This window comes from Sorex araneus, chromosome X (assembly GCF_027595985.1).
Source record: "Sorex araneus isolate mSorAra2 chromosome X, mSorAra2.pri, whole genome shotgun sequence".
NCBI lineage: Eukaryota > Metazoa > Chordata > Mammalia > Eulipotyphla > Soricidae > Sorex > Sorex araneus.
The window spans coordinates 332,553,887-332,698,065 of NC_073313.1; the positions used below are offsets into that span (position 1 = coordinate 332,553,887).

The following is a 144,179-nucleotide window of genomic DNA, read 5'->3' on the forward strand; positions in this document are numbered from 1 at the left end:
GGGAAGGGCGTGGCGACCGCCATATTATGAGGAGGACCACTAATGAGAGATACAAGTTTGCAATAATCCAATTTCTGGAAGAAATTTCCCCAGACTTAGTTGCTAAAATACAGAAATCCAAAACCGCGAGGCTGCGACCTCATATCTCTTCACAGCAGGTCTGACTCTAGTGGGGAACTCCTAGCAATAATAGTGAGTTTTTGGTTGAAATATTGAATGTAACCAAAGTAAAGAGAAAGTAAAGTGAAATTTATCAGTTACACAGGTGGGGGTGGGTGGGGGGATGGGAGGTATACTGGGGTTTTTTTTGGTGGTGGAATATGTACACTGGAGAAGGGATTGTTGTTTCAGCATTGTATAACTGAGACTTAAGCCTGAAAGCATTGTAATTTTCCACATGGTGATTCAATTAAAAAAAATTTAATAAACTTAATTTAATTTAATTTGAAAATAAATTTAAAAAATTAAATTAAATTAAAAATTTCAGGGGCCAGAGTGATAGTTCAGTGAGTAGGGCATTTGCCTTGCACACGGCCAACCCGGGGCTCAATCCCTGGCATCCCATATGGTCCCCCGAGCGCCGCCAGGAGTAATTTCTAAGTGCAGAACCAGGAGTAACCCCTGAGCATAGCTGGGTGTGACCCAAAAAGCAAAAAAAAAAATTATAAAACTTTGGTGGGGGTGGAGCGATAGTACAGCAGGTAGGCAATTGCCTTGCACACGGCCAACCCGGGGCTCAATCCCTGGCATCCCATATGGTTTCCTGAGCACTGGTAGGAGTAATTTCTGAGTGCAAAGCCAGGAGCAACCCCTGAGCACCACCGGGTGTGACCCCAAAACAAAAACTCCCTTTATATGAGCTTGATAGTTTCCCAATACCTACCCACCTTCCTGAGCGCACCCTCGGTGGCCCCTAAAATTCTTATTTCACTTAATAACTCAATTCTACTCTATCAAGAATTTGTGGTAATATTAACAAATGTGAAAATTTAAGACTATGGACTGAAACGAGTTCACTTTTGGAAGGCTTGCATAAATGACGGAGCTGCTGTTTTCAACATGGCCAATACATGACATTATAGAATCAAGCTTGAATAAAAGACCCATTCAAGGTCTAAAGCAGACCGAGGGAGAATATAAGAAGTTCATTGACATGGTTTCAGATCCTATTACAACTAATCCTTCAGAAACTGACACTTGCCCAAAGACAAGTGATAGAGCTTTGATGAATCAAAGAAGATAGCCACAATTACTACCTGAAAAGGTTAAGTGCTTCTAATTTTTCTAACAACAAATCTATATGAAACCAGATTTTTTTTCAACTACTTCAGCTGAAAAAAAAAACCAATCACATCTGACTAACTATAAAAGCAGATTTGAGGGGGGTGATGGGAGGGAATCTGGGGACACGGGTGAGAAACTTACACTGGTAGAGGGATGGGTGTTGGAATCCTGTATGACTGAAATCCAATCATAAACATCTTTGTAAGGGTCTATCTCACAGTGATTCAATAAAAAAGTTTTGTTTAATAAAAGCAGATATGAGAATCTAGCTATTGTCCTTTAAGCCAATAATTGAAGAGATTTTCAGAACGATAAAAACATTAACACTCGGGGCTGGAGCGATAGCACAGTGGGTAGGGTGTTTGCCTTGCACGCGGCCAATCCGGGTTCAATCCCCAGCATCCCATATGGTCCCCTGAGCACTGCCAGGAGTAATTACTGAGTGCAGAGCCAGGAGTAACCCCTGTGCATCGCCAGGTATGACCCAAAAAGCAAAACAAAACAAAACAAAACAAAAAAACCATTAACACTCTCCACTTAAGTTTTTATTTTAGAAAATATATAATGTGGTGGGAGTACAGGAGTTAAAGTGCTTGCCTTGCACGCAGCAAGTTCAGGCTCCATTCCTGGTACCACCTAGTCCTTAAACACCACTGGGAGGAAGCCCAGAGCAGAGAGCCTGGAGTAGCTTCTGAGCACTGCAAGGTGTGACCCCAAAAATGAAACAAAAAAATTTTTCTAATAAAAACTATGATGATATACAATTGATTTGTTACTCTTTAATACTTTTAAATTCTGTTTCAAATATTTGTTTCCAGATTTGTGCTATGGGAAATATCCATAAAAACACATAAATGAGGGGCCGGAGCGATAGCACAGCGGGTAGGGCGTTTGCCTTGCACGCGGCCGACCCGAGTTCGATCCCTGGCATCCCATATGGTCCCCCAAGCAGTGCCAGGAGCGGCTCCTGAGTGCAAAGCCAGGAGTAACCCCTGAGCATCGCTGGGTGTGACCCAAAAAGCAAAAAAAAAAATCAAAAACACATAAATGAGAGGGAGAGAGCAAGAGGGAGAGAGAGACACAGACGGGGGGGTGGAGACGGGGGGACAGAGAGAATAAAAGTATCTCCCATAGAGGCAGGCTGGAGGGTAGGGTGGCTGGAGGGAAACTGGGAATACTGGTGGTGGTGATATTGGTGGGGAAACTGTGAAAGGATGGGTGTTGGAACATTGTATGGAACTCCGTCACGAACAAGTCTGTAACTGTGTATATGGTGATTCAATGTGCTTTTTGACATCGTTGATATTTGGGGTTATCTTTGGGTTTTGTGATGCTCAGGGGTTACTCCTAGTTCTGCACTGAGGAATTACTCCTAGCAGTGTTTGTGGGACCATATGTGGTGCCAGGGATCAAACCTGGTCAGCCACATGCAAGACAAACACCCTACCAGCTCCAGTCCCAACAAACCTCCTCGATATTTTTTAAGGATACAAAAGGGTCCTGAGACTGAAACTTTTGAGAAATACTGATGCAGACTGCCCATTCTTCAGAGAGCTCATGCTTTGCCTGTGGGCAGTGTGGATTCAATCCCCAGCACTACATGGTTTCCTGAGCACTAAGTATGGAGCAGCCCCTGAGCACTGCCAAGTGAGGCCCTAAAGCAAAACAGACTGCCTAGTCCTGTCTTCCAGTTCTTAAGGACTGTTTCCAGCACATCTACCCCCACCTACTCACTTCTCTACATAATGCAGAACTATAAAATCCTGAAAGTAAGATCAAAACTGAAACTTAGCTGAAGAAGTGATAAGACAGTAGGAACAATGAACCTAAGAGGAAACAAACACTATTCCTTCCCTTCAATACTGTTCCTTCAACGGCAGGGCCTGGTAAGAAGCACAGGTGGATTACACAGGGTTTATTCACACACACACACACACACACACACACACACACACACACACACAGCCCACTGCCACCTGTTCAGAGAGTGGGACGGAGGATTGAGTGGGAGTTCAGATGTCTAATCTGCTATTCCCAGTGAGTATCTGATCTGATAGAGCCACCAGTGAAAGAAGGTAGGTCAGTTTTATTATCACAATTTACATGGGGAGGAAACAGCCTTCCCCGATACTTGTAAATACAAAACAGGTTGAGAGTGATCTCTAGGTTATAATCGAAAGTGTGGGTTCCTCAACGCCCATGATCCTGGAGGCCAACTAACTACTTTCGGCACCCAGCGGCTTCTTGCAGAAATGCCTTGAGATTGTGAACTAAGCTACAGCCCCATGCTGCCCCGGGAGGGGAAAGGTTTTTCTCTCTCGGCCTCTCCTTTCCCGGCGGTATGGCAACCGCCATCTTATAAGGCCCACTAAAAAGAGGTATGAGCTCGCAATGATGTGACTTCTGACAGAAATTTCTCTGGACTTAGTTACTAAAATACCAGAAATCCAAAACCTCATATGCTCTTTATTCTCAGCAATGGAAAACAAATTATCAAATGAGGCCTTTTCGGCAGGTCTGATTGTTGGGGGGAAATTGCAAATAATAATAGTTTTCTGTTGAAATATTGAATGTAATCAAAGTAAAGAGAAAGTGAAGTGAAAATCATCAGCCACATAGGCGGGAGGTGGGGGTGGGATGGGAGGTATACTGGGGTTCTTGGTGGTGGAACATGTGCACTGGTGAAGGGATGGGTGTTTGATCATTGTATGACTGAGACTTAAGTCTGAAAGCTTTGTGACTTTTCTTATTATTTTTTTATTTTTTATTTTTATTTTTTTTTGCTTTTTCGGTCACACCCAGCAATGCTCAGGGGTTACTCCTGGCTCTGCACTCAGGAATTACTCCTGGCAGTGCTTGGGGGACCATATGGGATGCCGGGGATCGAACCCGGGTCGGCCGCGTGCAAGGCAAACGCCCTACCTGCTGTGCTATCGCTCCGGCCCCAAGCTTTGTGACTTTTCACATAGTGATTCAATAAAAAAATTTTTTAAATAAATAAATGAATAAATGATTGATACAAAAAAAAAAAAGATGTCCTCATTGGACACACACTCTTAAATGCCACTCTCCCCCATGCAAGCATTATTTTATTTCTAACTATTATCCTAAATAAGTCACACAAATTTTTTTTAATCCTTTGGTGTTGTTAGATCTTGTAAGATCCTTTGTGTTACTTTTCAATTGCAAGAAAAAGTTTAAAATGATTAAAAAGTAAAAATTAATGAAATTGAAGACAATAAAGATAACTCTTAAGGGAAAAAAGTGTCTGCCATTGAGGCAGGCTGGATGGCGGGGGCCGGGGGGAGGGAAACTGGGGTCACTGGTGGAAGGAAGTGGACACTGGTAAAGGGATTGGTGTGCTAACATTGTATGACCAAGGGGCTGGAGCGATAGCACAGCGAGTAGTGCATTTGCCTTGCATGAGGCCAACCTGGGTTCGATTCCCAGCATCCCATATGGTCCCCCAAGCACCACCAGGAGCTTATAAGCCAGGAGTAACCCCTGGGCATCACTGGGTGTGACCCAAAAAACAAAACAAACAAACAAAAAAAAAACATCGTATGACCAAAACTAAATCATAAACAACTTTGTAACTTGGTATCTCTTGGTGATTCAATAAAATAATTTTTTGAAAAGATAACTTAAAAATTGGTTCTTTGAAAAAATAGACACCTAACAAAACTATCATGAAAAAAAAAGACTTGAAGCTTTAAGTAAGTAGTACTAAGAATGAAATGGGGAAAATAAATATCACTTCACTTGTATCACTTGTCATCCCGTTGATCTTCGATTTGCTTGAGCGGGCACCAGTAACGTATCCATTCTTCCCTGTCACGTGCTAGTGTAGCCCAACGATATCTGCTCGCTCCAGGAAGAGGAAGAACCTCAAACTGTTCATTCAGGGTTTTGATGAAGAAGTCTCACCATCTCCTTTCGGGGAAAATAAATAACAGAGAAATAAAAGTGAGGCTATGGAATATTTTATGCTTATACTTTCTTAAACCATTTATGATTTTAAAGACTAAGACAAATTGGAGGCCAGAGAGACAGTACAGTGGGTAGGGCACTTGCCCTGCACCAGACCAATCTGGGTTTGATCCCCAGTACCCCATATGATTCCCCAGGCCCGCCGGGAGTAATTCTTCATGCAAATCCAGGATTAATCCCTGAGCACCACTGGTTGTGGCCAAAAAAAAAAAAAAGAAAAGAATGTTTTAAAATTTAAAAAATAATAAAGACTAAGAAAAATTAAAATCTACTAAAACTGACTAAAGAAAAAAAAGAGAAGTATATAGTTTTAGTAATACATTTAATAACTGGACTAAAAGACTAAAGCGTCTTCTCATAAAATGGAAACACCGCAGAGAAGTTTAACTGCTAAAGAGTCATTCCTCCGTTGCCTTTTATGACAAGAAAGAAGGGTCTTTGGAGCCCACGTCTGACAGTTGAATTGGAAAAGAGGGTTCTGGGTGTATAGAGCGGCTGCCACTGTCCTGTGTAGCAACCTTGGTGGCTTGGATCCAGATGACCCCAACGCTGTACCAGGCTTTCAAGACATACTGTGCTTGCTCCTTGGTAAGACTCTGGCAGAGCAAAGATTCAGTCTCCCAGTGGGCGCAGACACACTTCTGCCATTCTGGCTCTCCCAACCTAAGGCTCCATTCACAATCTGCTGCTTCATAAATCCCTTCCTCCCATCCACCCTCCTCACTCCTTCTCCCCTTCTCCCCTTCTCCTTTCAGCATTTCTTCCCTTCCCCTGCCTCCCCTCTCCCATTTTCTGTAGAAAGAGGAGTATTCTTGGTCTATCCTAGTATTATACTAGTATTAGTATTAACACTAGACTATTATTAGTAATAGTCTAGTATTAATAATCTAGTATTAATCTAATGCTAGATTTTCAATAATCTAGTATCGATTAATATTACTTATAATCTAGTTATAATTAACAATATAGTAATATATTATTAATATAATAATATGATAATTCTATAATAATCTAGTGTTAATTGATTAGTAATAATCTAGTATTCATCTAATACTATTCTAGTTTTCTGGGACCCGGGAGAGTGTGCAAAGAGCTGCAATGCATACTCACACTATATTGTTTGTATCATGGAATAAAAATCCTAAAATATTTAACGAGAGGCAGGATGACCTTCTAGGAAAGACTGCAGGTAACCAGTATACCCAACACTGCTGTGATCAAACTGTATTGTCCCCTTGTGGTTCCAGCCATGGTTCAGGGAGAGAGGGGAAAGGAGCCCCAACAGGGAACTGAGTTTAAGTAGAAAAGACTCTTGTGGACCTTGCTAATGATTTTGTCCTGGACTGATACTCGATCTAGCAGGCTAGAAAGTGGAGCTGCTTCCAGTAGATTCCTCACCTTGCTCCAAATCTTGGGAATGGAAGAGGATCTGATACGAAGATCTGTGATTCCCAAATTCTGCCAATCTGGAGCCTGTCCAGATTAGAGAAAACTGATGCACCCAAGACCAGGCCACTGGATCAGGTATATTCTAGCACATTAATGGACACAGTCGTTGGAAGAGTTAGAATCTGGACTTCACTGTAAGTTTGGTGGTCCTTACAAAGACAGCGTCTGGTGAGAACGTATGTAGGAATCCAGCATCAGTAAGCTAAAAATCTACAAGAGAAGAAGTGCCATATCCTCAGCACTTCCCAATCCAGTCAGTATTATTACTTATAAAGAAAGGTCCTCAGACCTCTCCTACTATCTAGTGAAATGAGGTCTAAAATCCTCATATTACGGTCATCTTCCTTTCACTGCAATTCCATTCATTCAGGCAGCACGAGCCGAGGCTGGGTGAAGCTGGAGGGGACAGACCAGTATGATTCTGAGCTGTAAACACTACTCCACCCTAGGATAAATGAAAGCTTTGCAAACACAGTGTGATGCTGGATTGTGGAAATGAACAATAAGGAAACAGCAACTTTATCTGCAACAAAGTCTACTGATGATTTAGCTTCTTGCATCTTAAACTAAGGGCCATGGGGCCGGAGCAATAGTACAGTGGGTAGGGTGCTCGCTTTGCATGCGGTCAGCCTAGGTTTGATCCCTGGAATTCCATATGGTCCCCTGAGCCCTGCCAGGAGTATCCCCTGAGCATTACCAGGTGTGGCCCCAAAAACAAAACAAACAAGCAATCTTAGGCCATCATTCAGCTGCTGCTTTTAAGTATCCATCGTGCCCTGACACTTTCAGTGAAGAGTCCTTTCAGCATGGGCTCCATATATAGGTTATTGTTATAAAGGACTAACCCCAAATCCCCCTCTATATCTAGGATGGGGGCCTAGTAAGAAACCTGATATATTTCAATGTCACTGATCAGGTCCTTAGAAATCATCCTTTAAAATCGCCCCTCTCCAGACACACCTGGCACCTAAAATTTCTCCATTACAGAGTCCTGAAAGTTATTCAATATGGGAGCCAGGAAGATGGTGCAGGGTTAGAGTTCATGTCTTGCATGTATCCAATGTGGATTCAACCCCTGGCACCACATTGCCTGCTGAGCATCAAATGATGCAACCCTAGAGGCCCACAGGAACTGCCCAGGTGATCTTGGTATTCCCTGGCACCACAGAACCCAAGACGTACATCCGTGGGCCTGGCACTGAACCAGTTTCCTAGTTGACCAAGTATGACCAAGAGTGACCCCAACACAAAAAAAGTTACTCGAGGGACTGGAGAGGCACAGCAGGTAGGGCGATTGCCTTGCACGTGGTCGATCCGGGTTCGATTCCCAGCATCCCATGTGGTTCTCTGAGCACCGCCAGGGGTAATTCCTGAGTGCATAAGACAGGAGTGACCCCTGGGTGTGACCCAAAAAGGAAAAAAAAAGTTACCTGAGACACATCTAGAAAACTACAAAGACCTAGGAGCCACTATTACTCTGGCTACATAGTGCAGTGATAGGGCATTTCCCGAGCATCCCAGATGGTCCCCTGCGCCTACCAGAAGTGATCCCTGAGCACAGAGCCAGGAGGAGGCCTGAGCACCACTGGGTGTGGCCAAAAAAAAAAACAGAAAAAGAAAAAAAAACACACAGGTCTGAAGTCTACCTGGAGGGGGGAGGTTAGTGCAAAGTCAACACAAGAACAAACCAGGGCTAGGGCTACGATTATAAGGTGAGGGGTTTAGAGAAGACAATCAAGTGGGAAAAGAAAACTGGGGTGGAGTAGAAGAGCTGAAACTATAGTGAAGCTGTGTTTTTATTTTATTTTTTAAATTGCAATGAAAATTTGGTGTGCGGGAGGTGGTCAGACTTGGCCAAGTAACTAATAAGAGAGTTGAGATGCTAAAAACTCCTATTAAACATCCCTTAACTATCACTGCAACAAGAATAAGCATCGGAGCACCAAGACCTTGGAAAATGGAGACAAGCCCTGGGTGGTGGGGGAACATCAAATTCAACCTCTCCCTTCAGGAATTTTTTCACAGGCAGGCAAACACCCCAAAGCTGAGCTGAGGAACATCCAGGGCAGGAAGGGGTTCAGGGAACTCCTGTTCTAATCCTCAGAGTTCTCTGAGGGTCCCCTCTAGGGAAGGCAGGTCCAAGAGTGGCAGGGAGGAGGCATGTGGATGATGGGCTGGACCATCATCCCAGGATGCTGTCTCCCAGCTTCTTGTCATGTCATTTCCCCCTTCTCCTCCCGAGTCTCCCTTTCCTCCTAGCCCCTCCCCTCGCTCTGTTTTGATTTGGTTAAAATAGAGGCAAACTCTAGTCTTTTCTATTTTTAATACCTAGTTATTACATAATCCACACCGTAATTGCTGACTTGAAAAACTACTGGCAACAGTAGAAAATCCCCAGAGTTTTAAACAGGAAAAGGATTATTATAGCACAAAAGCCTTTGGCAGTTTTACTGACTAGTAAACCGTCTGTAGGCGTTACTTGCCAGTGAAGTCACGTGGACCCTGGGAAACACTCCCCGCTCCTCGGCAAAGCACACTGGGGGAAGGGACACTGCACAGCCGCCAGAGAAGGGCACTGTGGTGAGAGGAGGGATGCACGGGGGGGGGGCTCAGAGTTGGGTGCTAGGAGACAGGAGGGAGTTCAGCTGACCCACCCCCCTCCACTGCTGTCACTTAATTCCCCGATAAACTTCCTACTACCTCCAACACACTGCAGTGAAAGCTTGAGTGAGAGTGCAGTATCCCTATTAATGCTAATGTCTTGGTTGTTTCTGTCATTGTCATTTTTGGGGGGATCACATCCCTGTGCCATGAATGGAAACCAGGGCTTCACACGTGCCAGAGTGGACTCTACCACTGAGGCATATTCTGACTCCTTCACAGATGATTTTATAAAGACACGAGGGCATGGCAGACTACTGGCTAATCTACAGGAGCCTGACCCAGCCCTCTGGGGGGCTTTCCACCTCAGGCTGACCACCTCACTATGGAATTCTCCAACAAAATGGGTCAACAAAAATATAAGAACTCAGGTGTTCGGACTTCACAACCAAGTCAAAATTCACTATCTTACTAAGACAAAGTAGGCTGGGGGTGAGGGCAGGGGCTTTTTGATCTTGCTGGTTCTGCCACAGCTCTTACCCCAAATAACAAAGAGGGTCGGTCCAATTTGGATAATTATGTGTGAAAATCCATTTAATGTTTAGAATACCATACACTGAACTAGTTGCTGGGGGTGTAACTGTGAGTAAAATTACTGTCCTGGTGGAGCTGCCAGGTGAGTAAGGGAGACATTAATCAGAATATGACATAAACATATCATTACAAACCCTGATGAGGGGCTACCAGAGAAAAGTATAGGGCATGAGGGGCAGATAGAACAGAGGCCTGAGCGAGTCTGAGGGGTACTACAAGATTACACAAAGGAGTCCTGGAACTCTTAATTCAGGACCAGATCTTTCTTCCCTGCCCACCACCCTTCTTGCTCGCTTCCTGAAGTTAATATTTACTGTTCTTTTTTTCCCCCCTGTGTTTGAGAATAATGCTAGGTTCTTTATAGGTCTGCTCTTGATTTATATATCAAACTTATAATTCAGCACTTTAAGACAAAAGGACCTGTAAAGGAAGGCCAAACCACACTTTGTAATGATGATACACAATTCATGACATCAATAAAACCTCTCCTGGATGCAGGTGTCAAAAATCCCAAACAAACCTTCATAAATTCTGTACTCTGGCATAACCACATGTCATCTCTCCAACCAGAGCACAGTGAGATAGCACTGACCTCACCAGCCCTGCTAGAGAGATTAGGAAAGTGGCCCTTCCAAAAGGAAAACCAAGATGCCAAGTCTTCCCTAATAATGTGTCTGTGCAGTTAAAGACCACTGCTCTCTATTTCCTCAAAAATTGGAATTACACGGCCATGATCCCGGAGGCACACAAAACAATCTCAGAACCCAGCGGCTTTTGACAGAAATCCCTCCAGATTATTACTAAAATATCAGAAATCCAAAACGCTCTTCATATCAGCAATAGAAAACAAATGATCTAATGTTGCCTTTTTGGCGGGTCTGATATTGGGGAAAATTCTAAATAATAATCATGGACCTTCCGGTGTTGGCGTGGATGTGGGGAGAAAGGGACTCTCCTTCACTGTTGGTGGGAATGCCAACTGGTTCAGCCATTTTGGAAAACAGTATGGCACTTCTCAAAAAATTAGAAATTGAGCTTTAATTTGACCCAGCAATACCACTTCTGGGAATATATCCCAGAGAGGCAAAAAAGTATAGTTGAAATAACACCTGTACTTGTATGTTCATTGCAGCACTGTTTACAATAGCCAGAATCTGGAAAAAACCTGAGTGCCCGAGAACAGATAACGGGTTAAAGAAACTTTGGTACATCTACACAATGGAATACTATGCAGAGGTTAGAAAAGATGAAGTCATAAAATTTGCATACAAGTGGATCAACATGGAAAGTATCATGCTAAGTGAAATGAGTCAGAAAGATAGGGAAAGACATAGAAAGATTGCACTCATCTGTGGAATTTAAAGCAACAGAATGGGAGACTAACACCCAAGAATAGTCAAGGTAAGTACCAGGAGACTTGTTCCATGGCTGGGAAGCTGGCCACACATGCTGGGGGAAAGGGCAGCCCAAATAGAAAAGGGAACATCAAATAAAGGGTATCTAGAGGATCTGCTCAGGATGGGGGATGCGTGCTGAAAGTAGACTATAGACCAAACATGATGGCCACTTAATACCTCCATTGCAAACCACAATACCCCAAAGGAGAGAGAGAGCAAAGGGGAATACCCTGCCACAGAGGCGAGGTGGGGTGTGGATAGGGTCGGGGTGGTGGGAGGGATACTGAGATCATTGGAGGTGGAGAATGGGCACTGGTGGAGGGATGGGTACTTGATCATTGTACAACTGAAATGCGGGCAAGAAAGTTTGTAAGTCTACAACTGTACCTCATAGTGTTTCGCTGATAAAAAAATTTTTTTAAATAAATAATGGTGGATCTTTTGTCGAAATTTTGAATGTGATCAAAATGGAGAGAGAATAAGGTGGAAATCATCTGCCACATAGGTGGGGGGAGGGTTGGGAAGGGGGTATACTGGGGTTCTTGGTGGTGGAGGGTGTGTACTGGTGAGGGGATGGGTGTTTGATCATTGTATAACCGAGACTTCGACTGGAAAGCTTTGTAACTGTTCTCACGGTGATTCAATAATTAATAAATAAATAAATAAATATTGGGATTACAGTAGGTATTTAGACTATGCAGTGGGAGCAGGAAGACACTCAATAGGCTGGGGTGCCCATGCTTTGTAAGTGGGAGGTCTGGCACCAACTTACAACTTACTCCAGCACCGTATCTTTTTTTTTTTCTTTTCTTTTTGGGTCACACCTGGCAATGCACAGGGGTTACTCCTGGCTCTGCACTCAGGAATCACCCCTGGCGGTGCTCAGAGGACCATATGGGGTGCTGGGAATCGAACCTGGGTCGGCCGCGTTCAAGGCAAACGCCCTACCCGCTGTGCTATTGCTCCAGCCCCAAGCACCGTATCTTGAGCACAGCCAGAAGTGCTTCCCTACAATTAAAAAAATAAATAAAAGTGACTATACAGGGGGCTGGAGCGATAGCACAGCGGGTAGGGCGTTTGCCTTGCACGCGGTCGACCCAGCTTCAATTCCCAGCATCCCATATGGTCCCCTGAGCACCACCAGGAGTAATTCCTGAGTTTAGAGCCAAGAGTAACCCCTGTGCATTGCTGGGTGTGATCCAAAAAGCAAAACAAATAAAAATTTTAAAAGTGACTATACAGTAGGTTCTGCCGTCAACTGGGTCTTCCTTCCTAGGGAATGAACAGAAACATTTGTTCTCTCCGGCTAGGTTTACCCTTATGCCAGTCCAGTCCAGGAGACCTTGGCTTTTTTTGCTTTTGAGTTCTCACATGAGCCTCACAATCTGCTTACATACTTGCTCAAAGCAGTTTTAGAAGATTTTGTAAAAGATTCTGCCTACCATGAAATGAGTCCTCCTCAATGCTGCTGCGGCTTGAAAGGCTAGATCTCTCTCTGACTCCTCAGGACATGTAAAAATTATAGCGGAGAGAATGGCAAGTCATAGTTGGGAAGCTTTGCTTCTCCTTTAGAGTCTGGACTTTGAGTGTTTCTACTGAGAGGGGAAAGGAGCATGGGGATAGTGCCTGGAGCATCCAGCAAAGACCTCCATAAAATCTGGAGTGCGATGGGACCACTGTTCAATGCTCTGTGGGTTACACAGCACGACAGCAATTGGATGTCTGTTGCAATAACCCTGTCCCCTTGGGCATACTTTAAAAACTGCTTGGATCCCCCATTCCAAATCCAGTAACTCTTCCACATCTTACACAAATTTCCATCAGTTAATGCTTATGAGTTTCCTTGGCTCTTAAAGCTGGGCTTTTAATCTCACTCACAATTTGCCCCCTGAACCCAGACTCTTCCTCTACTCTGTGCTGTCCCAAAGGTGGGGCTTAGTTCCCTTTGTCCATGCTTTACCAAAAAAAATAAAAAAAGAAAAAATATATATATACATGTATATATATATACATGTATATATATATACATATATATATATAAAACTGTATCACTGTCATCCCGTTGCTCATGAATTTGCTCAAGTGGGCACCAGTAACATCTTCATTGTGAGACTTATCGTTACTGTTTTTGGCATATGGCATATCGAATACGCCACGAGGAGCTTGCCAGGCTCTGCTTGCTGGGCTGTCCAAGAGGGGCGGAGGAATCGAGCCAGGCTCTTCTATGTTATGTTATATTATATTATATTATATTATATTATATTATATTATATTATATTATATATATCATATCTCACAAACTCACTCAAGGGCAGGGGCCATGGAGCTCAGAAATTGAGCACTTGTCTTGCTTGTGTGAGGCCGTGGATTGAATCCCCAGCAGCAGAAACAAAATCAAATAAGCAAACCATCCTATGGTGCTCATCCTAACATTCCTGGAACCACAGAGAGGGGGTTTATATTACCTTGGTGCTTGGCTCTTTCACTTTCTTCAGATGCCGCTCACACATGGGAGGGGATCTCCCCTTCCTTCAGGAAATGAAATCTCCCCTTTTGTTGTGGGTGCTGGATACTACTCTCCCGGCAGTGCTCAGGATTGCTCCACCTGTGCTGGGGACCATGCTGTGCCCAGGGTCACAACTGGGGCGTGTTCCCTAGCCCTTAGAGCCACCTTGACTCCCTTGTAGTATTCACAGCAGCTCAGCTCTCAGCTGTCTCCCCTGGAAACCCAGTGGGCTTAAGTAGAGTCAGTCTGACTACAAATCACTCACTCCAGATTCCAGCCCTGACTAACACTCAGGAACACCACTATGGAATGATGAGGTAAACTGATTTCTCCCTCTACAGATATGAATTATTCACTCCTTTTTTAACCCCTTGGTTTTTGGACCAACCAAGCGGTGCTCAGGGCTTATTCCTGGCTCTGTGCACAGGGATCACTCCTCACCACGCTCAGAGATTCACCAGGGTCAGCCACATGCATGGAAGCGTCTTAACCTCTGTATCATCCCTCTGGCCCAAACTCTTTTTTTTTCTTTTTCTTTTTTTGTGGGCGTTTGGGGAAGGGCAAACCCTGTAGTGCTCAGGGAATACTCCTGGTTCCTATGAGTGTTTTTGGCTTATCGATGAATACTCGTTGGTTCATGAGTGTTTAGGGAACTGTGCAATGCTGGAGATCAACTTCAGGCCTCCTGCATGCAAAGCATAACCTCAAGCCCACATAACCTCCAGTCCCACTCCTCTTTAGAAACAGAACCAGCTGCAGTCAGTTTGATTTAAAATAAATTCTTAGACAATGGTGGAGGGAAAGTGACAATGGTGGTGGGATTGGTGCTGGAATATAAATGCCTATAACAAATTATCATGCACAGCTATATAAACCATGGTATTATGGGGCTGGAGCGATACCATAGTGGGTAGGGCATTTGCCTTGCATGCAGCTGACCCAGATTCGATTCCCAGCATCCCATATGGTCCCCTGAGCACCATCAGGAGTAATTCCTGAGTGCAGAGCCAGGAGTAACCCTTGTGCATCTCCAGGTGTGACCCAAAAAGCAAAAAGCAAAAATAAACAAACAAACAAAACAACCAGGGTATTTAAATATTAAAGTGGTAAAAAATAAAATAAATTCCTTGGGGGCAGAGATAGTACAGAAGTTAAGGCACTTGCCATGCATGTAGCTGACCCAGATTCAATCCTGAGCTCTGCACATGGTTCCCTGAGCATTTCCAGGAATAACCCCTGAGCAAAGGGCCAAGAACAAGCTCTGAACAGTGCCAGGTCTGACTACAAAAAATGCTATCTCACACACACACACACACACACACACACACACACACACGCATACACACTGGAAATCCCCAGCTAGGAGAAAAGCATACAGTCAAAAACTCCCATAGACCCACACTGAGGTGATAAAGGAAAGCAACGCTTTTGTCCAAAGGTGCTGCCTGTCTAAATGATGCATGAGGGAAAAGGAAACGGTACTTGTCTTGCATGCAGCCAAATCTAGTTTGACCCCAGCACTGCATATGGTCTCCTGAGCACAGCTGGGCGTGACCCCTGAGCACAGAGCCAGGAGTAACTCTTGAAAACTGCAATGTGTGCCCCAAATCCCATCCCCTAAATATGACAAAGGGGCTGGAGTGAGGGAAATAGTCCAGAGGGCTGGCCCACATATTTAACATCTAGGAGCCCAGTATTGACTGCATGATCTCCCTCCTCACCACCCCACCACCCCTGCCAGCTCACTGATGAGAGTACTATACTTTAGGGGATGTATACCCTCTCCTCAAGTTTTTTTTTTAAAAACTTTTTAAAAAACTTATCCTACCTTATGACAGAGTTCCTATTATATCTATGATGGAGCTGTAGAGCCTCAAAGCCTCAAAAGAGCTAGGGAGACTGGAAAAATCGTGCAGGGACTATGGCGCTTGCCTTGCACGTAGCTGACTCAGTTCAATGCCTGGAACCATATATGGTCCCCTGAGCACTGCCAGGAGTAAGCCCTGATCTCTGCTGGGTGTGCCTCCACCCCACAAAAACATTTAGGGTCTATGTGACAGGGCTGGAGTGCATGCTTTCCCTGTAGAAGGCCTGGAGTTGTTGATCCCCTACACCTTGCGCCTTAGAGCACAACCAGGAGTGACCCGAGCACAGAGTCAGGAATATCCTCCAGAGAACCAGTGTGTGGCCCCCAAACAAAAACAAAATCTGATCAAATAGGCAGAATAATAAATAAATAAATAAATAAATAAATAAATAAATAAATAAATAAATAAATAAAGGCAAGCTTCAAGAGCTCCTTTATACTTAAGTTGGCAGAGGCTTAAGTCCAAGATTAAAACTGATTGAAGGACGTCTCCAGAGTCTCAAAGATTAGATGAGCACTAAATTCTGTCTTCCGGACCACTCAGGGCCTTCGCTCCTCTTTCTAAGGAGAAGCGGCAAGCCAGGCTCCAGGGCCCATTCCTTCCTCTGCAACCAAGGTGGGAGGTAGACAGGCTCTGCAAGCCTCGAAGCAGCAGAAAGGCAGAAATCTTGGAGAAGAACATTTCTGGGGACTGAGTAGGACGCTTTCATTGCACGAGGGCTGACCTGATTTCGATCTCTGGTTTCGCACCACACAGTCCAGCAAGGAGTGAACCCTGAACAGAGCTAGGAATAAGCCCTGAGTACAACCAGGTGTGGCCCAAACCCCTTTTAAAAAATTCCCACGTTTTAAATTCTTTTGTTCATCACACCAAGAGTATCAATGTAGGAGCCACAGCCCAGAAAACTCCCTCAGGAACCCCTTTAGCTCCCCCCAAGGAAAGGATAGTGAGAATACCCTACCTACTTCTGAGATGCTAAGAATTATACTACCAGATTAAACGAACAAAGAGGAAGAAGGGGAATACATAAAAAGAAAAAAAGAAAAAAAAGAAATCCTATAAGGGGAAGACAAAAGTTGACCATATTCCAAATTGAATAGGAATTGTTTGGGGGCCACACATAACTGTTTTCAGAGCTTACTCCTGGTTCTGTGCTCCGGGACCACTCCTGGAAGGGCTTAAGGGACTATATGTGAAACCGGAGATCAAACCTAGGCCAGCTGCGTGCAAGGCAAGAAGCCCTACCTGTTGTACTGCATCTCCAAACTATAAAAGATAAATGGGGAGGCCATGCATATGCTTATAAAAGACAAACGGTAAATAATTTTTTCCATTATCAAGACCCATCAGTAAGGGGTTACTATCCAAAGTATACAAGACATTAGTTGTGGAGCAGGGCAACGGGCACTGGAGCAGGAAAAACCCAACCTTGCAAAGGAACCCTGAAATGAAACCTCGCAAGAGGGAGTAACTAGGCAAAGTCAGCAAAACAGGGCATCTGCATCACGTGTCTGGTCTTGAGCCTCATTCGACCCCCTAGTTACATATGTCTAAGATGCAGAAACTGTCATGTACGCCTTTAGTAAGTCATTCTAACCACAACATATAAGCCTTGAAGGGGAATGGACCAGGGACAAAGCAGAAAGGAAAAAGTGATAGACCAATAGTGCTAAGCTCTACGTGACTGGACCTCCTGTAAGCCAAGACCCTCTATAAAAGTGTGTGTACTTGGCAATAAAGTGAGCTGTAATCAACTGCTCCCAGAGGGTGGGGGGGGGGGGTTCTCTGCATGCTCGTCCTCCTTCGCCCCACAGCCAGGCTCCTGCCCAGACTCGGTGCACAACATGTCCAGGCATGTTGGGGATAACTGTTCCCCAACAATTAGTAGAACTGTACAAGAAAAAAACCTCCAACCTCATTTAAAAAAATGGGGAGAAGAAATGAACAGAAACTCCCTCAAAAAAGATATACAAATGGCCAAACAACACATGAAAAAATGTTCTACATCACTTATCATCAGGGAGATGCAAATCAAAACAACAATGACATATCATTTCACACAGCCACAGAGACTGGCACACGTCAAAAACAACAAGAACAGTGCTGCTGCAGATGTACAGAGAAAGGGACCCTTTCATTGTTGGTGGGAATGCCAACTGGTCCAGCCTTTCTGGGAAAAAAATATGGGCATTCCTCAAAATATTAGAAATTGAGCTTCCATATGACCCAGTCATACCACTTCTGGAAATATATCCAGAGGGTGCAAAAAAGCACAGTAGAAATTACATCTGTAGCTGTATATTCATTGCAGCACTGTTTACAATAGCCAGAATCTGAAAACAACCCGAGTGCCCGAGAAAAGATAACTGGTTAAAGAAACTTTGGCACATCTACACAATGGAATACTATGCAGCTGTTAGGAGAGATGAAGTCATGAAATTTGCTTATAAGTGGATGGACATAGAGAGTATCATACTAAGTGAAATGAGTCAGAAAGAGAGGGACAGACATAGAATGACTGCACTCATTTGTGGAATATAAAATAACATAATATGAGCCTAACACCCAAGGTCAGTAGAGACAAGGACCAGGAAGAATGCTCCAAGGTTGGAAACCTGCCTCATGAGCTGGGGGGAGAAGGCAGTTGGGATAAAGAAGGGATCATTAAGTCAATGATGGTTGGATATATTGCTTGGGAGGGGAAATATGTACTGAAAGTGGACAAAGGATCCAATATGATTGCCTCTCAGTATCTGTATTGCAAACTATAATGCCCAAAATTAGAGAGAGAATAAGAAGGAAATTGTCTGCCGTAGAGGCAGGATGGGGTGGGGGTGGCAGGAGGGATACTGGGGACATTGGTGGTGGAGAATGTACACTGGTGGAGAGATAGGTGTTTGATCAATTAGTGACTGAAACTCAAAGCTTTGTAATTGTATCTCATGGTGATTCAATAATAAATAAGCAATAAATAACACCCCCCTCCCCAAAAAAGAAAAGAAAAGACAAACAGGGAGGTCATGCATGTGCTCAAGTGTCAACTACTATTTCATGGATTCAAGGCCCTGTATTCCTTCCTTGGCATACTTCCCCCACCAAAAAAAAAAAAAAAAAACTATCTATTCTTATTTTTTACCTCACTGATACAGCTTCAATGTTTTCATGGCCACATAGTATATTTTATACAGGGATATTTACACTGAAATTATCAGAGTAAAATCGTTTTCTTGCCTAAAAATGCTCAAGAATATGCCTTTGCTGGCAAAGGAAGTTGCAGTTAGGTCACAATCAGTGGTACCCAGGGATCACTTCTGGTGGTGCTCAGAACACCACATGCAATTCAAGGAAGGTGACTTAATTCTTGTACTATTTCTCTGGTCACAGGAAAAGCATTTCTGCAGATGAAAGTTTTCCTGCTATGGCTATTTGTTATTTTTGCCTATCTTCTATGGGATCTGTTGTAAAATCCTTGAATTCTTTATATATTATAAATATTAATCCATTATCTATGATATATTTTGCAAAAAGATTCTTCCAGCCTATGGGCTGTCTTCAAACTTTATGAAATCTTCCAGACAGAAGTTACTCTTCTTACTCATAAATAAATCTCAAAAGAGATCAACCAGCCACAAAATCTCCCAGGATCCTGCTCCTGGCTGAAACATCCGGGGCACCCTGGAAAGGAGCAGGCCAACACCCGCTCAAACAGAGCCCCAGCAGCCTCTTGCTCCCACATTCCAATGTCACTGCCATGCCTCCAGCCAGACCCCACCAGCTCACAGAGAAACAACCCTGCCTAGAAATCAGGTGTGCTTTCTCAGAGTCGGGATGGGCTACCCCCTGTACTTCCTGTACCACCTCCCTGTACATCCAGAAGCCCCAGCCATCACCTCCAGACCCAAAGGCACCACTCCAGCTGTACCGCACAATTCAATATTCTGAATTTTCTGGAGTGCATGAACATATCCAAACTCTACAACACTGACAATACAGTAGTAACACACCAGTTTGGATGTGATGTCAAGTAGAAGCCAACCAATCTAACTAATAGAAACATTAACACAGAGGGCTTCACTTGTAACATCCTGGTAATTCCCACACACAATGTCTTATTGTCTCCATGGTGAGATACAGAAATATCTTTTAATAATTCCCTTAGCAATTTATTGGTAACTAGCAGTATAAAACAAACTATCATGGGACTGCTACAGGGGCAGGCTTGAGGGGCATCTGGAGAAACTAGAGACAACGGTGGAGGGAAGTGGTGTTAGAGCTGGTGTTGGGATATCAAATGCTATGATAAATCATCATGAGCAACTTTGTAAACTACAGTGTTTTAATAATGTGTAGGGGAAAATTTTTTTTTTACATATGTGGCACCTTGCCTATTTCAGGTAAACTCTGAAATAGATCAACACAGAATTTTAAGTTTATTAACGACACGTAGCACTGTAGCACTGAAGTCCTGTTGTTCACTGATTTGCTTGGGCAGGCACCAGTAACGTCTCCATTGTGAGACTTGTTGTTACTGTTTTTGGCATATTGAATACGCCATGGGTAGCTTGCCAGGCTCTGCCGTGTAGGTGGGATACTGTCGGTAGCTTGCCAGGCTCTCTGAGAGGGCCGGAGGAATCGAACCCGGGTTGGCCACATGCAAGGCAAACACCCTACCCACTGTGCTATCACTCCAGTCCATAAAACATGATTATTACCATAATGAGATCCAAGAAAAAAAATGTAGTGCAGTATATTTTAGATTCCAGAGTTGAAAATTTACTTATGTAAAGAATAGGCATTTTATTACATTTTATTAAATGGTTTTCATTTTCTTATTTACACAGGTGAAAATCGTATAGTAATAACAAATTGGCTCTCACTGCTTTATTTTCTGAGCATTCTATTTGCCATTTCTTCAAGTTTTGTTGGAGCAAGCAATATAAAGTAAATTTGTTATGTGACTAAGAGGGCAGATTGGAATTAGGAGGGAAACTGGAGACATTTCACACTGGTGATTTCAGAGCACTAAATGAATAAAATAATTGCATTATAAACAACTTTGTAAGTCAGTGTTTTAATACAAAGTTTTAAAAAGAAGCTACTCTTTTTGCCTCTTGGCAGGGATGCAGGGGTTGAGGGCACATCCAGTGGGAATCAGGGCTTACTCCTGGCTCTGTGCTCGAGAATCACTGCTGGTGGTGTTTGGGGGCCCATATTGGGATTTGCAGTTTGAATTGTATTTGTGGGGGCGCACACACCTGGCAGTACTCAGGGACAACTCCTGATTCTATATTCAGGGATCACTCCTGGCAGTGCTCAGGCCATACAGGGTACCAATAATCAAGGCAAATGCTGTACTATTGCTCCGGCCCCTTGGGGGACCATATTCGTTGCCAGGAACCAAACCCAGGTAGGCTGCATGCAAAGCAAGTGCCTGACATACTTTGCACTTCTCCAGCCCCAGAAATCACTTTTCTATGACAAAATCAATTTTGAAGAATTTAGAAAGTACTTCCATAGGAGAAGCACCATCTCCTCACCTTTCATCATACCCCAAGCCTCTATCACCTTTTCTGTTGGGGACCACAAAACCTTGCCGGGGTGATTATTAGCCAAGGTTCACATGTGTTTCTATAGTCAGGGTGTTAGTGAATAAATGGATCAGTACAGGAAGGCTCAGAATTGTAAAGATCTTGTTTGTTTGATTAAGCTATTTGGAGGTTTCTTTTTATTTTTCCTGTCACTTTTTTAAAGTCAAGCAGTACCCAGGGGCTTCTCCCAGTACTCAGGGGACCATATGTAGTTTACTGGAAATGAAACCTGGGCCTCCCACATGCAAAGCACATACTTAGCCAGTGAAGCTTTGTCTCTGGTCATGGAACTTCTTCCTTAAATGTCTGGATTCATGTTGCTAACAATGTGAAAGGGTATCTGAACCATTAAAAATATGAAATGTTGGCACCCAGCAGTGAAGAATCCTGGCCAGTGGGCACCACACGCCGGAGAATGCTCCGGACCCCACACCGAGCCAATAACATCGAAGTGCCCCAGATGGAGAAAGTGCAGTCTCCCCACCTACTCCAGATGGAATCCTGGCAACACTGAACTTCTACTAACATGGCTCCGGTATGTGGGGACCAGGACTATTTTTCCAAACCTTTCCTGATATACAGAAAAACATTCAGGAACGGCTCCTCCGCCCCTGAATGGCCATGATCCCAGAGGCACACAAACCAATCTTGGAACGCAGAGGCTGCTGGCTTAATGCTCCTGGACTGTGAACTAAGCTGTGGCCCCGTGCAGCCCCGGGAGGGGAAGGGTTTTTGTCCCTTGGCCTTTTCCCCTTTGCAGCAGCATGGCGACCGCCACTGTTCAGAGCCAAGTGGACAGAGAGGTAGGAGTTTGTAGTGATGGGGTGCATGGGAAATCTCATGATGGGGGTGGGGTGGGGTGGAATCGGCCCTGCTTCCTGCCCAAATGGGACCAAGTGGCCGCCCACCAACGGCTCCTCCACTCCTGAACAGCCATGATCCCAGAGGTACACAAACGAATCTCGAAACGCAGCGGCTGCTGCCAGAAATACCTCTGGACTTAATTACTAAAATACCAGAACTCCAAAACTGCGCGGCCGCTATCACAGCCGTGCGACATCATGTGCTCTTCATTATCAGCAATAGAAAACAAATGATCTAATGATGTCTTTTCAGCAGGTCTGATTGCTGGGGGGAAATTCCAAATAATAATAGTGGGTTTTCTTTCGAAAACTGAATGTAACCAAAGTAAAGAGAGAGTAAGGTGAAAATCATCTGCCACACAGGCAGCGTGGGGAGTGGGATGGGGGGGTATACTGGGGTTCTTGGTGATGGAACACATGCACTGGTGAAGGGATGGGTGTTTGATCATTGTGACTGAGACTTAAACTTGAAAGCTTTGTAACTATTCTCACAGGGATTCAATTTAAAAAAAAAACAAACACGGGGTGGGGGGAGGAATATGAAATTTGTTTTCAGGCCACACCTGGCAGAGCTCAGGGGTTAATCCTGGCAGTGAGTAGAGGACCATATGAGATGCTGAGGATCAAACCTGGAAAGCAAGCTCCCTACCCACTGTACTATGGCTCTGGTCCCTGAAAAGCATCTTTATAAGCAACAATCTAAATATTTCTAGACTCTTTCCAACTAAATAGACTCTCAAGGACTATTTGCTGTCAGCAAGGATTGGAGGTGGGGAGACCTTCCAGATCCCACAGGAATTAAAAAGCTCAAGAATGTAATGACTCCTTGGGCTGGAGCGACAGCACAGCGGGTAGGGCGTTTGCCTTGCACACGGCTGACCCGGGTTCCATTGCCAGCATCCCATATGGTCCCCTGAGCACCGCCAGGGGTAATTCCTGAGTGCAGAGCCAGGAGTGACCCCTGTGCATCACCAGGTATGACCCAAAAGCAAAAAAATAAACAAAATAAAAAAGAATTTAATGACTCAAGTTTTAAGCAAGAAATCCTCACAAATTTTCCTTTCAGTCTCTTACAGATTAACAATGGCACGGTCCAATCCAATCCAAAATAGTTTTTCTTAAAAAACAAAAAAACTAGAAGTGACTGAAGTAGGATTTTGCTCTAAGACTACTGAAGCCCTGTTCATACAAACTCAACCGAGAGGATCAATATATTGGAGGTCATCACATAACCAGTTTCCTTGGGATGAGCAGATCAAAGAACGGGAGCCAGTCAGAAGTCCCAGGTTTCGGGGATGGAGCAATAGCATAGCAGATAGGGTGCTTGTCTTGCACATGGTCAACCTGGGTTTAATTCCCAGCACCACCAAGCCTGCCAGGAGTGATACTGAGTTGCAGAGCCAGGGGTAAACCCGGAGCCCTTTGAGGCATGCCCCCACCCCAAAGAAAAGTCCTGGGTTTGGTGCCCAGCACCACACCACTTGGTCTTGGGGTACTGGCAGGTGTGGGCCAAAAAAGGAAAAAGAGAAAAAAAAAACCCTTTCTTTAGGCAGACAGTGCAGAAAGGAGGCCTCAAAGATGGTTCTGGCCTCCTGCCCTCAAAGAAACCTGACCCTCCTTGAGGTATTTGGCATCCAGAAAGAAAGGTTTTGCCAAAAATCATTCTTTTGTACCAAGTAGTACCAAGAGGAAAAATGAAGAAAAAAAAATTCCTAAACCTTACCAAAAACAAAACAAAAAGATGCGGGCAGTACCGTACTCTTCTAGAAAATCATTTCTAACACTAACTGGATTTTCAGTACTGTGATCACCTATCCTTTACCTCTGACCCCTGCCATTGGCACAAGAGCTTCTAAAACCATGACACAATCCCCCCACCCCGCCTGCTCCCGGAAAACGACTTCAAGTCTTCCTAAAATCTCACCAAATCCTCCTCAAGCCCATCATCTTTCTCACCTGTATCAATGAGACCTGAAAGTGTTCAAAGAGCACGCGTAAAAGGCAGAAGTGCCATCAATTGTGGTGCTAGTGGTGTTGAAGTACTGAAGTGGCAGCTTCATCCTCTGTTCAGTTCAGGTTTTATCTCTGCAGATACTAAAGGTATAGTAGACGTTTTTCCCCAGGATCCTGCTCAAAAAATTTAAATATGTGGGGCCAGAGAGACAGAACAGCAGGTAGGGCACTTGCCTTGAATGCAGCCAACCCAGGTTCAATCCCCAACACCGCATATGACTCACGAGCACAAAGACAAGAGTAAGCCCTAAGCATTGCCAGGTGTGGCCCAAACAAACGAAAAATTTTCAGACACCTAAATATTTTCCTTTTCAGAGGGTTTGGGGCACTGTATGTGGTGCTGGAGATTGGACCAGGGTCAGCCACATGCAAGATATGTGTCTTCAACCTTGCACTATGTCTATGCTCTAAAGTGTTCTTTAAGACAAAGAAATGTTCAAACCTTTCCAAGTTCTCTAGAGCTAAAAAGTTAGAAAAAGGGGTGGAGGCAATGCTCAGGGGTCAGGGGCACCTGACTTGCATGCGTAGGGGCTTAAGCTCAATCCCTGGCACTAGATTTTGTTCCCCTTCCACCCAACACCCACCCAGCACTGCTCTGTGCATTCTTTTGTCTTTGGGTTGCTTTTGTCTTTGGGTCACTCCTGACAATGCTTAGAACTTATTCCTGGCTCTGCACTCAGAGATCACTCCTGGCAATGCTTGGGGAACCATATGAGATGCCAGACCTCAAATCCAGCCCAGCTACATGCAAGGAAAGAACCGTTTCTCTACACTAGCTCTCCCCATACTTGGTGTAATCTTGAAGACCACCCCCAGCACCTCTAGGCCCTAGAACAGAATTGTTCAACCCAGTTAAGTGGCCTCCAAGCCACCTGAGCAAAACTTGGAAGGCCAAAATAATAAAAACTAGAAACAATTTCTCCTCTGAGTTCTAAAGCACTAATCCATACCCTATCACTATATTCCATTATCATAGAACAGTTAATATTTAATAAATGAATGTATTTTACAAACTCCTATTACAGAACAGGTAATTCTTTTAAAAAAAACATTCAAGTAGAGAATTTAAAGAGGTCTCAGATAATAGAGCCACTACTGATTAACAGACACAAATTCTGTTGTTTTTTTTTTTTGTTTTTTATTGAATCACCATGTGGAAAGTTACAAAGCTTTCAGGCTTAAGTCTCAGTTACACAATGCTCGAACACCCATCCCTTCACCAGTGCACATATTCCACCACCAAGAACCACAGTAAACCTTCCCCCTACCCCCCCCCCATTGCCTGTATAGTTGATAAATTTCACTTTACTTTCTCTTTACTTTGATTACATTCAATATTTCAAAAAAAAACTCACTATTATTGTTTGGAGTTTCCCTCCCCCCCAAAGTCGGACCTGCTGGAAAGGAAGCATTTGATAATTTGTTTTCCACTGCTGAGAATAAAGAGATATGAGGTCGTGTGGCTGCAACAGCGCCTGAGAGGCTTTGTATTGCAGAACAGGTAATTCTGAGGTGCCTGAGTAAAAGTACAGTGGGTAGGGCGTTTGCCTTGCACATGGCCTACTCAGGTTTGATCCCTGGCATCCCATACAATTCCCGGAGCACCACTAGGAGTAATTCCTGAGTGCAGAGCCAGGAGTAACCCTGGAGCAACATCAGGTCTGGCCCCCCAAAACAAAAAACAAATAATTCTGATTACAAATCAACCTAAAGGATTAAATTAAACCCCTGAAGAACCACCACTGACATTTTGCTAACTTTATACTAGGCTTTTTTTTTTTTTGCATAATTAACATAACAGTTGTATTTTGTCATTCACATCCTTTAAGTTTTGCTTATTTCTTTTATCTATGTTTTTAAAAAAATTTTAATTTTTATAGTTGTTTACAGTGATTTATTACATTCACTACTCCAACTCCAATCCCAACACCATTACATCTTCCCACCACCATTATTTCTAACTTCCCAACCATCACCCATGCCTGCCCCAACAGCAGGCCCTGTCATCCCGTTGCTCATCGATTTGTTCGAGCGGGCACAGTAACGTCTCTCATTGTGAGACTTATTGTTACTGTCTTTGGCATATCCAATACGCCACAGGTAGCTTGCCAGGCTCTGCCTTTCGGGCTAGATACTCTCAGTAGCTTGCCAGGCTCTCCGAGAGGGGTGGATGAATCGAACACGGGTTGGCCGCGTGAAAGGCGAACGCCCTACCGCTGTGCTATAGCTCCAGCATAGCAGGCCCTAAATAGTTTATTTTGTATTGCTTGTTCTGATTAATTCACTAAAAATTATCAAAAACGGTTTCCTTGGAAGGAGGTGTGTAAAGATTGTTATATCTCACCCTGGAGCCATTAAGCCCTTATACATGAGATTAATAACATGTTGTTACAGGTTAAGCATTGTGTGTTATTATTTTCTTAATCAAGATTGGTTGCCTTCTACTTTACATCCCATCCAATCTGGTGTGCTACTCCTGGTATATCAGTGGTTTAGAGTATGATATGTTGCTCCAGAAATTCTAAAATTTTGAATGAGATACAGCTGGAGTTAAATTTTTAACTGGATGATGACTTTGGGGTCCAGAAGCATCTCTGCAGCCCCCTGCTCTCTTTCGAGATTTAGTTATGAGTCAATCTAGGTTTTGTTTTATGGTCACATTCAACGAGTGCTCATGGATCATATTCCTAAGGATGCTTAGATGACCATATGCAGTTCCGGGGATCAAACCAGGGTTGGCTGCATGCAAGGCAAATACTCGTACTATCTGACTTATTTTAATGTCCTGTGAAAAGTCTCAAATACTGAGGCATTACTATATTGTTTGGCTTTAGTGTGGAAAAATAAGGTAAAAGTCAGTTTCATGAACTATCCAGTCTGAGCGATGTGAAGAGGGCATTCTTAGAGAAAAAAACACTTACCTGAAAAACACCCTGAGAGATGCTCCTCTCGGAAAGACTACAACTTCCTCTAATGTGGCTGCTGCTCCCTTCTGCCGCAGGGCCGTTCACACAATCCAAGAATTACCTCCCCTCAGCACAGGTATGGCCATACGCTTGCTAAACTTCTCAAACTGTGCTCATTTCTGTCCAAAACAATCTAGAAAATCTGAAGTGTTTGTTTTCTTGACGCAAATAATTGAACATTACAGTGTGAATAAAAAATTTTATTTTGAAAAGCAGGTTCAATACTGAAACTTGGTGGAAGGGCAGAAGAATATGGCTCGGAAGTATTGCATGTCTTGTGTGCAGGGGTCCCTGGCTTTGAGTCCTCTCACTGCAAATTTAAAAAAAAAAGAAAGAAACTCAGTGGTGATCCTTTACACTATGTCCCGCAATCACTTCCAATATAGCTGTTAGTTCACCTCCAAGAAACCATTCACTGTCCAAAGGCAAGACAATGGAGACCAACATCAGGATTTTCTATCAAAGTACTGATGTCTCTGCCTCTATGATCCCTCTGAAGAAGAGTCCTGAATCCGGCACTGGAGAAACAGTGCAGAGGGCAGGACACTTGCCTTGCATGCAGCTGACCAGGTTCAATTCCTAGTACCCCACAAATGGTCCCCCAAGCCTGCCAGAAATGATCCCTGAGCACCGCTGGGTGTGGACCAGAGACAGAGTCCTTAATCCTCATCCAGGCAGAATTACGGACCTTGGAGGATTGTGCTAAGAGTATAAAGGTAGTTAGGAATGAATGCCAGGAAATACAGGGCAGAGCCAGGTAATAGGGCCTAGTCTCTCTGAAGCCCTCGTGCAGGTTATAATTTCCAGCCACACTAAAACGCATCAGGAGTACATGGCCAGGGTATAATAGAGTCAGTTAAAACCTTCCAAGAGCCAGAAAGAATACTGATTCTGAGTCCAAGCAAGTAAAGAGGAACGGTGGTAAAGAAGAACTCAAAAAGTAAATACCCTCTGGGTAAAATCCAGATAGAAGGAAATCTCCATTCACCTCCTCTGTTGCCCCAAAGACTTTTTCAGTGACCTTCTGCTGCCTACCCACCCTCTGCATCACCCCCAGGTGTCCAGGACTAAACCCAGAATTTTACCCATGCAAGGTTCTAACCACTGAACTGTATCTCCTAATAGTTTTGTCTGATTTTACACCGTACCTGGCTATGCTCAGGATTTAATCCTGGCTCTGCATTCAGGGGTCACTCCTGATGGTTTTCAGGGAACTGTATGTGGTGCTGGGAATCAAATAAATCAGTCGCATGCAAGACAAGCACCTTAACCCCTGTGCTCTCTATCCATACCCCATTAAGCATAATAATTTTAGGAACCATGAGAAGATTCTGCTGTGAGTTGGTGGCTCCACGGAGTAGAAAATTCCCATAGCTCCTTCATTCTCTGCCTTCCACCCTGCCACCTCCTGCTATAAAATCTACCACTAAAACTGTCCCCAAATACCCAACAAAGTTGTAGTGAGGCTGGATAAGGATGGCTCAGGAAGGAAGATTTGAAAAAGATTCCAACTACTCCAGATGGAATCCCGTTGACCAAGAGCAAGGCATACAAGCAAGGCCCAGGTATGTGGGTTCCAGAACTAAATTTCCATGCCATATGGTGGCAGAGGCGCCGGGCTGTCCCTCCCCAGCTCCCCACTGACTCGTCAGTCTGGCTGTCACACACCCAATGTGCCTCTGGGCTCCATCTTAGCGCACCAACAGCACTGGTCCAGAGACACCCAAATGAATCCCAAAAAGGGTTAATGCTCTACAGAAATGTCTCTGGAACCCAACCATTTATAATCTAGATTCCAGAAGCGCATGGTTGTGGCACCCATAATATTCAAAATGAGCAATAGACAATAAATGATCTATCATCTGCCCCTGGCAGGCAGGCTTGAATGGTGCTTGGAAAATTTGAGCAAAACATAATGCCCCAAATTAGAGAGTATTGGGGAAATACTGCCTGCCACGGAGGCAGGGGCAAGGGGAGGGGGAGATATACTAAGGATACTGGTGGTGGAAGGTGTGCACTGGTGGAGGGATGGGTGTTCAATCACTGTACGGCTGAGTCTCGAACATGAAAGCTTTATAACTGTAAAACAAAACAACAAAAAAAGATTCTACCTTTGGGCCGCAGAGGCAGTATAGAGATTAACGGCATTTGCCTTGCACGTGGCTGCAGCAACAATTCCACGGTTTGAATCCCAACACTGTCCAATTGGCTCAAGCATCCCACCTCATCCTGCTTCCTGCCAAAAACAAACAAAAGGATCCCTTTACTCATTCATTCATTACTTCATGCTTTGACACTGACTGGGATATAAAAATGGCTTGCAAAATTCTTACCAGATATCACTGCTTGCAACTGCAGGGGAATCCTTTTAATTATAGAGGTCATACCCATTGGTGCCCTCAGAGTGGGGGGCAGACGTATGTAATGCGTGGGGATCAATCTCAGGGCAGTGCATAAGCTAGGCATGTGCTCTACCACTCAGCTATCTCTCCTGCCCCCTGCAGAAACTTTTCAGGTAAATCTAGCTGAGTTCAAAATAGTAAGAAAAATAAAAATCATCGATGCCTTTGGTGTTGACACAAAAATAAAAATAAATGTATCCCACTGATTCAAAACTTCTAACAAAAAGTAATTCCATTTTTGTACTTACACTGATCAGAATAGGTTAGTTGGGCAATTTAATCCTATCAATAGGATAGTTGAAAATTGAAGTGACTTAAGGAAATTTGATTTCCCGCTCATTAACACCGCCTCTCTTAGGACCTTCACTAGCCAGCTCATACATGAACAAGTGAGGCTATCTAATTCTAAATGTAAACAAGTCTAATGACATTGCAAAAGCTGTTTTCATGTAATTAATTTAGGCAAGCCCGCACACTCATGGGTCAAATCAATAGGCTTTTATTGTACTGTTTTCAAAAGAATAAACCCTGAATTTAACATACCACAAAAGTCACTCTTAGCCCTGCTGTAAGCAAATGAGCCAATTTATTTCCAAAACACCTCTAGTTATTTATGAACAAATAAAAACTCACCACCCCCACTCAAATTTAATGGAACCTTCAAGTTTCTGTGGTTAGGGAAATCTGGGGTTGTGATGGTGAGTGACATGGTATCTTTCCTGGCTCTTTTTCCCGCCTATCTCTTAACTGTGGATATCCCTAGCTCCATACCATAGGTTCTGCTCTAAGTTTCTCTCCAGGGAAAATTCACATCTAAAAGACAGACAATGAAACGAGGGAGAACGACTCAGTGGGGATATAAGCAACAGAATTTAAAGTCTGAATACCTAAGTTTACGTCCTAATTCTACTCTCTACTTGAGCTTCATGTACATAAAAGGAGAAAAATAATAATGCATATAGAATTGTTAGCTATATCATTATAGAGTGATACAGCTATAAAGTGATATATGTAGTGATATAACTATATAGTGATATAGCTAACATAATTCTATATACATATTACATACTTGCCTTTGTAAATAAAGATTTTCTTTTTTATATATATAGAAACCACAGAGGAACCACATCTGGCACTGCTAGGGGGGTCCATAGAGTATGAGGATAGAATTCAGAACTTCCCAGTCAGACAAATAGTACACATGCCTTGCATTTGGCTGACCTGGGTTTGAACGCCAGTATATGGTCTCCAAACACCATGTGGCCCTCCCAAGTCCCACCAGGAGTGATTCCTGAGTGCAGAGCCAGGAGTAGTCCAAAATAGAAAGGGGGAAAAAAAGAATGAAAAAACTCAAGACTCAGGACTTCACATATACATGACATGTGTGCACCACTTCAGTTATCTCCCAGCCCACATATAGTGACTTTAAAATAATGTTGTGGCTGTTGTGTTCCTATCATCATTACTCCTACCTCTCAGGTTCCAACTGAGACTACCATAACATATCCCTTTGAAGATCTAGCAAGACTGCCAGTAGGAGGGTCAGAATAGCAGTGCAGAATTTAAGGTGCTTGCCTTACATGCAACTGACCCTGGTTTGCTCCTAGACAAGGCATATGTTCCCCTGGCATCTGCCAGTAAAGATCCCTAAGCACAACAGAAGCCCTGAGAACTGCTGGGTATGGTCCCAAAACACTGTATCACACTGTCATCCCGTTGTTCATCAATTTGCTCGAGTGGGCGCCAGTAACGTCTCCATTATGAGACCTGTTGTTACTGTTTTTGGCATATCAAATATGCCACAGGTAGCTTGCCAGGCTCTGCCATGTGGGCAGGATACTTTCGGTAGCTTGCCGGGCTCTCCGAGAGGAGTGGAGGAATCGAACCCGGGTTGGCCTCATGCAAGGCAAACACCTCCAGCCCATTGTCCCAAAACAAAAGAAAATTTAAAAAACAATGAAGAAATAAATACGACTGCCAGCAGGAAAGGATGAATCAAGATTCAACAATCCATCCCCCAAGTATGTCAAAGACCAAATCTGGAGCATAACCCTCCCACCTTTTTTTCTCTATTTTAACAGCTCCTTTCTAAGAAGCTTTAGTTAATTATACCTTAAGGAGTCTTTTGTTTTAGGGGGAGGGCCACACCTGGCTGTGCTCAGGGGTCACTTTTGGTGATGCTCAAGAGACTATATGAGGTGCTAGGGATTAAACCAGGGTCAGTTTAGTGCAAGGTAAGCACCTAAACACCAGTACTTGCTCTCCGACCAACAATTCTTTTCCCCTTCCTTCTCTCCCCAACTTTCCTTTCTTCATTATTGATGATGCTCCTGCTGTGAACTTGAGGCTGCACACACACACCTGGCCGTGGTTTGACCACATGGCTAGCAGTGGGTGCTCCCCACAGCTGTACATCACGCTGCAGTACCTGCACACTTGAACACAGAGCTCACTGAGGTTTGCACATATGCTCACCAGGGTTCCACTCTCCTTGAGGCACACACTGTTGGCTCCCTGGGGTCACTTCAGTGATTATACAGTTTTTTGGTTGTAGCTCCTCCACATCTCAGTTGTGGGACTTGTCAAGGGTCATACCATATTTGTTTTATTTTTGGAGCACACCCAATGATACTCAGGATTACTCCTAGCCCTACACTCAGGAACTGCTCCTGGCATTATTTGGGGGACCATATTCCGGGATGCTGGGGACTGAACCCCAGTTGGTCGCATGCAAGGCAAGTGCTCTACCAACTGTACAATCTCTCTAGCCCACATCACTTTTTCTGATGTTTACACACACCAGGCTACAGTGTGGCCAGAACTCACTTGCTTGTAGCACTGGTGACTGGACAGCAGAGCTGCCAGGATCAACAGTAGAGTGGCCAGGATCATGCTCAGAACAGGTGGTGATATCAGATTTGAGCTCATTTGGACATCTGAACAAATGTATTTGTCCATGCATCTGTAAGGTTGCATCCTAAGCCACTGACCACCAGGCCCTATTTTCTCTACTTTAGAAATCTATTTACCTAAATAAGAACCCAGAACTTAGGGATATATGGAGCCAGAACAATAGTACTGTGGGTAGGGTGTTTGCCTTGCATGCAGCTGCCCTGGATGTGATTCCTAGCACCCCAGATGGTGCTCCGAGTCCACCAGGACTGACCACTGAGCACAGAGCCAGGATTAAGCTCTGAGTATAGCCAGGTATGGTCCCAAAACATACATATCCCAAAATAACAGAACTTATGGATAGATCTCCAGCTCTTTCAATTCAACGTCAAAAAAGAAATTCAGGGGCCAGAGCAATAGTACAGTGGGTAGGGTGTTTGCCTTGTATGTGGCCAACCTGGGTTCTATCCCCGGCATCCCATATGGTCTTCTGAGCACTGTCAGGAGTAATTCCTGAGTGCTGAGCCAGGAGTAACCCCTGAGCATTGTGGGTGTGGCACTCCTCCCCCCACAAAATTTGTTTTCTCCTTATAAAAGAGTGATTCCCCGTGCCAGTTATCCTAGTTTTTGTCATGACAATCTCATTTTCCAGTTTCACAAGGTAGACAACTATAGAATTAGTAGTGACTTGTTCTGATTCTTTCTTCCATAACTTCTTGGCTGACTTGTCCTTCAGACTGGTTCTTCTTATAACCCAGCTGCATACCCCAACTGATGCCGTATTATTTCAGGGCTGGAGTGGCACCACAGCTTTATAAACTAACTCAAAACCTTTTAGTTTCCTTCATTTTATACATTTGCACCGTAACACCTTCCCTGATCACTGCTTTTACTATCAATATTCACTGCATAGCTCGAGGGGAAAATAACTGTGTCTGGCTTCAGCATACCTACCACCATTTTTTATTTGTTTGGGAGAGATACTCAACAGTATTCACGGGTGACTCCTGAACTCAGAGACCATGTGGCGCTGGGGTTTGAGCCTGTACCTCCTGGATGCTAAGCATGCAGTCCAGTCTGATGAGCTTCCTGTCTGGTCCCACTAACTACTGCTCAAATGGACTTTTTTTCCTAAGGCAGAAAAGATCATTTCTATTAACACTGTGCAGAAAGATTTTTTTAAAGTACATACAGGTATATACTTCAAGGCGAACAGGTTCTTTATAAACTAATTTTTAATATTTCTATATCAGAATTATTAAATAACAGTTTCACTTTAATGGCTACTTCTCCCCTCATGAAGGATCCCAAACTGTGTGACAGTTAGGATCACTTCTGCACATACAGCACCAGGGATTAAGCTCAAAACTGCATACTCACCTGGACTAAGTCCAGGCCCTTCCTCTGAGACCTTCAACGGCAGAGCAATCAGACCGTCATAGTACACGCAAGTTTTGAACTCTCAATGTTGTGCTCACCATGTATGCACTTTAAGCCACTGAGCCATCTTCTGGGTCCCTTGATGGTCATTCTGACTGCTTTATAAACTCTGCAATAACAAATAATTCACATACATATATTTCTGTTCATGGGCCCTGGACTTAAGAGCAAGAGTACTAAAATGTTGTACATATTGCCAAAATACAATCCAGAGAACTTGTATTACCAGCAAAAGGCTGCAAGTGCAATTCAGTGGTAGGGTACTTGCTGTGGATGTATGGAGACCTGGCTTTAAAAAAATCAAACAAATCTATAGGGGACAGGGATTGGGGCACTCGCCTTGCATGCAGCTGAGCCGAGTTCAATTCCCGGCATCCCATATCAACTCCTGTACACCACCAGGAGTGATTCCTGAGTGTAGACCCAGGAGTAACCCCTGAGAATTGCTGGGTATGACCCAAACAACAACAAAAAATACAAGTATATATTTAAAAAAGGCAATTTGTCATCAATTTTTTATTTTGTTTGCAGTGGTTGTACTTTTTGGTTGTTTGTGGGCCATGCCTGGAAATGCTCAGGGGTTACTTTTACTCCTGCCTATGCACTCCGGAATTAGCCCTGGCACTGCTCAGGAGACCATATGGGATGTCAGGGACTCAGGTTGGCTGCGTGCAAGGCAAGAAGGTGCCTTACCTGCTGTACTATTGCTCCACCCCTGCTGGCTGCATTTTTCTGTTTGCTTAGACAGGAGCAGGGACAGGTGTAGTGTTTGGGCCATACTTGACAGTACTAGGGCGAAAACAGTAGAGTCAAACACCAGCTCGGTGCTCTGAACCATGTGGTGCTGGGAATTGAACATGAGGTTCTTGCATGTAAATCATTTGCCCTAGTCCTTTGAATCATCTCCCCAGCCCTGTTGTGGTTTTGATCCTATTTCTGCTTTTGGTGACATAGTAAAAATCTACTTCTAATATCCATGGCAGGGAAAACAGGAGTTGGGAAGACTGGTCAATGGTTGGAACTAACCACAAATGAGTGTGGAACTGAGGGTAGGTAAGATAGAGAAGAGACCGCTATGACAATAATAGCTGGGAATGATCACTCTGGACAAGAGCTGAGGATTAAAAGTAGGTAAGAAATATTCTGGATAACCTTTCAGTATCAATACTGCAAACCACAGTGCCCAAAAGGAGGCAGGGGGGGGAGAGAGAGAGAGAGAGGGAGAGGAGGGAGGGAGGGGGGGGGAGAGAGAGAGAGAGAGAGGAGAGAGAGAGGAGAGGAGAGAAGAGAAAAGTACCTGCCACCATGATCCAGAGACACACAAACAAATCTTGGACCTGAGCAACTTGCTGCAGAGATGGCCCGGGACTTGCAATAGGCCTTCTCCACTGGGCTGCTCCAGACGGGGGCAGGTGCTGTCCCTCCCCCTGCCCCCTAAGAGCTCCAGTGGTCGCCATTTTCTAGAAGCCAGCGAGAAGCTCCAGGTACGAGTGATGGTGACGGCAAATCCCAAGTCTCGAAGGACAGGGGAGGAGTGGGCCCTTCTTCCCCCAACCCTGACGGGACACTGAGATGAAGCCACATCGCCCACTGACTACTTAAGCTCCCACACAGCCACGATCCAGAGACACACAAATGAATCTCGAACCCGAGCAACTTGTTGCAGCAATTTCTTCAAACCCTAATTATTAAAATCTTAGAATTCCTAGAGCACACGGCCACTCTTGTGGCCGCGCAACATTATCTTATAACCATAACAAGCAATACAAAACACACTGTCTAGCATTGCATTTTTGGCAGGTGTTAGGGGTGGTAGGACTGGTTCTCGAAATATCAAAGGTAACTAGAGTAGAGAAAGAATATTTTGCAAATTGCCACACAGGCCGGGGGAGGTGTGGAATGGGGGAGGGGAGAAGATACTGGGGATTTGGGTGGTGGAAAACGTGCACTGGTGTAGGGATAATCGAAGTTCAAACATGAAATTTGTTACTGTACCTCACGGTGAATTAAGAAAAAAAAAGTGTCTGCCATAGAGAGGAAGGCAGGAGGTGGGGGGTGATGGGAGGAACCTGGGGACACTGGTGCTGGGAAATGTACACGGGTAGAGAGATGGGTATCAGAATATTGTATGACTGAAATCCAATCATGAACAGCTTTGTAATGGTCTCACAGTAATTCAATAAAAAAGTTAAAAAATAAATCTATTTTAACATATAGTTGAAACTTTATATAGTTTTTACATAAAGTTTTTACAAAAAAATCTTTAATCCATCTAGAACTTACTTTAGCTAGATGATGACAAGGATCTTTTTTAAAGGATTGCTATAGACAGTCTTCCTGTCTCATTTTTTCTAAACATTATCCTTTTCCCATGGAAACCTAGGCCTGATTCTGGACTTTCTATTCTACCCTGAGTTCTTGTCGCCAAGAATTCCTCTTTCCAGTTGGACTAGTTTTTTTATTGCCCACAATAGGTGTTATGTAGGTTGTAGTCTATATTCACACCACTGCCTCGGACTGGAATATCCTCTTACCATCCCTCCACAGATTTCTTCAAAACAAAACCATTCCTGAGGCAAGAGGTAAATACTATTTAAAACAAGAAATGCATTCAAAAGAGGAAATGTAATCAGAGGTTCTACAAATATTTGCGTGGCTAAAGAGGTAGATGAGCTTTTTACTCAGCTGAGTTTTTCAGTGAGCTGTGGCTATGCAGAGCTGAGTTCAGAGGGAGAGTGTACAACTGTTATGCATAAGAGTGGAAGCACTTGGAGTGCTTAGTAGCAACACAGTGAAAAACATTTGTAGAGGAAAGATAAGAATAGTAAGAGTCCAAACAAAACATTTGTTTAAAAAAGAGTCCAAGGCCTTGTATAGGTAATGAATGGTAATGAATCCCAAATGAGAGGAGGGAAAAGTACTTTAAGGAACAGAGATGGCCAGTATTAGAATTCAAGTTGCTTGTTTTGCTACAATAAAAAATTCTCTCCATTGCCTCAAACATTCGATAATACTTACTAAGCCTTGAAGGGCTTTAGCTGGAAGATACCTGAATTCTACATTAGGGTCAATGAGGAAGGAAACAGAGCATGCTTGAGAAAGTAAGATTGACTATAATCTAATTTAGTGAAAGCGAAGTTCAAAATTATAACAGCCATAAATTCATGGCTCCCAGGAATCTGAAAAATTCTGGGTGAGAGAATCAGACATAGGACAAGTTAAAGAATCACTGTGGGGCTGAAGCGACAGCACAACGGGTAGGGCATTTGCCTTGCATGCAGCCAACCCGGGTTTGATTCCCACCATCCCATACAGTCCCTCAAGCACTGCCAGGAGTAATTCCTGAGTGCATGAGCCAGGAGAAATCCCTGTACAATGCCGGGTGTGTCGCAAAAAGCAAAAAAAAAAAAAAAAGAATCACTTTGAGGGCCAGAGGGATAATACAGTACATAGGGCATTTGCCTTGCATGCAGCCACCCGGGTTTGATCCCTGGCACTCCATATGATCTCCCAAGTCCACCAGGAGTAATCCCTGAGCACAGAGGCAGAAGTAAGCACTGCTGGGTATGATCCAAAAACAAACAAGTAAAAAGAATCACTCTGAGCCAAAAATGTAACAGAAAGGATGATTCCTGCTAAGTAATGGCTTACACTGAATCCCCAGAATCTTTGAAAAGAAATCAAACCATGACGTTCGGTGATGATTTACAGAAGCAGCCCAGAGGGCAAGTACCAATGACTCTGCTTATCTAAGAAACAAGCTGAGTACCCTATGCCCCATAATATCTTTACGCTGCATGTCTGTAACAAGGTCTTCTGGTTCCTAGGATGTTCTTAATTAGGTCTCATCTCTTCTATAAAGATTTCTACCAAGCTTTTAGTCCTCAGGAGTTCCCTTCACAGCACTTCCACTTTCCATCTGAACCTAAGTTAACTTTCAACTGTACTTTATTTTTGTTAAACTGCTCTGTCCACAATAGAGAAGGTAAGAAAGGAAGGGAGAAAAGAAAAAAAGAAAGAGAGAGGGAGAGACAAAGAACGGAGCTATCAATCCCACACCCTGAATATCTCCCATTATATTCAGAGTCTATTAAATTCCTAGTGAAGAAATAATGGAAACTAAAATGCAAAACCAACATTACAAATATTCCTGGATACAGATGCTCTTAAGTCAAGGAACAAAGGATGAAGAAATAAAAAGGAGTAAGGAAATAAGAAGAAAAAAAATATGCCGCTGAAAATATAAGGTGGCTTGGGATACAATGAGTTTAAAATGCCCTTATACAGCAAAGAAGAGACTGTTTAAATGGCTGGAAAACATGCTTTGTATGCAGAAGGTCCAGTTTCAATCTCCAGTCTCCTCATCACTAAGTTAGGACAAATCCCAAGTATAGTCAGGGGTGGCCCCAAAAACCAAAAATAAAAATAAAGTGTCTATGTTGACTATAATTTTAACAGTACTTGGCCATGATGAGTAAGGAACTCTAGTTTGGTAAGAGAGGTTTTTGATACAATAATAACTACTAAAGCCATAAACAGATGACATCACCTATAGATTGCATATAGAAAGAAGGAAGAAATAAGAGAGTTAAGCACAGAACCTTAGAAAATATCCTCTTCCTTGGGGCTGGAGCAATAATACAGTGGATAAGGCACTTGTCTTGCATCTGTGGTACATATGGTCGCCCAAACACCATCAGGAATAATCCCTGAGCCCAGTGCCAGGTAAATCCTGAGCATTGCCAGGTGTGGCCCCAAAACAAAGAAAAAGCAGAAAATATCTTCACAAGGCCCTGGTAGAGAGTTCAAAGGACTAAAAGCACATGCTTTACATACTAGGGTTCTAAGTTTGATCCCAGCCACCAAGTAGTTCTGGAGCACTGTTGGGAGCCTCACCCCAGCACCTAAGCAAGAACAGCTACCATCAACACCAAACCCTACTCCTCTACCATGCCCCCCCACCCCCGCCACACCAAAAAAGAAAGTATCTTCATACATGAAGAATGTTAGGGAAAGACCAGTTAGAAAAAACAAGCCTTGGGAGCCCAAGAGATAATAGTACAGCAGTAGGGTGCTTGCCTTGCACGCAGCCAACCTGGTTTGATCAGGAATCCCATATGGCCACCTCCAGTACTGCCAGGAGTGACTCAAGTGCAGGACTAGGGGTAACCCTAAGCAGCATCACCAAAACAACAACAAAAAAGCAAAACAAAAACAAACTATGGGTCACCTAATATTTAAAGGCTGATTACATAATCAAATGGTTCCACTGAAGAATTCTATATGCCCATTTTAAATCTTCCTTCCAACTTCCTACTAATGAGCTTATTCTCTGATCATAAAAGAGTAAAAAACTATGGTTTTTTTAGAAGTAGTAGCAAAGATGGACAAACAATAGGTCAAGGCCCTATAGGTGAAAAAAATGATATTGTTTAAATAGTCAAACATCAATATATCTGAAAGTAGAGTCAAGCTGTGCCTTTCAATCAAGGGATTTTGTTTTGCTTGGGGCGGATTGGTACCACACTTACTGGTGCTATGAGGACCATGAAATGCCTGGAATTAAGCACAGGGCTTCACACATGTGAGACAAGTATTCTATCTGTGAGTCACTGAGTGTATCTGCAGAGAGGTTTTCTTTTTCTTTTCTAGTTTTTTTTTTTTTTTTTTGAGGGAGAGAGGAGAGTTTGAGCCACACCCTAAGGTGCTCAGGGGTAGTGGTGCTCAGTAACCCATATACAGTGCTGGAATAAACCAGGGCCAGCCACATGCAAGTACTTTACAGCCTGTATTGGTACTCTGACCTCCAGATTTGACTTTTTTTAAAATCTAATTTTATAATCAGCTCTGTCTACTAAATAGGTTAAAACTGATCAAAGACAGACTGGAGAGAAAGTACAGGAGTTAAAGCAAAAGCCCTGTACGTAGCTGACTATACAGTTCAGCTCAATCCCACAACGTGGCCTGTGGAACATTGCAGAGTGTAGCCATAAAGACCATAAAGCACTGCTGAGTGCTGGCTTGAAGGCCCCCCCAGAACCTGGGGTGATGATTGATCAAGAATCACCAGGAGTGGTCCCTAATCTCCAGAACATTGCTTGGGAGACCCCCCCCCCCCACTAAAACAAAAAAAAAAGGGGGGGATTGGCTAGAGACAGTCAAGATAACATCAGGATCTCAAAAGGAGTTTTAGTAATTTCTTCCTGGGGGAGTGGTACATGTGGCAAACTCAAGGGCCATACCTAGCTCCTTGTTAGTGCCAGGAATCAAACCTGGGCCTCCCCCAACAAAGCATGAGCTTCACTCTGGTCAGAAATTAATAAGTTCTGGGGCTGGAGCGATAGCACAGCGGGTAGGGCGTTTGCCTTGCACGAGGCCAATCCGGGTTCGAATCCCAGCATCCCATATGGTCCCCTGAGCACCACCAGGGGTAATTCCTGAGTGCAGAGCCAGGAGTAACCCCTGTGCATCGCCAGGCGTGACCCAAAAAGCAAAAAAAAAAAGATATTAATAAGTTCTTCGTCAGAAGTCTCAGAGATTTCTATCTGCTTCCAGAGGCCTTTTCCTGGTGTCCTGGGTTGGGTATGCGAGCAAATGACTGGCTTACCTAATGAATTGTCAGCTAGGCCAGCTGAGACTCCTAACACTTGGTCACCCACTCTGCCAGTTTTAAATGGCTCTCACCTGTAAGACTACCCTGCTCATTACAGGTTTACCTCCAATGAAAGGTGGAAATAAATTATACAGGCTGGATTGCCCACATGCTACATAAAGAGGGAAAATAGGAAATCTAAAAACATGATACCCTTTCCATAAAAATGAGTTCCATCCAACCTGGCACTGATCCCCTCTTTAAAGTCAAAATGCTGAACTAGCGGTGTAGTCTTGAGACTGATACTGAGATAACTAGTTTTAAGAATGGAAGAGAAGGGGCTGGAGAGATAGCACAGCGGGTAGGGCGTTTGCCTTGCACGCGGCCGACCCGGGTTCAAATCCCAGCATCCCATATGGTCCCCTGAGCACCGCCAGGGGTAATTCCTGAGTGCAAAGCCAGGAGTAACCCCTGTGCATCGCCAGGTGTGACCCAAAAAGCAAAAAAAAAAAAAAAAGAATGGAAGAGAAAACGCTGCTCAGAAGTGCTAGAGAAATCCTGGGAAGTGCAAGAAATGAGAAGAAATGAGAAGGCCTCATTCCTTGGACCAGAGCTGATGGTATCTTTGGCTATGAAGGCATCACTCCAGTAACCATTTCCTGCTCCAAATGGTGGAAGAAGAGTATCCAAATGCGGAAAAAAGAATGCAGAATCCCTACCTCCCCCCACTGTAGGGCTCTACTCCAAATAAGCTCCATGCAGATACACAATAAGTAGTACAACACATGGTATAAGTCAGCAGAAAGTCTAAGTAGTAAGCACAAGCTAAGCATTTGTTGAGTGAAAAGCACCAAGAGATTTTCCAGCCCCAATAAATTCTTTTATTAATTTTCATTATCACTAATTATCATGAAGAATCCCTACATTTTATGTGCACTCTTTGGAATAAAGCCTCATACTTTCCAAAACTTTTCCACCAGACACCATATTCTGTAAGAATTTAATAAAATTTCATCTAATAAAAAATAGTTCTCTAATTAAATAAGTAGGGAAATGTTTATTCTTTATCTCCTATTTAGAGTTTTATGATGCATAATTAAAACTCTTGGAGGCACAAGCACTTGGAAAACTACCAAAAATTCAGAACATGGGACCAACTAAACTAAGAACCTTTAAGAAGCACTGCTGGAGAGACAGACCAGCATGACATCTAATTAACCCAGGAGTAATACAGAGTTCAGGATGGTCACTTTTGGGAGATCCATGTTTGGTCAAGACTCTACCAAAGTCTAGCTGTAAGAAAAGGCTCTAGTGAAGAGATAGTGTAGCAGTTAGGGTGCTTGTCTTGCACACAGGCAACCTGGGTTCAATTCCCCAGCTTCCCTAGCACCACCAGGTTTCCCTAATGATGACAGGAATAATTCCTGAGTGCAGAGCCAGGATTAACCCAAGCATCACCTGGTGTGACCCAAAAATTTAAAAAAGAAAGAAAAAGCTCTAATCAGAGAAGGAACCTGGACTAAGAAGATGAAAGACAAAGGCTCTTACAATTGAAAATGGGCTAAATCCAAGTTGTAGTGCTGGACAGGGCTAGGTGGCTCAGGAGGCAACTGGATATTCAGACCTCTTAGAGAAAAGCCAACATAAGAAACAGACAGCCAGACACTGGTAGGCAGAACTGTGACTCAGGGAACAGACCCATACCCAAAGTCCCTTCTGTGGGGACATAAGTGCCAAAATGCTGATAACTGGTGCGTGAACTTGTATATAGAGCTGTGGTGATCAGGAAGAAGAAAGAGCTAAGATAATCTCAGAAACCTCCCAGGGCTGTGCTGATTCCACTAAGGAGGCCCAGACCCTGTCAAACTTTAGGAGGTACAGGGTGGGGACCATTCTTAGGATAGCCCTGGAGAGAAATGTACCAGAAAAAATATGAATACAAACTTCAACAGGCCTGCATGAAGTCAATGTTAATCCAAAAGAAAACACTCCAGAGACACGGTAAGAATGTAGAGAGAAGCTGAAGACTGAGAATGAAGAGCATCCATAAACCCAACCATGAGAAGCCAGAAAGGCAGTGAAATTTGAGTTTCCTTTGTCAGACTCCGTGGAGGAAGAAAAGATGTGAGGATTTAGTTTGGGAGCACTGTTAAATAAAAGATTAATAGTCAACTAGTTTTATCTCTCTTTGAAGGAATCAGGCCCAAAAAGTTGTAGGTATTAAATCACAGTCACTGTGCTGGCAGTCTACCTATTATGATTACCTATTATGGCACCACAAAATTAGCGGGCAAGAGGAACTGCACCTTCGCGAGGACATCCCAAGTGCACTGTCATTGCTTTCAATATGACTCAATAAGCTGGAGCGATGGCTCAAAGGGCTGAAAGTGCCAAATTCAGTCCCAACACTACACAGTACCTAAGCACCAATCTGCGACCCAAGCACTGCCTATGTGGCACCAAGTGTCCCCTCCCCATCCCATACAAATTGATATATAATCATCGGCCACAGTCCAGAACTCACGGCTGCTTCTCCCAGAAGGGAGCATAAAATGAGTCCCCCATAATCATGCCACCAGACTCTGTGCCAGGCTGTTTTCACTCAGGGCACCCCAGACTGGGGCGGGTGAGAACCCTCCCCTCCCCAAGGGACCCAGCCCCGGCAGCCGACCTCCATAACTGCCACCATGTTCCAGGTCACTTCCCACATGCTTGGGCAGAGCTTCATGCATGAGTGAACATATTCCTGGACACATCATAAGACAATCCCTACCCATTTTCCATACCTCTGAGAGAGCCTGGCAAGCTACTGAAGATATCCCACTTGCACAACAGAGCCTGGCAAGCTACCTGTGACGTATTCAGTATGCCCAAAACAGTAAGAATAATGCACAATGCACTCTTCGTGTTCCTAGAGCGAGCAGACACCACTGGGTTATACTAGCACATGACAGGGATGAATGGAGACATTACTGGCCCCCGCTCGAGCAATCGATGAGCAATGGGATGACAGTGACACAGTGATGTGCGTGTGTGTGCGCACGCATGCGCGCACAGCTTTGGTAAAGCCCTATCTCAGCACAGCTCGTTGGGAAATCCAGATCAGAAGTTGTCTGTGACCAGTGGGCACTGAGGAAGTGCCCTGCCCATGTTGTCACCACAGGCCTCTTTTGCGCCATCACTTTACATCATTTCTGGGAAGTCGCCTTCCTCCTAAGATCTGTGACAGTTCATGTTTGAGAACATCACAGCAAACCACAGACCCAAAACTCCTATACTCCTTACTACATGCTGCCTGTCAGCTGTTCTGCACGACACTACCCAGCACACTAGTAGGAAATCTCTACCCATGATCTATTCCTGGGAGTCAGTGACTCCATCTCACCACCAGCTGCTCCACTTCTCTCAGAAAAAGCTGTAAAAGAAAATATTTCTTCAGGGACCCAGAAGCTTTTCTTTTTTTTAGGGCCTTGGTACTCCTTCATGTCAGGACAAAAAAGCCTTCTCCCCTCAAACCCTACCCTAATTTAGTTCTCAGAAATCTATTTCATACAGTAATACTTACATGACCAAATGTCTCACAGTCAAGCCCCCTCATGGAGTATCTTCTCGTATACATAAACATATGTGTAGAAATATGTGTATATATACATGAGAAAGATTACATACACTTTTGTAAGTAAAGCAAGATAGTTTTTAATTTGTACTGAATCACCATGAGATACAGTTACAAAGTTGTTCATAATTGGGTTTCAGTCATACAATGTTCCAACGCCCATCACTCTACCAATGCACACTTCCCACCACCAATGACCGGTTTCCCTCCTGCCCGCCCGCCTCCCTCAGCCCCATCCCTACAGCCTGCCTCTGCGCAGACACTTTTAAAGCAGAATAATTTTTATTGAATGAAATGTACTTAGAAGAATGTGAGGGTAAAGAAAGAGAGAACATGGTCTTCAAAGAGCAACAGAAGAAGCAAGCAGACAAAGAGATGTGTTTAGGGAGACACGGGTTTGCTTAGGGGGAACTCAAGCTTGAGAGAACAAAACTAGAGTTCTGTCTTCATTATTCCTTTTATGCTTTTTTTGGAGGGTGGGGGTGGGGTGGAAGGGAGGTAAACTCAGCAATGCTCATGGGTTACTCCTGACTCTGCACCCAGGAATTACTCCTGGCAGTACTTCGGGGACCACATGTGGTGCCAGGGATAAAATCCAGGTCAGCTGAATGCAAGGCAAACACCCTACCCATTGTACTACCACTCCAGCCCCAAGGAGTGTCTTTGTTTTTAATAAAGCTTTGGAGATTTATTAAATCAAGGGAAAAAAATTCCTCTTGTATAATTCCAAGCAATAGTGAGTAGCTGGGCCAAGGCTTTGAAAGGCTAGAAACATTCTTGGTACCCCTGAAATTACACCACTTGACCCTTTCTATGTATGGCATCACCTGACACCTCAAGCTGTCCCCTCTGCAAGTCCAGAGGCCTCTTCTGGACCTGGGCCAACACTCACTGTCATCTGGTCTTCGTTAAAAGGTAAAAGAGAGAAAGAAAAAAAAAAAAAGATAAAAGAGAGACACCATTTACTCCATAATACTCACATAATAGGTGCCACCAGCACTTATTATATAATAGAGTACACATAGTAGGGAAACATCACAGCCTCTACTCTACTCCCATTGTGAAAAAGAACTGGGCTTTTATTTCTATTTTTATTGAATCACCGTGAAATACAGTTACAAAGTTTTCATGATTGAGTTTCATTCATACAATGATCAAACACCCATTCCTCCACCAATGTACATCTTCCACCACCAATGTTCCCCCAGTATCCTCTTCCCCATCCCACCCTTCTACCCTACCTCAGTGGCAGAAAATTTCCCTCTTACCCTTGCTCTACATTTGAGCATTATGATTTGCAATACAGACACTGAGAGGCCATCATGTTTGGTCCTTTATCTACTTTCAGCACACATCTCCCCTCCCGAGCCATCCCTCCAACCATCACTGACTTAATTGACTTAGTGATCTGATCTCTTTTCTATCCCAGTTGCTTTCTCCCCCAACTCATGAGACAGGCTTCCAACTGTGAATCAATCTTCCTGGTCTGGGGCCGGAGCAATAGTACAGCAGGTAGGACGCTTGCCTTGCATGTAGCCAACCCAGGTTCGATCCCCAGTATCCCATATGGTCTCCCCAACACTGCCAGGAGTAATTCCGGAGTGCAGAGTCAGGAGTAAACCCGAGCATCTCTGGGTGTGACCCAAAAAGCAAAAGAAAAAAAAAAATCTTCCTGGTCCTTGTCTCTACAGTCCTTGGGTGTTAGGCTCATATTATTTTATATTCCACAAATGAGTGTAGTCATTCTATGTCTGTCCCTCTCTTTCTGACTCATTTCACTTAGCATGATTGATACCGCTCTATGCCCATCCACATATAGGCAAATTTTATGACTTCATCTTTCCTATCAGCGATAGCACAGTGGATAGGACGTTTGCCTTGCACGCAGCCAACCTGGATTTGATTCCTCCAACCCTCTCGGAGAGCCCAGAAAGCTAACGAGAGTATCCCGCCCACACAGCAGAGCCTGACAGGCTCCCCATGCTGTGTTCGATATGCCAAAAGCAGTAACAAGTCTCACAATGGAGACGTTACTGGTGCCCGCTCGAGCAAATCGATGAACAACGGGAGGACACTGCTACAATGGACAGTGCATCTTTCCTAACAGCTGCATGGTATTCCATTGTGTAGATGCACCAAGTTTCTTTAACCAGTCGTCTGTTTTCAGGCACTCCTGTTGTTTCCAGATTATGGCTATTGTGAACAGTGCTGCAATGAACATACAGGTGCAGATGTCATTAAAAAGAACTGTGCTTTTTTGTACCCTTGGGATATATTCCCTAAGTAGTCTTGCTGGGTCATACGGAAGCTCAATTTCTAGTTTTTTGTGGAATGCCTATACTGTTTTCCAGGAAGGCTGGACCAGTCAGCTTTCCCACCAACAATGAAAGAGTCCCTTTTCTCCCCACATCCTCGAACAGGGCCTTTAAAGCAGAAAACCAGTCATTAGCAATGCAATGAGGACTTTGAGGTAAAGAACAAAGGCTTTGGGGGGCCAGGGGATCAATAGTACTGCAAGTAGGCAACTGCCTTGCACTCTGCTGACCCAGGTTCCATCCCCAGCATGCATATGATCCCCTGAGCCTGCCAGGAGTGATTCCTGAATGCAGAGCCAGAAGTAACCCCTAAGCACCATCAGGTGTGGCAAGAAAAAAAAAAAAGAACAAAGGCTCTTTTTTTAACCCTCCCCAATAGCCAGTTGGTGTCTTTCCCACATATATTGTTTTATCTCCTCTATATACAGAACCCTAGTATTCTATAAACAAGATGCTCTGGCTAGACATGTCTCAACAAGCAAAAGTGTGAGGGAGAGAAAGATGGCACCTCTCCTCTTCTTCTTTTCCACCTTCCTTTCCTAAATCTCAGAGACAGAGAGCTCTGAAACTGAGCTTTGGAGCTGGACAGACCTGGGAAGAAATAAATTCTAAATTCTAGACATTTATTAGCTGTCTGACCTTAAGCAAATTACAGAACCTGACTTTTAGCAAATCCACACAATGCAAAAATTGACTATCTTTTGCTTTATAACTAAGAAAATGCACTAAAAGCATCTAACACCTCCTGGCTCTCCAGACTATTTCTGCTCTTTCTCACCTAGTAAAGTTATACTATGCTATACAAGGCTGTGTGTGCTCCACAAAAACCTTCCCTTCCTTTCCTAAATCCTACCAAAATTCCCATCACTTAGAAGAGTTAACTTAATCAGTTAAAAAGAAAGCAATCTAATTAAATGAAGTCAAGAAAAATCTGAATCCATTGTCCTAAAAGAACTCTTCAAAGTTAAAAAAAAAAATTTTTTTTTAATCTCATCAAGCTACCAAGCAATCAAAAGATCCCAGGTAGATCTGTTTATGGGCAGAGAACTCTGTGACCTTCCTGGAATGGGGGCAGACAGATGACCCTCCCTACTGGATAGGCCCAGCAGCCCCCACCCACACCCAACATCCTCCAACATAAAATCGGCTCCGCTCCACAAGTGAACCTCAAAAAGCTGCCAAGCCACCAAGTGACATCTCCAAATGTCACAGTACTGACAGCTCAGTAGGAATATAGCAAATCTGATGGAAAAGTTGTGCAGAAACCCATCCAGTCAATGACTGGAAACAGTAACACAGAAGGCTCAACTAGCATCAGCCAGCTCAGTAAATCCTCATGACTTCAGTAATAGCATTGTGGGATATAACTATCACAAATGGACTTTTACTGCTCTATTTTGAGGTGATTTGTTGTTTTATCTTTGTTGTTTGGGGACCACACCTGGTGGTATTCAGGGATTATACCTGGATCTGCGCTTGGGGAACCATAAGGGATGCCAGGGATCAAACGTGAAATGTTTGATGCACACGCACAGCGAAGATCCTACTCACTGTACTATCTCTCTGGCCCCACTGATCTTTTATTTTATTTTATATAATTTTATTTGCCATTTTGTTGTAACAAACAATATGAAGTAAATTAATTTGTATCTGCTGGACAGGCTTGAAGGGGTGAGCAGAAAACTGGGGGCAATGGTGGATGGAATAAAGGTCACACTGGTGGTGGGATTGGGATTGGAACACTAAATGCCTGAAACAACTGTATTATGAACTACTTTGTAAATCATGGTGTTTAAATTATAAATATTTAATGAAAAAATTTGGCAGTGCCAGGGACTGAACCCAGGTCTCACATGTGAGACATACATTGTACCACTGAGTCATATCCTAGCCTTTTAGCTGTTAAGTGGGTTTTTTAGTTTGGGTTTGATTTGGAGGGGTTTTTATTGGTTTTTTTGTTTTGTTTGGGTCATACCTGTTAGTGCTCAGGGCTTACTCCTGGCTCTGTGCTCAGCGGTCATTCCACAAAGACTTGGGACCATATAGAGTGCCAGGGATCAAACTCTTAGCTGTTAATGGGGGGAGATAGGAGGGGTTGTTTTTTTTTTTTTTTTTTTTGCTTTTTTGGGTCACACCCGACAATGCACAGGGGTTACTCCTGGCTCTGCACTTAGGAATTACCCCTGGCAGTGCTCAGGGGACCATATGGGATGCTGGGAATCAAACCCGGGTCGGCCACGTGCAAGGCAAATTCCCTACCCACTGTGCTATTGCTCCAGCCCCTGTATTTTTTAAAAGGATCCTGGATAATCAAATAAAAGACGGTTCTCCAAGAAGCTCGAGGCCATTACTATGTTGGCCTCCCTACAACAACACAGCCTCTATCACTCTCTGCTGAAAACAAGAAAACATCAGAGCTATAGGGCATCATGTCAGATTCCTGAATGTCATACCTCAAATCAACAGGTTCCAGAATAGAACTTGGGAGCCTTGGCTACCCTTTCTCCCCTGGCCAGTGAACACCATTTCCTTAGCCAGGAAGTTACAGCAGTACTTTTTTTTCCTATGAGGTTTCCAACACTATTTTAAACTCTTTGAAATCAAGCAACAACAGGATTTCATTATGGTCAGAGACTTAGAGCAGTATTCAGACCTGGGCCCTATTTCCAGAAATCACAACTACTTCTCTAAAAGGTCTCTACAAGTCTCAATAATATAGAAGAGCAGGCCTGCATCATAACTTCTTTCTCAATGATCCAACAAGAACCACCAGGAAATTTCTGGGCTCTCCACAGAAAGGGCCCTAAAAGCATATTATTGTAACTAAAAACAAAACAAATGGTAATCACTTGGCACAATGTGCTATGCACAATTAAACATAGGAATTCATACTCTGAGATACTCATAGAATTATGTACATTCTACTTGACCTTCTTTCCTCTTTTAAAAAAAAAACAGAGGCTATACCCAGCAGTACTCAGGGAGGCCCTGGGAACTATTCCAGGCAATACTTAAGCCCAAATGTGCAGGCTTGATGGTTCAGTGATCAGGCCTGGCAATGCTAAGACCCACAAGGGCCACAACCAGTGGTGCTCGAGGGCTACCAGGCTGACATCCAGCAATGCTGAGGCAAGAGGTATGCTATGCCAAGGATCAAACTCAGAGTCTCACTCCACTACATTGAGACATTTTCCTATCCCCTACTTTCTTATCAAGTTCCCAGGCTGGGACATCAAGAGTCAGAAACACATAAAAAAGGCAAATGGAGTTGACTGGCAGTTTCAACAGATGGAATAAAGAGAAAATGAAAAATGAAGCCCAAGGTGAAGGAGGGAATGGTCCATATGGAATTATTTAATTGCATGTATTTAAATAGGAAGAGACAAACCTGAAATCATTCTAATTACCTAATATTACCTGAAAGGGAAAAAAAATCAGAATTTTGCTAGATTTTCCTTATGCCTTGCTTGATTTTATACTGTTTGCATTTAATTATTTTTTAAATTTTTCTATGGGGAGGAGGGGGCTTTTTTGGGGAATATACCCAGTGGTACACAGGGCTTATTTCTGGCTCTGAGCTCAGGGATCATTTTTGATGGCGCGTCGGAGACTGTATGTGATGCCTAGGATGAAACCCAGTTGGCCACACGCAAGCCAAATGTCCTACATGCTGTACTATGGCTCTGGATCCAGGTGGGGTATTTTGGGGGGGGAAGGAAGGGTTGGAGCTATTTTTGTATATTTGAGGATCACACTTCATAGGGTGCTCAAGGCTTACTCCTGACTGTGCTCAGAGATCACTACTGGAGGACTCAGGGGAACTATATAGGGTGCCAGGGACAAAACTGGGGTTGGCCACATGCAAGGCAAATGCCCTACCTGATGTACTATCATTCCAGCCCCTATATGCTATTTTTTTTTCTTTTTTGGGTCACACCCAGCAATGCACAGGGGCTACTCCTGGCTCTGCACTCAGGAATTACTCCTGGCGGTGTTTGGGGGATCATATGGGACACTGGGAATTGAACCCAGTCAATCGCATGCAAGGCAAATGCCCTACCTGCTGTGCTATCACTCCAGTCCCTAGACTCTATTTTTTAATAGTTATTCAGAACTGAATATTATGAGGGATACCATAATCTTTCTATTGCTTATATCTTTAAAGTTTTTAATTAGCTCTCTGGTACTAGCAGGAAGGAAAATCTAGAGTCGAAACTTCAAAGTCAATATTGCTTTCTTCATTCAATATTTTTTTTCGTGCATACACAGACACACACACAGACACACACACACACACGTGTGTGTGTGTGTGTGTGTGGTTCAGGGTCAAATCCAGCAAACTGTTCAGTGGTTGCTCCCAGCAGTTCACAGAATGTGCAGTGCCAAGAATCAAACATGCAAGCAAGTGCACTAGCTCTCTGAGCTATCTTCTTGGCCAAAAAACATTTCCTGAAGGGTAAGAAAATGCCGGATTTTTACTCAGTTCTGGGATACAAGAGAAAACAAAATAGATACGGTCCCTGAGCTCCAAAAGTTCAATCAAGTGAGAAGACCTGAGAATAAAAATAGGATTCAGAACTGATTCAGGCACACTTGAAATTGGACATATTATGTCTGTGATTAGATAATAAACATAAAAAATAAAAGACAGTTTTGATATGGTAAAAATAAAATGGAATTGAGAACACTGGAGAGCTCAGGGGGTTAGAGCACATTCCTGACATACACAGGGTCCCAAGTCTGCTCCCCAGCATGCATAACCCTCAATACCACTAAGTAACCCTCAATGCTTGCCCTTAGGATCCCTAGGCATCACTGGGTGTAGCTCTGGACACCTTGAGCACCACTGCACACAAATAGCATCACAGGGCAACTAAACTGTTAGGTCTACACAGTATAAGTACTGAACCTTTTTAGGTTTATACAGCCAGAATGTATATTACCAGAGTGGTCCCTGGGTCCAATGAGCACTGCTTGGAAATCTCCCCCCATAAAAAAAAAGATTTAAAGCATCAAGAGGGAAATATGCAAGAATACACAGTGATAGGATACTGAGGAAGGAAATCTCTTCCAGGCTGCCAACCAAAAAGACCACGAGCCAACAAAAAGTTAAGGGAGAGAAGCCGAGTGAGATAATGCCCTTTTCCCCTCCCCCACCCCCTTCCCCCTTCTCTGAGAGAATCACTGTGATGAGTTGTGATACTCCAGAGTAGGTGATCAGGGCTTAAGGGTGGAGAGCAGCAGAAGAGCACCTGTCTTGCATATGTGAGGGCTCAATTCCTAGCACCCCCCCAAAAAAAAAATTTAAAAACAAAAACAGCAGTGTGATCAGGTCTCTCTCCAAGATGATGCCGCCATGAAACTGTCCCTTTCTATTCAGTTGTAAGTTGTGATGTATGGTATAGCTAAACTTTTCAAAAGTAAACAAGACTCGGGTAGTCTACAGACAAGGATTCTACAGAGTAAAGAAAGTCAGAAATGGAAAGCTTAAAAACAACTGCCAGAAGAAGCCGGGTGACTCCCCCAAATTGTCACAGACACATTTCTGACACCACATGGGAAAGAATGGGAAAGAAGGGAAAATAAATTCCTGATGTTATGTAGAGAAGTGGAGCTGGGGAGAGATCTACTGAAATGACCAGTCTGTAATCAGATACCAACTGAGCGAAGTCCTGCAGGACATGAAGAAAAGTCAGAGAGAGAAAAAAAAAACTGTGGTCCACTGTGCAGGGGAAAAAAAATAAAGAAAAGAAAAGGAAAAAGAGGCCAATCCAGCACCTCAACCCCAGCAATAACAGTAGCTGATAGCCCACATGAAGATGGAGAGTTGACAACAATGATAACAGAAAAAGTGCGCAACCAGCAGAGCACTGGCCTAGAACTACCTCCAGGTATTTGGCCTACCACGGTCTGTTTCCTTGCCTGAAAACACTAATAATGACATATATTGGTTTTGGAGAGCACCTGTAACAAAAACTAAAAACTGGGTAGATTTTTTTTATTCAAAGGGGATGTGGACACCTGGTGGTGCCTGGGGGGCTGTGGGGTGTGGTGGACTGAACCCAGGCATCCTATATGCAACACATGCAAGCGCCAAATTGGGTAGTTTTAAACAACAGAATTTGTTTCATAATTCTGGAGACAAGAAATCTGGAAGTCAGCAGAGCTATTTCCTATTCCTGCAATTTCCAGCTTCTTGATGGCCATAAGTAATCCTTGCCATTTCTTAGCTGCGATAGTATTAAGTCTCAGTCCCTATTTTCACATGGCCATCTTCCATGTGGGTCTCCCTCTGCTTTTAAGAGTACCAGTCAGGTGATTTTAATCCAGCATGATTTCAATTTACTTGACTTCCTCTTATTTTTCTTAAAATTTTTTTCTAGGGTCACAGCAGCTAAGGTACTTGCCTGCAATGTGGCCAAACTTGATTTGATCCCCACCCCATATGGTCCCTTGAGCACAGCCAAGAGTAACTCTAGTGCAGAGCCAGGAGTAACCCCTGACCACAACTTTTCCTCCTCCAGCATGTAAATGACCTAGCTCCACAACTAATCGCAAAAGATGTCAAGCCGCTGAATCATCCCAGATAGATTAATCTCTGGGCTGAGAAGTCAGAATGGAGACAAACAGGTGCCCCTCCCTTCTGGATAGGCCCCACCCACATCCAACATCCTCCAGTATATAGACACCCCAGCTCCACAAATGAACCTTCACAAGCTGCTAAGCAGCCAAGCGACACTCCAAGTGTCCCAGTACTGACAGCTGAGTAGGAGTTGCAGAGAAGCTCACCAAGCTCAATTAGTGAAAACACAGAAGGCTCGAGTAGCACCAACCAGCTCAGTAAATTCCCATGACTTTAGTAACAACACTGTGAGATAAAACAACTATCACAAATTGACCTTCATTGATTTATTGATAATTTTATTTGCCACGTTGTTGTAACAAGCAATTGAAGTAAATCTGTTCATGACTACTGAAAGGGTAGGCTTGGGCTGGTAAGGAACCTGGGGACATTGGTGGAGAGAAGATCACATCAGTGGTAGAATTGGTGTTGAACACTGAATGCCTGAAACAACTGTATTATAAACAACTTTGTAAATTACAGTGCAAAAAAATTACAGTGTGGGAAAAAAACACTTGGGGGAGGGAGGGCAGAGCAATAGTATAGCGGGTAGGATATTTGCCTTACATGCACCAACCAAGGTTCGATTCCCAGGATCCCATATGGTTTCCCAAGCAATGCCAGGAAAAATTCCTGAGTGCAGAGCCAGGAATAACCCCTGAGCATCACTGGGTGTGACTCAACAAGCCAAGTGGCAGGTATGGTTGGTGTGGCAGGGTGGCTGGGGCCATACCTAGTGGTGTTCAGTGTTTTCTCCTGGCAGACTAGGGTGATCATATAGAGTGCCGTGAATCAAACCCAGGTTAACCGTGTACACAGCAAATACCCTACCAGCTGTAACTCTCTCTGTTCCAAGAACTAAGAATTTTTCATTGTAAATTAACAATGCCAACCCCCGCCTTAATCCCCAAGTTAGGATCGACTTAGGAAGAACCTCAAGAACCAATGGAGAAGCCAAAAGAGCCAACACAACAGTTTCAGCACAGTGTCAATCTATGAGTTCTAATCTCAAACTTCTTTACATATCCATCCCTAATCTTAATAACCCAAAGACTTCGACTTCTGACTGAGTCAAACATTTAATTCATTCCACAAAATGTCAGTTATCTCTAGGTTATATTTTCAGGAGAAAGATTAAAGGCTCCTGTTCTCATTCCTTCTTCAATAAATGGGCCTGGGACACCACTCAACTGAAAGAAACAGAGTCAAATGTCAACTGCTACCTTTATATCAAAATTAATTCCAGATGGGTCAAAGACTTAAAGATTTAAATCTTTTTAAAAAAACACACATAGTTATTATTTTTTATGATTTTGAGGTAGAGCAGCATGCTTTTTTCTAAACACTGGCATAGGAGGGGGAAAAAGCTGTAAGAGATTATTTTGACTTCCTAAAAATGTAAAACCTCCAGACACAGGAGAAAATTACATAAACAAAGCTGAAAGACAAATTACTGAGTGATTCTTAAGTCCAGAGTTATGAACAATTCTGCACTCTATGTAATAATCAGCATATTAACTCTAAGAAAATATTACTGGGGGCGAGGAAAATATCTCAAAGTGTAATGCACATGGCTCTGTATGCTGGTTCAATCCCTGGCAACACATGGTTCCCCAAAACACCATTGGGAGTTACTTCTAAGCAGTCCTGACCATAAGATAAGGTCTAAAAATCAAAAAAGAAAACATTACTGGGGCTAGAAGATAGTATAGAGGAGAGGGCAATTGATTTGCACATGGCTGACCCAAATTCAATCCCCAACATCCCATATGGTCCCCTGAACACTTCCAGGAGTGATTTCCTGAGTACAGAGCCAGCAGTAACTCCTGAGCATCACCAAGTATGGTGCAAAAAAAAAAAAAAAAGGCCAAAAGAAAACATTACTGTGAAAATGTAAATGCTAAGTGCTACAAAGGAAAATGAGAATGCCCAAAACACAGCTGTAAAGATGTACAACTTTTACTATCCAAAGAAATGTAAATGGAATCAATTATTGAGAATCAAGTCTCAGCTATTACTCAAAGCATTTTATTTGGTCTGATTTATTTTTCATGAACAGGCACTCTCATTCCCATTAGCAAAAATGAAATTGAAAGACAGATAATTAAATGACTTACCCACAACTACATAGTAAGTGGCAGAATCAGAATTCAAATTCCAACAGGCTGGATCCAAAGTCTTATTTTTAAACTACCTTGTTGTGGTGACAAGACCACATTTCAACTGTCAGGTGGAAAAAAAAAATACCTCAGTGTTACAGATGATGTGGAAAAGCGGGCAATCTTGTAAATAGTAGAAGTGAACATTCTTTTTTTTTTTTGCTTTTTTTTTTTTGGGGGGGGTCACACCCAGCAATGCACAGGGGTTACTCCTGGTTCTACACTCAGGAATTACCCCTGGCGGTGCTCAGGGGACCATATGGGATGCTGGGATTCGAACCTGGGTCAGCCTGGGTTGGCCGCGTGCAAGGCAAGCGCCCTACCCGCTGTGCTATTGCTCCAGCCCCGAAGTGAACATTCTTAAATACAATATTTCTCTATGAATCAACATTTTAAATGTACCTATTCTTTAATTCGGCTATTTTATTTCTTGAAATGCATTCTAAGAAAATTAGCAGTCTATTAAAAAGAAAAAATACACAGACCAGGATGCTTATCACAAAACGGGTAACAGCAAAAATTCTGCAGATAAAAACTTTAGGGGCCAGAGTAATAGTACAGTGGGTAGGGTGTTTGCCTTGCATGCAGTAAATCTAGGTTTGATCCCTGGCATCCCATAGGATGCCCCAAGCATTGTCAGGAGTGATTCTGGAGAGCAGAGGAGCACTGTTAGGTACAATGCAAAAACAAAACAAAACCAAAAATGTCATTTTTGTTTTGGGGTCACAACCATAAATGCATTATGGTATATATACTTTGAAACATAATTCAGCCATTTAGTATATATATTTGCTGGCAAGAAAAGATATCTTTAGCAACCAAACAATAAAAGATTTTATCACACACACAAAATTAGAAACAAAATGTGGGGCTGGAGCAATAACACAGTGGGTAGGGCGTTTGCCTTGCACTCGGCTGACCCAGGTTCAAATCCCAGCATCCCATATGGTCCCCTGAGCACTGCCAGGAGTAACTCCTGAGTGCAGAGCCAGGAGTAACCCCTGTGCATCGCCAGGTGTGACTCCCCCAAAAAAGAAAAAAAAAAGTGAGCTGGTGAGTGTGTAACTTGTTTGTGGCTATCAATCAACATATACTTCTATCAAGACATCATGTTGTATGTTTTTAAACTTATACAATATTACATGCACATCAATATATCTCAACAATGATACTGAAATTTTTTTTTTACAAGATTACAGAATGAAGGGCAAAGAGATTGCACAGCGGGTATGGTAACTGCCTTGCACACAGCAAACCTGGATTCAATCCCAGCATCCCATAAGGTGCCCTCAGCCTGCCAGGAGTGAATCCTAAGTGCAGAACCAGAAATAACCCCTGAACAGCAATGGGTGAAAAAAAATTAAAATATTACAGAATATTATTAGAGAAGAAATTACTTAAAAGATTCCAGTGAGGGGCCAGAGTGATAGTACAGTGAGTAGGGCATTTGCCTTGCACATGACTGACTCGGCTCAATTCCCAATATCCCAAAAAGTCCCCCAAGCACTGCCAGGAGTAATTCCTGAGTGTAGAGCCAGAAGTAAGCCCTAGGAATCACCAGGTGCGACCAAAAAAGCCAAAACTGAAAAATGAATTAATTTTTAAAATAAAGCATTCCACTGAGGGGGCTGGCATGATAGCACAGTGGATAGGGCACTTGCTTTATATGTGGTCAACCTGAGTTCAATCCCCAGCATCCCATATGGTCCCCTGAGCACTGCCAGGAGCGAACGCTGAGCATACAGCCAGGAGCAATCCCTAAACATCACCAGGTGTGCTCCCCCCCAAAAAAATTTTTATTTAATGCAGTATTCTACTGAGGGACTGGAGCAACAGTACAATGGGTAGGACATTTGTCTTGCATACAGCCAACCCAGGTTTGATTCCCATCACTGTCCTTGGGCCCTGCCAGGACTGATCCCTGAGTACAGAGCCAGGAGTAAGCTTTGAGTACAACCAAAAATAAAAGTACTCTATTGGTTTGAAATTACTTGTGCGTAAATTCTTATGCTTTAAATGAAAGAGAAAACAGTATGACAGTTTGATGATACCAAATAAGGGCCTGGTATGAGAGCAGACAAGTGGAACAGTGATATTTGTTTTTTCTCACCCACACTCATCCTTCTCCCCACACCTACATTGTTCAGAAAGAATTTAAGGACAGAAAATCCACGTAGTCCTACAAGTTCTTTAACCTCATCTTCCCTCATCCTTCTTCCTCCTCTTACTAGAAACCAGATCAGTAACAGCGTGAGAGGATAAAAACTCAGCATCAGGGTAAGCTGACTAAATTTAATAAAGATAGAGGGAACCCCCACAATCATAATTCAGTAGACAGGAAACAGATCCTGGGAGGCACATTTCCACCCTAGAGATCTGCAAGATTTGAAGCAACACTATCTGATTCAGGTTCCCTAATCCATCTCCTACTAAATCCCAAGCGCCTTACAATGTAGCCAAGAGCAAGACTGACTCATTTACAGAGCTATGATATAACAAGCTACAGCCGGTCAAAGCTCTGCATCTTGTCATGAATACCTACATTTTCTTAAGAACAAGAAAATGACAGACTTGAGTCTTTGTGGCTCCTACCTCATTACTGCACCCTTCCTCCATTACTGCACCTGACAAGCTATCCTGAGTTAACTCATGCCCCGCTCCACACATACCCATTGTCTTGTCACGATTACCCCAGAGATTCACACAAATCCCCATCAAGATTTTCAATACTAAGTCCCCAATAAGAAAACTGCACAAGATGACCAAATATACTATTTTGAAATATTTTCTTTTTGGGTTTTGTTTTTTGTTGGGGATGGAGGGTTAGTTTGGGGTCAAACCTGGCTATGCACAGAACTTACTCCTGGCTCTGCACTCAGGGATCATTCCTGGTAGGTGCTCCATACCATACAGGCTGCCAAGAACCAAGCTTGGGCTGGATATGTTGCAAACTACTATCTCCCCAGCCCTAAGTCTGAAATATTTTCAGTCAAATAATGTGAAGCTCTTTTTGGTTTTTGTTTGGGGACAACAACCAGCAGTGCTCTGGGGTTACTCCTGGCTCTGCATTCAGGGATCACTCCTAGCAGCGCTTGGGAGACCATATTGGGTAAAGAGGATCAAACCTGGGTTGGCTGCATGCAAGCCAAGTGGCTTACCTGCTGTACTATCTCTCCAGCCTCAAATAATATGGAACTTTGTGTAACCTTAAAAACAGGGTACAGATAAATTTGCTCTCAACTGTAGCATATCAGACATTTTTCCCCCTTCACTTTGTTTTTTCTTATAGTTGGGAAACATGGTTATAATTGTATTACCAATTATGGGACTGATGTACAGCTACTACACCCACCACTACCAAAGTGCCCAAGATCCTCCACCACTGTCCCTGTATCATCTCTAGTTCACATCTTCATTTCCCAGTACTACTTGATAATGTTTTGTAATGCAAGGCCAATGGTTTGTCATCATTCAATACTAATCCCTTGTTTATATCTATATACTCCAGATAAGTGAGGTATATGTAAAGTATTTGTATATATTTCTGCCTCTGACTTGGTTGTATTTATTTATTTGTCTCACCTGGCTGTGCTCAGGGCTTACTCCTAGCTCTGTGCTCAGAAATCACTGCTGGCAGTGCTAGGGGGATCACATGGGATGCCAGGGATTGAACCCAGGTAGGTAGCACATAAGGCAAATGCCCAACCCATTATACTATCGCTCTGACCCCTAACTCCAACTTAATTAAGAGAATATAATACCCTCTACTTCCATCCATATTGCAGCAAACTGCAAGATTTCATCATTTCTTATTGCTATATATATTCTCTTGTGTATATCACAACTTTATTCATTTGTCTGTTGTTAACATCTACATTGTTTCTATATCCTGGCAATTGTACTAAGTGCTACAATGGACCCTGTTGAGTATGTATCTTTTCAAATTAATGATTTTTGTGTTTAAGAGGTAGATGTCAAGAAGTCGACTCACTGGATTACATGGGAGCTCTTTCATTTTTGGAGCTATATCCATACTGTTTTCCACAGAGACTAAACCAGATGACATTGCTACCAACAGTTAATGAGGTTCCTTTTTCACATTTTTTGAGGGGAGGAAAGTATATGGTTCTGGGTCACACCCAGCAGTGTACAAGGGCTAATCCTCACTCTGTGCTCAGGGTCTTTTGTGGAGGTGCTTAGGGGACTACACTGGATTGGCTGCAAGCAAGACAAGTACCTTAGCGCCCTGTACTCTAGCTTTGCGATTATACTTTACATCTGAGCATAAAGTACAAGAATGATTGGCAACTTCCCAAAGATGGAATCCATGTGGTTATCCCCTATTTCTTTAGCCTGGGGGTAGGGCAGCCTCAAGAGAGGAAGAGGACCTAGAGAAAAATTTGTTACAAACTTTTTCAAAATATTTCTCCCATACTGTCATTTCTGGGATAGCTACCATATATCAAGAAAGGTGGTAAATGTTTTCATATACAATCAAAAAATGTCAAATCAGTTTTGTCAAACATCCTATGAGCAACAAATTTAAGAAGAATAAGGCACATAAAGATCCTGCTGCCCTGCTGACAGTTGAATATCAGCCTTGAATTTGGAAGGAATCTAAGTATCTTCTCAGGACTGTAAAAGGAAAGTCTCATAAGACACCATCAGGCCTCAGCATTAAGGACCCATTCCAGTTTCTGCTGTCCTTCAACAGGGAAAGCATGCATGCATGCACACTGTGTGTGCACACATGCATGCACACACGCACACACATGATCTCTCAATTTCTCTCCCATCATCCACCTTGTAAGAGGGAAAACAGTAGCTCTTTCACAGAAGCCCCCCACATCCCACCCTTTTCTTAGCAGTGTTAGGGATCAAACTTAAAGCTTTCCATATAAAGGACATTGAGTCACGTCCTCTGTCTCTCCACCTTTCTTATCTCTGTTGAATATATAACTACTGCACAATTTATATTATGCTCATCACTACAGGTGATCATCTAAGTCATAACTCGTGCTTTAAAGAATTCACTCCACTTGGAAAGAGACAAAATCAACAGAGGAAATGTTAAGAAAAGAGAATGCCTGAGTGCTCAAAGGAGGTAAGATGATATGCAGGATACCCTTTCAGTAACAGTATTACAAACCACAGTGCCTAAAAGGAAAGTTAAAAGAGAGGAAGAGAGAGAAAAGTGTCTACCATTGAGGCAGGCTGTGGGGGCAGGCAGGAGTGAAACTGGGGATATTGGTGGCAGGAAATGTACACTGGTGAAGGGATGGGTGTTGGGACATTAAATGACTGAAGACTGATCACAAAAACTTTGTAACTGTATCTCATGGTGATTCAATTAAAGAAATATATCTCTAAAATGTGAAAGAAGCTGCCGCCAAGATGTGATCCCGGGGGCTGCACGTGTGTGCGGCCTCTCCACAGCTGCACGAGCGTGACTCCAGACGCCAGCTAAATTTTTTGGCATGGGCAGCTCCTCGCAGAATGTCTCCAGACTGAGAACTAAGCTTCGGCCCAATGCCCGCCCAGGAGGGGAAAGGTATTTCTCTCTCTCGCTTCTCCCTTGCCGGGAGTGAAGGTTGTGGTGACGGCCATATTACAAGCTTGCAATGATCCAATATCTGGAAGAAATCTCCCTGGACTTAGTTGCTAAAGTACAGAAAGTCAAAACCTCGTATCTCTTCACAACAGGTCTGATTAGTGGGGTACTCCTAACAATATTAGTGAGGTTTGTGTTGAAATATTGAATGTAACCAAAGTAAATAGAAAGTAAAGTGAAATTTATCAGTTACATGGCGGGGGTGAGGTTGCGGGGGGCGGGATGGGAGGTGTACTGTGTTTTTTTGTTTGTTTGTTTGTTTGTTTGTTTTTGGTGGTGGGATATGGGCACTGGTGGAGGGATGGTTGTTTTAGCATTGTATAACTGAGACTTAAGCCTGAAAGCATTGTAATTTTCCACATGGTGATTCAATAAAATAAAATTCTTAAATTAAAAAAAAAAGTGAAAAAAAGAAAGGGAACATCAAATTTTTAATACAGGAAGAAACAAAATACTGGAGGGAGGGGGAAGGGAGGTGTTTGTTTTTGTGCCACATCTGGCTATGTCCAGGTCTTACTCCTGGCTTTACACTCGGGGATCACTCATAGCGGGTTTGAGGGACCTTATAGAATGCCAGGGATCAGTCATGTTGAAGACAAGTGTCTTAACAGCTTTACTATCTGTCTGGCTCCCAAAATGCTGTTAAGACAAATAGAGGGATAGGCCAAGTAATACAAATGGTAGGAAATCTTAATGTAAAAAAGTACATTAATTTTAAAAAACAATTTCCTTATTCCATTCCATTCTTAGTAGGTGTTTCACATCAAGAGAAAATTTAAATTAAAAATGTAAAGTCGGGGGCTGGAGTGATAGCACAGCAGGTAGGGCGTTTGCCTTGCATGCGGCCGACCCGGGTTCGAATCCCAGCATCTCATATGGTCCCCTGAGCACCGCCAGGGGTGATTCCTGAGTGCATGAGCCAGGAATGACCCCTGTGCATTGCCGGGTGTGACCCAAAAAGCAAAAAATAAATAAAAAATAAAAATGTAAAGTAGGGCCAGAGAGGAGAGTATAGGGTACAGGCATTTGCCTTGCACCCAGCTAACCCCCATTCAGATCCCTAGTACCATATATGACCAGGGTCATTTCAGAGCAAAGAGCAAGTAATGGTCCTTGAGTATTATTGAGTGTGGCCCAACACAGAAAAACAGAAAAAATTCAAGATATGAAGTTGGGAATCTGGGGTCAGAGAGATAGTATAAAATTGGGATACTTGTCCTGGATTAGACTGAGTAAACTCAGTTCAATTCCCAGTATGGTCCCCCCAAAGATTGCCAAGAGTGATCCCTGAGCATAGAGCCAGGAGTAGCTCCTGAACTATGTAATGTGTGTGAACCCAAACATACATATATATATATATATATATATATATATATATAAATTTTTGAAAAAGATAAAGTTGGGAATCACTCTCAGAACACATACACATAAAGATCTTTCACTTTGATTTAGAGTAGATACAACTATGAGGCTGAAGCAATAATACAGCAGGTAAGACACTTGCCATGCTCATGGACAACTTGAGTTTTATTCCTGGTACCCCAAATTATCCCCCAATCTCCCAGGAATGATCCCTGAGTACAGAGTAAGTCCAGGGCCAGGGCACTGACAGGTGTGACCCTAAAACCAAAAATTAAAAAATAGGTATAATTTTAACACCCTCAACACCATATGGTAACATTTAGATTTAACTCCCTAGGATGATGCTTACAGAATAAAGTAAAACATAGTATTTTTAATTAAACAATCCAAAACATGGGCCAGAAAGACAGTACAGTGGCAAGTAAGGCTCTTGCCTTCCACATAACTAACCCAAGTCTGATTCCTGGCACCCCAGATGTTCCCCCGAGTCTACCAGGAGTGATCCCTGAGTGCAGAGCCAAGAATAAGTCCTGAGCACAGCCCAGGGGTGGTCTCAAATACAAAACAAAATACAAATAAATAAATAACAGTTCTGGGGGCCACACATGGAAATGCTCAAAGGTCACTCCTGCTGCGTCTGGTGCGCAGGGAAGCATGTAGTGCCAGCAGCCGAATACCAGGCTACTGCCCACAAAGGATGCACTCAAGAACTCTGAGTCATCTTCCCATCCTGAAGTAAAATCCTTTTAAAAAGACCATACAGGGAGTCAGAGCCATAGTACAGTGGGTAAGGTACTTGCCTTGCATACAGCCAAACCAGGTTGGAGCCCCAGCATCCTATATGGTCCCCCAAGCACTGTAAGGAATAATCCTTGAGTGTAGAACAGCAGTAACCCCTGAGCTTCGTTGGGTGTGGTCCACAAACAAAAAAAAGTGAAAAAAAGACTATACAAGACTGGTGAGATAGCTCAGATGCTAGAGCGCATCCTTCACATGTGGAATACCTGGAGTCTATCTTTGGCACCACGTGGTCTCTTAGCACTGTTGGAAGCAACCCATGCACCAATTTGGGAGTAGCCCTGAATACTTCTAAGTGTAGCAAAAACAAAATAAATAAATAAATAAAACGGAGAAAGAGAAAACTTGAGGTTTTTTTTGGGGGGGAGGATTTTTATTTGGGGGATGAGGGGCATACACAGCAGTGCTCTGGGCTTACTTCTGGCTCTGTGCTCAGATATAACTTCTGATGGCGTCCAGGGGACCATATGTGGTATCAGGAACCAAACCCTACTCAACCACAAGGGCAGCACCTTATCTCATATATTATCTCTCTAGCCCGAGATTTGTTTACAGGAGGATAAAGAAAGTGTATGGAGGATGACTATTATGAGAAAGGAGAGCTAGGAGACCAAATGAAAATGACCTATACTACTAGAGGGTAAACATAAACAAAAAACAGGTACCCTAGAGACAAATCGTTAGTGCAACCAGCAGCCCTCAAGGCCAACATTTTAGAGCACAAAGTCCTCTGTAAATCCCAGAGATAATGACATGCCATGGAGACCTCTACCTCATACAGGATCTGCTCCTACTCTGATAACAAGATGAGATGCCAGGACATATCCACTGTCTCCACTGAACATCAGGTACCTAACATGCTTAGGACCTTAGGGCCCAAATAAAGGGTTCAAATCTCCTTCCCTATTCCTTAGGAGCCAGCTGAGTCCTCTAAATTAGTCTCCTCAAATATGATGACCAGTGTCAGAATAACTTAGCAAGCCAATCAAAAATAATATTCTTAGTTACCACTCTTTACCTAGAAAGCAGGGGTCTGTGTTTTACTGACATAACCAGTTCTGTCTCCACTCCTCTTGTTCTCATGGGTAATTCTGATTCAGAAAAGCTCCAAAACCATAACTCTAAAACAGGGCTAACAGAAGAAGGCCATCAATGAAGCTGACTAACAACATCAAAATGAAACTATGTAGAGTTAAAAGTCCAGTTGGGTATGGGGTTATCTAGAAAGAGGAGTCAAATGGATTATTAAATCTGAAGGCCCAAAAACGAGAAAATAGAAGGGAGGAGACAAGAGTGCCAGACCTAGGGGCCGGAGTGATAGCACAGCAGGTAGAGTGTCTACCTTGCATGCGGCTGATCCGGGTTCAATCCCAGCATCTCATATGCTCCCCTGAACACTGAAAGGAGTAACTGCTGAGTAGAGAGCCAGGAGAAACCCCTGAGCATTGCCAAAAAGGGGAAAAAAAAAAAAAAAGAATGCCAGACAGAAAGAAGTCAAAAGCAGTCAAGCAAACATGAAGATTTCTTGGAAAGAATCATTAACAATGGTCATAGTCATTGGCTGATTTAAGTTGTTTCCCCAGGGGAATCCTAAGAGGAGAACACAGACACCAAACCTCACAAAGACACCAAACTTCACACAGGCCAGATAACCAGGCCTTAGATTACCCAATATAATCACGCCATCTAACCTCTAAAAAAGAACACCCCTTCCTTGGTAAGTCATATTTCTACCCTCATCCCATGATTTTTCCTCATCCCCTACCATGATGCCAACTACTGTGAAGTCTGCAGGAAAATTCCAGACTATATAGAAAAATATACCAAATATCTGTAAAGGCTAATGACTAATATTACTCACCAAGACTCTCTACTTGGTACATCAAAGCCCCACTAATGCTGCCATAAACTCAAGGATCACTCCCCCAAAACAAAAGCCAAGGTTAAGGAGGGTTTACTAGTAAGTCTTTTAAACCTTCAAAGAGGATCTTCTTCCTACCCTTTGCAGGCTCTTCCAGAAAGTCAAAGAAAGAAGAATTCTTCTGAACAGTTTCTATGAGGCTAACATTACCCTGACATCAAAAGCAGACAGACACATTATTAAAAAAGAAAATAACAGACCAAATCCTTGATAAACACTGATGCAAATATGCTCAACAAAATCTTAATGAATTGAATTTAACAATACATTAAAATAATTATATAGAAGTTAGAGAGATAGTACACGGGTTTAGGCATTTGCCTTGCACATAACTAACCCTGATTCAAACCCTAGCACTGTAGATGGTCCCCCAAACACTGTCAGAAATGATCCCGGAGGGATCACTATCATGAGATATCTTTGAGCATAAAGCTAGGAGAAATTCTAAGCACTACCAGGTCTGGCCCAAAACAACAACAAAAATTTAATTAAAATAAAAATTAAATTATTTAAAAATTAAAGAATCATACACTAAAGATAAAGGATTTATACAGGATACAAGGATGGGTCAATAAAACTAAAGAGAAAGTACAGCAGGTAGAATACCTGCACGTGGCTGTCCTGGGTTCAATCCCTGGAACGCCATACAGTCCCCAGAACTCACCAGGAGTAATTCCTGAGTGCAGAACCAAGAGTAACCCCTGAAAACCACAAGGTGTGGCCCAAAAACAAAAAAAAAAAAAAAAAGAGAGAGAGAGAGAGAGAGAGAGAGAAGAAGAAGAAAAAGAAGGAAGGATGGTCAATATATGCAAGTCAATGTGCTAAATCGTACCAATAGAAGGAAAAGTAAAAATCACACGACCAGAACTAGAGAGATAGCTCCAAGGGCTAGTGGACATGTATTGCATGCAGAAGCTCCAGGTTTGATTCCAAGCACTGCATGGTCCCCTAAGCATTAAACAATGAATAGTCCCTAAGCATCAGAGATGTAGCCCTAAACAAAATAAAAATTATAATGATTATTTCAATATATGCACAAAAAGTGTTTAACAAGATCCAAGACCCATGGGAATAGAAGAATTTACTTCAATATAGTAAAGGCCATATATCATAAACCTATTGCTATTATTACACTCGATGACAAAAACTGAAAGGCCTTTCTCCAATAGCAGGCGCAAGACAAGGAGGTTCACTCTCATCACTACTGAAAGTCTACCATAGCAATAAGGCATGAAAGAAATTAATGGGAAACACTAGAAGTTAAACAATCACTATTCACAGATGACATAGTAGTACTACATACAAAAAACCCTAAGGACTACCAAAAAACTTATGGAAATAATAAACTTATGCAGTAAAGAAGCAGGACACAAAATCAACATAGAGAAATCTTGTATTTTTGTATACAAACAGAAGAGAGAAAGAACTAGGCTGGAAAGACAGCACAATAGGCTGATCACATGCTTTGCGTGCAAAAATCCTGGGCTAAATTCTCAGTACTGCCTGGTAACTCAAGTACAACCAGGAGTGACTCTTGAGCACAAAACTGGGAATAGCCTCTGAGCACCAGAGTGCAGACTAAAATCCAAACAAAGACTGCATGCAGCCAACTCCAGTTTAATCCTCAGCACTGTCTACGGTTCCCCCAAGCACTGTCAGGAGTGACTCCTCAGAACAGAGCCAGGAGAAAGTCCTGCGCTCAACCAGATGTGGTCTCAAAACCAAAACCAAAGAAATAAACAAATCACTGTATCACTGTCATCCCGTTGTTCATCAAATAGCTCAAGCAGGCGCCAATGTCTCCATTCGTCTAGTCCTGAGATTTTAGAAGCCTCTCTTTACTCGTCCTTCCCAATGGTGTCACATTGGAGGCTCTTTCAGGGTCAGGGGAATGAGAACCATCATTGTTACTTTTTTTGGCACATCAAATATGCCATGGGGAGCTTGCCAGGCTCTGCTGTGCGGGCAGGATACTCCTGGTAGCTTGCCAGGTTCTCTGAGAGGGAGAACTAGACAATAGGAGGTTGTGGCCGCTCACTTCCGGGAGCTTTGTTTTATAGTCTCTGGATCTTGCCATTGATGGGATTACACGGCTGCGGGTTGTGGGTGTGACTGCCTACCTACTGTAAAAAGGAGGATCTGGGTGGAGGAGTGGAAGCAGCCCAGTCCCAATCAGAGCAGGCTTGGAGATCTCAGCCCCGGGTCCTGCACATCTGGGTTCCTCTGTTGGTTCCTTCATGTGTGAGGCTCATCCGAGCATGTAGAGATTGGCCTTGAGCATGGCTGTGGCTGGGTTTCAGAGGTCTTCGGCTGCGGGAGCTCTACTCAGGGCGGAGAGAGAAACTCAACCCGCCCCCACTCCGAGAGGCCCCAGTGAAGAAAGCCAGGTGCAGGGGCAGAAGACTGCATCGCTCTCTTCTGGGAGCTTTGTTTTATAGTCTCTATTACACTCAGCCCTGACATTTTACTTTCCTTTTTAAAATTTATTTGTTTTGCTTTTTTTTTGGGGGGGGGGTCACACTAGCGATGCACAGAGGTTACTCCTGGCTCATGCACTCAGGAATCACTCCTGGCGGTGCTGAGGGGACCATATGGGATGCTGGGAATCGAACCCCAGTCGGCTGCATGCAAGACAAACGTCCTACCCTCTGTGCTATCGCTCCAGCCCAGACCTGAGATTTTAGCAGCCTCTCCTTACTCGTCTTTCCCAATGATTGGAGGTTCTTTCAGGGTCAAGGGAATGAGACCTATCGTTACTGTTTTTTGGCATATCAAATACGCCACGGGTAGCTTGCCAGGCTCTGCCATGCAGGCAGGATACTCTTGGTAGCTTGCCGGGCTCTCCGAGAGGTATGTATATATCTTTTACTGTATTTGGGATATGAATATGCCATGGGGAACTTGCAAGGCTCTCCCGTGTGGGCAATAGACTCTTGGTAGCTTGTCAGGTTCTCCAAGAAGGAGAACAAGGCTATTAGATGTCACATGGCTGCTTTGCAGCCACATGCTTCTGGGAGCTTGGTCTTATAGTCTCTGGATGTTGGCCGTTGGTGGGATTACACATGTGGCTGCCAAACTACTGGAAAATGGGAGATCTGGGTGGAAGAGGCCCAGGCCTGATCCGAGCAGGCTTGGAGATCTCAGCTCCAGGTCCCACACACATAGGTTCCTCTGCCGGTTCCTTCTTGTGTGAGGCTCGTCCAAACGTGTGTAGAGTGGCCTTGAGCATGGCTGCGGCTGGATTCCGGAGGTCTCCAACTGTCAAGGCTCTGCTTGGGGCAGAAAGGGAAAGGCAACCTATCCCCTCCGAGGGGCCCCGTGAAGACATCCAGGCACGCAGGGCAAGAGACTACTACTTCATTCTCTTCCGGGAGCTTGGTCTTATAGTCTCTGGATGTTGACCACTGGTGGGATTACACGGCATGGGGGGGCGCAGTTTGTGGGTGTGTGGCTGCCAAGCTACTGGAAAATGGGGAGTCAGGGTGGAAAAGGCCCAGCCCCAATCCGAGCAGGCTTGGAGATCTCAGCCCCGGGTCCCACACACCTGGGCTCCTCTGCCAGTCCCTTCATGTGTAAGGCTCTACAAGTATGTTAAAAAAAAAAAAATCAAGTACCTGGTAATCAACTTAACAAAGGTAAAGAAATGAAAACTACTGAGTCACTATGAAAAGAAATAGAAGGCACAAGGAAATAGAAACATACTCCTTGTTCACAGAAAAAGAATAGCACAAAAATTACCATCCTCTCCTAGACAGATGGTTTAAAGGGCTAGAGCACATGCTTTGCACATAGGAAGCCCAAAATTCAATCCCTGATACTACAAGGTCTCCAGAGCACTACTGAGAGTAACTTCCAAGCACCAAGTCAGAAGTAGCCCCCAAGAACTACAGGTATAATATAAATAAATTTTAAAAACTAAATAAATTAAATGTCCATCCTATCCAAAATACTACTGAAATTCAATAGTTCTAAAATTATTCAAGGGGCTGGAGAAATAGCACTGCAGGTAGGGCATTTGCCTCGCACGCGGCCGACCCGGGTTCGATTCCCAGCATCCCATATGGTCCCCTGAGTACTTCCAGGGGGTAATTCCTGAGTGCAGAGCCAGGAGTAACCCCTGTGCACCACCGGGTGTGACCCAAAAAGGAAAAAAAAAATTTTCAAAATTCCCTTGCTATTCTTCAAGGACACAAAATAAATACTGCTAAACTTTGTGTAGAGATATAAAATTCCCTGAACAGTCAAAGCAGTTCTGAGAAAAAAAGAACATGGGAGGCTTTGCACTGCAGATTTTAAATTATATTACAAATCTATAGCAATCAAGGGCAAAGACAGTATAGAAGGTAAGGTACTTTGCCTTGCATGTGGATGACCCAGCTTCAATTCCCCATACCATATACAGACCCCTGAGCACCTCCTGGAGTGGCTCCTGAGCAGAGCCAGGAGTAAGACCTGAACAGAGGCAGGTGACGGGGGATCAATCCTATCCTCAGCACCATGCATGATCCCCTGATCCCTGCAGGAGTGATCCCTGAGGACAGAGCCATGCGTGTCCACCCCTTCACTCCCCCCAGAAAACATCTGCTCTACAAGAGACACGACAGTTAGAGCCAAAGAGATAGTACTGTGGGCAGGGTGCTTGACTCACAAGCACCTAACCAAGGTTACCTCAAATCTTGCCAAGAGTGATTCCTGATTGCAGTGTCGGAAAAAAGCCCTGAGCACTGCTGCATGCTCCCAACCACTCCCCAGCCAAAGAAGAAAACGACACTTCAGTGAGTGTGAGAAATATGTGCATGCCATACACCTGACCAAGGGCTAATATCCAAGATATATATAAAGTACTCACAAAATTCAACAACAAATAGCACTCATCAAAAAATGGAGGCAATGAATAGACATTTCCCCAAAGATATAAAGATATACAGATAGCCAAGGGGCACACAGGAAAGTGTTCATCACCGTTTAGGGAAATGAAAATCAAAATGACACTGAAAATTACCTCACACCAGTGAGAATGCCCACATCAGTAAGCCCAGGATAAGCCACTGCAGGCTAGTATGCAATGAAAAGAAGAACCCTTATTCACCAAGTGGGACTGTTGTCTTGATCAGCCTCTATAGAAAACAGTATAGAGACATCCCACAGACTGGGGAGTACTACTGGCCTTGCTTGCATATGTAAAACCTCTATGAAAAACAATATGGAGATGTCTTAAAAAATTAAGAATATAACCTCTATCCAATCCCCAGCACTGCAGGGGAAGATTGAGAGGGCCAAAAAAATAATAATATAGAGCATTCTCAAAATTTTTAAATAGAGCCAGAGTACAGTATGTGTGTGTGTTAAGGAACTTGCCATGCATGCAACTGACCTAAATAAGACCTTCAGCACCACATATGGTCCCCCAAGAATCACCAGGAGTAACCGCTGAGCACTGCTAGGTGTGGCCCAAAACACCCCCTACACACACACCTGTTTTGTTTTGGAGCCAGACGAAGCAATTCTCAGGGCTTACTTCTGGAGGTGCTCGTAGAGATTGCACCTGGCAGGGCTTAGTGTACCACATGAAGTACGGGGTTGGCCATGTGTAAGACAAATACAATTTACTACCTGCTGTATTATTTCTCTGGCTGAACCAAAAAATATTTTTGCATGAGCAGAGCCACGAGTGGCCCCTAAGCAACACAAAGTCCCACCAAAAATTTAAATAAAGCCATAGGGATAAACTAAATAATAGAGAATGTTTTGATACAGGAGACCCAAGTTTGATTCCTCAGCACCACATAGTCCCCAAACACTGCCAGAAGTAAGCCCTCTGTAACAGAACCGGGAGTCACCACTAAGTATTAGGGAGTGTGTGGTGCAAAAACCAAAAAGAATATTTTTAAATAGCATTTCCATATGCCCCAGTGATCCTACTGGTTAGTATCTATCTACTAAAAAATATTAAGTCAAAATGATAAAATGGTTCTGTTTATTACATAGCCATTCACAAGTCAAAATCTGACTATTATAGCTTGTCAGATCCAACAAATAGATGAGTGAATAAGGAAATTGTGATATATGAACAGGAGAAATAGTACAAAAATTAAGGTGCTTGCCAGCATGTGGTTACAGCTGTGACCATGGTTCAAATTCTAGTACCACATATGGTTCCCAGAACACCATCAGATGTGGCTCCTTCGCAGTCAGGTATGGTCCCTAAGCACCAGTGGGCGTTACATCCCTCGCCCTCTCCTCCCCCCCTCAAATGGAACTGTGGCATATATATACAATGAAATTCTACTCAAAAGAAAAGATTAAATCTTTTAGCTCACTGAAACTTGGGAGGGCCTAAGAAGTCAGAACTACTACCAGATGATCTTATTCATGTGTGAAGTATAAAAAAACAAAGTAAGGGAGCAGACAGTGGTCAATGAAACAACCTGAGAGTCTGCCAACAGGACTAAGTCTGCTGAAGGACTAGGGACAGTATTGGAGGAACATGAGCATTCTGGTGGTCAGTGAGGTACAGTAACATCAAAACTGTGCCCTCTGAAGATACAGTACAGGGGGTAAGGCACTTGTCTTGCATGTACTATAGTAGCCATGACCCTGGTTCGAATCCCCGGTACCATATGTACTTGCCCAACATGTGTCTGCATGTGAACAGGGGTTGCTCCTGAGCAGAGAACTAGGAATCGCTTCTGAATAACTGTCGGGTGTGGCATGCGCGCGCACGCACACACACACACACACGCACGCACGCACGCACGCACGCGCACACACACACACAGAGTGCTAGAGCAAGTCATGGCCTAAAATAACAAAAACAAATGTAATTAAATAATTTTTAAAAAAAAAGGAACTCATACATGCGCTCTGCCACTGAGCCCTAATCCTGACCCCTAGTCCTAGTTAGAACTCTAAGGCTATAAATCTTCAGATCTAACTATCTACGCACATCTTGTCTTCCGCTATTACTATGATCACTCAAGAATTCTACCCTATGCAGATTCTAGAGTGCCTGAACCAACGGTTTTGAGCTTACTTTGAGGATGACTGTGTGAGATCTGAATTTGGAAGCAATGCAAACCAGTAACATGCAAGGTGTGCACTTTAGATGAAACACCATCCACATACGCACCAGTTGGACAGCACAGAGCTCATCACAAATGTACGTGGAACAATGGGATATCTACAGGGATTTATGTATAATAACCTATCAAAATACTCTGCTTTTTTTTTTTTTGCTTTTCGTTTCGTATTTTTTTTGGGGGGGGGAGGGCCTATACCTGGTGCTCAGGGATTACTTCTGCCTCTGTGCTCAGAAGTAATTCCTGAGGGTGGTTAGGAATCAAATCTGAACCATTTGTGTGCACCTGACTGCTATAGTACCTTGCCGACAAACACCCTGCCTGCTATAGTACCCTACCGATAAACACCCTGCCTGCTACAGTGTTCACCTACAAATACCCTGCCTGTGCTACAGTACTCTACCAACAAACACCCTGCCTGCTAGTACCCACTGACAAACACCCTGCCTGCTACAGTGTTCTACCTAATACCCTGCCTGTGCTACAGTACTCTACCAACAAACACCCTGCCTGCTAGTACCCTACCGACACAAACACCCTGCCTGCTACAATGTTCTACCTACTAATACCCTGCCTGTGCTACAGTACTCTACCAACAAACACCCTGCCTGCTAGTACCCTACCGACAAACACCCTGCCTGCTAGTACCCTACCGACAAACACCCTGCCTGCTATACCCTACCAACAAACACCCTGACTACTATAGTACCCTACTGACAAACACCCTGCCTGCTACAGTGTTCTACCTACTAATACCCTGCCTGTGCTACAGTACTCTACCAACAAACACCCTGCCTGCTAGTACCCTACTGACAAACACCCTGCCTGCTACAGTGTTCTACCTACTAATACCCTGCCTGTGCTACAGTACTCTACCAACAAACACCCTGCCTGCTAGTACCCTACCGACACAAACACCCTGCCTGCTACAATGTTCTACCTACTAATACCCTGCCTGTGCTACAGTACTCTACCAACAAACACCCTGCCTGCTAGTACCCTACCGACAAACACCCTGCCTGCTAGTACCCTACCGACAAACACCCTGCCTGCTATACCCTACCAACAAACACCCTGACTACTATAGTACCTTGCCGACAAACACCCTGCCTGCTAGTACCCTACCGACAAACACCCTGCCTGCTACAATGTTCTACCTACTAATACCCTGCCTGTGCTACAGTACTCTACCAACAAACACCCTGCCTGCTAGTACCCTACCGACAAACACCCTGCCTGCTACAGTGTTCTACCTACTAATACCCTGCCTGTGCTACAGTACTCTACCAACAAACACCCTGCCTGCTAGTACCCTACCGACAAACACCCTGCCTGCTAGTACCCTACCGACAAACACCCTGCCTGCTATACCCTACCAACAAACACCCTGACTACTATAGTACCTTGCCGACAAACACCCTGCCTGCTAGTACCCTACCGACAAACACCCTGCCTGCTACAATGTTCTACCTACTAATACCCTGCCTGTGCTACAGTACTCTACCAACAAACACCCTGCCTGCTAGTACCCTACCGACAAACACCCTGCCTGCTACAGTGTTCTACCTACTAATACCCTGCCTGTGCTACAGTACTCTACCAACAAACACCCTGCCTGCTAGTACCCTACCGACAAACACCCTGCCTGCTAGTACCCTACCGACAAACACCCTGCCTGCTATACCCTACCAACAAACACCCTGACTACTATAGTACCTTGCCGACAAACACCCTGCCTGCTAGTACCCTACCGACAAACACCCTGCCTGCTACAATGTTCTACCTACTAATACCCTGCCTGTGCTACAGTACTCTACCAACAAACACCCTGCCTGCTAGTACCCTACCGACAAACACCCTGCCTGCTACAGTGTTCTACCTACTAATACCCTGCCTGTGCTACAGTACTCTACCAACAAACACCCTGCCTGCTAGTACCCTACCGACAAACACCCTGCCTGCTACAGTGTTCTATCTCCAAATACCCTGCCTGCTATAGTACTCTACTGACAAACACCCTGCCTGCTATAGTACTCTACTGACAAACACCCTGCCTGCTATAGTACGCTACCGACAAACACCCTGCCTGCTACAGTGTTCTATCTGAAAATACCCAGCCTGCTATAGTATCCTACCTACAAACACCCTGCCTACTATAGTACTCTGCAGTCCTATCAATTTTTTTTTCACATTTCTGTCTTATTAAACTGTGAGATACATAGTTACAAAGTTCAAGACTGGTTCCATCATACCATGTTCCAATACCCTTTCCTTCACCAATGTACATTTCCCACCACCAATATCCCCTGTTCCCCTTCTTCCAACCCCCAGCCCCTTCTGCCTCTATGGCAGCCACTTTTCTTTCTCTTTCTCATTGTCTCTTTCTCACTTTCTCTCTTGCTCTTGCTCTCTCCCTCACTCTCTCTCTCTCACTCTCGCTCTCTCTCGCTCTCTTTTTCCCTTTAAGCACAATTGTTTGCAATACAGGTACTAAAAGTTTATAGTGTATATCCCTTTACCTACTTTCAGTACTCAATTCTTGTCCAAAGTGATCATTTCCAACTACCATCCATCAAATCGTTTTTAATAATGAAAAAAAAAAGAACAAAAGAAGCCCACCCTATATGTTATACTCACAGATAAATTTCAAAAGAGAAACTTCAGAGCCAGGCTGGGAAGAATCCTGATTTCCTGAAGCTGCTGAGGTTAGTTTCTACAACTGGCTTGAAGTAGCCTGAATGGGTGCTTGCCCCATGTGAAGAGTGCTCTAGGATTTCTGTTGTATAGGAAACATATTCAAAAAAAAGATAGTTGAGGAGCCTGAATACAGTACAACAGTAGAGCAAATGTCAATATAACCATGAGGTAACAAGTTTGATCGCTGGCACTGAGTTGCAATCCAGGGAATCTTCTGTTTGGGATCCCTAGTGCACCAAAACCAAGTGTGTGCAAGCACTACAACTAAAATGTGTGTTCTGCAGCAAAAACCATAACTTAAAAAAGTGTGAGAGGGCCAGAAACATGGTATGGGGCAGTTAAGCTGCCTTGCCTTGTACACTGCAAACCTGGGTTCAAATCCCCAGCACCACATACAGTCCCCTGATCACTGACAAGGGTCACTCTCGAATATACACCAGGAACAGCCTTTGAACGTTGCCCGGTAGGACCCTCAAAACAACAAAAAAGTAAACCCTGCCAACAGCTATGCAAACATTACCATCCCTGAAAGTGCCACAACTAAATATGCACAAAGCTTGGTCATCAGAAGTTCATCAGAAGTTTATTTTGGGGCGATACCAAGCAGTGCTCTGGGCTTACTCCTTAGGGATAACTTCTGGCATAACTCAGAGGACCATATATCCTGCTGGGAATGAACCCAGGAAGGCCCCATGCAAGTCGAACGTCCAAACTGCTATACTATCTCTCCAGATCAGATTTTTTAAGAAAGCAAACAAAGGTAGACAAGTATTTTAATCCAGTTTATTTTTCCATGTATGTGCACATCCCCATACATGTATACATGTATATATACTTTTTAATAAGTGCATACATACTTATTTTCTCCCTTCCCTTTGCCACTTCAATGGCAAATAATACATACTCGTGCTGCTCACACATCTGGGTTGCAATGCTTGCACAGGTGCTTGCTGAGGCTCGCACTCTAGCTACAGTAATCATATATCTACTTATTTTAGTTGCAGTTCACACACACAACAGTCTGTGTGCTAGAGATAACATATTTTAGCAGTTGCACTGAGGATCCTGAAGGATCCAGTGGGACTGCACTTAGAGCATGTGAGCAGCACAAGGGATCAAACTTACAGTCTCACTCTTAGAAGGCAACCACTACTGACACTGAGACATCCACCAAGCTCCAAACCTACTATACTGAAAAGGAGCAAATATCAGCTGTTGGCAATAGACAATAAAGTGAGATAAAGGTAAGGTAGGTTTTGGGGGATTTTTTTGACTGGAGCGATAGCACAGTAGCACAGTGGGTAGGGCATTTGCCTTGCACGTGGCCAACCCAGGTTTGATTCCCCCATCGCTCTCGGAGAGCCCGGCAAACTATCAAGAGTATCCCGCCTGCAAGGGAGAGCCTGGCAAGCTCCCCATGGTGCAGTTGATATGCCAAAAACAGTAACAAGTCTCACAATGGAGACATTACTGGTGCCCGCTCGAGCAAATCGATGAACAACGGGACAACAGTGCTACAGTGTCTATGGTTTGGAGGGAGAGGGAAACAAGCAGGGGGTAGCTTCCCAGCAGTGCTAGGGATCACCAGCACTAGACCCAGTGCTCCTTGGAGGCCAATGAAGTGCAAGGGATCCAACCCAAGCCCTTCTTCATGCCAAGTGTGCACTCCAGTCTGAGCTATCTTCCTGACCACCACCTTTCTTTGGGGGCAAGGGGATTAATTTTAAAGCGAGTAGCACATAAAATACAAGCAAAGTAACATGCAACCTAGTACAAATCCCTGTATGTCAACAACTGACCCTTCTTATAATCCAAAAGCTGGTTCTAGCGTCAGAATATATACTGGATAGGGGCTGGAGTGATAGCACAGCGGGTAGGGCGTTTGCCTTGCACGCGGCCGACCCGGGTTCGATTCCCAGCATCCCATATGGTCCCCTGAGCACCGCCAGGGGTAACTCCTGAGTACAGAGCCAGGAGTGACCCCTGTGCATTGCCAGGTGTGACCCCAAAAGCAAAATAAAATAAAATAAAAATAAAAAAAAAATAAAAGCTTCATCCCAATTTAAAAAAAAAAAAAAAAAAGAATATATACTGGATATAGGTCAGCAGTAGCATACTTGACCTCCATGTGAGACCTGGCTCAATCTTTGGCACTGCAAAATTAAAAAAAAAAAAAGAAAGCTGGTTCTAAACTAAAGCCACAAAACAACTGAAGCAATCCCTGAGATTAAGTTACTGCCCTAATCCTATACTGATTGGCCTATCCCTTTTGATACTCCACCCACTATCCTGATTCTCAGTGTTTCTGACCTGATTCAATTTCCTTTTTGCCTCACCCTATCCCTAAGGTGTTTGGTTTCTTCCTTGTTTAGGACTCCACTCTCAGTTATTCTGACATCAGTCACTGAGAGTAAATAACCTATCCAGATCCTCAATCTTTATCCTCAGCATACATTCACTCTTTATGGGCAGGTCCCTATAAGGCTTACCCTGGTTTTATGTATATGTTTTAGGGAGAGACAAACAAACACAGTAGATGGTTCATCTCAAGTATATTAGGTGGATCATACACACAAAGAGCAGAAAAGCCAGATGATGAAATAAGGAGAATGACAAAAAGCCAGAGTCAAAAATTTTGGACTTCACCCTGACATTCTAAGGCATTCTTCTTAGCCTTAGAATGATACCTCCTGTTATTCCACCTTTCCCCAACCCCCATTCCATCCCTCCACACACACCTCAAAAGATCCTTCCAACTCACAGTAGATAGAACTAAGAATTCATGGTAAGCTAAATAGACCTTTGCCTGATAGGACTTGTAGTTTAATGAAGGAAAGAGACAAATAATTATAATACATACAATAATTATAGTATAAGCAGAGTAGTAAGGTTACAAGAGCTATTCGATTACATTTAACTGAAACTTGAAGGATAAATAGGAATATCAAAGCATGGTATTTGAGGAACAGTGTTCCAGGCAATGTAGCACATGCAAAGAGATGAGATGGGAAGGTCAAGGCACGAAAGTGTTAAGGCAAATAGTTCTGGAGAGACTAAGGAAAGCTTATGAAACTGTTTCATCACTCACTTTAACAAATACTCACTGAGCAGGCCAGAGAAATAATATAAGGAGTTGAATATAGCTAATCTGAGTTCAATATCCGGCACTACCTATGATCCTCTGAGCACTGCCCGGAGTGTTCCCTGAGCACAGAATCTGGAATAATCCCTAAGCCCCTCCAGGGTGAGACCAGAGTACGGGTGTGGCCCATTAAAAGAGAAAAGAAAAACATGAGTTTAATATAGAATCATTAAGTGAACAAGAAGATATCTCTGAAGAGATATTTAAAAACAAGGATCTTGGGGATCATTGGGGGTCAGAGTGATAGTACAGCTCATAGGTTGCCTGCCTTGCATGCGGCCAACCCAGGTAATTCCTGACACCCATCATGGTCCCCCAAGAACATCCAGGAGTGATCCCTGAGCACAGAGCCAGAAGTAAGCCCTGAGCACTATTGGGCATCTGTCACTGTCACTGTCATCCCGTTGCTCATTGATTTGTTCAAGCGGGCACCAGTAACGTCTCTCATTGCAAGACTTGTTACTGTTTTTGGCATATCCAATATGCCACAGGTAGCTTGCCAGGCTCTGCTGCGTGGGCATGATACTCTCAGTAACTTGCCAGGCTCTCCAAGAGGAGCGGAGGAATCGAACACAGGTCAGCCCAAAAAAAATAAAATAAAATATAAAAATAGGGATCTCATGACCAGAGAGACAGTAAAAAGGTGAAGGCACTTGACCTGTATGCAGTTGCTATCTGGTTCCATAAGAACCCAATCAGCAGTAACTACTAAGCAAAGAGCCAGAAGTAGTCCCTGAGCACTGCTAGATGTGGCCCCAAAGCAAAAACAAAATAAGAGCAGGTGTCTCAATAAAAACAAATAAATAAAAATAAACAAACTATATATCCCAAAGTAAAGGGAAGGACCAGATAGACAGATCAAGCATCAAGCATGAATTTAGGAGCTCATGCTTACATACAAGAAAGCCGGGTTGGACAGGGTAATCCCTTAAGAATGAAACAGGGAATATGGTCCAAAACTAGTTGAACACTACTGGGGATGGCGCAAAAAAAAGCCAAAAAAAAAAACAAAACCCTCAATGGAAAAGGCTTTTTCTCCCCGGCCCCCCTCACCCATTATTTTAGTTTCCTCGTCCACCCAGCAGTGCTCACGGTTTCTTCCTGGCTCTGCACTTAGGAATCACCTAGCAGTGCACCATTTGCAGTGCCGGGGATTGTACCCTGATTGGCTGTATGCAAGGAAAGTCACCTACCTGCTGCATTATTACTCAAGTCCTGGAAAAAAACATTCTAAATAGCATATTCAAAAGTTTGATGTAAATATCACTGTTTTAAACAAGGGAGTTAGATCACAATCATTTTTGAATTTCATAAATCACTGCTACAATGTGAACTTAATTCACATTGTAAAGGCAAAGATAATAGAGGATGATGTAGAATAAGATGAAGAAGATGAACTGATGGACCAGTCAACATTCACATGCATTTATTAGATTCTGTTTCATTGTTCTAAGCACTTTACACATACTAATTCATTTAGACCTCACAAATGATCTGTTTCATATATCAGAAAACTAAGAGGTAAAGCAGTGGTAAGGAAGGAAGGAAGTCATTAGGTCCAAGAATCCAGAGGATGGATTGTTCCTGGCAATGGGCTAGCTGTCAATTGTGGGAAGAGAAGAAAGGATTTAGAATGACTACTAGACTTTGGACTTAGCGGCTCCTTGGGTGGTGAAGTCATTTGCAACTTGACAAGGCACTGAAGAAGGAGTAAGAAAAAAATAAGAAGGAGTAAGAGGGGAAGATCCCTCCCCTCACCCTCATTTCCTAGCTACATTTGCCAAGTCTGAAAAATATCCCAGTGGAGTTGTCTATGTAGTCAGTAGGATATTCTGTTCTGAAGAGAGATTTGGGCATCATCCATTGTAAAAGGTAACTGAAGCTGTCAAGAGATGGAGATCAGGGGCTGGAGCTATAGCACAGCGGGTAAAGCGTTTGCCTTGCACGGGCTGACCCGGGTTCGATTCCCAGCATCCCATATGGTCCCCTGAGCACTGCCAGGGGTGATTCCTGAGTGCAGAGCCAGGAGTAACCCCTGTGCATTGCCAAGTGTGACCCAAAAAGCAAAAAAAAAAAAAAGAGAGATGGAGATCACTCAAGGAGAGTTTAGGGAAAAGAAAGAGGTATAAGGACAGAATGCTGGCATTTAAAACCCATGCATGAATTGGAGCCACATGGGTCCAGAGTGATCGTACTGTGGGTAGGGTCTTGCTTTGCAAGCAGCAGACCTTAGTTCAATCCCTGGCATTCCTTATGGTCCCCAAGCCACCTACGAATGATCCTTGAGTACAGAACCAGGAGTAAGCCCTGAGCAATCAGGTATAGTCCAAAATCCAAAAGAGAAAAAAGAAGTATATGTTCCAGGGACAGAGCAATAGTACAATGGGCAGGGCACTTGCCTTGCACACAGACAACCTGTGTTCCATCTCCAGTACCCTAAATAGTCTCCTGAGCCCAGCAGGGGTGATCCCTGAGCAGAGAGCCAGAAGCAAGCCCTGAGTACTGCCAGGTGTGGCCCAAAAACAAACAAAAAAAATCCATTAAGAATCAATAATAGGGGCCAGAGCGATAGCACAGCGGGTAGGGCGTTTGCCTTGCACGCAGCAGACCCGGGTTCTATCCCCAGCATCCCATAAGGTCCAAGCACTGCCAGGAGTAATTCCTGAGTGCAAAGCCAGGAGTAACCCCCTGAGCATCGCTGGGTGTGACCCAAAAAGCAAAAAAAAAAAAAAATCAATAATAATAATAAAACCATTAAACCTATCTTAATACTTAATGTACCTTTAAAGGAAAATAACTAAGTAGAATTCAATATATTTATTTTATGAAATATTCTACAGCTTTCAAAAAGAATATTATCTTTATGTACTACATGGAATACTACTATACATATTACTGGATCAAAGAAATACCGTAATAAACACATAAAATATTTTCTCATTTGTGTAAATACTTTTGTGTTTTTTCTGGATTCAGACATAAGACACAGACATATCAAAAAAAAGTTCAAGAGGTATATTCCAAATCACTGACAGATTAATACTGGGCAATTTTAATTACTGAAATAGGAGAGAGAAGAAAGTAGTCAAAATACTATCTACAATGTTCTCATGTTCTTAAAGAATTGAAGATGAGGGGCTGGAGCGATAGCACAGCGGGTAGGGTGTTTGCCTTGCACGCGGCAGACCCAGGTTCTATTCCCAGCATCCCATATGGTCCCCCTGAGCACCGCCAGGAGTGATTCCTGAGTGCAGAGCCAAGAGTAACCCCTGTGTATCGCCAGGAGTGACCCAAAAAGCAAAAAAAAAAAAAAAATTGAAGATGAATGTTTTGGGAGAGGGGAGGCTGAGCCATACCCAACGGTGCTCAGGGCTCACTCCTGGAAGGTCTCAGGGGACCATAAATATATATATATATATATATATACATATATATATATATATACATATATATAGTGCCAGGATAAAAACCAGGTCGTCTGTGTGCAAAGGCAAATAACGTCCTATCAGTTTTGGGCGCTGGAGCAATAGTACAGTGGGTAGGATATTTGCCTTGCACGCCGCTAACCTTGGGTTCAATCCCCGGCATCCCATATAGTCCCCTGAGCACTGCCAGGAGTAATTCCTGAGTGCAGACCCAGGAGTAACAGCCCCTGAGCATAGCTGGGTGTCACCCAAAAACAAAAAAATGTATAAAGATCAATTTTTTAAAAAATAACGAAAATCTCTTTACCTTCCTCACAATTTTGTTTCAAACCTAAAATGATTAAAAAAAAAATAAAATCTTGGGGCTGGAGCAATAGCACAGCAGGTAGGGCGTGCTATTGCTCCAGCCCCAACCCGGGTTCGATTCCCAGCATGCCATATAGTCCCCTGAGCACCGCCAGGATTCCTGAGTGCACAGTCAGGAGTAATCCCTGTGCATCGCCGGGTGTGACCCAAAAAGCAAAAAATAAATAAATAAATAAATAAATAATAAATAAAATCTTAATTTGGGGGCTGGAGATATAGTATAGTGGGTAAGGCACTTGCCTAGCATGCATCTACCCTGGGTTCTATTCCCAGCACTGCATATAGTTCCCTAAGCATCACCAAGAGTGATGGTGTACTCAGGGGACCACAAAGTCAAGAGTAAGCCCTGAACACAGCCCCAGTGTGGCATATCAAAAATAAAATGGAAAGAAGGAAAAAGAAGAAAGAAAAAGAAAAAGGGGGAAAAAGAAAGAAAAAATAAAATGGAAAAAAATTGGGGGGAGGTTTTGGTGACAAACTAATACAGTGGCCTATTACTGGCACTGCACTCAGGGATCACTCCTGGTAGGGCTTAGGAGACCATATGGGGTGCCAGGAAACACAGGACAGCCACAAGCAAAGCAAGTACCCTATTCACTGTACTATCTCCCAAACCCCTGGGGAAAAAATTTTAATTTTAAAAAGATGGGCAGCATGTTCTAAGACAGACATTTCTCTCTTTCTTTACCTTCATATTCCTTTTTGGTTTTTTTTGAATGGTGAAGCAAAATAGTTTTTATTGAAAATGTCTTACACATTTGTACATGGTGATAGCTGGAGATCTGAGTCCATTTTTTTGCATATAGCTGTCCAGTTTTGCCAGCACAATTTGTTAAACATGCTTTCCTTGCTCCACTTCACATTTCTTGCTTCTTTATCAAAGATTAGATGATCATATATTTGGGGTGGTGTGTCAGAATACTGTTCCATTGGTCTGCAGCTCTGCCTTTGTTCCAGTACCATGCTGTTTTAATTACTACCACTTTGTAGTAGAGTTTGAAGTTGGGGAGGCTGATTCCTCCCATTTTCTTTTTCCCAAGAATTGATCTAGCTATTCGTGGGTGCTTATTGTTCCATATGAATTTCAGGAATGCTTACTCCATTTCTTTGAAGAATGTCAAGGGTACCTTTATAGGGATTGCACTGAATTTGTACAATGCTTTGGGGAGTATTGACATTTTGATAATATTAATTCTTCCAATCCATGAGCAGGGGATATCTTTCCACTTCCTCGTGTCCTCTTTTATTTCCTGAAGTAGCATTTTGTAGTTTTCATTATACAAGTCCTTTATCTCCTTAATTAAGTTCAACATCAGACCAGAATCCCTAAGGTACATTGAAGACAAGGTCAGCAAAACCCTCCCCAACACTGTAGCCAACAGTACCTTCAAAGCTGACACACCACTGGCCAAGCAAGTGAAAACAGAGATAAATTAATGGAATACCTTAAACTAAGAATCTTCTGCACCACAAAAGATACAGTGACCAAAGTACAAAGACAGCCTACAGAATGGGAAAGGATAATTACCCAATACTCATCCAATAAGGGATATATATAAGGATATATATAAGGGATATATATGTATATCCCATATATATATATGGGATATATCAAGGATATACAAGGCACTGGTTGAACTCCACAAGAAAAAAACTGCCAACCCGATCAAAAAATGGGGTAATGAAATGAACAGAAACTTCCCCAAAGAGAAAATCCGAATGGCTGAGAGGCACTTGAGAAAATGCTCGACATCACTAATCATCAGGAAGACGCAGATCAAAACAATAATGAGATATCATCTCACACCACAGAGACTGGCCCACATCCAAAAAAACAAAAGCAACCGGTGTTGGAGCGGATGTGGGGAAAAAGGAACTCTTCTTCACTGCTGGTGGAAATGTCGTCTTGTTCAGCCCTTTTGGAAAACAATATGGACGATTCTCAAAAAATTAGAAATTGGGCTCCCATTTGACCCAGCAATACCACTCCTGGGAATATATCCCGAAGAGGCAAAAAGGTATAGTAGAAATGACATTTGCATTTCTATGTTCATTGTAGCACTGTTTACAATAGCCACAATCTGGAAAAAACCGGAGTACCCAAAAACAGATGACTGGTTAAAGAAACTTTAGTACAATGGAATACTATGCAGCTGTTAGAAAGCATGAAGTCATGAAATTTGCATATTAAGTGGATCAACATGGAAAGTATCATGTTGAGTGAAATGAATCAGAAAGAAAGAGACAGACATAGAAAGATTGCACTCATATGTGGAATATAATGTAGCAGAGAGGTACGAGCTAGCAATGATGCAACTTCTAACAGAAATTTCTCTAGACTTAGTTACTAAAATACTTAAATACAGAAATCCAAAACCTCGCAGCCGCTACTGTGGCCACAAGACCTCATATCTCTTTATTCTCAGCAATGGAAAACAAATTATCAAATGCTTCCTTTCCAGCAGGTCTGACTTTGGGGGTGGGGAAACTCCAAACAATAATAGTGAGTTTTTTTGTTGAAATATTGAATGTAATCAAAGTAAAGAGAAAGTAAAGTGAAATTTATCAGCTACACAGGTGGGGGGGCTGGGGGGGCGGGGGGGAGGTTTACTGTGGTTCTTGGTGGTGGAATATGTGCACTGGTGAAGGGATGGGTGTTTGAGCATTGTGTAACTGAAACTTAAGACTGAAAGCTTTGTAACTTTCCACATGGAGATTCTATAAAAATAAATAAATTTTAAAAAAAGGAAAAGAAAATGCCTTAGACAGACATGAGGGGAGAGGGAAAAAAGGAGGCATTTGTGGGGGTTTTTGTCTGATTTTTGTTTTTTGGGTCACACCCGGCGATGCACAGGGGTTACTCCTGGCTCTGCACTCAGGAATTACCCCTGGCAGTGCTCAGGGGACCATATGGGATGCTAGGAATTGAACCTGGGTTGGCCGCATGCAAGGCAAATGCCCTACTGCCCTACCCGCTGTTCTATCGCTCCAGCCCAGAAAGGAGGTATTTGTTCAAGAGAGAAACAGGCCTCCCCAGACTGGAAAAAGCAAAGATGTGTGTCCAAGGGAGACCATGGGCTTGAAGAGCATGTCTACCCTCACACTTAAGAAAATTTCTCTAAATAAACTTCTTTACTACACACACACACACACACACACACACACACACACACACACACACACACACACACACACAAATACTAACAAAATTTAATAGACGGGCAGGGGCTGAAGAAATAGCTCAAGTGGTAGAGCACATACTTAGGCCCGAGTTCAATACCTGGCACTGTCAAGAATAAAAAAATAAAAATAAAAAGATGTGTGCAGAAATGGGGACCTTCAAAGTATAGTCTTTGCCTCAGATATTAAACTTTTCTGTCCCTTCCAACTCCTGGAGGCCTTCATGTTCAGGTCATCTGGCAACCCATCTCCCAAGTGTGAAATATTGACACCATGGCCCCCAATTCCATACCTTATTCTCAAATCCTTGACCTTAGGCAACCCTGGCACCAAACTCTTAGCTTAGGTTACAGAAAGTCCTAAACAAACATGGGAAAATGTGCATATATGCCAACTTCAAAAATAGGGACCAGGTTTTTGTTCCTGAAGAAGCCTCAAAAAGCTATCTTAAGGCTGAAAACCCCTCTGTAGTGCTGAGGGATGGAGCTGGGGCGCAATCAGGACAGAGTCACAAGGGGGAAAGCATAAAGCTAAAGAGTCAGCTTCACTCATAAAAACTCCAAGCAAAGCACTCTAAAATGATGGAAACCATATCACAGCAGAAAAAAACAAAGAAGCCATATCCTCTGAAGTAGCTGGGGTTCAGGCGCAAGGAGTATATGTATGTGAGGGAACATCTCTAAGGGTATTTAGAAAAATCACTTCACATCAAAAGCAGCAATTCTAGAGTGCACAGCATATAGTTTTAGAAGCTGGAACAGCAAAGCGAGACCAGGGACTTGACTCCTTGAACAGAAAGGAGGTTCTACAAGTGAGAAGAAAAGCACACTGAAATAAAGTTTTTTGCTCTTTACAAAGCCAAAGGTAGAGAGATCATAGCAGGCCTCTAGTGACTGTGTCCTTAACTTTCAACTCTCTGAGGATAAAAGACAACATATTTGGTCTACATGTTTTCCTGTGTACCCAAAGAAATGATACTGCCTAGGCCCTACCCAATAGCTGATTCACCATCAATTAGTTTATATCACAGCTAGTTAAGTCTCATGCCTCACGCAGTCACATACCAATGGCCTCTGGAAAGAAAACAACTTCTCGTGTGAGCTGTCAAAGTTCTCTCAGTAACTGACCTCGCCCTCAGGTAGGTTTCATTTCAAAACTGAAAGGGACCGGAGAAAATACAAAGATCAACAGAGATAGGAGCAGGTGGTTCCCAGTCAGAAAAGGGTCCCAGGTTGGAACTCAAAACAGAAACCAGACCATTGATAAGACACAGTTTATGATGTCTGTCTCCAAGACTTCAGATGCCATTTATATGTTTTCCAATATTTACAACAGGGCAAGGCCATGCTATCCAACTCCCCTGACAATAAAATATCTAATTCTCCAAGTATTCAATCGAATTTCCAGCTTTATTGTTAAGAATTTTGAGGATGGAGGGCAGAGCAACGGTACAAGTAGGGCACTTGTATTGCTTGCAGCTGATCCAGGTTCAATCCCTAGCACCCCATATGGCCCCCTGAACACTGCCAGGAATGATCCCTGAGCAGTTAGGAGTAAGTCCTAAGCACTACTGGGTATGCCCCCACCCAAGAGAAAAGAACTCTGGGTAGCTACATTAACTGAGCTACTAGAGGATTCGTGGAATATGCAGTCCTTCAAATAGGCTACATTTTAATCATAATGAACTTTATTGCCTCTTCTTCCTTCATTCCTCACAAACCTTTGGCAAAATTCCTGTCTCATTAAAAAATTTCTAGTTGTGAAGGCAGGAATATCATTCAAAGGCTGGAGTACATGCCTTGCACTCGGAGACCCTGAATTCAGTCCCTGGCACCACATGCTGCCCCCCACCCTAAGCACCACTAGGTGTGACCCAACAAACCTCAGCACTGCTGAACCTAAGCATAAAACTAGCAGAGCAAGTATTTCTATGAGTGGAACTCATGTGCCCAAACACTACTTAAGAACTCCCATCTCAAAAAATTAAAAAAAGGTAAATCTGGATACAAAACAATTTTAAAGATCCAGTCATCCTCCTTTTCTAGCAACTTTTTTAAAAGTTCCTGACAAATTAACACTTAAAATTAGAATAAATATGAAAAAGACTAAGTGTACAAAAGTAGTATTTTCCCTCTCCCCTCAAAAAAAAAAAAAACCACCTTTTAAGGAGGCAGTATCAAATGACTTCTGACAGTCTTCTTTCCACGTGTAAACAGAAACTCTTACATACCAGCATCCCTCTCAATCTATGTTTGCTAGCTGTTCATCACCTAGTGGCCTCATGAAGTAAATGCAATTTCATCAAGTGCCCGGATAAACTTCCAGCCATTTTGTGAATTCTGAGTGTGTACAGTACAGCAGAGTAAGAAGCTAATGTCCTAGATATTATGAAAGTAAAAGACTACAACATCTCCCAACTCTCAACACTTGTATAGATTCAGTTCGCTTTTCATACATTCTCCAAGGATGGGGGAAGGGCCCATATTTTGTTCCTAACTAATCACAAAAACTGACAGACTGCGCTTGCACAGTGAGAGACTACTTTTTGTGAGGAGCGATCTGAACTGAAAGCAAGTGTTTTGTTAAATCAAGATAGCTTTTGGGTTTTGTTGGGATTTTTGGTGGTTTTGTTTGTTTTTTTTTTTTTTTTTTTTTTGGTCTTGGGGCCACACCTGGTGATGTGTGTGCTTAAGGGTTACTCCTAGCTCTGCACTCAGGGATCACTCCTGGGGACCTCAGGGAACCAGATGAGACGCCCAGGTTGGTCATGTGCAAGCTAAAAGCCCTAACCGCTGTACAATCTCTCCTGAAGCAAGGTAGTTTTTATTGAAACTTATTTAGAAAGATATAAAACTTGTTTATAAGTGGAGAGAAAGAAAAAAAAGTGTATTCAAGAGATAACATGGTCTTCTCCTGAGTTGAAATAGGCAAGAGAAGAAACAATGACAATTAAGTGAGATATGCATTCAAAGGAGAGCATGGGCTTTAAGAGCAAGCCAAAAGCAAGTTTTAAAATGTTGTGAGTCACTGGACAATATCTGAGTGTTAAAAGTAGGTAAGGGGACATTTTTGATAACCTTTCAGTATCAATATTGCAAACCACATGCCCAAACAGGAGGGGGGCGGGGGGAGAGAGAGACAGAGACAGAGAAGAAAAGCACCTGCCATAGAGGCAGGCAGGGGGTTGGGGGGTGAGGAGTGATGGGAGGGAAACTGGGGTACTAGTGCTGGGAAATGTACACTGATGGAGGGATGGGTGTTGGAATACTGTATGACTGAAACCTAATCATGAACAGCTTTGTAAGAGTCGATCTCACAGTGATTCCATTTAAAAGTTTAAATAAATAAATAAAACATTGTGAGTATGAGAGAGAGAGGAATGGGGGGAGCAGGAGAGAGAAAAGAGAGATAATGCTGAGACCAAACCCAAGGCCCTCACACATGCAAGGCTGAACTACAGCTGAAAACTGAATTTAAGAGCAAATTTTGTCTGTTTGCTTGTTTGGTTTTGGTTTTGGTTTGGGGGGACTTACTCCTGGTTTTGTGTTCAGGGATCACTCCCGGTGGGGCTTGGGAGACCATAATGCAGTGCTGGGGTTCGAACCCTGGTTGGCCTCATGCAAGGCAAATGCCCTACCCACTCGGTGTACTAACAACCCGTAAAGCAAGTTCTGAGGAGTCAAGAAGAGGTCAGTGGTAAAGCACCTGCTACAGGCATGAGGCCATAAGTTCGATACCCAGCACCACCCCAAATGCCACCTGCAATCCTGGCAACAGTGCTGTTTGTGATCCCTGACACCACAACAAAGCATGTGAAGTGAGGACTGCAACTAAATGTGCAAGAATCACAACTAGGTACATGTGACCCTGGTCAGCACAATAACAACAAAAGGGAGGGCAAGAAAATGAGGGGAAAATGCATTTTTATGCTGCAAGAATATTACAATGGCTCAGTAGCAGAGCATGTGTGAGACCTTGGGCTGGAATCCCAACTCTACACACACACACAAACAAGCAAATATGACTTTAAAACATGAAGACAGTCTTTAAACACTCATAGATTGGCGTGTGTAAGATATATTTATCCTGTGTAGTTCTTAGAACAGGCCTGTAACTGATGAGAAGTCTAAATTAGATTTCAAATTAATACAATAATTTTCAGAACTGTGGAACAACACTTGGAACACATGGAGAGGCCCTAGGCCTATTCCTTGTACTGCATGGTCCCCCAAGTAGCCCCGAGCTAAGTATCACTGAGTGACTTCAGACCCCCTCATTATTGCTTGGCATACCACTCCCAAAAAAATCAGTTTTTTAATTAAAAAGTTATTGTTTAAAAAAATTCTTCCAGTGAAAGCTATTCAGCAATAGGACTCCTTAAAAAGTGATAGCTGGAAAGAGAACAGAGATTAAGGCACATGACTTACAAGTGGCCAGGCGCCACCTAGTCCTGAGTGTTGCAGGGTGCAACCTGGAGGCCCCAGCACTGCCACATGTGGCCCTGCAGGTCTCCAAACACTGCAGGGGGTGACCTGGATAATCCCCAGCATGGGAGATGGCTCAGTGACTAAAAGTTCCTGCCTTGCAAATATGAGGTCCACAGGTAATCTCACATAGAACAAATGTGATCCTGGCAGCCCTGCTGTCTGTGATCTCCAGTATACTGCAATCTATTTCTAGCTTAACTGCCGTTAGCTGTGTGTGAACAGAACTAAAGGGTGCAAGCTCTGGCAAGCATCACAATATGTATGCACCCACAATCATGAGTGCAACTCCAATGAGAAGCAAAAAATAAAAAGCGCAACAACCAACAGGGATATGCGTGAGCACCACAACTTGACCTCAGGTGAGCAACAAGCTGTGTGTGCACAATCCCAAATCATTACAGGCAGGAGTGATAGTACAGCAGGAAGGGCACTTGCTTTGCACTCAACTGACCCAGGTTTTGATCCCTGGCACCACACATGGTCCCCTAAACTCTGCCAAGAGATATTACTGAGCACAGAGCCAGAAGTAAATCCTGAGCACCACCAGGTGTGGCCAAAATAGCCCAAAGAAAAAACACCAATCATCACAACCATAACATCAACAAAAGAAATGTTTTGTTTTGTTTTGTTTTGTTTTAAAAAGTGATGAGATCCCCAGCAATGGGAAGCTTCCAAAAAAACTCATCCACGCAGTAAGAGAACTCAGATGATAAATCAGTCAGGGCATGACAGAAAGCATTCCTGTAATTGGATAGCTGACTGGGGACAAGATTGATCATATTCCTTCAAAGGCCCTTTCAATGCCAAGAATCTATCATTCTAAATAAAACAAAAATAAAGCAAATAAATAACGCTATTAGTTACCCCTCCATTTTTTTAAGCTCTTACAAGGTAGTACAACTTAGTATGTTTCATACATCTTTCCATTTGATTAGGTGTTGAAAATCAACTCTTACCTGACTCAGCTTACTCTCTATGAGGTAACGTACCTCATAATATTACTATGAAGATTGTTACAGGATGTTTCATAAAGAATTTAAAACATGTACAAAGAACATGAAACTAGGCGCCTAGAGATGGTTCAGTGGTGAAAGTACCTGCCCTGTAACCAAAAGGCTATGAATTCAATCCCACGTTGCCCATATTTACCAAGCATGGGCCCCTCTGAATCTGCTATTTAAGACAGTGACAGCACAATGGACTGTGGCACACCACAGCCAAGTATATGAGAGCAATACAATTGATGTGTGATTCAGTATGGAGAGATAGTACAGTGGATTCGGTGTTTGTCTTGCATATGGTCAACCCAGATTTAATCCCCAGCACCCCACATGGTTCCCTGAGCACCATCAGGAGTAATCCCTGAGTACAGAGCCAGTAACTCCTGAACATCACCAGGTGTAGTCCAAAAAACAAAACTTAAAAATTGAGGTGTGACTCATCGTGAGCAGCTCAACCAGGTGAATAATCTCCAGCAAGCACATGTGTGAACACAAAATAGAGTGTGACTCCCCATAGGCCTAACAATAGTACAGCAGGTAAGGTGTTCACCTTGCCATGCCTGAAGTGGTTTTGATCCCCAGTACCCCATCTGGTCCCCCTAGCACCGCCAGGAGTGATCCCTGAATGCAGACCCAGGAGAAAGCCCTGAGACCACCAGGGCTAAACGAAAAAAAAAAAGAAAAAAACAGTGCAACTCCTAGCATGTACAAGTACAATTAAAAGTGTACAAAGACCACAGCTAAGTTTGAGCACTGTAAACAACTGTTGGACCCCAGGAAGCACCGAAAACAGGTATCATCACAATAATAGCAAAAAATAATAAGGAGGGGCTGGAACGATAGCACAGCGGATAGGGCGTGTGCCTTGCACGCAGCCAACCCGGGTTCAATTCCCAGCATCCCATATGGTCCCCTGAGCACCGCCAGGAGTAATTCCCGAGTGCATGAGCCAGGAATAGCCTCTGTGCATCATGTGACCCAAAAGGCAAAAATAATAATAATAATAATAAGGAAAGATTTCTTTTTTTTAAAGGGAGGATGATGGCAGGGAAGACAGGCATGTGCCTAGCATGTGTAAGATCCTGTGTGAACATCCCAGAATCGTTTGCCCTCCTGAGTATTGCCAATGTGGCCCTGGTGGCTCCTAAGTAGCACCATATTCTCAGGCCCTAGCACTTAACCTGGATCACTGATTGTCTGCTGGTAAGTAGCCCAGGCCCCCTAAGCCTGGCTTGGGAGGCCCAGATGATCTTTAATTTTCTTTTTTTTTTTTTTTTTTTTTTTTTTTTTTTTTTGCTTTTTGGGTCACACCCAGCGATGCCCAGGGGTTACTCCTGGCTTTGCACTCAAGAATTACTCCTGGCAGTGCTTGGGGGACCATATGGGATGCCGGGGATCGAACCCGGGTCGGCCGCGTGCAAGGCAAACGCCCTCCCCGCTGTGCTATCGCTCCGGCCCCGATCTTTAATTTTCTTTTGGAGCCACACCTGGCAGTGTTCTGGGCTTATCACTGGTTCTGCACTCAGGTATCACTCCTGTGGGTGCTCAGGGAACATAAGGGATGCCAGGACAAACACAGGTTGGCTGTGTACAAGATAAATGCCCTACCCATTATACTATTTTTCTGGTCAAAACTTTGATTTTTTTTAATTTTTTTTATTAATGAATCACCATGAGGTAGTTACACTTACAAACTTCCGTACTTGCATTTCAGCCATATAGTGGTTGGGTCCCATCCCTCCACCAGTGCCCATTTTCTACCATCATGTTCCCAGCGTCCTTCCCACCACCCCTGGTCCAAAACTTTTTAATTTTAAGTAAGAAGGGGAAGGAGACAGCCCAAAGGGTTAGAGAAATGTTTCTCACATTTTACCAACTATGGTCCTTTTCCAACCTTGCTTCTTTCCTATGGTCCACTTATCTGATCTATTGGCCTCCTAAGTCTCATAACTAAGTCCCTCATTTACACACTTTCACCTGTGGCCCACCTGAAGCCTACCAGAGGTCATATAGTTTCAGAGTTTCAGGTTAAGAAACTGGGTTAGAACACATGCCTTGCATGATCTAGGCCCAGAGTTCAATCCCCAGCACCACCCTGTTCCTAGCATCTCCATGTATAGCCCTGGTGGCCCCCCAATACTCCTGGGTCTCAGCACTAAACAGTTAGATCCTTACCTCTGGGTCACAGCAGTGGTACAAAGTGGAGGCAGGGAAGTAACGTGAAATCTAAATGTGCCGTTTATTTTAATTATCTGTCCCCAAGCCTCAACTGAAATATTCTTGGCTGTTGCTGGCCAGAGGCTAGGTTCCCTTGGTAACGAGAGTCAAAAAAGAGTTCAGACTTACCTTCTTCAGGAAGGCAGCTTTCCTGCCTAGCCCTCGGCCATCACCCTGCACAAAGCTCTCCCCAACACCTCAAAAATAATACTGTGCAATTGGCCGAACCAATGTCACTCTCCTTATTATGATTTAAAGAAATATCAAAGAAAATTCAGAGAATTCCCGAAACTTTTTGACCTACCACTGCCTTTTCAGAAAGTGTCACTCAGTGCGACCTGTAAATCTCTATTCTTTAAGCAAATAAATAAAAAACACCCCCCAACTGCATCTGAGACCATTACTACCCCATCTGGATTGTTCCACCACCCCTGGATATGGTTATCTCCAAATCTGAGAAAGTTCTCCATTTAAAGACTAGAAAAGTTAAGAGGTCAGGAGAGATAGTACAGCAGATAAGGTGCTTTGTCTTGCACACTGCTAACCTGGTTCGATCCTCGACATCCCATATGGTCCTCTGAGCACCACCAGGAGTAATTCCTGAGCAGAGCCAAGAGTAGTTCCTGACCACCGCCCAAGTGTGTGTGGCCCAAGAGTCAAAATATATCAAAAAAATTAAAAAAAAAAAAAAACACAGAAACACTGGTCTCTTTAATCCTGTAGTTAACAATCATTGCATATTTCAAATGGGAAAAATAGGTCCAGTTCTACTAATAAGCCTCTAAGCCACCTGGACCTTACTAAATACTTTACACAGATAAAGAGTATAGTCAAACATAAAAAGTTAAGTGCATGTACTCTTCTTTTTAATTTTTCTGCTTTTTGGGTCACACGTGGCAATGCACAGGGGTTACTCCTGGCTCACTCAGGAATTACTCCTGGCGGTGCTCAGGGAACCATATGGGATGCTGGGAATCAAACTCGGGTCAGCCGCGTGCAAGGCAAATGCCCTACCTGCTATGCTATCGCTCCAGCCCCAAGTGCATGTACTCTTAAGGCAAACTGTTTATTAAAATTCAATCTCTACCATTTACTACATTATTTGAAGCAAGCTTCCTAAACTTTCTTTACATCTATAAAACAGGAATAAGAGCACCAAGCTCCAGGGGTCAAAGAGAGAGCAAGGTGGGCAGGGTACTTACCCTGCACCAGCCAACCTAGGATCGGTCCCTAGCACCCCATATGGTCACGCGAGCCCAGCCAGGAGATCCCTGGTCCATAGTCAGAAGTAAGCCCTGAGCATAGCACCACTGAGTGTGATCAAAAAGGTAACCAGAAAAAGCAACTAACCCCTTGAGCTATCTCCATGGCCCATCCCTTGACACATTTTTATGCTTAAAGATCAGATGACTGCAGAAGAGATGGCTCAGTGGGCTGGAGTGCAAACTTTGCAGACAGGGAACTGGTTCAATCCTAGCACTGTCTAGTGTCTGGAGTATCCACTGAGCACTAAGCCAGGACTAGTCCCCAAGTACTTCCATATGTGACCAAAATACATACAAAATAAAGATTAAATGAGATGATCCATGCAAAATGCATGGTACATAAAGTGAAAAATAAATATACAATTTTGTGTGTGTGTGTGTGTGTGTGTGTGTGTCCTGATACTATCTCTCCAGCCCAGAAAACTGTTTTCCTACTCAGAAACCAAGCACTACTGAGTTAGTACAAATGCCCCAGATCCAGGTTTGATCCCTGACTCCATCTGCACACCTCCCCCCAAGTATTAGCAAGAGTAACAAATGAAGTAACCCTGGAGATCCCTAACACCACCAAGGAAAAAAGTAACATACCAAAAACTTTGTTTTAAGAAGTAAAATCTTGGGCAGGACAAATAGTACAGGGCTTAAGGTATCTATCTGCCTTGCACTGGCCAACCTTGGTTCAATTCCTGGCAAGACATAGGATCCTCTAAGCACTGCTAGGAATGACTCTTGTGCACAGAGCAAGGAGTAAGCCTTTAGCAGAACCATTAACCAAAATTAAAAATAAATAAAATCTTGATTATTTTCATTAGAAAAGTTGGGGCTGAACTGATAGTACAGTAGGTAGGGCGTTTGTTTGCCTTGCACACGGCCAACCCAGGTTAGATTCCCAGAACCCTACATGGTCCCCTGATCACTGCCAGGAGTAATTCCTGAGTGCAGAGCCAGGAATCAGCCCTGTGCATCACTGGGTGTGATCCAAAAAGAAAAAAAAAAAGAAAAGTAATGTATGTTGTTACTTATAGTGTCAGGGATCATGTACAGAACTGAAGGGAATTGAACCCACGGCCTCACACATACAAAGCACATGCTAAACTATTGAGCCATATTCCTGTACAAACCACTTTTTCACAGGGACCAGAGAGAAGGTACAAGGACTCAGGTGCTTGCTCGTGTGCAGCCAACTCTAATTCGATCCCTGACACTGAGCTCAATCCCCTGAGCACTGCCAGGAATGACTGCTAAGCATAGCCAGGCGTAGCTCAAATCCCCACCAAAATTCTTTTTCACTGCCTAAGGAATTAAATATATCTGCCTTACAAGTACATGGTCATTAGTTTGATCCCCAGTGTTGCACACATGTAGCAATACCAATCCTGGCTGCACTGCTGTCTGTGACTCCAGTAGAGCAACAGAGAATGGGACCTCTAGCATTTGGCCAGGTGTACACAAGCACCACAACTGAAGTGTGAAACCCCTGACAAGCACTGCAATTAAAAGAGATATGCAAGGGCTGGAGGAATCTACATCAAGTAAGGCACTTGCCTTCAGCAAGTCAACCTGGATTCCGTCCCTGGCAACCCATATGATACCTTAAACCCCACTAGTACAGAGCCAAGAGGAAGCCCTGAGCACTGCTGGGTACACCTCTGCCCACACCCAAAAATATTAAAATAAAAACTAGCAGAGTTAGAGAGATTATAGTGGATAAGGTGCTTGCCTTGCATACGACTGACCTGGGCTCAATCCCTGGCACCATACAGTCTCCTGAACACTGCCCAGGAATTAGCCCTGAGCACAGCCAAGGCTAGTTTTTTTGGCCCCAAAACTAAATATTTTAGTATTTGAGTATTGTCCAAAAATGAAACAAAAGAAACTGACTCCCACCATCAAAACCAGTATATTTAGGTATTTGATCCTCATAAAAAGACTGGTGTCATCTTTATTTCCACTTGACAAGTGCAGAGGTACAAAGAGGCTTAAGATCAAATAACTATAGGCTGGAAGCCAGAATTTCTAGAAATTAACTTTCAATTAAGAAGGAAGATAAAAACAGTAAACTCACTTATCCTGAGATAAGGTGGCTATGACAGAATGTTCCTAGAAGGTACCTAAAAAGAACTAAGAGTGATATGGAGAGTTTTCCAATAACTCTTGTTCTAGCAAGGCAAAATGAAACAAAAATTACAATCTAATTAACTTTCATTTTTGCGGGGGGGGGAAGGGGAGGCGGAGAATGGAGCGCTCACAGACAGCTGTGCTCAGGCTTACTCCTGGTTGTGGGTTCAGGGGACCATATGCGGTGCTGGGGATCAAACTCAGGTTGGCTGTATGCAAGGCAAAAATCCCTAGTTACTGTGCTATAAGAAGCTATAACAGAATAAACTTGTAATGCAGGGAGCTAACATCAGTCCTGCCCTCCCAAAAAAAATCATCAAATAATTGACAAAGTAGAAATTTGTTTCTTAAAATACCCATATTCTCAGGCTATAGCAATAAATGAGTACCTTGCATACAGTCAGGGACTGGAGCGATAGCACAGCGGGTAGGGCGTTTGCCTTACATGCGGCCGACCTGGGTTCGATTCCTCCATCCCTCTCAGAGAGCCCAGCAAGCTACCGAGTGTACCCCACCCGCACAGCAGAGCCTGGCAAGCTCCCCGTGGCGCCTTCGATATGCCAAAAATAGTAACAAGTCTCATAATGGAGACGTTACTGGTGCCTGCTAGAGCAAATCGATGAACAACGGGATAACAGCGCTACAAACAGAGCTACTAGCATAATCAGTCTCAATAATTCATTTGGGAGAGAGGAGCACACCCATCAGAGCTCAGGGCTTAGTCCTAGCTCTGTGCTCTGTGTTCACGCCTCACAGTGCTCAAGGAACCATATGTGATGCTAGGGATCAAATCAGGGTCGATTGCATGCAAGGAAAGAGCATTCGCAGCTGTACTATCTCTCCAGTCCTTCACATTTCTGAGTACAGAAAATCAATCACGTCAACAACCTTCAGACTTCTGTAAAATGGCAACAACTCCTGAATGAAATGTGTTTCCTCATTTTTAATCCTTTGCTCCCTCTGCCTAGATAGAATACTGTTACTTGCTCTCCACCTAGCAACAGGCCAAGGTTGGACTCAATATTCCTCTAGGCAGTCTCTGAGTACTTTTCCTGGGTTGAATCTGGGGATTAATCTCCTTTGAGACTACCGCATCCTCTCCTCACATATATCCTAATACTTAACACAATGTACTGTGAGTTTCTTTGTCTCCCTCTCCAGACCATAAATATTTTGAAGACAAGGACAGGAACTCCTAAATTTGTATACACTTAGTATCTGGGATATACCAGTCAATAGTTATTTATTTGTAGGGGCTGGAAAGGTAGTACAGCAGGTAAGGCACTTGCCCTGCAACAGCAAACTGGGTCCAATACCTGGCATCTCAAGCACCACCAGGAGTAATTCCTGAGTTCAGAGCCAGGAGTTAACACTGAGCATTGCTCTGTGTATGGCCCCAAAACAAAAACAAACAAAAACACTATTTACATGAAAGAAAAGAAAGTTCAATGAGCTGAGCATGGGCTGAATATACAAGGGTTCTGCACGTAGACGGCCTTGGTTTGGCCCTGGCATCCCCTAGTAAGTCATGAATGAAAAAATAAGACTCCAACACCAGATATCGTTCCCTGAGAACCACCAGGAGCGATCCCTGAACACACAACCAGGAGTAAAAACCCTAGCTGTGACCCAAATACTAAAATAATTTAAAATCAATGAGAGGTACTAACCAAGACCAGCTCAGATGTTCTTACTTCGTCCAAGACAACAGCTTATAAAGGCTCCCATACCTCAGGAGGGAAGAGCAAGCCAAATTGGTCTCTTTACCTTTCTTTCAGTGGCTCCGTATTCACAACTTTTCTCTAACCTATTCTTTTTCTCTCTGCTTTTTTTCTTCCTCACTTTCTATACTCTGTAGTTGCATTTAGTTTCCATATTCCCTTTACCGCTCCTTTGCACTCTCTTCACCTCTTCACCATGCTGTAATTCACCTGGTCACCCTGAAAACTCTATGGAGACTTTCACCAAGTAGGAGAACTCGGGTCAAAGTTGTGCTGTAATGCCTAAGCCACTTGTACAGCATCAATATATTTCTTATGCTTCTGAAGAAACTATGAAGTGACTCCATAACAGCAATGCATGGTTATTACGACACGAGGTCAACTATTACTACCCACAAAATGGGCAAGACATGTTCTGAAGCTGCACTCTATAGTATCCCAGGAAAAAAAGGGGGGAGGCCCAATGGGGAAATGGCCCTCTCAATTTACCATAATTTTAAAAAAAAAAAGAAAAATGAGGAGCTAAATTTGAAGGAGAAAGAGAAAAAGAAACCAAGGATTTGGAGAAAATACTGCATATTGATAGGGCAAATAAAAATTACAGTAATAGAGCTGGGGGTGTGGCTGAGAGGTAGAGCACTTCACTTGTATGGGAGAGGCCCTGGGATTAATTCCCAGAACTGCCAAAAGCAGTAATAAAGGCTTGCTCTCTCCAGTCCATGCTCTCCCCGGAACACTTGTCTCTTTACTTCCTTGCTTGCCCTTTCAAGCCTGTGTTCTCCTGGAGAACACAAATCTACTTTTTCAACTATTGAGAAGCCCATGTTCTCTCTTGAACACAGTCCTCACGTCTAAACAAATTTCATTCAGTAAAAACTATCCTGCTTCGGGGCTGGAGCAATAGTACAGCAAGGAGGGACTTTGCCTTGTATGTGACCAACCCAGGTTCAATCCCCAGCATCCCACATGGCACCCCCAAACACCAGGTGTGACCCAAAAAGCCAAGGGAAAAAAAATCTTGTTTTACTAATATATATGCTGAGCCAGGTTAGAAAAGAAGAAACTGTGGTCCCTATTCCCGAGGAAACCCTGAGTTCACTTGAGGAAATCAGTGCAACCATTTCCCAAAACCATAATTGTAAACAACAGAGTAAAAGAGCATTTGGGGGGGAGGAGGTGGGGGTAAGGGAAGGTCATACCTGGCAATGCTCAGGGGTTACCCCTGGCTCTGTATTCAGGAATTAATCCTGGTAGTCCTCAGAGAACCATATGGGATGCCAGGGATCAAACCCAGATTGGTCATGTACAAGGCAAATCCCTACCCACTGGACTATCGAATAGCTCTGACCCCCAAATCTGTTAATCCACAAGCTAAGAAGTTGAATGTTGCAAGTTTGGGGTGAGAAAAAATAAAAACTTTTTTTTTAAATAAATAAAAAAGGTTTATGGGGCGGGAGGGTTTGGGGTGGTTGGAGCCACACTCAGCAGTGCTCAGGAGTTACTCCTGGATCTTGTATCTGTACTCAGGAACTACTTCTGGTGGGTTTGGGGAACCATATAGGGTACCAAGTATCAAACCCAGGTTTGGCTGCATGCAAAGTAAATGTCCTACCTGCTATACTATCACTCTGGTCCCCTGGATGAAAAGTTTTTAAGATAAAAAATTATCTCATGTGGCTGGAGTGATAGCACAGTGGGTAAGGTGTTTGCCTTGTATGCAGCTGACCCAGGTTCGATTCCCAGCATCCCGTATGGTCCCCCGAGCACTGCCAGGAGTAATTCCTGAGGCAGAGCCAGGAGTAACCTCTGTGCATCACCGGGTGTGACCCAAAAAGAAAAAAAAAATTATCTCATGTATTAATGTCAGTGTCACAGTACCAGAAGCCATGGAAAAAAATGGCGCACAACTATTAACAGAATCAGCTCAGGGTCCTAACAAACTGTATAACACTGGGTAAAGCACTCTACTCCTCTGATCCAGATGATTCTTCTATAAAATGTACGTAATACCTTCCCGCAAAGCTGTCTGTGATGATTAATGTGAAATCACTTTGAAAGGCCTTATATAACATGCCAAGGTGAAGTAGCAAAAAAACTTCCTCAGAATGAAGTAGAAATCCTGCTAAAGTCTAAGTCTGACTCACCTTCCTAACCTGGTCAAACCCCTTAACCAATGTCCGATACTTGATTGAGAGAAGAGTCATCTGTGAGGTTCCATGGGTGGGGCAGTGACTATTTAGTCAGTTGCTCCATATCTCAGTGACTTCATCTGTAAAATGGGTGGCAGAATTCATGTTGAAATCTTGTGGAACTCACGTGTCCACAAGATGGAGTAGTTCTAGGGAAGGAAATGGAAAATTTGTCAGAGAGGAGAAAAATATTTATATAACCCTCCTCACCAGGAATGAATTATCAACATCATCAAATATCATTATTCCCTAGACAGATTTATAAGGGGCTTTAGAGACAATTTAATCTCAGTTTATAGATGAAATAGCAAGGTCTAGCAAATGAACTGGGTTGGAGTTGAGCAGGTAGGCCTTGCACGTGCCAACCCAGGTTCAATCCTCAGAACCACAAATGGTATCCCAAACCCACCCAGAGTGACCCTCTGAGCACGGAGCCAGGAGTAAGCCCCGAGTACGCCAGGTGTGGCCCATTTACAAAATAAAATGTAAAGGAATAAAAAGAAAATGAACTTGGTTATAGAAGACTCAGAGCCAGTAAGTCAGAGTTGAAGCTAAGACAGCCTGTTCTTATCAGGTAACAGGGTCATCCAAGGCACTTGTGGCCTGCACAACACATTATTAACATGACACACTTTACAATTCAAAAAATACAATAGTACAATGGGTACGTGGTTGTCTTGCATGTGGTTCGATTCCCAGCACCCTAAATGGTCCCGAGCCTGCCAGAAGTGATCCTTGAGAACTTCCGGGAGTGGCAAGAGAAAGAAAAGAAAAATTTAAGTCTATTACTGCCAGACTATTTCTGGCAGTAAAGACAATCTTAGGGAGAAAAGAGCTGATAGATAAAAAGAAATTAAGATTGGCAGAAAAGGCTTAAAATAGGCAACTTAGGGGGGGGAGTAACTGATGAATAAATTTCCTTTGGGGCAAAATAGGTGATTTAGAAGACTAGAGTACTATGAGTCTGGGTATTTTTTTTTCTTACCACTAGCAATCTAATCTAGGACCTCACACATGCATTCAACCAGAATCACATCCCATCTTGGATCTAGCTAATTCGGCAAGGTGGGCAGACAATCACACCTGAGGATGCTAAAGGCTTATTCCTGGCCCTAGCTCAGGGGGGTCACACTTGGCAAGGCTCAGGGGGCCATATAGGATGCTAGGGATCAAACCCAGGTTAGCCACGTGCAAGGTAAGTGCAAGGTAAGTGCCCTACGCCCTGGACTATCACTTTGACCCTAGAATCTGGCTAATTCTTAATTAAATGTCATTTAATCCTTGTCTCCCAAATTTTCAACTTTTGCTGTTAAATTTCCTGATCAACTTTTGTCTCCCCGTGAAACAAGATGTTCTACAGAGACCATACTTTGCTCCGTTGTGAAACAGTAGTGAAATCATCTCTGGATTCAGATTGACAATATATATTCAAAGTCTTGCCTTGCTACTTAATGACTCTGTGATCTAGGCCAAAATCCTTCATCTCTGTGTACCTTTGTGGAATAGAAATAATATCCCTATGCTAGATTTGGTGAGGTTAAATTTCTATACTAGCTATACTGGTCACAACCTAATAGTGGTCTTTGATCACTTTAGTTTTTATTCTTTTTTTGGAGGAGGAGAAAAAGAAGCCTTGGGGAGGATGGGAGAAAAAAGCAAATGGAGGGCTGGGAAGACAGCACAAATCACTAGTGGACTTGAGCCAATGCAACGCATGGTTCCCGGGGCACCAATGTGAATAGCCCGAAAAACAAATCAGTAATAGAAAATGAAAATTCCCAGTGAAAACTGCATGTAGTGAAAACATGCAGTACTGTTTTGGTTCTTCTGTATACATATGTTCATATTTGTACAAATTCTTATATTTCTTGTGGTAGTTGATGTTTTGGTTTTTTCATGTTTTTTCTTTTGGGTTTTGGACCACACCTGGCTATGCTCAGGATTTACTCCTGGCTCTGCACTCAGGTATCATTCCTTGCGGGCTGAGGAAACCATATGGGATGCCCATGATTAAACACGAGTGGGCCATGTGCAAGGCAAGTACCCTATCTGTGGTACTACCACTCTGGCCCTGTGGTAGTTTGTTTTGAAAGATGTAAAAGCCAGGGCTAGAAAGACAGAACATCAAGAAGGGCACTTGCCTTGCACACAGCCTATTAGGGTTCAATTCCCCACACCGCATATGGTTCCTGCGGCATCACCAGAAATGATCCCTGAGCACAGAGCCAGGAGTGAGCCCTGAGCACTTCAGGGTGTGGTCCAATCTGCCCTAGTGCCCCCTGCTACCCCAGGTGAGAGTCCCTGAGTAAATAATGCATGAAATAAAGTTTCAAATAGTGCCTGGTAAACTCAGTGTTATTATCATCATTGTTACCGTTACGCACCTATTAAAGGTGTGTTTAGCATCATATAAAGTGAAAGTACTCTGGAAAGTCTGCTGTGTGACACTAATGCTAAGCTAAAGGAAGCAAAATGCCCTCACACAAGAAAACCTCTGTTTAGGCACAAAGTTGTTGTTTAGCCTACAAATTATTTGTTACATTGAAAAATCCACAGACTATGATTTATCTAACATTCAGTCATGCTCTGTCAATATTTGCAAAGAAATAAATGAAGGCCTGGCGCCAGAGTAAAATTATTTTTTACCTGGTTGGGACACTGGGGTGGGGAAGACGGAAGTCATGCCCATGGAAGCTGAAGGAAGCTAGTGAGTCATACAGAGAAATTGTTTGCTCCCACAGAGCCAGGAAGACCCGTGGATACGTGGGCCTTTAGACAGGCTGAATCACTTCCCCCACCCTATCCTCACCTAGTCACCTCATAAAAATTAGCACGAGACCACCTAAGCTCTGCCTGGTTTCTAACCAACAAACGTGAGATAATATTTTATTTAAGCTAGTAAATTTGGGGAACTTGTTATGGATGATAAAGAAAATAAAACGAAAGCATCAGGCCCTAAGAGACAGAACCAGATTAAGGCACACACAGCCAACACTCCATCTCACACTGCCTCCCTACCTCCATTTTGATCCCGGGATCTCATGGTTCCCCAGGGCAGCAGGATGCCCCCAGGACTAGTGAGTGTGGGCCCCGAAACCAAAGCAAAAAAATACCATGAACCCGTAACTGATACCAGCACCTATCAGGAGCAAAGGGAAATCCTCAAAGAGAGAAGGCTAAGCACCAAAGCTCACCTGAACCCTGAAATAGCACTTAAATCACACCACCTTTACTTCCAGAAAGTTTGGGTTTTGTTTTCTGTTTGGGGGGGGGGGGTCAAACTTACTCCTGGTGCTCTGGGCTTACTCCTGGCTCTGTGAGCTCACAGGCCACTACCGACCAGGTTCCGAAGGACCGCATGGGATAGTGAGGATCCAACCTGGGTCGGCCACATGCAAGGCAAACGCCCTACCAGCTGTACCAGCTCCGGCCCCCACTAACAGAAAAATGTTGAAAAGCGCTCACCAACAAGGAAATCAGAAGGTCTGGATTCCATCCTCGACACTGTGTCCTCGACACTGTGTGACCTTGAGTTAGTCATTTCATCTCTCTGGGTCTAAATGATTTTATCTGTTGAGAGAGAGAGAGAGAGAGAGAGAGAGCTGTAACACCACCTACCTGATGATCACCATAAAAATAAGGGTCATGTAGGGCAAAATGCCAGCACAGAGCCGGGCACTGAGACGGGCACGATCCCCTTCTACACTGAAAACCGACGGGGGGGAACTGAGTTTCCCCGGCCGGTTGGCCAGTGGGAAAATAAGGCAACCAGCATCCATGCCCTCTCATGGAAAGTGTATTATTATTAATTACTATTATTTTTATTAAGAGAGTGTTGAAACCGTTTCCTCCTCTCTCCAGCACCCCGGCCTATGTGAGGCATCTAGGAAAGCCCTGGTCACTGAATGTGTTGCTACTGGGGACCCAAGTCACCCCCTGATGCTACAGCCCTCCCCTGCCAGCGCCTCATTAGCCATCATTAAACTTGACAAGGGCGACGAGAGATGCGCGGTTGGGGCCACTTTACGCCATTCGGGTTCCTCGTGCAAATGAATGACGGGCTCTTATTAAAATTCGCCGGCCGGGAGCGGAGTGTAGAGCCCGGGGTGACAGCGGCCCCCGCGGCTCCCGGGAGACCCCCGCCCCCCGCCCCCGAGCCGTGGGCGCCGTGGAGTGAGCGGGAGGGGGCGCGTTCTAGAGCTTTCGAGCCGACCCCTATTTTTCGTTAACGACGACTCCGGGCACCATGCCGCCATTTTGTAGGCAGGAAACATGGCGGCCGCCCCTGTGGGGAGGGGGGAAGGAGGGGGCCGCCACGTTAGCCGCCTGGGCCGATGGCCGCGGGCACGCCGCGCACACGGCCTCTCCCTGCTGGCCGAGCTCAGGAAGAGGAACAGGGTTCCAAATGACAAGGGGTTATTACACCAGCGTCCCGGCGACCTTCCCCTCGCCGGCGGAGCACGCGGTGGCGACACCCGGCAGGAGCGGCTTCCAAGATGGCGGCGCCCCGTCAGGGGCCGCCCCCGGAGCGGGCGCGGCGGCTGCCCCCGAAGGGGAGAGGCCTGAAGGGCAGCGGCCGAGTGCAAAGCGCGCGGGGAGAAGCGCAGGCACCCCCCGCAGCCCTGGCCCGTACCCCCCCCCCCCGGAATAAAAGCGCCTCTCGAGAACGCATCATGGTCTTAAGCGTTCACCGGGGGCGCCGCAAATAAAACACCAGGACAGGAGGTGGGGCTTTTGCGGGGCTTTAACCGGTGACTAGCAAGACGCAAACAAAGCATTATGTAAATGGACGCCATTCTTTTTACGCCCGAGTTCACAGCCCTGCGACCCTCCCCCCCCCCCCGAAAAAAAAAAAAACGATCAGATCTGCTATTCGGGCGACGTTGGGGGAGGGTCTCGGTGTCTCGCCTCACCGGCCGCCGCCGCCACGGGGCCGGGACCGGGTGGGGGATGGCGCGGGGCGCCGGGACGCCGGGGACGAAGGGGCCCCACGTGCCCGCCCGCGCGCGCGCGCCCGCCCCGCGGGCCTCGCCGAACCGCCCTTCCCCCCCGGAAGGCCGCGGCGGCCCCTCCCGTCACCCCATATCCCGGCGCATGCGCCCTGGCCGCCTCACGCGCACGTTTTAAACCCGCGGCGTCCCAGCTGCCGCCTGCAGTGACCGCCGGGGCTGCCCGAGTCGCTCCTCAACTAAAAACCACCCCCATAGTCCGGAAAATAATGTGTCACCCCGCACACCACGCTAACATTTCCAAATGGCCGCCGGTGCCGCTACGCGTAATAAAAATATATGTTTGTTTTTAAACTGCCGGACGCACACCTTCGGCCCCTCGGTGCGTTATTTTCAATGCTAGGCTATCACAGGTTTTTTTTTTTCAAGTGCCCTGTAGGAGTTGGCGCAATCTCGTGACCTAAAAAGGACGGGTCCTCAATTTTTTTCAAGGGGTCCTGCGCGGCAAGCACTTCCGGGGTCAGAGGGTACGCGGGGTTGAAAGCGGGCTTCCCGCCCCGCCCAGACCGCCGAGGCTGCCGCTGGAGTCGCCACCGCCGCGCCCTCGCCCACCCGCCCGCCCGCCGCTCCCGGCCCCGCTCGCCCCCTCCGCCGCCGCCGCCCGCTCCTGCGACGACGCCGCGGCCTCCCGCCCGCGCCTGCTCGCTCCCGCGGCCCTCGCTCGCCTCGCGCCGGCAGTTTTGGGCCTACACCTCCCCTCCCCCACGCCCGCCACCAAAGACTTGACCACGTAACGAGCCCAACTCCCCCGAACGCCGCCCGCCGCTCGCCATGGATGCCGGTGTGACTGAAAGTGGACTAAATGTGACTCTCACCATTCGGCTGCTGATGCACGGAAAGGAAGTGGGAAGCATCATTGGGAAGAAAGGGGAGTCGGTTAAGAGGATCCGCGAGGAGAGTGGCGCGCGGATCAACATCTCGGAGGGGAATTGCCCGGAGAGAATCATCACTCTGACCGGCCCCACCAATGCCATCTTTAAGGCCTTCGCGATGATCATCGACAAGCTGGAGGAAGATATCAACAGCTCCATGACCAACAGCACGGCGGCCAGCCGGCCCCCGGTCACCCTGAGGCTCGTGGTGCCGGCCACCCAGTGCGGCTCCCTGATCGGGAAAGGCGGCTGTAAGATCAAAGAGATCCGCGAGAGCACGGGCGCCCAGGTGCAGGTGGCGGGGGATATGCTGCCCAACTCCACCGAGCGGGCCATCACCATCGCGGGCGTGCCGCAGTCGGTCACCGAGTGTGTCAAGCAGATCTGCCTGGTCATGCTGGAGACGCTCTCGCAGTCTCCGCAGGGGCGAGTCATGACCATTCCGTACCAGCCCATGCCGGCCAGCTCGCCGGTCATCTGCGCGGGCGGCCAAGATCGCTGCAGCGACGCGGCGGGCTACCCCCACGCCACCCACGACCTGGAGGGACCCCCGCTAGACGCCTACTCGATTCAAGGACAACACACCATTTCGCCGCTCGATCTGGCCAAGCTGAACCAGGTGGCAAGACAACAGTCTCACTTTGCCATGATGCACGGCGGGACCGGATTCGCCGGAATTGACTCCAGCTCTCCAGAGGTGAAAGGCTATTGGGCAAGTTTGGATGCATCCACTCAAACCACCCATGAACTCACCATTCCAAATAACTTAATTGGCTGCATCATCGGGCGCCAGGGCGCCAACATCAATGAGATCCGCCAGATGTCGGGGGCCCAGATCAAAATTGCCAACCCAGTGGAAGGCTCTTCTGGTAGGCAGGTTACTATCACTGGTTCGGCTGCCAGTATTAGTCTGGCCCAGTATCTAATCAATGCCAGGCTTTCCTCTGAGAAGGGCATGGGGTGCAGCTAGAACGGTGTAGATTCACTCATAACCCTTTCTGCTGTTTTTCCCATGATCCAACTGTGTAATTTCTGGTCAGTGATTCCAGGTTTTAAATAATTTGTAAGTGTTCAGTTTCTACACAACTTTATCATCCGCTAAGAATTTAAAAAAAAAAATCACATTCTCTGTTCAGCTGTTAACGCTGGGATTCATATTTAGTTTTATAAGCTTTTCCCTGTTTTTAGTTTGTTTGGGTTTTGGCTCATGAATTTTATTTCTGTTTGTCGATAAGAAATGTAAGAGTGGAATGTTAATAAATTTCAGTTTAGTTCTGTAATGTCAAAATTTAAAAAAATTAAAAAGTGGATTGGTTAAAAAATGCTTCATATTTGAAAAAGCTGGGAACTGCTATCGAAACTCTTTGTTGGTGCCTTTTTTCTCCTTCCCTTTCAGTGCTGGGTGCTGGTAGGGAGAAGGGTAGGCCCTCGGCATTCTCTCCGGCCCGTTTCACCTTATTGGTGAGACTCGTTTCCTCTTCGTCCCAACAAAGGAACCCGGCAGGCAGGGCCTGCTTTGGGATATTTGCAGAGACGGTCTCCCAAGAGACGTCCCTCCGGCCAAGTTCCAGAGAGAGGCCTCTGCCCATTTCTCTGATAGGAAACAAGGCTCTTGCCCTTCGGCTCGGACCCCCGGTGCATGGCAGTGAGTCTCCCTTCTCCCCCGCCCACCCCCATCTCCCAGGGAAAACTCAGAACAAAAAAATGTTATGCGGTGGGAGGAGCCTGGGGGGCCTGGTGAGCGGCGGGGGAGGGAAGGGCTGGCTGGGAGGGGAAGGGGAAGGGGCAACTGCTTCAGGGTGGTGGGGTGGAGGGAGGGGTTGGGTTGGGCCGCGGGAGTGGGGGAGGGTGCGGGCAAGGGCGCACGTGGCAAGCATGCACCTGTGGCCGGCAGCCTGTCAGGATGTTATTACACCTGCCAAGTGGCCGTATCCAGAAACAAAAGAGGCCCAGCTCCTAATCCTTCAGCTGTGTGCAATGTTTAGAGGAGTCGGACCAGGAAATGTGTCCCTCACGGGCAGGGATGTAGATGGGCCCATTGATTGTCACTTAAGAGTGACCTTGGTATTGAAATTGAGGATTCCTGGGTCCCAAGCCAAACCTACCCAGAAGACTGCATTTTTACACTCCCAACATGTTCTTATGTCTGGGTCCCATGATTTTTCTTCCCCAGCAGATTACGGTGATCCTGCTGTTAAGGCTCACCCCCGTCAGCCTGTGGGACTAGGCTGGACCTGGTAAAAGAAAAATTCTCAGGCTAATTAAAATTTTTTTAATTCTTCATTAGGCTAAAATACTGAACACTAAAACAACTAGAAGACAATAGATGATTAGGTGCCGGAGTGTGTAGCTGAAACCCCAGGCACTATGGGAGATCACTAACAGCAGAGAGAAATCCCTGTGGGAGGAGAGTATTAACCATGATAAATATTTGTTGAGGACTATTCTCCACAGTCCATCCATTTCTGAAGTATAGAACTGCTTCCAAAAGTTCCTGGAGGTAAGATGGGGCGGGGGAGGGAGGGTGGGTGTCTCCTAAATTTTACAGCCACTGTGGGTTAGGCGGGTAATCACTGAAATCCAGGGGTCCAGTCTGGGGAGCTTAAACCTAAATTCATAGTCTGGGAGAGAGGGAGAACTAAAAAAAAGGCCGGTTTGCACATTTGGTTTTGGTTTGGGGGCCACACCTGACAGTGCTCAGGAATTACTCTTGGCTCTGCACTCGGAAGTTTCTCCTGGCAGGCCTCAGGGGGACTTTAAGCGGTGCTAGGGCCTGAACCTGGGTCAGTCACTTGCAAGACAAGCGCCCTACCCACAATACTATTGCTCAGGCCCTGAAGTGCACATTTTGTATTTCTGTAGCTCTGGGTTCAGTCCCCATCACAACATGGTCCCCTAATATCAGGAGTGACAAACCCCCCCCCCAATAAAACCTAAATTTAAATTTGAATTCTGCACCTAAATTCAAGATTGAGTTCTGCACTTGTAAGCATAGGCAAATTACTTAACCTCTATAAAATGGAGGTATGAAAGGTACACAAATCCTGGACTTGGGCTGGGAGGAATAGTGTGTATATTGAACTAATTAAAACACTTGAAACCCTGAAGATTCCTCTGGGGCCAGAGATAGTACAGGAATCAGGCGTTTGCTATATATATATATATATATATATATATATATATATATGCAGGATTTGATGTCCTACGCCATATGTAGTCCACGGAATACTTCCAAGAATGAGCAGAAATAGCCCCAGAGCTCCTCTGGGTGTGCCCCAAACTCACTCCCAAGAGAAAAAGGGTTAAAAGGGTTAATGTGTCTGCTAAAGGCTCAATTGTGATCCCTGGTAGTAATCTAGCACTGCCAGGAGTAGTCCCCACCTCTACGTGTATGTCCAAAAACAATACTTCAGTGTACCCAGAAGTCCATTTCTACCCACAATATCTGGTCAAAGACATATTTAAAGATAGGAAACAATGCAATTTGATAATAATCTTTTATTATTAAATATTGCTAAAAAGCTGAGAGAAAATAGACAAAAGGACTAGGATAGGTGAAGAGGTTCAGAAATAGGTGCAGTGTCTCCTGGAAATAGCAAGGGCCGGCAGGGACTAGAGAGCTAGTACTGAGAGCTTAGGCACTTGCTTTGCCTACATTCGATCCCCAGCACTGTATGGTCCCTCACTAGCAAGAGTTAACCCTGAGCACAGAGCTGGGAGTAAGCCCGGTGTAACAAACACAGTCAGGGTGGTATGGAATAGAGCAGGAGTGGAATGAGACAATTCTTTTTCGTTGTTTTTGTTTGGGGGCCACAACTGGTGGTGCACAAGGGCTTATTCCTGGCTCTGTTCTCCGGGATCACTTCTGGTGGGCATGGGGACCAAATGAGAAGGCGTAGACTGAACCTCCGTTGGCATATGCAAGGCTAATGCCCTGCCTGCTGCACTATCACTCTGGCCCCACTATTGAATTCTTAAACAGTGGACCAAATGAATTTTGAGGAGTCCCTAAAACTTCCAAGGTGAAGTAGTGGAAAGTAGGCCTGAGGCCAAAGAGAGAGAACTCAACCAGGCTGGAGTGCTTGCTTTGTGTTCAAGAGATCTGGGTTCAGTTTCTGGCACTGAATGGCCCCCAAGCATTAAGCCAAGCATAGTCCCTGAGCACGCCTGGCCGGTGCTCCTCCTCCACCCCCCCACCCCCTGCAAAAAAAAAAAAAAAAACCTCATATATTCCTCAATCCTCTCCCATACAACAGGCAAAGCTGGAAATAATTTAGAAAATGATTTAGACAGCAAGGCCTAAGAAGAATGGCAAGGAGGAGAGACAAAAAAAGTCAGAAAACTGCCTCATTTAGGCCCAAGTGATAGTGCAGCAGATAGGTCACTTGCCTTGCACTCAGATGACCCTGGTTTGATTCCAGACACCCCATATTGGTACCCCAAGCACTGCCAGGAGTGACTCCTCAAAAAAACATTTGGTCTAATGTTTAAGAATTCAGTATCTGGGCTGGAGTGATAGTAGGATGTTTGCCTTTCATGCAGTCAACCCTGATTCGATCACTGGCACCCCATTTAGTCTCCCAAGCCCACCAGGAGTGATCCCCGAGCATAGTGCAAGGAGTAAGCCCTGAGCACCACCAGATGTGACCCAAAACCAAAAAAAAAAAAAAAATTATTGGAAGGTGGAAGTCCAGAGAAAGATATAAGAAGGAAGCAATTCATTCAAACAGGTGATATGAGTTTATGCAGATAGAAATACTCAACATAGGGGCCAGAGCGATAGTACAGCGGGTAAGGCCTTGCACACAGAGCGGAGAGTGCAGCAGGTACACCCTGCATGCAGCCAACTCAGGTTCAATCCCCGGCATCCCATATGGTCCCCCGAGCACAGCCAGGAGTAATTCCTGAGTGCAGAGCCAGGAATAATCCCTGAGCATCACCAGGTGTGACCCAAAAAGCAAAAAAAAAACAACAAAAATACCTCGTCGGGGTTAAAGTGATAGCACAGTGGGTAGGGCATTTGCCTTGCACTCGGCCAACCCAGGTTCGATTCCCAGCATCCCATATGATCCCCTGAGCACCACCAGGAATAATTCCTGAGTGTAGAGCCAGGAGTAACCCCTGTGCATCACAAGGTGTGACCCAAAAAGAAAAAAAAAAAAACAAACTCGTCATTCCCTAGAAACAAACTCAAGGGAAGAGGTAGGAGCTGTAGGGAAAATAGAAAACAAGTGGAAAAGTTAAAGATTAGTTTTGAGGTAAGGGACCAAGTCAGACTATTCACTCTCTAATGCCAATCATGTATCTGACATAGCAGGGCTCAATAAGTATCTACAGAACAAATATGAAAAAAGAAATAGTCCATGAGGGTGAAAAAAATCCACCAGGATAGTGTCCCTGAGAGGAATCAGAAGGGAAAGTTTCAAGACTGATAGTAAAGCAGTTACAAGAGGGTTACTAGATTTGAACACCATATTACTTTGCTGAAACAATGTTCAGTGCAGCTGGAAGACATGTAGTAACTTGTAGCTCAGTAAGTGGTAAATGGAGGGAAGAGGTGGCGGAAGGCACCAGGAAATCAGGCAAAAATATCAAGAGCCTAAAATGTCATAATACAAAACTCAAAACTGATCCCGAAACATTTTTTTAAAGTGTACCTAAGAAGACATGGTAGTCCCTAGTACCACTGAGAGTAGCCCCAAGCTTATGTGCACTGCTAGGAGTGGCCCCCACAAAAGGACACTCCCTCTTAACACATACCAAATTTATATGTCTGGCAAGCTCCCCGTGGCGTATTTGATATGCCAAAAACAGTAACAATAATAGGTCTCATCCCCCTGACCCTGAAAGAGCCTCCAATCACTGGAAAGATAAGTAAGGAGAGACTGCTAAAATCTCAGGGCTGGGACGAATAGAAACGTTACGGGTACCCACTCGAGTAAATCGATGAACGGGATGACAGTGATACAGTGATGTTTAGTATATAACAAATTTATATACAAACATCCTTAGCATATATCAAATTTATTTGTAACTTACATATATAATGGCCCTCATTTATGAACCATATACAAGCAGAACTCTACATACTATGTATAACTTAAATGTTAATTTTTTTAAAAAAAAAACCTCGAGGCTGGACAGCTAGTACAGTGGACAGAGCACTTGCCTTGTACACAGCTGACCTGGGTTTTATCCCTGACATCCCATATGGCCCTTAGCACTGCCAGGAGTAACCTCTGAGTACAGAGCCAGGAGTAAGCCCTGAACACTGCTGAGTATGGCCCCCAAACAAAAGCAAACAAAAAACTCAAATCTAATTTCCAATAGTTGAGGGGCCAAATCCAGTGGCCCTGTGCTCAGGAGTGAACTCTGGCATTGTTTAGGGCCCTATAAGTGATGGGGATTCAAACCAAGATCGATACAAACAAGGCAAGCACGTTACCTCCTATACTATCTCTCTAGCCCCTCTAATAATTTTTTAGATATTCTCTCAGTCATTTTATAAATCATGGGGCCAGATATGAAACTCAGTAATAGAGTACTTGCTTTGCTTGTGTAAGGGCCTGGTTTTGAATCCCTGACTTGGTGTGGGCACATCTCTTGGTGTGCCCAAGAGATCACAGCAGTACTGGGAAGACTATTTCAGTGTTGTGGCTATCCTTGGGAAGCAAAATTTCAGACAAGTGAGGTGGACGCCAATTGCTACTGGAAAGGAGGGCTGGCAGCAAGGAAGCGGAGATAGAACAGACAACTCAAATACTTGGCAGCTTAATGAAGGCATTTGAACAATAATTTGGAGAAAGTTTGTTTTGGGTTTGGAAAGAAACATCATGTGATAAAGAACCAATAGAAAGCTGAAAATGAAGCTGCAGGTAAGAAAGGATTGGATGGCTGGGAATGTAGCTCAGCAGTAAAGAACTTGCCTTGCATGTGTGAGGACCTGGGTTTGATCCCAGCACCAGCAAAACAGACAAAGGATCAGACAGGAGCTGGGGAGATGCCTCAGTGGTAAGAGCATATGCCTGAAATATGTCAGACACAGGATTCAATACCAACACCACAAAAAGGAAAAAAAAAAAGAAAAATGAGCAACTGGGGAGATAGTTCAGCTGGTATACGTTTGCCTCTCACATGTCCAACCCAGGTTAGATATCTGGATCCCATATGGTCCCCTGAGTGCCACCAAAAATAATTCCTGAGTGCCAAGCCAGGAATAACCCCTGAGTACCACCAGGTGTGGCCAAAAGGGACAAAGAAAAAAGAAGAAAAGACAATTTGGGTAATAGAGGGTCTCAGAGCAGTACGCTCCAGGAGCCAGGCCCGTCTCATTATTATAGTCTAATTTTTCTCTTTTCCTAGAATTTGTATTTCAGGATTCCTTTCCTTTGTCCTTCGGGGCAGTGAGAGTGGGTCCCTCCCCCCACCCACCCACCCACCCCATTTGTGGACTGAGCAGCAGATGTGCCTCTTGCAGCTGTTAAACTTCTGTGACAGTTGAGCGTGGCCTGTCGGGAGTAGATGGCCAAGCACCTGTCAGCTCAGAGCCCCAGCAGTGGCCCTGCATGTTTACAAAGATTGGTCTCCCTTCCACCCCCGGCCCACAGTCAGGGCATCACGCAACAGCCACCTGCACCACTCGTGTCTGCCCCATCCCTGCTCTCCATTTGGGCACCCTCTTAAGGTCCCCCATGGAGCGACTGCATGTTCTCTGTCCCCCTGAGTGTGGGCCGCACAGGCCAGGAGCTTGAGTGTTGTGAAGTGAGCTTGCCTGGTCCTGGCTGCTCTCGGCCCCCCAGTTAGCGAACCACACTCTGGTGTGTGTGACTGGGCCTCACGTCTGCGGCCAACAACACAGCACCCAGCCAGACGTATAAATAGGCAGTCACCGCCAGAAAAACCATCCGTGGCCAAGTCCTCTGGCCACCTTGCCTGGCCTGGCCACAGAGGGGCCTTCCTAAAATTCCAGTCTGACCACATCACTCCCCTGCTTAAAGTCCCACCTCTACACATGGCCTCCCAAAGAAAATCCCAAGTACTCAGCACAAATGCCCAGTCCTCCAGACTCAGTCACGGCCAGCCTCGCCCGTGCCAGGCCTGCTGCTCTCTTGCCTCCCCTACAGAACTTTCAGAGTCATTCCGCTTGGGCAGCCTTGCTTGTGGAACATAATCATGTCCTTGTAATTCTCCCCCCTGGCTGTTCTCTTCTTTGTTAGCAGCCTGGGGTTCTGGGACTCCCAAGTGGGGCTCCTGCTCTTCAGCATCAGCATTCTGCAAGGAAACGTCCACCCTGCGGAAGCTGAGGAGGCCTGACTCAGAGGCCTGGCTCTCCCCTCAACCCAGTGGGTGACCTGGGACCAGCTGCTCCCCTTTCTGGATCTTAGTCCTCCAGCTGAGAGAACAGGGTAAGATCGTCGCCCGGGTTCTCAGGCTGCCTCGGGAAATAGTACTGGCTTTGTGGGCACCAACCCTTGGTTCCACCGCCTCCCGCGGGGCTGACTTCTGCCACATAGGCCTTCCTTCAACGCCCTGAGAGGAAAAAGGAAGTTAACGGAAAGTGGCAGCAGTAAGTCCCGCACGGGCATTTGGGTAACTATTCTCAAGGACTGATTAAGGAGGAAGCCCAGAGGAAGGAACTACCAGAGAGATTTGCTCTGAACAGCCCTGACCGTGCTGATCAGCTACAGACTTGGCGGGGGACAGAGGAGGCATGGAAGGAGCCGAGAGGGGAGGGGAAGGCGAAGAGGCGCGTGCCAGAGAACATTACTCTGAGGGAGTTCTTCCCCTCGGCCCGCCACAGCCCCTTCTGCTCCTAGGCTCTGAGGGTTCACTGAGGGAACTCTCACTCCCCGGACATCCTGTCAACTAACAGGAGGAGGAGGGGACAGAACTGCCCCACCTGTGAGGACCCCAGGCCTCCACCAAGCTGAATACTCCTTGGCAGGGAGTTGAGGCAACAGTCCGTCAGTGGCAGCATTTTTCAGTCCCCACTAATGAGAGATGCCTAGTTAGTTCCTCCCTAAGCGTTTTGACCACAGAGACGACAAACAGATACACTTTGATTTTTTTTAACTTATTTCTGGGCCAGGCTGCAGCAATAGCACAGTGGGTAGGGCATTTGCCTTGCACCCGACCGACCCGCGTTCGATTCCTCCATCCCTCTCGTAGAGCCCGGCAAGCTACCGAGAGTATCCCACCCGCATGGCAGAGCCTGGCAAACTCCCCGTGGCATATTCAATATGCCAAAAATAGTAAAAACAAGTCTCACAATGGAGACGTTACTGGTGCCCCCTCGAGCAAATCGATGAACAATGGGAGGACAGTGCTACAATGCTACAGTGCTATTTCTGGGCCACACCGTGAGGTGCTCAGGAACCAGGCCTTGCTGGCTGTCAGTCACACCTGCTGCAGGCACAGTGTGAGCTCCGTCCCTTTGAGCCAGATCTGCAGCCCCCAGGTGCATCTTCTTTTTGTTTCATTGGGGTTGCGGCCATACCCAACAGTGCTCAGGTCTTGCTTCTACCTCTGTGCTCAGGGATGACTCCTGGCGGTGCTCATGGAACCATATAGGGCTCCGGGGAGCAAACCAGGGTCAACTACATGCACAACAAGTGCTTTAATCATCTGAAGAGGCTCTCCAGCTCCAGGTATACCTTCTTAGCCCTCCCTCTGTGCAGATGAAAACCTGTACCTGCCTTTGTTGCTTCACTTTGAATTCAAAAAAGCATTTACTGGCCTTGCTCAGTGAACCCTAAAGAGAAGTGTCTCCCAGAACCTGAGTGAGGTCGGGTATGGGAATTCCCTAGCCTGGCCCTGAGTTGCTGCAAGCAACCTCTCCAGGACTGACTAATATTTATCACTAGTTTACTATATGCAAAACAGTATTGCAAGCACTTTAATCATTTTTGATGGAGGGGTTGTAGTTTAGAACTCACTGTTTTTTGTTTTTTGTGTTTTTTTGTTTTTGTTTTTGTTTTGCTTTTTGGGTCACACCTGACAATGCACAGGGGTTACTCCTGGCTCTGCACTCAGGAATCACTCCTAGCAGTGCTCAGGGGACCATATGGGATGCTGGGAATCGAACCTGGGTCAGCCGCGTATAAGGCAAACGTCCTTACCCGAGGTGCTATTGCTCCAGCCTCAGGAACACACTGTTTTAAAGTACACACTATAGTAGTTTTCAGTATGTTCACAAGGTTGTGTATTCATCAACTACTGTCTTATGCCAAATATCTTTTTGTTTTGGTTTGGTTTGGTTTGATTTGGGGGCAATACCCAACGGGGCTCAGGGGTAACTCCTAGAGGTGCTCATGGAAGTTCATATGTGATAACAGGGATCAAACCAGAGTCAACCGCGTGCGAAGAAAAAATGACTTAACCCCTAAACTCTCTCCAGCCCCAGGCCAGACACTTTCCTCACAGCCAAGAAACATCTCTGACCTATTATCACCCACTCCCCCTTCCTTACTCATCCTCCTCATCCTCCTAGCCTCATCCTCCTAGCCCTGCCCACCACAAAGCTACTTTCTGACTTTGGGGTTGCTTTTAATAGGCATTTAATACAATAAAAAGTATATAATATGTGACTGTCTGAATTATTTCACTGAGGAGGTTTGTTTCCACTATTATGAATGCTTCTATGAATATTTGTGCACAAATTTTTGTGCAAATCTTGGTTTTTATTTCTCTTTGATTACAGTAGTTCCTCCTTAATGACAGTTTTGCTTTCTGTGGCTTCAGTTAACCTGGGTCAAGCATAGTCTGAAGATACTTTGAGAGCCAGTGAGCATATTGACATAACTTTTGTCTTGGGGCCACACCCAGTGGTGCTCAGGAATCACTCCTGGAAGGGCTTGGGGCACCATATGGGGAGCAAACCCTGGGCTCCTGCAAAGCAAGTGCCTTACCCATTGTACTATTGCTCCTCCAGCCACTGTCATAACTTTTTTGGGGGTATGGGGGGAGGCACATCCAGCAGTGCTCAGGGCTTACTCCTGGCTCTGCACTTATTCTTGGCAGTGCTCGGGGAACCCATATGGGATGCTGAGGAACAAACCCAGGTCTACCACATGCAAGACAAAAGCCCTACCCACTGCACTATGGCTCTGGCCCTTAACATTTTTGCTTGTTTTTGTTGTTGTTATTTTGTGTTGGGGCCATACCTGGTGGTACTCAGGGGTTAATCCTGGCTCTGCACTCAGGAATCGCTCCTAGTGGTGCTCTAAGGACCATATGGTATGCTGGGGACTGAACCCAGGTCAGCTGTGTGCAAGGCAAGTGCTCTACCTATTGTGTCTCTAGACCCTCTCCCCACACTTCCACATAATTTTTAACTCATCAATGGAACCTTGACACCCCTGGCTCTGCACTCAGGAATTTCTCCTGGCAGTGCTCAGGGGACCATATGGGATGCTGGGAATCGAACCCGGGTCAGCTGTGTGCAAGGCAAACACCCTACCCGCTGTGCTATCGCTCCAGCCCTCTCTGGCCTCTCTTCTGTTTTCTCAAGAAGTCCTGCTTCGTATGAAGTGGCACCTCAAATGTGGTTTTCATTTTCATTACTTACTCTAGTGATTTGCATTTCCTACCTGAGTTTCTTTTCATGTGCAGTTTGTATACCTTCTTTGGAGCAATGTCTATTCAAATTCTTAACCCACTTGAAAAACTGCCTTATCTTTTTGTTGTTGAGTTGAAAGAATTCTTTATCATTTTGTATATTATCTGCTATATGATTGAAAATATCAAATATTTTATCCCATTTTGTGGGTGGGTTGTTCCTTTTCTGTTGGGGCCAGGATTAGAGCTGAACTGAGGGCTATACAGATATAAGGTAAGTGCACGCTTCATAACTTGTTTCTGTTTTTTTTCTCTCTCTCTTTTTTCTTCTTTTTGGGCAATACCTGGTGGTGCTCAGAATTACTCCTGGCTCTGTGCTCAGGGGTCACTTCTGGCAGGGCACAGGGAACCATATAGGGTGCCAGGAATCAAACCAGGGTGGCCAATTGCAAGACAAATGCATTACCTACTGTACTATAGCTCAGTCCCCTTTAAAGTTTGTTTCTTTTTTTTTTTTTTTGCTTTTTGAGTCACACCTGGTGATGCACAGGGGTTACTCCTGGCTCTGCACTCAGGAATTACCCCTGGCGATGCTCAGGGGACTATATGGGATGCTGGGAATCGAACCCGGGTCGGTTGCGTGCAAGGCAAACGCCCTACCCCCTGTGCTATTGCTCCAGCCCCTAAAGGTTGTTTCTTAATAGAGTCTTAATTTATTTTATTTTATGAGTCCAGTTCATCTTTTTTTTCCTTTATTGCTTTTATTCATATCTAAGAAACCATTTCTGAATCCAAAATCATGATGATTTATATTGCTGCTTTCTTTTAAGTATCTTAGAGTTCGAGATATTTTTGCTTGCTTGCTTTAGAGCCACTGGCAGTGCTCAGGGGTCACTTCTGGCAATGTTGGAGGCACCATATGCCCTCCACCTTCCCTTTTCCCTCCCCCTCCCCCACCCTCTCTTCCTTCTCCTCTTCTTGGCAATACCAGGACCACCTCACATGCAAGGCAAGTGCTTTATTACTTAACAACACTCCCAGCCCTATATCCTATGGGGGCAGGGGATCCAGAGAGGAGAGGGCTGTGCACAGTTATTAAGGCTTACTCTTGCTTTGTGCCCAGGGATCACTCCACCTGGAGCTCAGGGGACTATATAGTATGCCAGGAAACAAACCTGATCCAGGCAAGGCTTCTGTCCTCCATGGTGTCATACTTTCATTTTGCCTACCCAAAGTAAAATGAATAGTCATCTAATTTCATTTTCCACCAGTAATGTGTGAATATGCCTATTTGACCTAGAAGGCATCAGGAAGTCCTGCTTTGGACAGTTAGTGAATTAAAAATAAATCTCCCAGGGCTGGAGTGATAGCACAGCGGGTAGGGCGTTTGCCTTGCACGCAGCCTACCCGGGTTTGATTCCCAGCATCCCGTATATCCCTTGAGCACCGCCAGGAGTAATTCCTGAGTGCAGAGTCAGGAGTAACCCTTGTGCATCGCCAGGTGTGACCCAAAAATAAAAAAAATTTAAAAATTTAAAAAAGGATCAGAAGGAGCCTGAGTGATAGCACAGCGGGTAGGGCGTTTGCCTTGCACACGGCCGACCCGGGTTCGATCCTCGGCATCCCATATGGTCCCCCAAGCACTGCCAGGAGTAATTCCTGAGTGCAAAGCCAGAAGTAACCCCTGAGCATTGCTGGATGTGACCCAAAAAGCAAAAAATAAATAAATAAAATAAATAAAAAATAAAAATAAATCTCCCACTTTTTTTTTTAATCCTGTTGATTACTTGGGTCTTACATCCAGAAAATGAAATCACATTTTAACCAGAATGTAGACTACCATTGATATCACCATGGCCCGATACCTTTCAACCTTCGCCCTTGGGGACTCTAGGGGATTAATAGGGGATTCCCAGAACCAAGTGACAATGTAGGGTGTACTGTTTGCATGCTGCATGAGGTGAGTCTCGCCCTCTCAGGAAGCTGGAGCCTGGAAGGGCCTGTCGCTGTGGGGAAATAACCGACGGTGGAGTCTCCCGGCCTCACTGTGGAGCCTGCAGGGAACTGGTCGTCACCTTGGACTCTAAAGGGCGTAGTTTAGACTGAACTGTTTAGCCAGAAATTTGGACATCCAAGAAGTTCAAAGTTTATTAGAGGATATTCACCTATACAGCCATGACCCATTTTCTGAGGAAAAGACATTTTAAAATAAGAAAAGGAAACTAGAGCTTAACAGACTGACAGGATATTCTAGCTAACCACAAATTTGCAGAATTATATTTTAGCGACCGATCGGCACCTTTCACAACTGCTGCTTGATGCTCTCTGGAAAATGTGATCAGAAACCAATACTAGGTAGAGTGTGAGTCCACAGTGACTAGGCTCCAGCCGCTGGGGCTTTCTCTACTTCAGATGCTTTCCCTTATTCTTTTTGTTTGTGGGCCACAGCTGGCCGTGCTCAAGGCTTACTCCTGGCTCTGAGCTCAGGGATCACTCCTGGTGCTCAAGGGACCATATGCAGTGCTAAGGATCAAACGTGGGTGAACCCCATGGAATAAGAGATTTATCTTATTCTTTTGGTTTTGTTTGTTTGTTTGTTTGTTTGGGGGCCACTCCCAGCTGTGTTCAGGGCTTACTCCTGGCTCTGTGCTCAGAGATCACTCTTGGAGGGGTTCTGGGAAATTATTGGGTGCCAGGGAACTTGGCCACTTGCAAGACAAGCACGCTACCTGCTGTACTATCTCTCAGGCCTGCAGATTTTTCTTTGCCTGTCTGACAGGTGAAAACAAACAAATAAAGAGGAACTGCACAGGGTGGGGGAGATGGCTGGAGAACTGGAGGGCTGCTCCACATGCAGGAATCCAGTGTTCCATGCCTAGCACCTTATGGTCCCCCAAGCACCTTCAGTGTTTTTTTGGGTGTGGCCCTAAAAACAAAAACAAAAAAACACATAAACTATGTTTATGCTACTTCATTCCTTAGATTACTGGTGAGCAAAGGAAAAAATTATTTCTCAACTGCTTACATTTCTTCTTCAGTGAATTAGCTACTCACATCTTTTTCACCTTTCCCTTATGGGTATTTGTATTTTTCTTATTAAGGAACGTAAAGTAAAAATACAAAATAGTAAAAAATATTAATCAATCATTATATATGGTGCATTTTCCCTTTAAATTATCAATGTCCATTGATGGTTGATCCTAAAGAAGTTTCTAATGATTGGGGCCAGAATAATAATACAGCAGATAGGGTGTTTGCCTTGCAAACAGCCAGCCTTGGTTCGACCCCTGGCATCCCACAAGGTCCCTTATGGGAAGTAATCTCTGAGCACAGAGCCAGAAATAAGCCTTAAGCTCCTCCAGATATGCCCTTCTCCCGGAAAAATAGAAACTGTTTAGTATTCAAGTAGCCAGATCTATCAATCTTTACCTTTAGGATTTCTGTCTTCAGTATCACACTTGGAACTCCTTTGCTCACCACAATTATTAAAAATAAATAAATAAATAAAGTTCCTTTTTATTCTTCTAGTATTTTCGATTTCATTTTTCATATTTAAGTCTCATTTACCTAAAATTAATTTTGGTACATATAAAGAAAAATGCTAATATTTTTTTCCCAAAATTGCTGCTAGTTGTCCTGATGATATTTATGAATAATCCAGGGATGGCAAAAGTATGGCCTGAGTGTAGTCCTCCCTGCCTGGGCCCAGGGAAGATATTTCTTATCAAACACAGGCCTCCTGGTCAAGCTCAGAGAGGCCTCCCCATTCTCTTAGGGTTTCAGGAACCATCTCTTACCTGGAGGTTTGGCATCAACTGGAAAACTTTTGTCATTCTCTAGTGTGTCCTGTACCCCTCAGATGTGAGAGGCCTCTACTAGATAATACATGCTTTTACATCCATTTTCTTTTTGCTTTGTGGATGTGTTTGTCTTTTCCTACAGCTCCACCCCATTTAGTCATTCCTTCTGTGGCAATAACTGGCAGGGCAAGCCTAACACCTCTTTCAAAACTGTCTTGACTATTTGCTTAAACTTAAGTGTCAGACTACTTTCATTGCATCAAAGAAGTTCAAAATAAATTATGTTTGAATTCATATTAGAAATGCTCAAATCAAGCTACATATATTTACTTCCATTTTTAGTTTTAATTGTTTTTTTTGGGGGTGGGGAGAATGTTGGGCCATATCTGGCAGTTTTCAGGGCTTACTCCTAGCTTTGTGCTCAGGGATCATGCCTGGCAGGGATTGAGGGACCATATGCAGTACCAGAGATCAAACTTTAAGATTAGCCTCATGCAAGGCAAGCACTTACTTTCTGTACTATCTCCCCAGCCCTTATTCTAACAAATCATACTCCTTACTGGGTACTTATATTACATTATAGCACTTTTTTTTTCTTAGAGGGCCAGGAAGATGGCTTAAAGACGACTAGTGTATCTCCAACACCAAATGGTCCCCTAGCACGGTCAGGAATGAACCCCTGAGCTCTGCACAATATGGTTAAAAAAAAAAAAAAGATTAGAAACAAAACCAATACCAGAGTCTGGAGCATTAGTACAGCAGGTAGGGTGATTGCCTTGTACACGGGCAACTTGAGTTTGATCCCCGGCATCCCATATGGTCCCTCAAGCACTACAGGAGTAATCCCGTTCTGAGCTCAGAGCTAGGAGTAATTCTTTTTTTTTTTTTTTTTTTTGCTTTTTGAGTCACACCCAGCTATGCTCAGGGGTTACTCCTGGCTCTGCACTCAGGAATTACCCTTGGCGGTGCTCAGGGGACCATATGGGATGCTGGGAATCAAACCCGGGTCGGCCGCATGCAAGGGAAATGCTATTGCTCCAGCCCCTAGGAGCAACTCTTGATTACTGCTCAGTGTTGCCCAAGATAAAACAAAACTCCACTAACACCAAAAGATTATTTCTAGATATTTTATATTAATAATTGCTATTGTAAGTGAGCTTTTATTTGTTTGTTATTATTTTTTTGGCAGGGGGAAAATTGCTAGAAATTGTAATTAAATCTAAGGTTTTACACATGAAAACTATGTGCCACTGAACCACATCCTGATCCCAAGTGGAATTTGTTTTCATTATAATATCTAACTTCCTTTGACTAGAATGTAAACTTTATGTGAGCAGAGACCACATAGCTTTTGTTCATTACTGTAGTCCTAGTGTGTAAGACACAATTCTTCTACATTGTCTGCTCTCTCATAAAAGTTTTTAAATGAATGAAGGGACAATGGCATAAAGCATTGCAATTGTTTTTATTTGTCATTAACTTGTAACAGGCAACCTTATTAAATGTTTTGCTAGGTTCTGTTTTTCAAATAATTCTCTGGAATTTTCCATATTTGTAAACAGGTAATTTCCTTCTTTCCAACATGTGTTGTTTACATTAATTTTTCTAATAAGACTTACTGAATTAATCTTCCAGAACATCCTAAACAATAGCAGGCAGTGGGGGAGCAATACTCAGTGATGCTCAGGCCTTACTCCTGGCTCTGCTCTCGGGGTCACTCCGGGAGAGGCTCAGGATTCTGTGAAGTGCTGGGAATAAAACCAGGTCAGCTGAGTGCAAGGCAAGCACTTTACCCACTGTAAATGCTCCATGGAAATGCCCCTGATGTTTCACTGTTAAGTATGTTGACTAAGGAAAAGCAAATTAGGAGCTAGAGAGATAGAACTATGGTTAAGGTGCTTGTCTTTTTTTTTTTTTTTTTGGAGGGGGGGTCACACCCAGCGATGCACAGGGATTATTCCTGGTTCAGGTACTCAGGAATTATTCCTGGCGGTGCTCGGGGGACCATATGGGATGCTGGGAATCAAACCTGGGTTGGCCACGTGCAAGGCAAACGCCCTACCCGCTGTGCTATCACTCCAGCCCTGGTGCTTGTCTTGAGTCAGCTGATTGGTTCAATCCCTAACACTGCATAGTTGCCCATAGTTGCCCATAGTTGCCCATAGTTGCTCATAGTTGCCCGTAGTTGCACAGAACTCGGAGCAGCCTCTGAGCAGTTCAAGGTAAGCCACCCCCTCCCCACCTGTACCTCCCCCCACCCCAATAAAAGAAAAAGCAAGAGGAAGGGTGGAAAGCAGGCCAAAAATTTAGTAGCTAGGAAGTCTCAGCATTGGGGGTATCCGTGTTAGGTTGGTGCAGAAGCTTCCTGTAGTGCGTTGAGGATGAGAGGAAACAGGGCAGGCTGCCACAGGGACCGCTCAGGAAGCTTAGCAGGAGGGGCTGGAGCGACAGTCCAGCCGTTTAGGGCGTTTGCCTTGCACGCAGCTGACCCAGGTTCAATCCCTAACATCCCATATGGGCCCCTGAGCACCACAGGGGTAATTCATGAGTCCAAGGCCAGAGGTAAGCCCTGACCACCACTGGTTATGCCCTCCCACACTATCGTGCCCCCCCACCCATAAGAAAAATCAGGAAAAGGAAATCAAAAGACCGAAACACTAGGTACCTGTTCAAGGGGAGTCAGAACTAAGGAAGGACTTTGGATTTTTCAGGGTGGGTTGCAACCAACTGCCCTGCTGAAACGGGTCCCTGCTTTGTTCTGGTCTCAGGATAGAATCCCAATTCCTCTCTGCCTGCCTTAAGTAAAACTTTAGAGATTGACTTTCCTGACAAACACCCAGTGACCCCCACAGAATGGCAGTGGAGAGCCAGGCTCAGGAGTATGATAGTAATTATATAGTAATTACAGTAAGCAATTGCTTTCTCATTAAAAAATCAAGTTTTCCAGATTTCTCTCTCTCTCTCTCTCTCTCTCTCTCTCTCTCTCTCTCTCTCTCTCTGTGTGTGTGTGTATGTGTGTGTACAAGAGAGAGAGAGAGAGAGAGAGAGAGAGTGTGTGTGTGTGTGTGTGTGTGTGTGTGTGTGTGTGTGTGTGTGTGTGTGTGTGTGTGTGTGTGCTGGGCTGCCTATTCAATTGAAAACAGCAGCTAGCTTTGGGGCTGGAGCCATAGCACAGCGGGTAGGGCATTTGCCTTTCATAAAGCCGACCCAGGTTCAACTCCCAGCATCCCATATGGTCCTCCGAGCACCGCCAGGAGTTATTCCTGAGTGCATGAGCCAGGAGTAACCCCTGTGCATTGCTGGGTGTGACCTAAAAAGCAAAAAAAACAAAACAAAACAAAACAGCAGCTCTAAGACTGGAAAGAAGCTTTAACAAGTGACAATGATATTGTTTGGACTTCAAGGCTGCCACCCCAGTGGGTGAGGACCTGATAGGAAGAGCAACAGGTACAGTGGCTTCCTACGAGCTTCCCACCTTAGCCTTTTGCATCAATCAAATATTTGTACATAAACTAAGATGGAAAATGCAACTTTACTCTATGAGCACAGATTTCCCAGTGTAAGCAGGAAAGTTAAAGCAAAGATGAGGCAAAAGATGGTGCAAAGGAAGAGGGATATTTGCACAAGGATGGGAGATAAAATATTAGGCTTTAAATATTTTCATTTTCAGAATAAACTTTCAAGAGGCTGGATAAATAGCTCAGTGGTAGGGCACTTGTCTTGCATTTAGCTAACCCGAGTATAATACCCAGCAACCCATAGTCTCCCAAGCCCTGCCAGGAATGATCCCTGAGCACAGACAGGAAGACCTGAGCATTGCCAAGTGTGGCCAAAAACCAAAATAGAAGCAGATATAAACTTTACTTGGAAAGAGAATAAAAGGCCTGGGGAAAGCATGAATACCCCAGTGAGGAGGGGTTAGGGGAAACGACCTGCCAGGAAAAACATGTGCATGTTCGAGGACTCAGGAAATGTTCAATGGCATCTATCCTCACTTGTCACTTGTCAAGCCTGCCTAGTGCTTAAAATGTAGCTGGTCTGAATTAAGATATAAAAGACACCAAATTGGGGGCAGGTTACATAGTACAGAGATTAAGGCTGTGCCTTGCCTGTGGCTGCAACAATGGTTTGAATCCAAGCACCACATGTGGTCTCCTGAGCACAGAGCCAGAGTGGCCCCTGAGCACTGCTGGGGCCTCCACCTACCAGCAGAAGAAAGAAAAACACCAGCTTCCAGACTGTCTCTTCAAAGACCGGCCAGAGGGAGAGTACAGGGCTAAGCACTTGGCTTGCATGACTCTGCTTCAATCCCCAGTACCACAGATGATCTCCCAGTACCAGGAGTCACCCTGAGCACAGAGCCAGTGGCTTTTTTTGTAGCCTTTTTGGCCTCAAGGGTCACTCCTGGCAGTGCTCAGGGGACACTCCTGTTGGGGATAGCACTTGTGCCCTCCTGCTGGGATATTTCTTCCACCCTCATTAGTGCTTTTTTTTTTTTTGCTTGTCTTTAGGGTCCTACCCCATGGTGCTCAGGGCTTATTCCTGGCAGTGCTTAGGAGACCATATGGATAGCTGGGGATGAATCCTGGTTAGCTTGTGCCTGGCAAGTGCACTACCCACTCTCTCTGGCCCCCTCATTAGTGATTTATCAGTGGTTTGTTTGTTTGGTTGTTTTGGGGGGTCATACCCAGCGTTGCACAGGGGTTACTCCTGGCTCTGCACTCAGGAATTACTCCTGGCGGTGCTCGGGGACATATGGGATGCTGGGAATCAAACCCAGGTTGGCCGAGTGCAAGGCAAACGCCCTACCCGCTGTGCTATCGCTCCAGTCCCAAGAACACATGCTCTTTAAATGTTTTTCTGCAATTTTTATTTTTGAATTTCTACTTTGTTAGGGCACGGGGTTGGGCCACACCCAGCAATGCTCATGGGTTATTCCTGGCTGTGTACTCAGGAATTACTCCTGGTGGTGCTTGGGGGACCATATGGATGCCAGGGATCAAACCTGGGTTGGCCATACACAAGACAAGTGCCTTAGGGGCTGTAGCGATAGCACAGCAGGTAGGGCGTTTACCTTGCACTTGGCCAACCCGGGTTCAATTCCCAGCCCTATTTGCTGTACTATTTCTCTGGTCCCTAATTGTTTTTTTTAAAACATGATTGAAGCACACAGAATCTATCTTCACTCCCTTTCCCAATTTATTTTACAAAGATTGCCAAAATTTGACGGGTATGACCTTGAAAAGGAGCGGTACTTCTCCCCCTGGGGGCCTTGTGCTCTCATCTGCAGAGATTTGGAAAATCCTGACTTCTGGACTCCACTCTCAGGATTCTGATGTAAATCGTGGGCTTGGAGCCTGGACTTTGGGACTTCTTTTTGTTTGTTTATTATGATAGAGCTCAGGGGCTACTCCCAGCTCTGTGCTTGAAGTTGCTTCTATATGGTACTTGAATCTGGACCTCCTGCCTGTTTGTAAAGCATTCATTTGGTTTATCATTCTGACTTAGCCAGGGACGTTTTTGTTTTGTTTTTGTTTTTTGGGCCACACTCGGCGTTGCTCAGGAGAAACTCCTGGTCTCCACTCAGGAATCACTCCTGGTATGGGATGCTGGGGATTGAACCTGGGTTGGCCTCGTGCAAGCAAGTGCCCTACCCACGGTACTATCTCTCCGGACCCCTCAGTCAGGAATTTTTAAAAACAGCTCCAGATTGGGCAGATAATTCAGAGGGCTACTGCATACACTTTGCATGTGGAAGGCCTGAGTGTAACCCTTGGCACTGCGTGGTCCTGCAGCCACCCTAACCACTCAGCTGAAAGTAGCCCCTGCAAACCACTGCATATGAGAACACTAAACTCAGGCTTTTTCTGAGTCTGGCTTCGGGCACTTTCTGTTAAGTTTTGTTTTTTTTTTTTTTGCTTTTTGGGTCACACCCAGCGATGCTCAGGGGTTACTCCTGGCTCATGCACTCAGGAATTACTCCTGGCGGTGCTCAGGGGACCATATGGGATGCCGGGGATCGAGCCCGGGTCGGCCGCGTGCAAGGCAAACGCCCTACCCGATGTGCTATCACTCCAGCCCCTTCTGTTCAGTTTTATACCTATTTCTCAGGTTTTATTTGCAAACCTACCCGCACATATACTCATGCTAGTAGATGAAAGCAATAGCCGGTTGTGGAAATTACATAAAGAAAAAGCAAGAGCACTTGCGAGAAGTAACCAAGCCCTAGAGGTCTAACACAGTATAATGAATATGCATAACAATATTATATTCTGATCAAAATTGCTAAGTGACTAGAACTTAATGATACCAACTACTGAAAGAATAATTATGTATTAGAGGTACTAATTATTATTACAACGGCAATCATATAACATATTAAGTTATATAAATGGATCAAATTAACATGTTGTACTCCTTAAATTTATGCACTGTTAAAAAATTATATAATGTTTTGTATCAAATTGACTTTCATTTTAAGAAGAAGATAAGGAGCCAGAGAGATCGTACGGTGGGTAGGGTGCTTGCTTGCCTTGCACTTGGTCAACCCAGGTTCCCTTTCCCCATATGGTGCCCGGGTGCCACCAAGAGAGATCCCTGAGCACAGGGCCAGGAGTAAGCCCTGCACACTGCCAAGTGTGACCCCAAAACCAAAATATAATAATAACAATAATAATAACAATAATAACAAAACAGACAAGAGCATCTATCAACTGGTATGGTCTGCTGCCACTTCCAAGTTTTCAATTCCTCTTTCTTTAAAGTAGGTGAGTTGCCCTAGACAGATCTGAGCCCCTTCTAGCATAGACATAGGATTCTAGATCAAGGTCATACTGCCATGAGTTTATTTCTGATCTCACTACTAGAGAACAGGGCTGGTTCCCTTGCCAGCAAGATCCAATGTTGTCAGCTGTTAGGAAGACTTAACCTTTTTTTTTGAGGGGGGTGCAGTTTGAGAGGGAGGGCACACCTGGCTGTGCTCAGGCTTACTTTTGGCTAGGCACTCAGGAATCATTCCAAGCAGGCTTAGGGGACCATAAGGGGTACCAAGGATCGAACCCGGGTTGGCTGTATGCAAGCAGATACCCTACCCGGCTGTGCTATCACTCCAGGCCCCCAAGATTTCACCTTTAAAACGGATTTCTAATTGTTTGATCAAGCCTAGCCCCTTCCTCCCCACCCCCACCCTGCTTCATGTAAATCAGCCTGGGGAATCTGATCCTGGAGAAACTTTGATCTCTCTATCTGAAGGCACAAAGATAGCATTTCAAAGCAGGCTGCTGGTGTGGCCATGGCCGGGTGAGGAATGCTTCACGTGTTCTGAGCAAGTTCCACTGTATGCTGAGAAGAGGGGCCTTCCTCCAGCAAACCCTGTGGGGAAGCTGATAATGGAATAAAGGGAAGAACGCAGACAGGGTGGGAAGTGGGAAGGAATTCCTTGTAAAGGAAATAGTAGTAAATTCTGATACTGCAAAGTGTTTTTGTTGTTGTTGTTTAGTTTGGATTTGAGGGCTACACCTGGCTGTGCTCTGGGACCTTATGCCATGTGGCAGATCACCTTGCTAGCTGCCCATACTGGGAAGTTTTGAAGAATCCTCCACAGGACAATTACCCCAAACCAAGGACGGGACAACTGACTTGGCTCTTTCACTATGTGATTTTAAAAACAATTCAGGGCCAGTAAGATAGTATGGACACTTGGCTTGCACACAGCAGACCCAGGTTCGACTCCCAGCAGCCCACATGGTTCCTGGAGTCCTGCCAAGAGTAATCCCTGAGCACAACCAGGGTGGCACAAAACCCCTAATCTCTAAAAAAGCAATTCAGGGCAAGGAATCAATTCCTGGCCCTGCACGGTCCCCTGAACACTGCCAGAGTTACACACACCCGCCCCCATCCCCCCAAGCACTACTGGGTGTGGGCTCCAAAAATACAAACAAAAAGATAGGAACCCAGCTCCAGATTCACTTCCTGACCAACAAGGAGGGGGAGGGAGCTGGGGGTGTGGATCAATCTACTCTGTTATTTGATATCTTTCAAAATCTGGTCGCAAACCCCTTTTTGAAACAGCTCATCTCCCAGGAAGACATGCCCTTCTCCAGCTAGCCAGCCCTCGAGCTCCCGCCCTCCCATCCCGAGGGGCCTGCCGGGACCCCGGCAGAATACAGGAGCCGGAAGCCTGCCTAGTCCCTTCGACCCTGGCTGGGGACAGGTTTGAAGTCTGAATTGCTCATGAAAAGGGCAACCAAGTAAATTAAGACCCTGGGACGGGATCATTCTTAAATTTCTTTCCCGTACTAACTTCGGAGAATTGTTCCCCAGAGAGGAGTTCGAAACTGCTCAGAACTTGACCTAGTTCATACAAGTCACTGGCTGTTTCCAAGACCAGAACATCAGAGGCAAGGGATCTGACAAAAAGTTTGAAAGAGTTTTATTCATTTTCAGCATAGTATGATTTTGGGTTTTTTGTGTTTTTGTTTTTTTTTTCCAATTGTTAGTGAAACATAAAAACTAGAAATGTTTCAAGTTACATTAATACAAGGCTGTGTTTGGTTGCACAACAAAGAAAATGTATTTAATGCCACTAAATTATGCACTCAAAAATGGCAAATGGTAATCATGATGTTAGGTTTTACGCTAAATTCGAAAGAAAATAATCAAATTTTTCTGAATGTGTAGTTGCTACTATTTCCCGTTAGTCCTTCACTACAGGGAGATTTCAAGGTCACCAATCTCTTTGAGGAAGTAAAGTCTAAAAATCCTTATTTTGTTGTTGTTGTTGTTGTTGTTGTTTTATTTAGAGGGTGAGGGTTTGGGCCACAGCCCTGATGCTCAGGAACTACTCCTGGCTCTGTGCTCAAGGGTCACTCACTCTGAGACTTTTTGTAGTGCCAGAGATTAACCCTAGTGAGCTGCACGCAAAACAAGCACCTTAATCCCTTTACTTTTTTTTTTTATGTAAGTGAAAAGATGGGTTTGGGGGCCACACCTGGCTGTGCTCAGACTTACTCCTTTATTTATTTACTTATTTATTTATCTATTTATTTTGCTTTTTGGGTCACACCCGGCGATGCTCAGGGGTCATTCCTGGCTCATGCACTCAGGAATTACCCCTAGCGGTGCTCAGGGGACCATATGGGATGCTGGGATTCGAACCCGGGTCGGCCGTGTGCAAGGCAAACACCCTGCCCACTGTGCTATCACTCCAGCCCCTATTTAATTTTTTAAATAAAAAGAAGATGGGGCAGAAGTGATAACATAGTGGATAAGATGCTTGCCTTGCACACGGTTGACCCGAGTTCAATTCCCGGCATTCCATATGGTGCCCTGTGCACTGCCAGCTGTGCCTCAAAAAAGAAAGAAAGAAAAAGAAGGATAAAAATATTTCTGACTGGGGGCCAGAATTATAACACTATGGGTAGGGCACTTGCCTTGCATATGGCTGACCCGGGTTTGATCCCCGGCACCACACAAGTCCTCAGGAATGATCCCTGAGAACAAAGCCAGGAGTAAATTCTGAGCACCACCAGCTGTGGCCCAAAAACAAAAATCCCGATATTTCTGACAATAAAAATTTCGAATATAGCAATAAAGTATCCTAACATCAGTCACAACCAGAAGCCTAGGCTATCTGTCTCAGCAACTCAAGACCAGGAAGTAAGTAAAAATAGTCTCTGAGTGACCACAATAAATGTCGCTTAACTAATTAAAGAACTGATTTTATGAGGGAAGTGATCTCCATTTCATAGTGAAAGAGAAAAGGGAGAGTGCCTAAAGCAAAAATAACTGCCTGGGCCAGAGAGAGAGTACAGGGCTTAAGATGCTTGCCTTGCTTTGCAACCAATGCCCAGGAGTGAGCCCAGAGCACAAAGTGAGTAATAAACCCTGAGCACCATCAGGTGTGATCCAAACCCCACCTGTCAAGGATGACCTCTGATTAACTATGTAATAGCTCTTGTATAGTTCATAACCATTCAAAACTGCTGTGGGTGCAGTGTTAAAAAAGAATGACATCATGTTCTAACCGGTGTTCCTTGAATGCTATAATATTTATAGCTTTCCATTTTTTTCTTTGAATCCTTCCAAATCAGCTTTGACTAGCTCGTCCACATGGGACCTACTGCGAGGAGACTGCCGTGGCTCAGGGACTGAAAGCAAAGGAACCAACGAAACAGAGCAAGGCCAGGCAGCTGAGGGACCTTCTCTCCACAGCACAGTTGTTCACGTGATGCCACCCAGGCCGGCTAGAAATTCTCTCTTCAGGTTTCAAATTCCCAGGAGAGAGAATCTGGTTTGCTTGCCGGGGTTGGATGTCCTATCAGTCAGCTCTGCCCAGGGTGATGGGGTTCTGGGCCCCAGGCTTGGCCACAGGGGGAGCTCCTGGAGACTGGCTTTTCCCAGAGAAGGACAGTCACTGTGGGGCCAGACGTGTCCCCAGGAGGAAACAGGAGTGCCCTGATACCCCCAGAGCGTCCTGTAGAAATGTTCTGAGCTCTTCATGCTCTGAGTTGTAAGTTTTTCTGCTCGTAGTTTGATTATTATCGGGTTTATAAATGTTGACAGCAAATTTGCAATACTGACGACCTCAGTGCACCGTGTAAAGTGTTCAAATGCAACTGGGTTACACCAAGAACGTTAGTTTGGAAGACAGGAACGCTTATCTTCCAAAGTCACTTTTGGTGGGGGTGAGTGGGTCAGAGGTCTTTTCCAGGCCAGGAAAAAGGAAGGCACACAACCAAGAAAGCGCAGAGTTGCCTGGGAGGAAGGCTCAGCTCAGGCTCCAGAAACTCTGTGGGCTCTTAGGAAAAATAAAAATGGGGGTCAGGAGGGGTTGGGGGTGTAGCTCAGTGACAGACTGCTTGCCAGGTATAAATGAGGGCCTGGGTTCAATTCATGTACACACACACACACACACACACACACACACACACACACACACACGCACACACACACACAATGTTTTCAATCGTAAATGAGTCCAGGGAAATAACTTGATGGGTGGGAGCACATCTGCCGCATGCAAGAGTCCTAGGTTTGATCCCTGGCACTGCACATGCTCCCCTGAGCACCATTAGGAGCAACCCCCAAGAACCACCAGGGATGACCCAAAAATGAAACCAAAAAACGTAGAATGCAGAGACAATACAGCAAGTAAGGCATTTGCCTTGCATGCGGCTGACGCTGCTTGATCCCCCATACTCCATATGGTGTTCTGAATCCCACCAGGAGTGATCTCTGAACGCAGTAAGCCCTGAGAATAGCCTGCTATGACCCTAAAAGCAAGAGAAAAAAAAATTTTTTTTTGTTATGTCTGTGACTCCATTCAGCACTGTTTGGTCTCACTGCAAAGCAGCAACCTGCCCCTGCACAGCCAGTGCCAACAGGAAATAACCAGAGGTGCCTGACCTAAATTTGAAAATCCATTTAAGGCTATTAGAACCATTAGCTCTAACTCGAGTTTAGTTATGGGCACAAATCACTAACCAAATTAAGTGCCCAGTGGTTCAGCATCCTTTTAAAGCCAGAAAGGCGTGTGTGTGAATCAACAATGGCAACAGCCTTACTGCTGCTTCCCGTGCATCCCAACCCTGAGGAAACTGCTATTAGTATAGCCATTTATGGATTCGAAAAATGAGGCACAAAGGAACTTCGACGTGGTCTAAACACAATATTTGAACTGGGGCTTCGAACACAAACCCCAGGCTGATATATGTGTGTATAGTACATACATATATATATTCTCTCTCCCCTCTCCTTTGGGGATTTTGGCTTTTTTTTTTTTTGGCAGGGGGTGGGGGCTTTTGCTTTCAGCCTTTTGTTTTCCCGATATGCTTCTTCATATCCCTCATGAGAGAGATCATTCTGTTTCTCTCCTGGCTGACTGCACTCAGCGGACTATTCTCCAGTTCCGTTCAGTAGCAGCAAATTGCATGATCTTGTCTTTTCTTTTGAGGCTAATGTATCTTAGGAAGTTTTTATGTGGGGGGGGGCGGGAGGGGTCCTACATCTAGCAATGCCCAAGGGCCATTCTGTGCTTGATGCTCAGAGATCGCTCCTGGTGATGCTGAGGGGCCAGATTACAGTGCTGGGGACAGAACAGGAGTTGGCTGCGTGCAAGGCAAGTGCCTTAAACTTTGTACCAACTTTCAAGTTCCAAGGATTTTCAAGTGGATTTACCATTTACTTCCTTTGTGTCATCACTCTTCTTTCAAAGCATGTGACCTAATGATTCTCCACCTTTAAACAGAAGGGTTGGCACCGCCATGCCAGTTTAACTGTACATGCAAGAATGCATGGGATTAGTCTCTGCCCAAGAAAATAGTGTCACCCTTTTCTTGGGCTCTAACTGCAAGAACAGCTGAGCTGGAGCAGATCCTGTTGACCATCTGTTGCCAAATCCCGGATTACACAGTAGTTAAAAGGAGTTTTCTAGGACTGCATTGAATTGAAAATAGTTAGGGTGAGGATTTCAGGACCAGGAAACTAGAAAGAATCTTATTCTAAATTCAGCATTAAAATTCAAAACCAGAGTTTCTGATTTTGCCTAATAGATGTGGATCTAAGCTTCTTTTGGTCTCTGCTTATAGGGGTCTTCAGTGGTCCATGGCTTGTTAGGATTCTGCTCCTCTCATCACCGCCTTGCAGTGGGAGCTGCGTGAATGGGGTGTGGCAGTGGGGAAGTTCAGGCAAAGAGAATATCAACCTCTTCATGTTTCTAATCTGCTTTCAAACCGTCTCCTCTTCTGTTTTGTTTGTTTGGGGGCTATACCCAGTGGTGCTCAGAGTTTACTCCTCAACCTGTGCTCAGGGATTACTCCTGGCAAGGTTCAGGGAACCATACTGGGTGCCAGGGATTTAACCCAGGTCAGCCACACACAAGGCAAGCTCCCTAACCACTGGACTATCTTTCTACACCACCCCACAAAACCTCTGTAAATGTATTTCCCAGTCACATTTTAAAAGTGAATTTGAAATCCACCAGTAAAATGGATTGAGAACTGGGATTTTAAATTTTTAAATTTAATTTTATTTTTTGCTTTTCGGGTCACACCTGGCAATGCACAGGGGTTACTCCTGGTTCTGCACTCAGAAATTACTCCTGGCGGTGCTCAGGGGACCATATGGGATGCTGGGAATTGAACCTGGGTCGGCCACGTACAAGGCAAATGCCCTACCTGCTGTGCTATGGCTCTAGCCCCGAGAACTGAGATTTTTAGGTTTATAATCCTATCCACCTAATACTAGGTTTCAGCTGTCATGGGCTATCACAGGTTCTATTTAAAACACACCACTATGGGCTGGACTGATGACTAGAGGGTGAAGTTGGACATTTTCTTATCCCCTTCTTTTTTATTGAAAAGTCTGACACCTTTCCATTCTTTTCTTTCTTTTAGAGTTTTTCTACCTGGTCACACCCAGCAGTGCCCAAAGGCACTGGATCAAACTGGGCTCCAGTAACAAAGCAGAATCACCAGCCCATTAAGCTATCTCTCTGGGCCCCTACAGTCTTTTATTTTGCTGTGTGGTCACAGCCCATTGTGCTCTAGGCTTACTCCTCGCTCTATGATCAGGGATTCAGGGGTTCAGGGGACCATATGGGGTGCCAAGGATTAAACCCAGGTTGGCCATGTGCAAGGCAAGCACCTATCTCTCTGGCCCCTTTTCTAATATTAAGATAATTTACTTTTTAAAACATGTATACAGGGTTTAAAATTTTTTTTTAAAACCTTCCAATTCTGTTTAACTTTTTTATTTTATTTTATTTATATATATATTTTTTTGGTTTTTGGGTCACACCTGGCGATGCACAGGGGTTACTCCTGGCTCTTCACTCAGGAATTACCCCTGGCAGTGCTCAGGGGACCATATGGGATGCTGGGATTCGAACCCGGGTCGGCCGCGTGCAAGGCAAACACCCTACCCGCTGTGCTATCGCTCCAGCCCCAATGTTTAACTTTTTTAATTTTAGGGAAGGGAGTGTTTGAACCACACCCAGTGGTCTTTACACGGTATCACCGTTGGGGTGATCCGGGGCCACATGTGGTGCTGTGGGGTTGGTCTTATGCAAGACAACGCACCTTACCTTCTCGACTCTCAAAAAAAATTATTTTTACCATTTTTATTGGGCTGGAGCGATAGCACAGCGGGTAGGGCGCATGCCTTGCATGCGACCGACTCGGGTTTGATTCCTCCACCCCCTCGGAGAGCCTGGCAAGCTACCAAGAATATCTAGCCCACATGGTAGAGCCTGGCAAGCTACCCGTGGCATATTTGATATGCCAAAAACAGTAACAAGTCTCACAATGAAGACGTTACTGGTGCCCGCTCGAGCAAATCAATGAGCAATGGGATGACAGTGACATTTTTATCAAGAAAATCTAGAAATATTTATCAAAGTCATATTGCCAAATCTTATTCTTTGCAATTTTTCATTTTGGTTCCATACTTCTAGATGGCAAGTTTCATTTTATTATTTATTTATTTCTGATATTTGGGCCACACCTGGCAATGGGGTGCTGGAGATTGAACCCGGGTCAGCAGTGTGCAAAGCAAGTGCCCTATCCGCTATACTATCTCCCCAGGCCCTCATTTTAGTTTCCATTATTATTAAGTTTTAGGCTACACCTGGAGGTACTCTCTTGGGGGGGGGTCACCCACAAGGGGAGATCATGTGGTGCTAGGGATAGAACCTAGGACTCCTGTATGCCGAATGCAAGGCTTCTTCACGTCCAAGGAAAGGGTCCCACCCACTATACTGTCTCCCTGGCCCCATGACTGGCATTTTAAAATACCATTTAGAAAGTTTTGACAAACCCCGTTTTGTCATGAGTATAAGAATATAAAAGGCACCATATACAGTTGTTGGAACTATAATTAGATAAACAGGAGGAAAAACTGGCAATTCACAACAGTAGCCTTGAAAATCATGTACCCTTTGGCTCAATATTCTTCTTTAAATAATTCATCTTCAGGAAACAATCACGGGTGTGTCCAAGGTTGTCTATAAAAGTAATTACTGTCTTAGAAAATGCCCTACCTGCCCAATAGGAATACTATGATCTACTGTGTAAAAGGTGTAAATGAATGAGCATACGTGTGATGTGGCCAATTCTCTGGTGGAGGCCAGCCTGGGCCCAGGCTGGGCCACTGTTGGGGTTATAAGCCTGTTTGCTTCCCAGCAGACATGGGAAGGCAAGAGGAGGGCACAAAGTGGGTAACACAGGCTTAAGGGAGGAAAAAGCTGTGGACAATTGTGGGATACAAGTCGTGGAGCAATTTAATATTGACAGATTTAAGAGATGTTTCTCAAATCTATTCCTGTCTCTATGTTCAGGGGTCACTCTTGGAGGTGCTCAGGGGACCATTTGTGAGGCCGGGGAACATGCCAGGGTCAAAGAAGCTTAAGAGCCAAAGCAGAGAAACCCATTTTCATGAAACACTTTTTATTAAACTTTAAATTGAAGACCTGGAATTAACAACAACAACGTAAAAAAAAAGACATCAGAATGTTAAATATATCTCAAATTTAAAAAAGAAAAAGAATGTGATTTTTTTTTTTTTGCCTTGGGAAAAAGCAGGTAAGAGGGTAAAGAGAGACTGTGGGATTGGCAGGATGACGGTGGTCAAAGGCTGCCATCTCTCAGAGACCCAAAGGCTAGGTGAGAACTCCTAGAGAGTCTAAGGCAATGCAGAGGGAGAGCAAGTGCAAAGGCCCTGAGTCAGCCATGTACCCTGGGGCTTGAAAAGCAGCAAAAGGAATAGCAGCGGCATGCAGAGGGAAGAGGAGAAAGTGGCCAGGTCAGGTCCTGGAGGGTATTACAACCATTCTGAGTGAGCTGGGGGAGTCGTGGTTAAAATTCAGTAATTTCGCCGCCCCCCTCCCCTGCTGTTGTTGCTGATGTTTCTATGACACATCAAGGGTCACACCCTTGTTTGTGGTGCTCTCGGAGGCATGAGTGCGAAATCTGTACATTGTGTTATGGCATCCAAGATGGCAGAGCCCCCACGACCGCATGTTGGTTTGGAGGTCTGCAGGCAGATACTCCCCTGGGAGCCAGCCCCAGGTCCCCATCTGCTGCTATATTTGGGGTCCAGGGACACATGCCTCAGTGCATAAGGACCGGGGTTGCATTCACAACTCTGCCTAAGAAAGAAAAGACCAAACGATCACCCTGGATTTCAATCTTGAGAACAGGGCTGGAGCTGGGCTGGCACTGAAGACAAAACAGAAGCAGCTAGAAAGCTACTCAATAAGCCAGGCAGGAAGCCATGGTTTGAAGGCTGCGAGAAGTGCTCAGATCCTGGGTCTGTTTTCAAGGTGGACTGGCAGGAATTACTAATGGATGAGGTGAGAAATGTGGGTTCAAGTATGAGGTGCATGCACGCACCTGCCCACTGGGACACTACGTCATGCCATGCAAACCAGCTTCTGCAGATAGTTTGTAATATTTATTTTGGGGGTTTGGGCCACACCTGGCAGTTCTCAGGAATTACTCCTGGCTCTGTGCACAGGGATCATTCAGTGGACTGGGGGGTACTATTTGGGATATCAGGGATCAAACTCGGGTCAGCTGCATGCAGGGCAAATGCCCTACCCACTGTACTATCTCCAGTCCCTTATGAGACTCATTTGCATAGGGTGTACACCCAACCATGACTGGGGGCCACCAAGGCCATGCCCAGTGGTGCTGGAGAAACAGGGCAGGGAAGTGTGGTATAAGGATCAAACTCAAAGGTCTCTCACATGCTAGGTCTGTGCTCTACACTCCAGCTAACTCCTGGCTCTATTGTTTTGATTTGTTTTGGAGCTACACCTGATACTGCTCAGGGACTACTCCTGGCTCAGTGCTCAGAGATTGCTCCTGGCAGTGCTCTGGAGACCACATGGTACCTGCTATCTAACCCAAACCTTCTGCATTTGAAGCATATGCCCACATATTGAGCTACCTCCTCAGCCCTACGTACCTTTTTTTTTTTTTCACTTTTTGGGTCACACCCAGCAATGCTCAGGGGTCACTCCTGGCTCTGCACTCAGGAATTACTCCTGGTGGTGCTGGGGGACCATATGGGATGCCGGGGCTTGAACCCAGGTCAGCCGCGTGCAACGTAAAACGTCCTACCCACTGTACCATCTCTTTGGCCCACGTGGCTCCATTTTAACTATACTAGTCTTGTCAAATTAGGATCACTCTTCCTTGACCAACATAAATGCCAACTCTTTTGAAATCCCTGAGCTTCCCCCACCACCAGTGACAGCTCATTTTTGCCAACTCAGTGGCCTGTGGCCTCTCTCTCCAGAGTTTAGTTCTATGGCGTTTGCATGTGGAGCCCGCCTTTTTGCTCGGAGGGGGTCTTTTCTATAAACCCATTCTGGAAACTGTTATATCAAGCCCTGGATTTCCATTGGTCTGAAATCCACAATCCAGCGAGGAGTGGAAAGAGGATCCTGGAATTTCAGGCCCTGGAGACACAGAAGCAGGCCAAAAGCTGTCGCTGGATCTGGGACAGGCCGTGGCGTCCCAGGAGGTGCTATGCTCCTGATTCATCCCTCCTGAATCCCCGACTATTGGGAGAAAGGGAGAGAGCTATTTGCGTAGACGCGGGCCTGGAATGTGTCCTAACTTCTCTGGCATCAGGCACCCCATTTGAAGACCTAATAAAAAGCTGTAAAGAGTTGTGGGGAAAGTTCTTTGCCTCCTACACCACCTCTCCAGACACTGTTTTGTATTGTGATCTTCCAGCTTTCAAAAATGAGTGTTCCCTATGTCATAAGACATTCTTCAAAAATGTGATTTTGATGACCTATTCCCACACCCATGAGTTAATCATCCCCCGTTATTAAGAATTTAGATTATTTGTAGTTTTTTTTTTCCTTTTTGGGTCACGCCCAGCAATGTTCAGGGGTCACCCCTGGTTCTGCACCAGGAATTATTCCTGGCGGTACTTGGGGGGCCATATAGGATGCGGGAGACTGAGCATGGGTCGGCCACCTGCAAGGCAAACACCCTACCCACTGTACTATCACTCCGGCTCAGTTTTTTTTTTTTAATAGCTAACACAATTTGGTAAATGGTATGAAAGAAATAGAATATAGTTTCCAAAGTTTGAGACTGCAACCAAGAGGGAAATCTCTCACTGTCCAGTTTTCCTCTCCTTTTTAAAAATTCCGCTTTAGAAAGGCAATCACTTTTGTCAGCTGAATAATATTTATCTTCACTACTATTATCTATTATCTATATCTGCGCATAACATTACAGTTCACAAAGCACTTTGTCAAACAGTATGGATACTTTTCAAAAAGCCAGAGGCACTTCCATATGATTCAGCAATTCTATTTTTTATTTTTTTTTAAGTTTTGGGGCCGGGCTGTGCTCAGGATTTACCCCTGGCTCTATGTTCAGGGACCTGCCTACTGGAGAGGCCCATGGGCGATATGGGGTGTCAGAGATTGAACTGGGTTGGTGAGTGCAAGGCATGTGCTCTATTCACAGCAACATGTCTCCCGCTCTGTAATTCCACTTCTTGACATCTGTCCCAAGGGGAAAAACAATGTATTCAGGAAAGATATTTGCACTCCTATATTCACAGCCCAAACCTGCAAACAACCCAAGTGTCCAACAGATGACTGGGGGCATGAGAAATAGCACAGCAGGTAAGATGCTTGTTTGCATGAAGCCCACTTAGGTTCAAACCTTGGCACCCAGAACCCTGCCAGGAGTGATCCCAGAGCCTAGGGCTACAAGTAAGCCCTGAGCACTGGAGGGTGTGGACCAAAAACAAACAAAACCCAACAAATGACTGGATAAAGAAACTGTAGTATATATACGCAATGGAATACTACTTGGCTCTAAGATAAAATCATGCAATTTGCTACTATGCAGATGTATCTGAAGAGCATCATGCCATGTAAAGTGAAGCAGAAGGATAGACACGCATATAATTACATCCCACATATCCCATCTTATATGTGGGTTATGGAGAAACACAACGGAATAATAACCAGAGGCAACAGAGCCTGAGAACAGCCTACAGAACTGAGCTGACTGTGGTGGGGGATGGAGTGAGGGGTATAGATTGAGCACCCCTGCACTCTGGTGCTGCGTATGGTGTTGGAACACTGTATGCATGCATGAAACCCTATCATTAGCAGTATTCCAAATCACAGTGCCTAAAATTAAAATATAAAAAATTCATATGACCTCCTCTAACAGCTTCATTGTCACCATGAAGCTAATATTCCTTTCTTGGATGTGGGGGGTGTTGGGTCAGACCCCATGATGCTTGGGGTTGCCTGGGATCAAACAGAGGCTCAGCTACATGCAAGGCAAGTGTTTTATTTTGTTGCTTTTTGGGTCACACCCGGGATGCTTAGGGGTTACTCCTGGCTCTGCACTCAAGAATTACTCCTAACTGTGCTGGAGTGGGGAAAAAACAAAACAAAACAATCATATGGGATGCCAGTGAATTGAACCTGGGCCGGCCATGTGCAAGGCAAATGCCATACTCACTGTACTATTGATTCAGCCTGAGCAAGGCAAGCATCCTGATCTCTATATTATCTTTATGGTTCTGTTGATTTTTTTTTTTTTTTTTGGCTTTTTGGGTCACACCCAGAGACATTCAAGGGTTACTCCTGGTTCTCCACTCAGGAACTATTCCTGGCGGTGCTCGGAGGGGCTATATAGGATGCTGGGGATTGAACCCAGCTTGGCCGCGTGCAAGGCAAATACTCTACCTTCTATTTTATCATTCCGGCCCAGCAATGTTGATTTTGTTTTGGGGCCACACCTGATGGTAGTTGGACCCTACTCTAGGCTCTGTGCTTGGGGGACCACAAAGTGCCAGGGACACAACCTGGGCCTTCCACAAGTGCTTTGAGCCTCCTCTTAAAATAATAGGAGCTTCCTCCTATTATTCTCTTTTAACACGTGGGGGAAATGAACTCAAAAAGACTGTGACATGCTCAAATGAATACATCATTTACTGTCAGAGCGGACACTTATGCTCCGGTCTAGGGACTCCCCAAACCGTATCTTTGGGTGTGGAGAGAGTACAGCAAGTAGGATGCTTGCCTTGCACAAAGCCAACCGTGGTTCGAACCCCAGCACCATATACGGTCCCCCAATTCCCACCAGGAGTGATAATGAGTAAACCCTGGGCACCACAGGGTGTGGCCCCCAGACAAACGAACACAACAAAGCACATCTTCTACCCAGTACAGTGGACTGTGCTGGGGAGGCCGAGGAGCCCAGAGTGGCAGCAGAAAGACTGGGGCCCGCTCTGCAGGGTGGCTCAGTCAGTGCCATCAGTGAGGGAGCTGCAGACGGAGGCCCGTCCCGTCAGGAACACTGCAGGCTTTGTGAAAAAAAAAAAAAAAACACAAGGACTAAAAGTTCTTCAAGGGTGAGTGGGAGGTGGCTATTCCGAATAAGAAGGACATTCTAGACCCACAGTGAGAAGGAAAGTGTGGCTGATTAGGGACGAGAGAATGGAATGGAATGGTAACTGAAGCTGCCCAGACGCTGGAGCCCAGAGGGCTTAGGAGATCTTCTGGTAAGGAAACCAGAGACGGAGAGCAGTTTGCAGAAGGCAGTACCAGGCGAGCCAAAGGCAGCGCCCGCATTCACGGAGAACTCTGTACAGCCAGACCACTGCGCCTTGAATTCTATAAACTTAGCAATTGTCTGAAAACTAGCTCAACAACGACGGGCATGCAGGGGGATCAACACTAGATCCTGTGGAAGGACAGGGCTTCTGCAGTGCCCTGGCGGATGACAAATGAGGCCCCAGGAAGGTGGAATTGGTGGAACCAAAGGCAGGGGACACAGAAGCTGGTGAGCCAGAGCCCGCAGGCCGACTGCAAGGAGTCAGACAGCATGACAGGATGGTCCGCCCCGCACGAGTTTGTCAAACATATACATAGTGGGCCTGGGGCCACAGAACCATGAAGAGGGCGTGTGACTGGTATACAGATGAATCAGGTTTGATCCCCAGCACCCCACATGGTCCCCCAAGCCTGTCCGGAGTGACCCCTGAGCACAGAGCCAGGAGGAAGTCCTGAGCATTATGAGGTGTGACCCTCCCCCTCCCCCCAAAGAAAATTGAGTACACATATACATAGAGAGAAAAAGAGAGATTGCTCAAATTCTTTTTTTTTTTCTTTTTGGGTCACACCCAGCAATGCACAGGGGTTATTCCTGGCTCTGCACTCAGGAATTACTCCTGGCGGTGCTCAGGGGACCATATGGGGTGCTGGGAATCGAACCTGGGTCGGCCTCGTGCAAGGCAAACGCCCTACCTGCTGTGCCATTGCTCCAGGCCCTGATTGCTCAAATTCTTTTGGAAAAAAAAAACACACACACAAGAAAGTGGACTCAATCTCGGTTTAGGGGGAGGATACTGCGTGGTTACCTGACAGGGATCAGCTGCCTCACCTTTGGATTATAAGCATTGAACAATCAATCAGCTGTAGCTAAGGGCTTGGGTTTGAGGGCCACATGAGGCAGAGCTCAGGGCTTACTCCTGGCTCTGTGCCCCCCTGGCAGGGCTGGGGATCATAGATGGTCTCAGGGGTGGTGTGAGGGGTGAATTGGGTCTGCTGCTTGTGAAGCACAAGGCTTTGCCTTATCCACTATACTGTCTCTCAGACTATCTTCCAACAGCAAAATACTATTTTACTTGGTTTGGGGGCCATATGCAGTGATGTTCTGAGGTTACTCCTGGAAGTGCTCAGAAGACCATAAGCAGCGTCAGGGGATGGAACTCGGGTAGCCTCAAGCAAGACAAATGCCTTACTCCTGTACTAGATCTTTGTCCCCAGCTAAATATTTTCTGATTTGTTTGTTTTTGGGGGGGGGGTGTGTGAAGCCATACCTGGTGGTGCTCAGGACTAATTCTGGATTTACATGCTTAGGAATCACTCCTGGTGCTCAGGGATCACTCCTGGCACTAAAGATCACCCACCCCCCCAACCCCCCTGCTCAGGGGACCACACGTGGAGCCAGGGATCCAACCCAGGTCACAGCAGCAAGGCAAGCACCCTACCGAATGTACTCTCTCTGCCCCGCCCCCCTGCCCCCGGATAAAAATACTTTTCGAAAGTGTTAGTTTTTCAAGTCGTAGGAGAAATTTAAGGACATACACAGGAAGTGTCTGGTTCTTGGTTCCTGAAGATGGGGTTAGACTTAGGCACCGTTGGAAAATGAAATCGAAACTGTGCGGCGTGGGGGTGGAGGGGTGAAACCGGGAGTGGGCAGCGTCTGCGAGGTCTCCCGCGGCGCAGAAAGGGCCCAGGGTAGAGCAGCAGGCTGGAGATGGTGCCGCTGCGGACGGGGACAAGGAGGCCGGGCACGAGCGGCGACGCACGCGGCAGGGGGAGGGCCGGCTCGCGGGCCGCGGCGGGTTAAAGCGACCCCCGGCCGGGCCAGGCCGCTTGCTCGCGTATTCCTGGAAGCACCTTTCAGGGGGTTAAAGCACGGGAAACAAAGGAGGGCCCGGGCAACCGAATTTTAAAACGACCTTCGGTGCTTTCACTCCAGCACTGGTATCACAGCCATACCAGACCGACTCCCTGCGGGGATCTGCTGTTCCACGTTGCTCCAGAAAAGCAAAATGTAGACGGGCTTTTATTATAGGATGCCGTTAAGAGCAAAAGAAGAAAGGGATGGGGGAGGGGGAGCTGTTTGCAGGAGAGAAGGGAGGGGTGAAAGAAATACGACACAGGCTGGGGGCCGAGAATCACCAAAATATATAGTTATTAAAAATGGGAGCGTGGAGGGGGCGGGGGGGTTGAGGGGTTGAGGAAGGCAGAAGGTGGGGCGGGGGTGGGCGGGGGGGGACCCTCATCGATACTTACAAGCGTAGAAGGAACAAGTGCAAAAACTAAAAACAGGCCACCACCTAGGCCCTAGCTTGGCGATTACGATCTGGGACCCGCAGGCCGGCTGGCCGCGGACTTCCAGTTCCGGGACGTCCATGCGGGCGTCTGGCGCGGCGCAGGCTTCCTCGGCGCTTTGTTAGAGGAAGGTGGGGGAAGGGAGGCGCCGGCGCGCCGCCAGCGCTGGGCGAAAGGGCAGGCGCGGGCGGCCGAGCCCCGGAGCCCGCGAGCCCGGGAGCCGCCCGCCCCGCGCCCCTTCGCGCCCGAGGCCTCGCGCCCCATCGCGCCCCATCGCGCGCGCCCCGCGCCCCAACGCGCACACCGTGCGCA

The 144,179-nt window shown here is 44.8% G+C and overlaps 1 protein-coding gene and 1 long non-coding RNA gene across 8 annotated transcripts; one reads left to right on the top strand and one right to left on the bottom strand.

Annotated features, from left to right (window-relative positions):
• Positions 1–27,303: 27,303 nt before the first annotated feature.
• LOC129400079 (uncharacterized) lies at positions 27,304–104,782 on the bottom strand. 7 transcript variants are annotated; one of them, XR_008627418.1, is made up of 8 exons: positions 104,650–104,782; positions 103,202–103,306; positions 99,692–99,885; positions 74,566–74,704; positions 55,116–55,221; positions 33,794–33,962; positions 29,231–29,355; positions 27,304–27,429 (listed from the first exon to the last, which is right to left on the bottom strand). It is a non-coding gene; the product is annotated as an uncharacterized LOC129400079 (long non-coding RNA). The 7 variants fall into 7 exon arrangements; XR_008627417.1 differs by lacking the exon at positions 104,650–104,782 and adding an exon at positions 104,160–104,565; XR_008627420.1 differs by lacking the exon at positions 104,650–104,782 and adding an exon at positions 103,950–104,146.
• Positions 104,783–105,284: 502 nt separating this feature from the next.
• PCBP1 (poly(rC) binding protein 1) lies at positions 105,285–106,939 on the top strand. The gene has a single exon (XM_004609145.3). The coding sequence runs from the start codon at positions 105,517–105,519 to the stop codon at positions 106,585–106,587; it is 1,071 nt and encodes a 356-aa protein (XP_004609202.1). The 5' UTR covers positions 105,285–105,516; the 3' UTR covers positions 106,588–106,939.
• Positions 106,940–144,179: the final 37,240 nt, after the last annotated feature.

Coding starts and splice junctions, on each gene's coding strand:
- PCBP1 (XM_004609145.3), top strand. CDS start 105,517: ATGGATGCCGGTGTGACTGAAAGTGGACTAAATGTGACTCTCACCATT.